Below are 112,836 nucleotides of genomic sequence, written 5' to 3'. Positions count from 1 at the left end.
AAATTCCTGCTGCCCAGTGATGTGGTAGCTGATGCTGATGTTGTAGCTGTGCTGTTAAGGGGGATGCGCTTCCGTCTCTTGCAAATTTTGTTTGTCTCACTGCCTTTTTTTTTTAAAGATTTAGTTATGCATACAAGAACCAGGGTACAGGCCACATGTGCAGGAGGGCAAGAGAATTCACCACACAGCGGGAACAGAACAGGCAGACTGACTAAAATACACTGCAAAGGGGAGCAGCGGGGAGACAGGAGAGGTCTGCCGTGCCATGTGGGTAGCTCCGCGGCCAGCCGAGATCAAACCTGTGCTGCAGGGGGTGCAGACAGCTTCACAGTGCTGCGCTCAACTGCCTGCGCCACCAGGGAGGCCCTCATTACTTTTTTTTTTTTTTTTAATTTATTTATGCCCACAAGAACTGGGGTACAGGCCAGCCGTGCAGGGAGTTGAGCGTGTTCACCAGAGACAGAGTGGGGAACAAAACAGGTGGATCATCTGAAATCCACTGCTGAGAGAAGCAGCAGAGAGTCAGGAGAGGTGTGCTGCGCCCTGTGGGTCAGCTCACTGGCTGGGAGTCAAACTCGTGCTGCAGTGACTGCAAATACTTCAAACTGCTGACGCTTAACCCCTTGCACCGCTAGGGAGGCCCTCCATGTCACTTAGTTCTTGAAGATCATTTAATTATGTTAGAATGGGATGTGCCTTACTGGTGACCAACAACCACCACTGATTTCCCACTTCTGTACTACTCAGTCACTTCTAATTTCACTTCCAGGTCCGTGGGACCTGTCACTGGACAGAGCAGCAGTGAATTTTGGACGCTAGTGGCCGTGACAAACAAAACCTAAAACCAAGGCCTCCCTGGGGGCACAGGGTTGGTCTCAGCACTCTGAAGCTATCTGCAGCCACTGCAGCACGAGTTCGATCCCCAGCCAGTTCTTGTGTGCATAAATAAATAAATCTTCAATGAAAATTAGATCAAGCACAAAGGACAGCGAGACTACCACGAGACACGGCACGCACGCGTCGGAAGAGGCTACTGCTGGCATCAAATGCTCCGACCACACTCTATGATGTTCATCCACTCACGGAATCACCAAACAGGACACAGTCCCCACCGCGGGGCAGTGCTTTACTGTACTCACAGGGGTTCTCTCCAGTGTGAATCATTCTCTGCAGAACAAGACAGCAATGGCAGCTTCCAGCTTTGGTCACTCACAATGGCGCAACTGGCTGCTGCAACAGAGTTAAGGCTGAGGCAGCTTTTCCGCTCTAACACTACACTTCCTCCATGGGGCTTGTGTGAAAGGTTTAAGTTTTCATGTAGTTGCTGCATTTGAACAACTGGTACCTGTTCTAAATTTTTTGGTGCTACTCGAAGCCGAGTCCAGAAGGGGGCGCCACAGCCCAGCTCTTCTCTGTGAATGCCTGCGCGTTAGGGGCAGAGCAAACTCTCCCTCAAGTCTGGGCCACACTCCCAGCCCTTGTAAGGGTTTTTTTCTGGTGCTCAAAGGGATTAGCCCTCTGACTGCAGCATGGGCTGCTGCTTTCTCAGAATGGGGACAAAGGTGAAGACCCACCTGTGTACCCAATGTACTTGGGATTTTTTTCCCCTTCTGAATGCCTTTTTTTTTTAAAGATTTATTTATTTGTTTGTTTGTTGTACAGTCAGAAGCGCGGGAGGGTGAGGGAATTCACCAGAGCTGGAGCGGAGAGCAGCGCAGACTGACGAAGTCCACTGCTGAGGGGAGCAGCGGGCGGCAGGAGAGGTCTGCGCCATGTGGGACCCTCAGCCAGCGGCCGGGGATCGATCCTGCGCTGCAGAGGCTGCGGGCAGCTTCGCAACCCAGCACTCAACTGCTAAGCCACCGGGGAAGCCCCTGAATTCTTTTTTTAAGATTTTTTTAAAACACTTTTCTTTTTTTAAAGATTTTTTTTTTTCATGCATACAAGAGCTGGGGTACGGGCCAGAGATGCAGGGGGTGAGAGGAGTCACCAGAGACAGAGCGAGGAACAGAACAGGCAGACCAACCGAAGCACACTGTTGAGAGGAACAGCGGGCGAAACAGGAGAGGTCTGCTGCGCCACGTGGGTTGCTCCCTGGCCGGCCGGGGGTCGAACTCGTGCTGCAGAGACTGCGGACCACACCATAGTGCGGTGCTCAACTCCCTGCAACACCAGGGAGGCCCTTAAGATTTATTTTTATTTATTTATGAATATAAGAGCTGGGCTGTAGCCCAGACATGTGGGGGTGGTGAGAGGACCCCCCAAATACGGAGTGGGGAGCAGAACAGGCAGATCCACTGCTGGAGCAGTGAGGAGACAGGAGAGCTCTGCTGTGCTGTGTGGGTCAGCACCCTGGCCGGGGACAAGCTCAGGCCACGGTGGCTGACAATAGCTTGACAGTGCTGAGACTTAACCCCTGCGCCACCAGGGTGGCCCCCATTCTGAAATTTCTTGGTAGCAGAAAAGTGTTTCTGCTCAAAACACTTCTCCAAACGCTGCGCATGTACTTTATCGGGCGTCTCTTTGTTAAGCTCTCTGTGGATGCTACAAATGTGGACGGGGCAGAGTCTCTGCTTCTGGGGGCAGGCAGGTGCTGCGCAGTGAGAGGGCGAACCATGCCTGAGTCGGCCCCTCTGCAAAGGAAAAGGCCAGTCTCATGGAGGAACAGGTTCTCAGGAATCTCTAAGGACGAGGACAACAGCTCAGGCCACACTAGTGGAGGACCTGGCCACGAGGGCATGAGAAAGACGGAAAGGCAGAGGACAGATGCACTGGCCCCAGACCACCCTCCTCCTTTTCTGCACCCCCCACCTCCACTGGCCTCTGCTCCTCAGCCTGGATTCCCCAAACTCATCTCAGGCTCTCCTTCCACAGACCCATTCTCCAGCCCTTCCCCGGTGCGCACCGCAGTCTGGACATCTGGAAGCCACACCAGAACCCCCTGCACTTTCATGGGTGCGAGTGTCATCTTCGGCCAGAGCCGACCAGATACCCCCAACTCCATAAATACAAAACTCAGCTCTTCATCTTCCCTAAAACAGTCTCCTCCAGTTAACCTGCGAGGGCCATAGGCAGCACCCCCTTCTTGCCGACACTGAGGATGGTCCTCCGTCCCCACTTCCTCTCACTGCCTCCCTTCCTCCGCGTGTGCAACAGCAAATCCTATGGGCTCCATCTTCAAAACCTCTAAAAAGCGATCCACTTCTCCCACCTCTCCTGCTTCAATCCTACACGAGCACCATGAAGGCCCCTAAAAATTGTGCAGTGGGGCCTCCCCGGTGGCGCAGCGGTTGAGCGCTGGGTTGCGAGGCTGCCCGCAGCCTCTACAGCGCCGGTTCGATCCCCGGCTGCTCCCCGGCCACAGGAGGAGGGTCCCACATGGCGCGCAGACCTCTCCTGCCGCCCGCTGCTCCCCTCAGCAGTGTCCTTCGGTCCTTCTGCCTGCTCTGCTCCCCGCTCTGGCTCTGGTGAATCCTCTCACCCTCCCGCGCTTCTGACTGTACCCAGTGCTTGTATAAATAAACAAATAAATCTTTTTAAAAAAAAAAGAATAGGTCAGGGGCTACCAGCAAACATTTCCATTTTAAGGCCATTTCCGTGACTCCTACAGGGCTGCCGCCAAATAAGGCCAAAGGTGGCATTTACTCTGTGAAGCTAAGTCACTTCATGCATGTTTGCTTGGGGCATTATTTCATTTCCCTGGATGTTCCCACAAGATTCAGAATAGAGAATATTATTCATTGTACGCAAAAATAGAATGGGTCTTTCTAATGTAGTAAAATAAAAATGATATGTTAGGGTATCATCACTGTGAATGTTACATGTATCTCACATTCTAAAATTCATTTACCTTATTCACAGAAATTCCTGCATTCTACATGGATATAGGATACTGAATTGAATTTTTCCCCTGTTTAGGGAGATAAGCTCTATAGATTGGCCTCATTTTAGTGGATTTATTTCATACTACTGTTCCCAATATGAGTTACTTTGTATTTGGGGGCTTTATATGTACCTAGTTGGCCAGAAAACTGAGCAGGCAAAATATAAGCAGACCAAAAATACCACAAAAACAGCAACAAATACCCCCTCTTATGTTCCGAACAACTGAAGAGCAACATTTCTCTATATCAAAGACAACAAGCTACCTATAAATTGTTTTTCAACTCTATAATATAATGACAGCCTGAAATTAATGAGGCAAAAGTAGCTTTCCCAGTTCCTGCGCAGTTCTGAGTGATCGTGTGACTCGTTCTTCCCAACAGAAAGTAAACAGATGTGACAGGGCCTCCCCTGGTGGCGCAGCGGTTGAGCGCTGGGTTGCGAGGCTGCCCGCAGCCTCTACAGCGCCGGTTCGATCCCCGGCTGCTCCCCGGCCACAGGAGGAGGGTCCCACATGGCGCGCAGACCTCTCCTGCCGCCCGCGGCTCCCCTCAGCAGTGTCCTTCGGTCCTTCTGCCTGCTCTGCTCCCCGCTCTGGCTCTGGGGACTCCTGTCACCTTCCCGCGCTTCTGACTGTACCCAGTGCTTGTGTGTATAGATAGATAGATAGATAGATAGATAGATAGATAGATAGATAGATAGATAGATAGATAGATAGATAGATAGATAGATAGATAGATAGATAGATAGATAGATCTTTAAAAAAAAAATTGTGCAGTGGCCTCTTCCCGGCCTGCTTCCGCCCCAACACAAGCCCTGTGCCCGGCGAGCTCCGGGGCCCACGGGGATACTTTCAAAGCCCTCACTCACTCCTGGCCTCCCTCTCCCGGCGCCTCCCAGGGCGGGACTCCCGGCCTCACAGCCAGGACTGGAGGGTCCCGAGACGGGACGCGACGGGTATCGAGGCCCTCCGGAGCCGCCCCGTGATCGCCAGCTTGCGGCGCCCCCGACAGCAACGACCGCGGACGCCGGCCCGCGTCGCCCGGCACAGCCTCGCCCGTCCCGGCAGAGGCAGGACCCCGGGTCCCGCCGACGCCTGAGGGTGAGCGGGGACCGCGCCGCCCGCGGGGCTGGCCCGGGACGTCCGGGAACGCTCCGCGTCTTACCGCGCCCGCCGGGGCCCGCGCCGCGCGCCGCAGCCCAGGCCAGGGCGGCCCACACGGCGGCCGCCGCGCCGCCCGGCCCGGGCCCTTCGCCGACGCCCGGAACCACCGCCGGGCCGCGTCAGCCGCCGCGCCCGGAAGCGCGAGCGCCGGAAGTCCCGGCCCTCCTGGATTCTCATTGGCCAGCAGCGAGGGTCGCCGGGTAACAAGGCAGCGTCGCGGGAGCCGGGCTGGGGCCGCGCCGCTCCCGATCACCTAGGCGACGCCACGCCGCACCGCGACGGCCTCTGGAAAATTGCGTCACAGGAGAGGCCCTGGGCCAATGAGACGAGGACGGCAGGGCCCGGGGCGGGACTTCCGTCGGACGCCGCTTCCGGGTTCGGGGTGGGCGATCGGGGGCGCATCCTCGCCGTCCTCGCCGTCCTCGGATTGGGTGGGGTGCGCCGAGGCGCCGAGCACCGGATGAACCCGCTCGGCCGGTGCCCGTCGCGGCTGGCAGGGGCGCCGATGGGCCCGGAGCAGGTGAGCGGAGGCGCCCGGCCCTCGCGCGCAGGGCCCCGGGCCGGGGTGGGGCTTGGGGGCCTGGACCCCCTGGAGCTCGGCGCCCTAAGCCGCGCCTCGACCCCGCGAGGCCGGGCCGGCGTTCTGTGCGGAGCCGCTGCTGGCCCCGGGGGGTGGACAGGGGGGTGGGGTGCGGGAGCCGCCCGGCCGCGGGTTTGAGGCGGAGGCGTTGGGGGTGCAGCCTCCCTTTCTTCTGGTGAAAATAGAGCTGGGGCCTTGGTAGGTCTGAGGGGCTGGGCTGGGCCGGACCCCTCTCCGGCCGCGTGGAGTCACGAGCGTTTCGGGTACAAGAGGGTCGGATCCAAGTCTGCCCAAGGTTCCTGGGGGTGCCAGGCCGAAAGGGCGGGACGGGGTGGGGTGCCATGGCGCCGGGAGGCCATGAGTGCTGTGCCTGGGGGTGCTCGTGGCTGGAGCGCAGGAGTAAGAAATATGGTTGGTCCCTGGACCTGCCTTTTAGAGTGGGCCGGATTCCTTGATGAGGGGCAGAGGTGTCAGTGCAGATTTTTCGCGTGGTCATTGCTGTGAACGGAAAGTAGGTTTCAGAGGGAAGGTAAATGAAAGGGCCGGCGCGGTAAAGAAAAGGAGAGCCAGGCTAAACGTTCTCAAAGGAAGGGAAAATTTATTGCGCCCCGGGCGGAATTCACGGACCCAAGGTGGGGGTCGGGGAAGTCGGGCACGTTGCCACGGGGAGGCAGGTTTTTATAGGGTGAGGAGAGGTCAGGTGGGAGACTGGGTTTGCACGGCGGGAAAAGATTCTAGGGCGGGGAGGGGTTCATTGTCTGAATTTTCTAGGCAGGCTTGCGCATTCCTGTCCCCAGGTGGGCTTCCTGGTGGGCTTTTTGCCTTCTGGCCTCCTGCATCGACCTTTCAGTAACTTATTGAGTTTAGCCACATCGTAGTGGAGATGTCTCCAGAAGTGCTGTACCAGGAGCGCCCCGAAGTGTATGGGCTGAGGCCAGGGCCATGCTGGAGGCATGCAAGGAGTGGAAGCTTCTGTGTGGACGCTGAGTGCAACTCTGGCACCGGTCCAGGATGGTGACCAAGCTTCTAAGCAGAGAGTAAATGGAGGATAAAAAAGTGAAGCAGAAAGGTGGGCAGGGTGAGGGTACTGGGGCCTGAGGTCAGTCTGGTTTGCCTGTCTACAGTGCACCAGGTTTTTGTGGTGATGCTGAAGTCTGGGGGGTCTTACCAGGTTAGATGAGCCACAGGCATGAAAAGGGTCAGCCCACGTTGAGTCCACAAGCCAAGGGCGGTCAGTAGTTCTGGGATTGGCACATTAGGATGAGCAAGGACAGCTGACTGGTAGGCAGACAGCATGTGTGAGGGCAGAAGTGAAGAGCTGAAGTTTCTAAGATCTGCTCTTGGTCTGGGCAGCACCCGGGTATCTACTAGAGGGGGAATGGCTGCCTCTGGCAGTGGGTTTTTTGGAGATCTGGGGTAAACCACAGCAAGTATTGGGTTCTCACCTTTGTTGGCTGTGGGCTGTGGGGAACGCTAGGAAGAACCCATGGTGTGGACAGGGAGAGGAGTGGTGGTGGTTGTGGGGCTGGAGATAGAAGAATATTGTGCAAAGACTGATGTGTCCAGCGTCTGCTACCGAGATGGATGGGCCTTGGCCCTGGTACTAGAGGCTTATGGGAGGACAGCCCAAATTCTCTTATCACTGGGAGGTATGACCCTTGAGGACCTGGGGGGAACTAGCCAGGGGGCTGGGGTGCATACCAGCCTACAGCTCATCAGCTGCCCAGATGACCACCTGCCTCTGGGTTGGACTGACCTGGATACAGTGACCAGTGGGACAAGAGGAGAAAGGGACGCCGGTAGCGCCAGGGTCTGGTTAGTCCTCTAAGGAGGGTGAACCATGGGAGGTGAACGCAGTGGCTGTGCCTGTCACGAGGAGAGGCCAGTAGAGCCGACTCTAAGTCACAGGTCAAGGACCTGGGCATGTTCATTTAACTGCGTGCTTTGCAGCCACCGACTGGCCCGCTGGCCTAACTGTCCTGTCGTTGCAGAGCCCAGTGACTTTCAAGGACGTGGCTGTGTACTTCTCCGAGGAGGAGTGGGGGCTCCTTGACGCCACCCAGAGGTGCCTGTACCACAGTGTTATGCTGGAGAACTTGGAGCTCACGACCTCCCTTGGTAAGGCCCTATCTGACACAGTGACCGGTTTCTGCCCTGTGCCTTCGCCCCGCAGAAAGATCAGTTGGGCCCAAGGCCAGACCATGGGTACTGCCGCCTCATAGCAGTACCCACAGTTCTCCCACAGTTTAGGAACTGTGGGTGCTGGCATTGGGCTGTGGATACCCCTTCCTCTCCCTGAGCAACCCTAATAGCTGTTGCCAGGGGCTCCATGGAGGCACATCAGTAATCTTCCATCTGCCTAATGGATCCCATTGAACTTAACTAATCCCTGGCTGGATCATCCTGAGTGGCACCATGCCCAGGACTGTCCCTTTGTGAAATGGGGGCAATGTGAAATGTAGCAGACCACGCAAGGCCTAAGCCTTGAGCTACCTCAGGACAACAAGTTAGGGCTGTGGGAAAATTTCAGGCCAAAACAGTAGAGGTCGGGATCCCGTCAAAAATAAGATGTATGGGGCCTCCCCGGTGGCGCAGCGGTTGAGCGCTGGGTTGCGAAGCTGCCCGCGGCCTCTGGGGCGCCAGTTTGATCCCCGGCCGCTCCCCGGCCACAGGAGGAGGGTCCCACATGGCGCGCAGACCTCTCCTGCCGCCCGCTGCTCCCCTCAGCAGTGTCCTTCGGTCCTTCTGCCTGCTCTGCTCCCCGCTCTGGCTCTGGTGAATTCTCTCACCCTCCCGCGCTGCTGACTGTGCCCAGTGCATGTATAAACAAAAAAACAAACAAACAAACAAATAAATAAATAAAACATGCCTCTAGAAAAATTAAAAAAATTAAAAAAAAAAAATAAGATGTATGGGGCCTCCCCGGTGGCGCAGCGGTTGAGCGCTGGGTTGCGAAGCTGCCCGCAGCCTCTGCGGCGCCAGTTCTATCCCCGGCTGCTCCCCGGCCCCCGGAGGAGGGTCCCGCATGGCGCGCAGACCTCTCCTGCCGCCCGCTGCTCCCCTCAGCAGTGTCCTTCGGTCCTTCTGCCTGCTCTGCTCCCCGCTCTGGCTCTGGTGAATCCTCTCACCCTCCCGCGCTTCTGACTGTACCCAGTGCTTGTATAAATAATAAATAAATAAATCTTTAAAAAAATAAATAAAATAAGATGTATGGACCCTTTGCACCTGAAACATGGGATGTGGTGAAACACTCTGGTGCTTGTAACAGCAGTTTGCTGTGGCAACTACAAACTCCCAGGTGCGGTTTTTGGCTTTAAAAACCCTTATCAAAAAAAAAAAAAAAAAAAAACCCTTATCACCCCCTGCTCGGGGCTGCTCTCTACTAGAGGGACAGTCGCCAGCCAGATAATAAAGGCTTTTTTCAAATCTGCTTCAGACTCGGGTCTGTGTCCAGAGGGAGACTCTACAACGCTTTCTCCATGAGACATTTTTTTTTTTTTTTTTAAATAGAGGCATGCTTTATTTGTTTGCTGGTTTGTTTCTTTGTTTGTTTTGTTTATACAAGCACTGGGCACAGTCAGAAGCGCGGGAGGGTGAGAGAATTCACCAGAGCCAGAGCGGGGAGCAGAGCAGGCAGAAGGACCGAAGGACACTGCTGAGGGGAGCAGCGGGCGGCAGGAGAGGTCTGCGCGCCATGCGGGACCCTCCTCCGGTGGCCGGGGAGCAGCCGGGGATCCAACCGGCGCCGCAGAGGCCGCGGGCAGCCTCGCAACCCAGCGCTCAACCGCTGTGCCTCCGGGGAGGCCCTCCATGAGACATTTTTAAAACACAGCTTTACCGAGACATATTATAAAGTTCACCATCTTACATTATACAATTTAGCGTACTGATGCAAAACATATTCTAATTTAGGACATTGTCATTAGCTCTAAATTAGCAGTCACTCCTCATCTTTCATCCCTCATCACCAATCCGAGGCAACCACCTATCTACTTTCTGACAATAGAGACTGTTCTAGATATTTCATGTAGGCAGATGCACATGTTTCCTGGTGAGTGGCTTATCACTTAGCATAATGTTCTCAAGTTTGGTGCATGCTGGAGCCCGTATCAGTACTCCATGGCTTCTTACAGTCAACTAATACTCCACTGTATGGATGCTGCAGTTTCTTTATCCCTTCATTAGCTGATGGAAATCTGACCTGTTTCCACTTTTTGGCTGTTATGAGAAATGGTTCTGTGGACACTCTTGTACGAGTTTCTGTGCACGTGTTTTCGTCTCTCTTGGGTACAGACGGGAACGGATTGCCAACTTTTCCAAATGGATAGCACCATTTACATTCCCATTTACCCTATTTGCAGTTTATCTATTTCCTCAATGCTTGTTATTGGCCTTTTCCTTACAGCTATCTGAGAGTGTGATGTGCTAGCTCATTGTGGGTTTCGGTTACATTTTCCTAGTGACTAATGGTGTTGAACAACTTTCATGTGCTTATTGACCACTGGGGTGTGTGTGTGTGTGTGTGTGTGTGTGTGTGTGTGTGTGTGTAGCTTTTTGGCAGGAATGTCTATCCCAGTCCTTTATCCCCGTCGTGTATCCTTGCCTTGTTCTGTGACTCGGCTGAGCCCTGTCCTGGATAGTGAGCCTTCCGGTTTTATCCTGGGCCCCCTGGCCTGTCATTTCTAATGTCACCCTTTTCCCCGCGGCAGAACACTCCACTAACTGGCCGTTTGCCTGCTTCCAGGTTGTCGGCATGGAGGAGAAGATAATGACAACTGTTCCAGACAGACCGATTCTGAGGAAAGGGTGTCACAGGTCAAGATTTCCACCCAGGAGGCTGATCACTGTGACACGTGTGGCCCACTCTCGAACGATGTGTTTTACCTGGGTGAGTATCAAGGAGCACATTCTGAGGAGAAATCGCACACATGTGAAACATGTGGGAGAGAATTTTGGTTTGGTGCAAACTTTCACCAGCACCGCGAGGAGCCTAACGGAGAGAAACCCTTCACAGGGGATGAGAATAGGAACTCACTTGTGAAGAGCCCCAGAGTCCTGTCAGAGAAACCCCTCACTGATGGACAAGATAGGGCTGCCTCAGGTAGCCATGTCCTCCTCCAGCACCTGGCCGTTGACGGCAGCGTGAGTCCACACGGGAGCACTGAGTGCAGGGATGCCTTCCCAAACAGTTCTGATCTCACGGAGCTCCAAGAAGTTCTTAATACACAGAATCTCCTCAAGTTCAGTGACTGTGGAAACCCTTTCCAGGAGGACTCTGCACTCCTTAGCCACCTGAGAACTCATTCTGAAGAAATACTATTTGGATGTCCAACAGCTGGAAGTACCTTAGAGGATGAATCAACCCGTGTTCATCACACATTTCATGCTGAAGAAGTGTCCCTGGTGTGTGGGAATGCTTTTAGTGACCCCTCTAAACTGAGAAAACACCAGAAGTTCCACATTGGATTAAAGTATTATGAGTGCAGTGAATGTGGGAAAACCTTCAATAACAGGTCACACCTTGCTCGGCATGAGAAAGTTCACACAGGAGAACGGCCATTTGAGTGCAACAAATGTGGAAAGGCCTTCAGCCAGCGCTCTAATTTCCTTCGGCATCAGAAAGTTCACAGCCAGGTAAGGCCTTATGAGTGCAGCGAGTGTGGTAAAGCCTTCAGCCGCAGCTCTGCCCTCATTCAGCACTGGAGAGTTCACACTGGAGAACGGCCTTATGAGTGCAGCGAGTGTGGAAGAGCTTTTAACAATAACTACAACCTTGCTCAGCACCAGAAAGTTCACACTGGAGAACGGTCCTTTGAGTGCAGCGAGTGCGGAAGAGATTTTAGCCAAAGCTCCCACCTCCTCCGACATCAGAAAGTTCACACAGGAGAAAGGCCTTTTGGATGCAGTGAATGTGGTAAAGCCTTCAGCAATAGCTCCACCCTTATTAAGCACCAGAAAGTGCATACCGGACATAGGCCTTTTGAGTGCAGTGAATGCAGAAAAGCCTTCAGCCGCAGCTCCAGCCTGATCGAGCACTGGCGAATTCATACCGGAGAGAGGCCCTATGAGTGCAACGCCTGTGGGAAAGCCTTTGCTCACAGCTCCAGTCTGATCCAGCACTGGCGAATTCATACCGGAGAGAGGCCCTATGAGTGCAACGTCTGTGGGAAAGCCTTTGCTCACAGCTCCAGTCTGACTGAGCACTGCAGAGTCCACACAACACAAAGGCCTTATGAGTGCACTGAGTGTGGGAAATTCTTTAGCCAAAGCTCCATTCTCATTAAACATCAGAAAGTTCACACCGGAGAAAGACCTTACGAGTGCAGTGAGTGTGGGAAATTCTTTAGCAGAAAGTCCAGCCTCATCTATCACTGGAGAGTTCACACTGGAGAAAAGCCTTATGAGTGCAGTGAATGTGGGAGAGCCTTCAGCAGCAATTCCCACCTAGTTCGCCACCAGAGAGTTCACACACAGGAAAGGCCCTATGGGTGCAGCGAATGTGGAAAAGCCTTTAGTGAAAGGTCCACACTCATCCGACACCAGACAGTTCACAGCAAAGAAAGGACTTACGAGTGCAGACACTGTGGGAAAAATTTCAGCCGCCTTTGCAACCTTGCTCAGCATACAAAGATTCATACTTGAGTGAAGCCTCATGGAAATAGTCTTTGGCCGCACACAACACCCACAGCGATATTCCCTACACGCATCGCCGATGTAGAGAAACCTTCAGAAACTCTTCTGCCCTTTCGGGGCAACCGCGACCTTGAGCACAAACCTCTTTCCAGAGCATCTAGATCCAAGCATCTGCAGCCGGCCTCCCCACAGGCAAGGAAAAGACAAGGCCCAAGGCCTCCCCTCCCCTTTCCTGTAGGAAACCAGCATTGCCCAGACCCTTGCTCGCTGCCTCGGGGGATGAACTCACCCCATGCTGGTCGAGGGGCCTTGGGGTTCTCTGGTTTGGACTTTGGGGAGATGGATGTTCATCGTGGAAGTGGTTGATTCTGCATATAACCTCAGATGTGTGGCCAGTGGGCCCAGAAGCCACTCCCTCCTGGCACCACTACCTGGTTCTGTACTGTATAATAAAGACCTGACTTGTCAAGTCACCTTCAAGCTTGGGGGTGGGGGTGTGACAGGTTACAGGAAATGGGTGGGCTGGGGAGTGACTGGGAGGGATCCCGCAGGTCTGCCTCAGTGTAGTAGGAACGCCTGTTGGTTTGTGCTTACCTGGCACTAGTATCTGAAGGGCTCGATTCAGTGATGTGAGCAGCTTGACTTTCAAGTCCTTGAGTGCCCAGAGCGCCCCTGAGGAAGGAAGAAATTCATCTGCAACACTACTGCTGAGCCGGGGGCAAGTTCCTAATCTCAGGCAGAAGTCTGGGTTTCTAGATCTACGTTAGGAGAAGCTGCCTTCTTGTGCCTAATGAGGAGACTGCACACTCGCAGGTCACAGGGGCCCGTGGGCACTGTATGTGGATAAACGCTAGAGGGGATGTAATAGGGGGCGGGGAGACAGGCCATCCCACATAGGTGCAGCCCCTGTTCTGCATCACTGTGTCCGGTAAGAGTATCCAGAGCCCCTCAAGAGCTGAGGCCACAATCAAAGCAAATTCACCTCCCCTCCAGCTGTATCTGGCACCCATCACCCTTGGCAGGAACTCGGGCTGAGACATAACCTGTCATCCAAGGAAGGGGCTTCTGTAACCTGATGAGGATTTCTGGTCAATCAACAGATGTCTCTGGCTTCACAGTCTTGCTGCCCAGCACACAAATGGACACAGGGTGCCGGTTTCAATACACAGTCGCCAGGTCTGGGACTTCAGAAGGTTAAGGTTCAGAATCTTGTGTAATGTGTTTATCGCCTATTTAAAAAAAACTCAATGACTATGTTAGGTCAGCACAATCTACATGAGTGCATTATGTAGCAGATATGTTTGCTCTGTATTTCTGAAACCCCAAATTTGTTAAAATTGTATGAATGGTGTGTTCACAAACAGAAATCGGCTAAGAAGTACTGAAACTCCATTCGCTTCACTTTCTCTTGGTCTTGTAAAAAGCAAGTTACTTTGGTTGAAGAAGATCATGAAGACAAATAGGTGACTGTCCTGATAATTACAGGGAAAGGCAGATACGTATATGGGATGATGGAAGAGATCTGCATTTCTTTTAAGGACATTAGAATTCACAGAGATGGTGAATTTAATACATTATTTCATGTTTTTACAGATTATGCTTACAAGAACTGGAGTGCAGGACAGATGTGGAGGGGGGAGGGTTCACCAGAGACAGAGTGGGGAGCGGAACCGGTGGATCCACGGAAATGCACTGCTGAGGGGAGCAGCGGGGAGATGGAAGTGTGTTGCGCCCGGTGGGTCAGCTCCTTGGATGGGGATGAGACTTAGGCCTCAGCAGTGATAGTGCTGACAATTAACCCCTAGGTCACCAGGGAGGCCCTGTAACTATTTATCTTTAGGTATTTATTACTTACCTCATGTCCCCTCTATTGACTGAACTTTATTTTGCCGTTCTTAAATTTGGGCCTGGAACTCAAATAGTGAAATCGTTCAGCTCCCTTTTAGTCTCTTCTGACTTTGGGTTTTGGCTAAATGGCTATTAATCAATAAAGGATTTCTTATTTTTTACGCAAAAGCTAACATAATTTTCTCATTTTCTATCACTGACATAAATTTTAATTTTTTCCAGTGCAACCAAAATTCTCCCAGTATCCTCCAAAATTTGAACTTCCATTTCTGAATGAAAAATACTTTCTGGGGGCCTCCCCTGGTGGCGCAGCGGTTGAGCACTGGGTTGAGCACTGGTCTGCAAAGTGGCCCGCAGCCTCTGCAGCTCCAGTTCGATCCCCGGGCTGCCGGCGAGGGTCCCATACGGCGGGACAGACCTCTCCTGTTGCGCCCACTGCTCCCCTCAGCAGTGTATTTCGTCACTTTGCCTGTTCTGCTCCCCGCTCTGGCTCTGGTGAATTCTCTCACCCTCCCGCACTTCTGACTGTACCCAGTGCTTGTATAAACAAATAAATAAATCTTTAAGGGAAAAAAAAAAAAAACTTTCTGGGCCTCCCTGGTGGCACAAGAGTCTCAGCACTATGACACTATCTGCAGCCACTGCAGCATGAGTTCAATCCCCAGCCAGGGAGCTACCTAGAGGGCACAGCAGACCTCTTCACAGCCAGAGGTGTTGGGGGTGGGGGTTGCGAGAGGTCCAGAGACAGAGCGGGGAGCAGAACAGGCGCATCTACTGAAACCCACTGCTGAGGGGAGCAGCGGGGAGACAGGAGAGGTCTGCCGCACCATGTGGGTCAGCTGCCTGGAGGGGATCAAACTCAGGCCACTGCCAGTAGCTTTCAGAGTGCTGAGACTTAACCCATTGCACCACCAGGGAGACCCCCCAGTTTACCCTTTTTTAGTTCAGACTTTGCCAAAGCGAAATACTCCCAACACCAGTATTTGCTCTCTAACCTTCATCGGTGGCACCAGCTCCTACATCACAAAGTATTCTGCAGCTAAGCCAGTACATGCAGCTTCTCTTCCATAATACCAGAAGTAAGAGCTGTCTGAAGATTGGTCTTCACAAAGGCTCTCTCGTAGATGGAGACCCACAGGTAATGTGCCAGTCACAGCCTGCTGCCTGCACGGACCCCTTAGGACAGTAGTTTGCTTTCAGAGGTGGATAAAGCAGAACTGCACATGCCCGCTTGCCGGCTGAGGTACCAAGCTCACAGCAGGCATGGCAGAGGGAACGAGGCGGCAGCATGAACACAAGCCAGGGCCTGCTGGGTAGACTCCTGAGAACAGTCAGGGCAGAAAGACAGGCTGCAACGAGTTGCCGGCGTTGGCTTCCGCGGTGGGGTTCGGGCTGAGAGTGAAGGAGAGTGATCTCCAGCCACACTACTGTTCTGCGCAGGTCAAGGCTCACAAGGGCCAGGGGTTTGGTGAGGATGTCCCACCATCACCGGGAGACCTTAGCCTCCGCCTCCACTCCAGCAGGTTTGCTGCTGTACACAAGGACCCGGTGGGAGACCAGAAGGTCGTTCAGGCCAAGTCAGAGGACCCTTTCGCCATGTGCCTTGGGCCATTTTGTGAGCTGTGACCCTGCAAGGGCACAAAGGAGTCAGCTCTGATGACCAACATCTGCCCTGCCCCAGCTGCTTGGAGACCTGAGCCTTACCTGGCTCAACTGAACCGAGCTCAGACCCTCCCTGAGGCAGACAGTGATTACACCAAGGGAGGAGGTGCTGAGCCAGCCTGTGTGGGCCTGTACCTTACGGTGTTGGGGAGAAAGTGAGCAGACGGGGTGCAGTGCAAACTCCCTACCTGCTGGGGATTTCCCATCTGTGGTCATCCCCCCTCCCACCGACGGGGGCAGAGGCATGAGCAATCACCCCAGTTAGAAGAGGCAGCAGTGTTTGCCAACCTCAGCACAAGATACTGGCTCAAGACTCGCCCGAAGCCCCCCAAACTGCGGGTCGCTACCGCCCTCCCAAACATGCCTCCCAGCAAACAATTCCTTGACAGGAAGCCCAATTTTTGGATGTTACATCCAACACAGTTTTATTTGCCATTCAGGAAAATGTTTTCCATTTTCAAAGGTGCAACAAACCAGATTGGTTCCACCACATCTCCCCTTTGCACCCTCTGACAGGGCAGCAAAAGCCACAGTCCAAAACTGAGGCACACAGGCTGGGTCACAAAAGCCACATCCAAAAACCACGAAAACAAACCAAACACCCCAGGACCTGGCTGGCTCTTTCCCCAGGTCCTGCGGTGATGGCCACAAGGTAAACATGCCCAGGAAGGCTACGAGAACCCAGCAGACCTGCAGACCTCGGCCACAGGCAACAGGGCCGCCACTCCAGACTCGCTGAAACGTGTAGATGCTTCTGCAGGACCAGCTCAGGCCCTCTGGTTTACCAGGCTCCAGGCCCCGTTGCTTAACTCAGTATTTCTGTGCCCACTTGCTTTACAGGCCTTTCTTAAGCCCACGCGCTGTGTCCCCTGAGGGCCTACGGTCAATCTAGAAATGACTCCACTTTCTAGATTTCAGAAACCTCAGCCCCTGAGCTGATTTTTGGAAACAGCTGCTTCTTAGCAATGCTCGAGATTGTGCACCGTCCCCCAGGGACCCAGCTCATGTCCCCAGATACATGATGGAATCACACACCGAGTGCCCCGTTATACAAGGTGAGCTCTGGACCCGCAAATAAACCTGGCACCCGGGTTGTAAGATTCACCCAGAGATCTCAAGCACCAGTGCAAACTAGGCCTTGACCGAAACTGTAAGAGTCAGGGACTCCCACAGAGGTCATGTTCTATATTCACCAGCCCAGTTCTGTTCTCGGTTCCTCCACATAGAGGGATCAGAATCCCCAACACTGACGGTGGCTAACACGACGAGATCTTTAGCATATTTCCAGCAAGGTGAGTCAGTTCGAGGGCTAGATAAATCCATGACACCACACGCAGTGTCAACACTGCTTTCTAAAAAGGTTAAGCCCCCAGCAGGCGCTGCACATAGTCTTGGCCAGACTAGCTTAGGTCCACACCCAACGTTCTCGGGGGAGAGAACGAGGCTCATTATGAGCTCCACTTCTCATGATTGTCTCCCACACAGAGGCGACACTACGGCAGTCCACCATGCCTGAGCACACGGGGCGACGGATCCCCATCACAGGACCCCGCCAGGAGGCAAAGATGGGATAACTCTGGCCACGGACTCGGGCGTGACTGAACGCCACCACCCGACAGCGGGCAGGTCAGAGCGCAGTGCGGCTCCCGAAAGCTTCCCCCATACCTGGCGGCACCACCCGAGGGTGGGTGTTGGGGTGGATCAAGTTTAGCTTCTGTCAAACGGCTACCCTCCTCACCTCCTTCTGGAGTGAGGCCCTGCCTGTTCAATGAGGCGTCAGCCATAGCTAAAAGCCTCCCCACACCCCGTCTTCCTAAGGCTTTTCGCCAGCGTGGACTTTCTTGTGCTGAAGGAGGGTGGAACTGTGCTTGAAGGCTTTCCCGCATTCGCTACATGCAAAGGACCTGTCTTCAGCGTGGAACTGCTGGTGCCGGTTGCGGTAGGACCTGGTGGTGAAGGTCTTCCCGCACAAGCTGCACTCATAGGGCCGTTCTCCAGTGTGGACTTTCCAGTGCTGGTACAGGCCCGAGCGGGTCACGTACGTCTTCGCGCACTGCTTGCACTCATAAGGCCGCACTCCGGCGTGAACTCTCTGGTGAAGAATGAAACTCTGGTGATATTTAAAGAGCTTCCCACATTCCCTGCACTCGTAAGGTCTTTCTCCAATGTGAACTTTCCGGTGCCGAATGAGAGTAGACAGGACGCTGAAGGCTTTGCCACACTCGCCGCACTCATAAGGCCTTTCCCCAGTGTGAACTCTCTGGTGAAGAACAAGAGCGTCTTTGCGGTTGAAGGTTTTCCCACACTCCCCACACTTGAAAGGCTTTACACCCGTGTGAACCTTCTGGTGCTTCCTCAGTTTAGACGGGTAACTGAAGGTCTTTCCGCACTGCAAACACGCATGAGCTGCTTCTCCAGTGTGCGTTGTTCGGGGAGGAACATGGGTTGGGTTCTCCCTTGGGGTGTTGCTACCTTTCAGGCCTCTGGAGGGTCTCTCCTTGAAGCGCGTGACGAGGTGGTCAAGGAGGGAGAAGGCCTTCAGGAAGGCTTTCCCACAGCCGCTGCACTTGAAGGTCCGCTGCGGGGTGTGGCCCTCCTGCCGCTGCGGGCAGCGGGCGCGGGGCGGGGCGGCCTCCCGGTGCCTGGGGTTCCCGGCTGGCTCCCCCTCCCTGCGGGCGGCCTGGCGTTGGAGGCGGCCTACGGTAGCTGGAACGTTCTCCCCGGCCCCTCCACACATAAACGGCTTCTCTGACAGGTGGCGTCTGTGGCTCGTCACCGGCTTAGGAGGGGCCTCCGCGTCCCCCAGGCCACCTAGACAACCTGAGACAAAAGCTGGGTTAGAGGGGAGAAGCCTCATCGCCAATGTCCTCTGGCATGTGGGGAAAGGAGCCCACAGAACGCCGGGAGGTTGCTGGGGAAGACCGGGTAAGGAAGGACCCATGCCAGCAGCATGGGCAGAAGACCACAACGCAGGGCAGACTCAGCGAGAACATACACACGAAGATGGGGAGCAGCACAGGAGGAGACCACAAAAAAGGCAGAACTCGGGCCTCCCTGGGGGCGCAGGGGTGAAAGACAGTGCTAGCAAGCTAAGCTACCCCCAGCCTCTGCTGCATGAGTTCCATCCCCAGCTAGGCAGCTGACCCACAGGGCGCAGCAGACCTCTCCTCTCTCCCCACTGCTCCCCTCAGCAGTGGATTTCACCTGATCTGCCTGTTCTGCTCCCCGCTCTGTCTCTAGTGAGTCCATCTCACCCCCACACACACACCTCTGGACTGTCCCCCAGTTCTTATAAGCATAAATAATTTAAAAAAAAAAGTCAGAACCCAACAAAAATGAAGACACAAAGACAGGGGGTGTGAAGAAGAGCTGAGGCCCAGTCCTTCCCTTGCAGCAGGTTTTGGGTGCGCACGAGCACCTGCTACAGCAAGCATGAGAAGAGGACGTGTCTACTCTGGCGAAAAGATGATTCTAACAGAGCAGCTGTTACTGCTCTCCTGTGCGCACCTCAAGTCACTTGCAAAGCAGATCACTGGGGAGAGCTCCGCGCTGGCCCAGAGAAGGACCGGGGAGGCGGTCACCCAGGGTCTGAGAGTCCTGCAGTAACAGCAAGACCAGACACCATCCAGAGAGGACAGGCAGGGATCAGGTGTGATAACTGGCTTGATGGCAAAAATGCCAAAGCACACAGAGACCCAGAATGCCACAAGCCCATCCCTGAAACACAGGCATTCACCGGCCCCACTCACCCAGACCAGGGCCCCTCCTGGCCTCTGTTCTGCTAACCAGAGTCACGCCCACATTGCTGGGGAGCCAGGGCTCTTCTTCATCCTCCCATTGGGCAACCACATGGGACGTAGCAGGTGCAAATCCTAGGAGGGGAAAGGCAAAAGTGACCCACCAAATCAAGGTGACCTGCCCTCCCACCAACACAGGAATCTCATGTCATCATGGCAACCCGGAAAGAAACTGAAGACACTTCTATGAAATAAGATTTATACAACTGAAGTAAGAAATAGGTAATAACAGTTGGAGACTTCAATTTCCAGGACCGAATAACACATACAACCACTAGGCGGAAAAAGAAGGATATAGCAGACGAAAAACACTAAAAATTTGTGTGTGTGTGTAGAACTGGGGAACAGGCCGGACCTCCCTGGTGGCGCAGCGGTTGAGCGCTGGGCTGCAAAGCTGCCCGCAGCCTCTGTAGCACCGGTTCGATCCCCGGCCGCCGGCGAGGGTCCCACATGGCGTGCAGACCTCCCCTGCGGTGTCCTCTGCTCCCCTCAGCAGTGTATACTTTGTCAGCCTGCCTGTTCTGCTCCCCGCTCTGGCTCTGATGAATTCTCTCACTGTCCCGCGCTTCTGACTGTACCCAGTGCTTGTATAAATAAATAAACCTTTAAAAAAGAAAAAAAGAACTGGGGAACAGGCCAGTGGTGTAGGGTGAGAGGACTCACCAGAAACAGTGGGGAGTAGAACAGGCAGACTGACCGAAATCCACTGCTGAGGGGAGCAGCGGGGAGACAGGAGGGGTCTGCTGCGCCATGTGGGTCAGCTCCCTGGCCAGGATTGAACTCAGGCCTTCGCGGTGATAGCGCTGAGACTTAACCCCTAGAACACCCGGGAGGCCCTGAAAAACACTAAAAATTAGTGAGATCTGACAGACATCTAAAAAGGAACCTAAAAACAGCAGAGTACATCGTCTTCTCACATTTTCAAATGAACACTGAACATTCTCCAGAACCGACCGATTGCTAGGACATGAGACAATCTTCAGTAGGTTTCAGAGGACTGAAATCATACAAAGCATGTTCTCTGACCACAAACAAATAAGAGTAGAAATCAACAACAGAAAGGAGTTTGGAAAACTCCTGTATTCATAGAATTAAAAAACACTCTTAAATACGCACAAGGAAAATTGCAAAGTACTTCGGAGACAGCCTAGGTAAAAGAAGTCGGGAGCTGGCAGGATAAAGCTACTTCAAGTCCTGACTGAGCAGATGTACTAAATCAGGCACAGGTGAGCCCTGTCCCAAAGTCCTGTCCAAGCAATTTGGCCACCACACCAACCACAAGGCACGGTGCTGGACAACAAGGGCTAGATCCTGCCTAATGATTATCTCCTAATTTCTGAAGGGAGAAGGCTGAGAGCCCGCATGTGCGGCTGGGATGGGACCCGGCTGCGCATTCCTTAGCCCAACCAAGAACAAACTGCAACACTGCCCTCCTGAACCCGGCCTCATGGACCCACCCTTTAAACATCTCTTCCAGGGCCTCCCCTGGTGGCGCAGTGGTTGAGCGCTGGGCTGCCAAGCTGCCTGCAGCCTCTGCAGCACCGGTTCGATCCCCGGCCACCGGTGAGGGTCCCACATGGCACGCAGACCTCTCCTGCCGCCCGCTGCTCCCCTCAGCAGTGTATTTCGTCAGTCTGCCTGTTCTGTTCCCTACTCTGACTCTGGTGAAGCCTCTGACCCTCCCACGCTTCTGACTGTACCCAGTGCTTGCATAAATAAATAAATAAATCTTTAAAAAAAAAAAAAAATCTCTTCCAAACCGCCTTTAAGGAGCCAGGCTAAGTTCTCCTTTCTGTACTGGCTCCCTTTACACGAGTCCTCTCTGGTTCAATCACACCCAGCATTCTGGTGACGTCTTTCCCCAGAGGGCAAAGGAAGCACCTGTAAGACTTTGACAAGTATGAAAATGAGAACCCAGCCATGCCCCAACCCCCTGGTAGCCTAAGGGTTAAGTCTCAGCACTGTCACCACTGCGGCCTGGGTTCGAGCCCAGCCAGGGAGGTGACCCACAGGGCACAGCAGACCCCTCCTGTCTCCCCGCTGCTCCCCTCAGCAGTGGATTTCAGTGAATCCGCCTGTTCTGCTCCCCACTCTGTCTCTGGGGAGTCCTCTCACCCCCCCCCCCACATCTCTGGCCTACACCCCAGTTCTTCTATGCAGAAATAAGTAAATCTTTAAAAAAGAAAACAAGAACTCAGTATACCAAAAGTTGAAGGGAACTTGTGTGGCAGCTTTAGAATGGCTAGAATTTCCCATAAAAGGAAGAGGTCAGTTTGCTGAGGGAGAGGGCAAAAGTGAGACTTACCCAGTGAGCCAATGAGTGCGAAGTTCTCCAGCATCACATCCCGGTACAGGCTCCTCTGGGTCAAGTTAAGGAGACCCCACTCCTCCCGGGAGAAATACACGGCCACATCCTCAAAGTTCACCAGCCCCTGAAATGATGCACTCCGATGTGCAGTGGGAGCAATAGCTGGCAAAGGGCCTCCCTGGTGGCGCAAGGGGTTAAGTCTCAGGGCAACCAAGCTATCCCCAGCCATTGTGGTCTGAGTTCCATCCCCAGCCGGGGAGCTGACCCACAGGGCACAGCAGACCTCTCCTGTCTCCCGGCTTCTCCCCTCAGCATGGATCTCAGTGGATTTGCCTGTTCCTGCCGCCCACCCTGTCTCTCTTGAGTCCTCTCATCTCCCCGCACCTCTGGCCTGTACGCCAGCTCTTGCATGCATGCATAAATAAAAATTAATCTTTACATAATCTTTTTTAATTTATGTATACAAGAGCGGGGATGCAAGCCAGAGATACGGGGGGTGAGAGGATTCACCGGAGACAGAGCAGGAACAGAACAGGCAGACTGACCGAAATCCACTGCTGAGGGGAGCAGCGGGCGAGACAGGAGAGGTCTGCTGTGCCATGTGGGTTGCTCCGTGGACGGCCGGGGATCGAACTTGTGCTGCAGAGGCTGCAAACTGCTTCACAGTGCTGTGCTTAACCCCTTGGGCCACCAGAGAGACCCTGGGGTACAGGCCTTTAAAAAAATAAACAAATCTTTTTTAAAAACAGCGGGAAAACGCTAAATAAAATACGGACAATGGGACAAGGTCCTTGACCTGTGTCTCGGGTCCTGTCACTTCTGTCGCTGATGTCTTTCCCTCTGAATACCAACCCCCCCACCCAACTCCACAGCTCCTCACGCACCCCCAAAGGCCCCTTACCTCGGAGGACTCCAGGGGTCTCAGGGCGGCTGGCGCCTCTCCCCTCACAGGGCTGCTGGACTCGCAGGGCGCCCGCGCAGGCTGGTCACCGAGCGCGCCTCCTCCGCGCCCCTAGGACAAGGGCCCCACCTGTCAGCTGACTACGCGGCCCGAGCGCACCTGACTGAGGAGGCAAAGCGCGGCTGCCCCCTCGGGCCGAGAAGACGGTCGCGGGGCGTCCGGCGCGTCCTCCCGCCTGGCGGGCACCGAGCCGTCCCGCGCGCGCTCCAACAGCGCCCCGCGGCCGCCCCGACGGCCCCGCGAGCCCCCCCACCCCGCCCCGGGCCCAGACGCCGGCGACGGCGCCCCACGCGCGCCCGGGCCTGCCCCGCCCCAGCCCCCCCGCGGGACGGCGTCCGCTCACCTCCGCGGCCATCGCGACCGGGCGCAGCGCGGCCGGACGGGCTCCGCGGGGGCACGCGGCCGAGGCGAGGCGCAGCTGGCCCGAGCCCGCCGCCGGGGGCTGCGACGGGAGAGCGGAGCCGAGAGGAGGGCCCTTGCCGCCCCCCGACGGCCCCCCGACGGCTCGCGCCGCGCCGCCCGCCGCGCCCCCCGGAAGGCGCGCCGGCACCCTCGGCGGCCGGGGGCGTGGCCGCGCTGCCCCGGAAGTCCCGCCTCTGGCCTCCGCCGCTCCAATCGGCACCGCACCCCGCCATGCCCTCGTCACCCCGCCTCCGCGCGCCGGCGCCGCCTCGTTGCCAAGGCGACCGGGGAGCGCGCCGCCGTAGGCGCGCGGACTGCATTTCCCATAAGTCACCTCGCGGAGCCGACCGGACGCAGTCGGCGACGGCGCGGAGGGGCGGGACTTCCGGCCGGGCCGCCGCCCGTCCGCTGGCTCGGGCTCCCGCCGGCGCCGGGTCTGGGGGGGCGTCCGGGAGGCCCCTTGGCCCGCGGTCGGGCGGCCTGGAGGCCCCCGAGGCCGGGGTGCTGTGACCGCGCGCAAGCCACGTAGAGAGGCGGTCGGGGGCAGGAGATGGCGTCTCAGGGGCGCGTCCCCGGCCTGTTCGCTGAGCAGCCAGGGCGGGAAGCGGGAGGGGGGCGGGGCGCGGGTGAGAAAGTGGGGGCGGGGGGAGGACACCGGGGGCGGGGGGAGGTCGGCCCGGGGGGCGGGGGGCGGATGGACACGAGTCGGGGGGAGGACGACATGGGGGCGGGGGGAGGACGACACGGGGGCGGCGGGGGAGCACGACGCGGGGGGCGGGGGGCGGGGGACGACACCAGGGCGGATGGCCGGGGCGAGTGTCCTTGCAGACGGGGAAGGTCCAGCAGTGGCCCCCTGCCCTGGCCACGCGGCCCGCTGGGCTGAGCCTGCCGCGGCCTCCCTGTGGGGATAAGGGCCCAGACCCAGCCCGGCTCGACCTCCTGAGCGCTCACCCTCCGCCTCTTGCGCTGGGCACCTGGAAGGACTAGAAGGTTCCTTTTCAATCAAGTGGGAAGAGGTTCCTTTGGAAGGACGAGGCGCACAGTTACTACCCACCACACTCTCTACCCCGAATGAAACAGCAGACCCTTCTCTCCACGCAGCCGGGAGGAATAATTGTGTCTCCAGATGTAAACTGAGGCGTGGAAGAACGTGCCCTGGGCAGACGCTTCCCGGGATGACCCCACATGCCCCTTGTCAAAGTGCAAACTTCCCCTATTAATCCACCTGCTAGGCTGAAGGGGTCAGACACTCGGGATGGACCTTTCAGAGGTGCCACGACTTGTCCCCACCTCGACCCCCACTCGCGAAACCCAGCAGCGTCTGAGGATCTTGTGGGAGGAATGGTCCCAGTCGTAACCCTCGGGTAGCCAGGGGTAACTGTGTCTGGCCCTCTTGTCCACTGGGTGGTACACAAGTGCTCGTTTACCTCACACTGGCCAGTCTGATAAGGGTGTACAGCTTTCATCGCACCTTTTGCATTTCTCCATTTAATTGGGCATTTATAGTAAAACAAAAAATTTTCTTTTAATGAAGCTTCAAAACACTACAGACGGTTCCTATGTACCCCATTCCAGGTTCCGTCAGTGATAACTGTACATAACCATAGTACTTTGAGGGGGCCTCCCTGATGGCACAGGGATTAGTCTCCGTCGATGAAGCTATCAGCAGCCACTGCCTCCTGAGTTCAATCCCTGGCCAGGGAGCTGACACACGTGGCACAGCAGACCTCTCCTGACTTGCCCCCTGCTCCCCTCAGCAGTGTATTTCAGTCGGTCTGCCTGTTCTGCTCCCCACTGTCTCTGGTGAATGCTCCCACTCCCCACATTTCTGGCCTGGACCCCAGTTCTTTCACACACACAAAGTCATGAAATATCATCTCTGAATTTGGAACCTCAGCATATTGCCCTTGAGATCCATGTGAGTTGTGTGTGTCAATAGCTTTTCATTTTCATCTTTGAATGGAATCCATTACATGGATGTGCCACCATCTGTCTGGTCACCTACTGAAGGACATTTGGGTTGTTTACATCTGGGGGGGCGATGTTGGAAATAAAGTTTACTATGTCCTTTGTATTCTGTGTGTTCTATACATGTTTGCTTTTGTGTGGACATAAATTTTCATTTGGGGGAAAAAAATTTTCATTTTGGCCGGATGTGCCGCTGCAGACTTGTGTAGCAAGTGTATGTTTAACATGTCAAGGAAACTAATTCCTTACCAGAGCAGCTGTGCCATTTTATGTTGCCCCCAGAGATAGCTGTTGAACATCTTGTATTTGCTATCCTTATCTCCTTGTTAGTGAATTGTTTGCCTTTTTGCCCATTTTCTTTTTTTTTTTTTAATTTATTTATTTATGCACACAAGAACTGGGGTACAGGCCAGAGGTGCTGGGGGTGAGAGGACTCACCAGAGACAGAGCGGGGAACAGAACAGGCAGACTGACCGAAGTACACTGCTGAGGGGAGCAGCAGCGAGACAGGAGAGGTCTGTCCCGCCACGTGGGTTTCTCCCTGACCAGCAGGGAATCAAATTTGTGCTGCAGAGGCTGTGAATTGCTTCATAGGTTGAGCCTTAATCCCTGCGCCACCAGGGAGGCCCTTCTAACTGGAATTTTCAAAAGCATCTTACTTAAGGTAAAACAACACTTCACTCATTTCAACTGCAAAGTTTGATGAGGTCCAACAAATAAATACACCCACATATTGGATTGGAGTTACTCTCTGAGTCATTTCCTTAGCTCATTTGTTTTGTTCCACCCACCTACTTTGTGCTGTTATTGGCAACTATGTGTCTGTTTTTCATAGGCCAGACAGTACAGTTACATAGGTGGTTTTCAATAGGTGATTTTAAAATAAGGACTATGCCTTTGTATTTACATAATTACCGGAGCTCTTTGGTGTCCTATGTGGTTGCAGATCAATGTCTGGAGTTTTACTCTGAGCCCAACACGAAGTTGCTTCAGGCACGTTTGTGGACATTAGACCAGTAGACAACCCAAGCCCCAGCTCAACAGGCTGCTCAAAAGAGAGAAGTAGGGGACAGAGCAGAGGCCTCCAAGCACCAACAGGAAACCTGAGTTGGGACTTTTCACTATTGAACAAGCATAGAATAGCTTCTACTTCTCCAAGGGTGTTTTTTGGGGGGTGTATTTGCTCATTATAATAAGAACAATCCATGTTCAATGCCAACATTTTTATTTTTAAGGTTTATTTACTTATGCATACAAGAGCTGGGGTGTAAGCCACAGGTGCGGGGGGTGGGGGCTTGTGAGAAGATTCACCAGAGACAGAGTGGGAAGCAGAAAGGGGGATCCACTGAAATATACTGCTGAGGGGAGCAGCGGGAAGACAGGAGAGGTCTGCTGCACCAATTGGGTTGCTCCCTGGCTGGCCAGGATTAGGGCTAGGGGTTAGGCAGTGGCTGGGGATAGCTTGATGGCACTGTTTGTGTCCCCTGCGCCACCAGGGATGCCCCACGATGCCAACATTTTTGAATTGACATACCGTACTAGGGTACTTTCCCTCCAAAACAGTACAGTTCTTAGGTTCATTGTGGGGGCACCCTTGGGCATGTGATGGAAGAACTGTGTCTTACATTTGGACGCACACTGCCACACAGCAGCCAACTATACTAATCTCTCGAGTGTAGTTTGGATTCACAAGATTCTTCCAGGGAATGTTCCTAGTCTGGCTCATTTTAAAATTTTTGATGGTGATTTGCCAATAATACTCTAGTTTCTATTAATAGACACTATTTTTAGTGCAGTTTGAGATTTACAGAAAAATGGGGCAGACAGTGTAGATTTCCCATGGATCCCTGCTCTGCCTGTACACTTTCCCCTACTTTTAACATCTTTAGTGTGATAGGTTTGTTACCATTGAGTCAGTAGTAATACATCATGAAGCAAACCCATAGTTAGAATTCACACTTTCATGGTTTTTGACAAATGCATAATGTGTTTCAACTGTTACGGGATCATACCAAATAGATTTGCTGCACAAATAAATCTCTTCATATCTCTCCTAAGGCCTTGGCAACTACAATTTAACTGTACAGATTTTTTTTTTTAAAGATTCATTGATTTATATATCTAAGAGTTGGGGTGCATGCCAGAGGTGCAGGGGGTTAGTGGACTCACCAGAGACAGAGTTGGGAGCAGAACAGGCAGATCTTCTGGAATACACTGCCGAGGGGAGCAGCAGGGAGACAGAAGAGGTCTGTTGTGCCAGGAGAGGTCTGTTGTGGGTCAGCTCCCTAGCTGGGGATCCAACTGGTGCTACAAGAGGCTGCAGATGGCTTCATAGTGCTGAGATTTAACCCCTTGAGCCACCAGGGAGGCCTACCTTTACTGTATAGATTTTTGCCTTTCCCAATATGCCTAAAATTGGAATCATGTATCATGTAACCTTTTCAGACTATTTCACTTAGAGATACGCATTTAAGTTTTTTCCATGCCTTTTTGTGACTTTGGAGCTCAGTTCCTTTTATTGCTGAATAATATTCCATTGCATGATTGTACTGCAACTTATTTTACTACTTTATCTACTGAACGATATTTGAGTAGATTACAGTTCTGAACAATTATGAATGGAGCGGCTATAAATATTTCAGGTTACAGATGGCAACAGGAAGGACTAGAAGGTTCTTTCTTTATTTATTTATTTATTTATTTATTTTTATTTGTTTATTTATTTATTTAAACAAGCACTGGATACAGTCAGAAGCCCAGGAGGGTGAGAGAATTCACCAGAGCCAGAGCGGGGAGCAGAGCAGGCAGAAGGACAGAAGACACTGCTGAGGGGAGCAGCGGGCAGCAGGAGAGGTCTGCGCACCATGTGGGACCCTCCTCCAGTGGCCGGAGAGCAGCCGGGGATCGAACCGGCGCCGCAGAGGCTGCGGGCAGCTTCGCAACCCAGCGCTCAACCGCTGCGCCACCAGGGAAGCCCTAGAAGGTTCTTTTTCATACAAGTTGGAAGCTCAGGTTTTTGTGTGAACAACGGTATTCAACACTTTTGATTAAATACTCAGGAGGGCCTCCCTGGTGGCGCAGGGGTTAAGTCTCAACACTATGAAGCTACCACCAGCCATTTGCAACATGAATTCCATCCCCAGCCAGGGAGCTGACCCACAGGGCTCAGCAGACCTCTCTTGTCTCCCCCCTGCTCCCTTCAGCAGTGTGTTTCAGGGGCTCTCCCTGTTCTGCTCCCCACTCTGTCTCTGGTGAATCCTCTCACCCTGGCACCTCTGGCCTGCACCCCAGTTCTTGTATGCATAAAGAAAAAAAAATAAACCTTAAAAAATCTACCATCGAATTGTGATGCTGGCTCATACTCCTCAGTTGAGAGGAGTATCACCTTGTAGGAAACTACCAAAATATTTTCCAAAATGGCTATTCCATTTTGCAGTGTCACCAGCAGTGAGTTCCTGCTTTTCCTGCAGTTTGCATGTTGGATGTTAGCCACCCGAATAGGCGTGTGGTGATCATCTATGTTTTTACTGACAAGTCCCTAGCGGGGCATATTTTCATAAATTTTGTCACCTGGGAATCTGCTCTCTTTTTAAAAAATGAGCTGATTTCTTTTTGAGTTTAAAAAAAAAAAATGTTGCAGCGGCTCTCTTGCCAGCCTGGGACTGTGCAGGCTGCACCTCTCCCTGCCGTGTAACAATTCTTTCTCTTTCCTAATGTTCCTGTCCTTTTAAAATGGAAGAAAAGAATAATGTGGGTACATGTCTTTCATGAGATTTGTGTTTTGCAGATATTTTTTCCCATTCCGTGGCTTCTTTCACAGAGCAAAACTTGTAATTTTAGTCAAATCGTACTTCACGATTTTTCTCCCTCGTGGACTGTGCTTTCTGTGTTGTGTCCAAAAGTCATACCGCTGCCTAACTCTAAGTCACCCTGTTTGTCTCCCTCGTCAGCCCCTGCAAGTTGCGTTGTTTGGCGTTTTTAGTTGAGCTCTGTGATGCATTTTTACGTCGTTTTGGTGAAATGTGTCAAGTGTGGGTCTTGATTCCTTTCTACTTTTTTCCTTCACGCAGATGTCCTGTTGCAGCCCCATTTGTTGACAAGATTATCCTTTTCCCATTGAATTATCTCTGCCCCTTCGTCATGGCGGCGAGGGCCTCTCTGGGGACTGCCCCCCCCCCCGCTGCCGTTTCCGGCCCTCGGACCACGACCTCTGGCCCCGTCGCTTTGGCCGCCCCCCCACCCCGTGACAGGCCCGGCTGGCGGGGCGCCGGTGCCCGGGGGGTGTCAGGGCTGCTAACGTCTCACCTGTGTCACCGTCTGCGGCGCGGGCCGGCGGGGTCGGCCGAGGACACCGCGGAAGCGCGTCAATGCGATAACACACGAGCCCCGTTTCTTGCGTCAGGGGGGCCGCAGGCTCCGTTTCTTGCGTTCGCCGTTCCCTTCCGGGAATGGCCGTCGCTGCCTGCGGGACGCGCTCGCTAGCGTCAGCGGTCGTCATAGCGACGTGGCCTCAGGCGCCTGATTGGCCCCCCGCGCGGGCGCCTCCCACCCCCCCTGCGGTGCGCACGCAGCGCGGCTCTGCGGTGCGGAAGGGCGAGCGTCACCATAGCAACGCCGGCCTCTGGCCTCTGATTGGCCCCCGCTCAGGGGGCCTCGCACCCGGCCGGGGTGCGCACGTAGCTGTACCCTGCGGCGCGGAGAAGGCTGGCGACGTCGCCATAGCAACGGCACCGTAGTAACGCCGCCATAGCAACGCGGGGCTCGGGCTCCCATTGGCCCGCCCGCCGGGGGCCGCAGCGCGCGCGCAGGACGGCCGCGCGGGGGCGGATGCGGGCGCCGTCGCCATGGCAACGCGGGGCCGCCCCGGCCGGCAGGCGGGCCCCATTGGCCGGCGTCTCCGCGCAGACTGAGGCGACGGGCAGAACCACGGCTGCGGGGGGACCGGGCCGGGGGCGGGGGCGCTGCGGGGGCGCGGGGGGCGCGCTCCGCGGAAGGCCGGGCGCGCGCCGCGCCCCGCCCGCGCTCCTGCCTCGGTTTCCCCGTCGGCGCGTCCCGCCCTGACCCCCTCCCCCGCCGGACCCGGAGCGCGCCCGCCGTGCGGGCTGGGATTTCGGGGCGCACTGCGCCAGCTCGGGGTGCCCGCCCGGACGCCGCCCGCGCGCCCCGCTCCCTCCCGGGCCCCGCGCGCCCCGCGCCGCGCTCGGAGGCGGGAGTCCCGCGCACTTAGGTTTATTGTCACGCTTTTTACAGAAGAGAAGCGAAGCACAGTCCCGCGGGCTCTGGCGCCAGCGGCGCCGGGCAGGGGAGGGGGGTCCAGCGAGGAAGGGCGGGCGGGGCGGCTGAGGGCGCAGGTCCGGCGGCCGAGGGGGCTGGGGGCGCAGGCGGCCCCGTCCGCGCAGGCCTCCGGGCGTGATCAGCTCAGGACGATGCTCGGCACCCCGGGCTCTGTCTGTCACCCGCCGTCTTGCAAGACCCAGGCGGGCCTCGGCCGGGCTGCGGGGTAGAAGCCGGCCTCCCCCAACGGCGGCGGGGAGCTGGCGGTCCGCGCCCTAGGGGGGCCCTGTCCCTGCCCTCACTGCTTGCTCGCGGCCCCCAGGTCCCCTGCAAGCTGTTTCTCCCCAGCGTCCTGGATGACACGGCCTTGGTCCCTTTCTCCAGGCAGCCTTCCTTGAACTCCCTCGGGCAGAGCATCCCCACTCCCGAGCCGTCAGCCAAGGGCCCCTGGCAAGCTCCTGTCCAGGGCCCACCTGTGCCCGGTGCAGTCCTGCCCTACCCGTAGCCCGGGGTGGAGGAAGGGGCGGCTACGTGGGGTCGTATAGTCAGGTGGAGCGTGGCCCCCCACGAGATCCAGATCCTAATCCCAGGAATGTTACCTTAGGAGGCAAAGAGACTTTGTGGGTGTCATTACATCATGGTTGTGGGACTGGGGGCTTGATGCGGGATAATCCGGGGGGGCCCAAAGGAGTCACAGGGTCTTGTGAGTGGGAGAGGGAGGTGGGCGGGCCAGACAGATCTGAAGATACTATGCTGCTGCCTTTGAGGTTAGAGAAGGAGCCGCACACGCAGCTTGGGAGCTGCAAACACTATAGAATGACCGCTCCGGGCTCCAGGCTGGCCTTGCGGCCGCTCACCCCGCTCCAGGAAACTCAGGCAGGACTTCTGGCCGGCAGAAGCCCGCGCTAGCTCGTGTGTGTGTGTGAAGCAGCCGCCTGTGACTGTGCCAGTGGCGGGCGGGAGCCTGTCTCTGGCCCGCTCCTGCCTGCCTGGCGCCCGCCCCGTGACCCAGCACCCTGGCCCCGGCCCCTGTGGGTGACATCGGCACCAGATGTGGGCCAAGAACTGGTCTGGGAGGACACTCCCGTGCACACCTGACGTCCCTCCTCTGCTTCCTGCCTGGGCTAGGCGGCTCGCCGGGAACGGGAGGGCCCGAGGGGACCCCGCGGCCACGGGCCTTCCAGGGCTGCCTCTGCATCTCCTGCAGCGCTGTCCCTTCCTGCACATCGAGTTGGCACCCACTGTGTGCGGCCACACATGTAAACAACTCACAGGACCTGCACCCCGCAGATGTCAGCCTCCTCTCTGGAGCGCCCTGGGCGCGGGGAGGTGGGGTGGGGGCTAGGCGCATGCTGGCCGTGGGGGGAGGGTCTGCGCTGCCTGCTCTTCATTCTGTGCCCCTGGGGACCGCGCTCGGGGGCACCAGCTTCACCTGCGGGCTCGGCAGGGACACCAGTGGGGTGGATGGGGCCCCAGAGGAGTGTGGAAATGGCCCTGAGAGATGAAGGCGTGTGGAGGAGATGGGGCCCTCCTGGCAGGGAGAGCGTTGGGGACCCCTGCAAAGGCACCACAGTCTGAACCCTCGGGGGGACGTGGCTTGGGGCAGGGGTCCCCACAGCCGCGGGGACTATCTGTGGAATGATGGGGCGCCGGCCGGGAGGTCGGGCAGGCTGGGCCAGCACCCAGGTGCGCCAGTCTTGGAGCCTCGGGGCCCCCGTCCCTCACCACCCAGGGAGGCCACCGCTGTCCAGGCCACCCCAGTCCCTCTGGTCCGGGTGTCCAGCAGGCGCGGCGGCGACCGGGACGCTGGATCCTCCGCTGGGGCGCAGTCTGCTCGGGCGGCGTCCTGGGGCGCGGGGAGGGGTCTGCGATGGTTCCGGACGCTTCCAGGTGCTTCCAGGCGGGCGGACGCGCTGACCCCGCGTGGGCCGGGAGCAGCAGCAGCCGCGGTGCCCCCGGGGAGGGGGGGTCCGTCACAGGCGATGGGGGGCTGGGCCCCTGAGGCGAGGGGGACCCCCAGGCGCTGGCGATGGCTGGGGCCCGGGGGTCACGTGGAGATGAGGACTGGGGGGCCCCTCATCGCTCGGGGAGCTGGTCAGCACGGCCCTTCCGGGGGTCGGGGTCCGGCCTCAGCCGGGGGCGGGGGGGGGGGCGGGGGGCGCCGGAGGGCCGGGAGGGGGGGGCGGCGGGGGGTGCCCCGGCGGGGGGGCGCGCCGCGGGCATGCTCAGGCTCCCCCGGGGGCGGGGGGCGCCTGCCGCGGGCCGCGCCGGGGTGTCCGCCGGGCGCGCGCAGTGCGGGGGGGCCCCGGGGCGCGGGCGCAGTTAGCGCGACCCCAGCCTCCGCCCGCCCAGGGCCCGCGGGACCCGGCCGGGGCCCGCCTCCGCGCCCCACCTGCGGTCCGCGAGCGGGTCGAGCGTGCCGCCGGCCTCCGCCGGGTCTTCGGGCTCCCGCGAGGGCTCCCCGGCGGGCCGGGCGGTGGGCTGCGCGCCGGCCGGGCCCGCGGGCTCCCGGGGCGGCGCGGCGCGGCCGGGCGGGCTGCGGGGCTCGGCGGGGGGCGCGGGGCTGGGCGGCTCCGCGGGCGGGGGCGCCGCCTGGCGCGCGGGCTCCGGGGGCTTCCGCGGCGCGTCCTTGGCGGCCGCGGGCCGGGGCGCGTCGGGCGCGGGGCGCGGGGGGGGCCGCGGGGTCCAGAAGGGGGTCCAGGGCGTGGGCCGCGGCGGGAACCAGGAGAAGCCGGGCGCGGGCGCGAGCGCCACCAGCTGCGGCCGCGGGGGCCCGCTGGCGTGCGGGATGAGGAAGAAGATGTAGACGCCGGACACCACCAGCCCCGCGGCCACCAGCACGGCCAGCGCCACGGCCGCGTTGAAGGCCCAGGCGGAGCTGGACAGCGACAGGCGGCGCGACAGCGGGCGGCCGAGGCGCAGCGGCGGCGGCGGGGGCGGGCGCGGGCCGCGGGCCTTGCGCGGCCCGGGCGAGGGCGACGGCGGCCGCAGGTAGAGCAGGCCGCGCCGCCGGTCGAAGCGCACCGAGCCCTGGCGCGGCAGCGGCAGGCGCGCCTCGCGGGGCAGCAGGCCGGGCTGCGTGGGCAGCGCGGGCAGCCCGCGGCGCGGGGCCAGGCGCGTGGGCGCGCGGCACACCGGACAGGCCACCGCGTCGCCGCCGCCCGCCGTGGCCAGCGACAGGCGCGCCAGGCACTCGAGGCAGAAGACGTGGCCGCAGTCCAGGCTCTTGGGCAGCTTGAAGACGCCGTCGAAGGGGGACACGCAGATGAGGCACTCCACGGGCGACAGGATGGGGCTGGAGCCCGCGCTGCCCTCCTCCTCCTCGTCGTCCTCGTCGCGCGCCGGCCCCGGGGACAGCGAGCCCGGGGAGCCGGGGCCCGAGCCCGGCGGGTCCCGCGGGCGGCGCAGCCAGGGCAGCCGAGGGCAGGGCATCGCGCCGGACCTGCGGGAGAGGCGGTCAGCGCGGCGGGAGCGAGCAGGTTCGGGGCCGGACGCCGGCGCGGTCACCCCGACGCGGGCAGGGTCACCCGGAGGAGGAGCCGCGGGCAGGGGCTGGCGGGGCGGCGCGGCCGGGGGGGCCGCGGCGGGCGGCGCGGGGCTGGCGGGGCGGCGCGGGCGCCGCCGGACAGGGGCCCGGGCGGCGCGGCGCGGCGCGGGGGCGCGGGTACCTCTGGCGGGCCGGGGGCGCGGGCGCCGGACGACCCCGCTGGACCGAGCTCCCGCCTGGAGAGCGCGGGCACTCCCGGGAGAGCTGGCAGGCGGTGGGCAGGGGCAGCGGGAAGACTCCAGGGAGGGGGAGACAGGCCAGGAAGACACCAAGTCCCAGGAAGAGGGGCCCGGAAGCAGCATTGAGCAGGGAGGGGGGAGCCCGGGGAGGGGTAGGGACCCCAACAGGCAATGGGCTCTTCCTACCTGTTGGCAACTCCTCCCTCCGCTGGCGAGTCCTTGCCTGTTCTGACCCCAGTCCACAGCCTGCAGAGGCTGGCACTGGCGCCCCTCCCTGTAGGAGGGCACGGGCGGTGGACGGCCACCCCTCCAGCTCCCAGGCACCCGCCAGACGAGTCCGACCGCCAGCCCCGCCCCCAAGGCGGGTGTCACCAAGGTGAACACCAGGCTGACCGGCCGGATGGCGGGGGTGGGGGGCGGAAGGCACAGGTTGACAGGGCCGTGGCACCGCGGGCCCTTGGGTGGGCCACCTCCGCCTCCCTTGGGGACCCCCCCAGGACCCCACTTGTGAGCTCCCGGTGGGGGGGACCCTGGGTGGCCCGGCCTGCAGGGGTGCCCAGGACCCGGCTGCACACACAGGAGGGCAGGGGAGGTAAGCTGCAGTCCTGGGGGAGGGGGGGGAGAGGGCAGACCCCCAAGAACTCAACAAGGAGGCCCCTACCAGCCGGTGGGCAAGAGTCTGGGGATGCCCAGGGCCCATGCGCAGGGCTGGGCTCCCTCTCCCTGCAGATGCTCCCAGCCAACACCCTCAGGGGGGTGGACACCCGCCGAGCCCCTCCTGGACCAGTGACCTCTGGGCTGCCCACACCCCGCCCTCTCATTCCAAGGTGGCTGGAACCCTCCAGGCCCGCACCCCAGTGCCGGGTTGAGTCAGGAGTGCTTCCCAGCACCCGCAGTTCCTGAAGAATCCAAGTCCCCGGAGAAGCACCCTGGCCCCCACCCTGAGTATCCCCCCAGAAGTAGACACAGTAGCACACTGGGTGCAGCTGCCTCAAGGGCAGACAGGCAGGTTTATTGGGGCTGCAGTCTGGTGATCAACGGTTGGATTTGGCCACACGCTCTAGCTCGTCCTTCTTCTTGATAGCGTAGGAGTTGGAAGAGCCCTGCAGGGAGGCAGAGGTTAGCTGTGAATGGGGCGGGGCCCCCCACGACACACTGGTCCCCATGGGGCCTCACCCACCTTGGCAGCATTGATGAGCTCGTCAGCAAGGCACTCAGCAATGGTCTTGATGTTCCGGAAGGCGGCCTCCCGGGCCCCTGTGCACAGCAGCCAGATGGCCTGAGGAGCACAGGCCAACTGAGCTTGGGGCTCAGGGGGGGCCCCCAGAGTAGGCAGGTGCAGTCCTCCAGCCCCCTAAGTCCCCACACATACCCTCCACCATGTTGCTACCCACTGGCCCACTGGCCCAGGTCCCGGCGGGAGCCCACAGCACCGCCCGATGCGGTGTGATAATCCAGACCCCCACAGGCACGTGCTCTTAGCTGGAACCGGACTGCAGGGCCAAGTGCAAAGGCCCCACTGGGGAGAGCTACGTAAACTGGAGCAGCGACAGGACACTGGACAAGGGAGCCTGTCAAATTCCTCATGAGGGAAGATGGGGCACAATGTCCCTGTTCTAGGGCTACCCAGGGAAGTGTTAAGGGAGAATAGGCAAGAATGGCTCATGTGGTCCAAGAAAACACACATCCAAGCCCAACTACAAATCAGCCGAACACTGCCCAGGAGAAGGCCCAGAGCTTGGATGTGCCCTGTGTGATGTAGGAATCCAGGAAGGCTTCCTGGAGGAAATGACACTCCAAGTAAAACACGTTGACAGGGATGAGCCCTCGACACAGCCTCTCTCTCTGGCCCCAGGCAGGACTCCACCAGCGCCTAGTGGCTGTTCCTGCCCAGGCATGTGTGCCAAAGCCCCGGGCCCACCTGATTCACACGGCGCAGCGGGGACACATCCACGGCCTGCCGCCTCACAGTCCCGGCTCGCCCAATGCGGGTTGAGTCTTCCCGGGGGCCGCTGTTGATGATGGCATTCACCAGGACCTGCAGGGGGTTCTAGGAGGGGGGGAGGAGGGGGCCGGTGAGCCCGGAATCCGGCCCCCTCGCCCAATCTCGTCCCTCAAGCCACGAGGAGCCCAGCATGGACAGCTGGGGCGGGTGTCTTTGGGGCAACGCTGCCCCGCCTGGCTTCACTGCCCTACCTCGCCTGTGAGCAGGTGGATGATCTCGAAGGCATGCTTGACGATGCGGACGGTCATGAGCTTCTTTCCATTGTTGCGGCCGTGCATCATCATGGAGTTGGTGAGGCGCTCCACGATGGGGCACTGAGCCTTGCGGAAGCGCTTGGCGGCATAGCGGCCTGCGCTGTGGGGCAAGTACTTGGCATACTTCTCCTTCACGGCAATGTAGTCCTGCGGTAGCAGGGAGAGGGCGTGGGGGGGCCGCGGTCAGAAGCAGGATGGGCCCTGGCCAGGGACCAGAAGACCTGAGCACCCAAGGAGGGCTGCACCCCACACGGGCGCTTGGTTGTGAGAAAAAACCAAAACCCAAGTAACTTCTAATGTGAGACGGTGTGGAGAATGAACGTTAAAGTCCATGACCCCCATTTTGCAGCGTATGCCAACAGCACCGTCGGTTTTGACACCTAAAAATTCACCTAAATGTTGCCTGGTGGCCGCTGTTGGGGGAAATCAACCCCAGAGAAACACTGTCCCGAAAGCATCCCTGAGCAGGAATTCTTACACACACGTTTCCCAACAAAACATGTGAACAGCACCACGGGTTGAAATCAGAGCAACTGTATGTGAAGAATGAAAACTAGAGCTCTGGTCAACACCACGTAGAATACACAGCTGCTACTTTGTAACACTGCACAACTAAAACTCAACGTTACATTTTTTTAAAGATTGATTTTTATTTATTCATGCACACAAGAACTGCGGTACAGGCCAGAGGTGCGGGGGTGACAGGACTCACCAGAGGGTGCAGCACACCAGGCAGATTTACTGAAACATACTGCTGAGGGGAGCAGTGGGGAGACAGGAGAGGTCTGCTGCATCCTATGGGTCAGCTCCCTGGCCAGGGAGGGAACTCAGGCCGCAGTGGCTGGCGACAGCTTCACAGTGCTGGGACTAAAGCCCCTGCGCCACCAGGGAGGCCCAGTAAGTCCAGGTTATTTTGATAAAAATTTATTTTAGAAAATATACCCAAGGGGCCTCCCTGGTGGCACAAGGGTTTAAGTCTCAGCACTCTGAAGCTATCGGCAGCCACTGCAGCACGATTTTGATCCCTAGCCAGGGAGCTGATCCACATGGCAGACTTGTCTGGGCCACTGCTTCCCTCAGCAGTGTACTCCAGGCATTCTGCCTATTCTGCTCCACATTCTTTGCCTCTGGTGAAACTTCTCAGCCTCCCCCAGCACCTCTGGCCTACAGCTCATCTTTTATATGCATACAAAAATAAATAAATAAATAAATAAATAAATAAATAAATAAATAAATAAATGGGGGGTTTTTTTGCCCTGGTGGCACAAAGGGTTAAGATGCAACCTATGAGGGCCACCCCGGTGGCGCAGCGGTGGAGCGCTGGGTTGCGAAGCTACCCACGGCCTCTGCGGCGCTGGTTCAATCCCCGGCTGCTCCCCGGCCACCGGAGGAGGGTCCCACATGGCGCGCAGACCTCTCCTGCCGCCCGCTGCTCCCCTCAGCAGTGTCCTTCGGTCCTTCTGCCTGCTCTGCTCCCCGCTCTGGCTCTGGTGAATTCTCTCACCCTCCCGCGCTTCTGACTGTACCCAGTGCTTGTACAAACAAAACAAACAAATAAATAAATAAATAAAACATGCCTCTATTAAAAAAAAAAAGATGCAACCTATGAAACTAACCAGAGCCATCGCAGCATGAGTTCAATCCGTGGCCAGGGAGAAACCAACAGGGCGACCTCTCCTGTCTCCCCGCTGCTCCCCTCAGCAGTGGATTTTGTCAGCCTGCCTGTTCTGCTCCCTGCTCTGTCTCTGGTGAGTCCTCACTGCCCCCCACCCCACACTTCTGCCCTGTATCCCAGCTTTTGTATGCATAAAAATTCTAATAAAAATAAAAAACAAAAAAAAAATATATATATACCCAAGGTAACACCAATATATAAAAACATGTGTTTCTACAAATACAAGGATCAAGATATGTCTAGTGGCCTAGAGGACATCTCAGGGTTATCACCACTATTGCCTGCACTTGATCCCCAACAGGAAGCTGACCTACATAAGGCGCAGCAGATCTCTCCTGTCTCACCGTTGCTACCCTTGGCAGAGTATTTCAGGACATCTGCCTGTCCTGCTCCCCACTGTCTCTGGTGAATCCCCTCTCACACCCCCCCTCTGGCCTATAAAAGTTCTTCTACATGTAAATCGATCTTTAAAAAACAAAACAGGGCCTCCCTTGTGGCACAAGGGGTTAAGCACCACACTATGAAGCTGTCCGCAGCCTCTGCAGTACAAGTGCAATCCCCGGCCAGCCAGAGAACTACCCACATGGCGCAGCAGACCTCTCCTGTCTCCCTGCTGCTCCCCTCAGTGGTGTATTTCAGTCGATCTGGCTGTTCTGTTCCCCGTTCTGCCTCTGGTGAAGCCTCTCACCCCCCTGCACCTCTGGCCTGAACCGAGTTCTTGTATGCATCAATAAATAAATTTTTAAAAAAATAAAAACAAAAACAAATTAAACAAGCAACATAGATTACAATACTAGCAGGACAGCCTAGTATCTAAGATGGACAAATACAGAAATAAATGGGTGTTCATGGAGGGCTTCGGTGTACAGGAAAAAATTAAAACACCAATCTCCTAGCAAGGCTCTGGTTAAATCACTTGGACTCATGGTGGATTGTAGCAGAACTTTCAACCAGGGAGACCCTCAGTGCCTCACTGCGTTGTGCTTCTGCAAACCCTAAGACAGCACCAGGGGAAGGTGAAAAGTCTTATGTTTTAAGAATTGTGACCACTCCCAGCCCCCACCAAAAAAATAAATAAATAAAAGAAAGGAAGGAAGGAAGGAAGGAAGGAAGCAAACACAGGAGGGCAGAGACCACGTGTGGTCTGCAAAGTCTAACTTTTATTATCTGGCCCTGTTATGTTTCCAGACCACACCCCCAATGTAGCCTCGAAGGACAACAATCTTCCAGACATTAAGAGTCAATAACAAGCTGAATTCTCCATTAGGAACAGTGCAGACGTCCCAGGTTTGACAAAGAAATTTCTTTCAAAGTCAGAAAATATATAATCCAAACTGAATTTTGTCGTTGTATGAATGCAATCAAGTACTAATTTTTTTTTTTAAATTTTCTGAAGGGCCCACAAAAACTCCTAATGAGGCAAAGAGTAAAATAGCACGGTGTAGACAGTGGACTCACATTTCCTGATTAAAGCTACAGTCAAGGCAGCGTAGTACTGGCATAGGACAGACACATAAAGCCATGGGAAAAGCCCTGAGTGGGGAAATGCACCCAGGTATTCAGTCACAAGCCGATCCCGGCCATCTGTGAGGGAAACACTCAACCAATGGTTCCGGGGTAGCGGCACAGTGCACAGTAAAGACTGAAGTACAAGCACCTGATGGTCTGAATTTGTCATATGTAAAGCACCCGGTATTCCCCAAGGCCCCAAAACACGTGCTGCTGGAGCTGGATTCCACAGTTGCAAGAACGTCTGGCACGTGGACCTGAAAACGCCAACTCAGTGACCTGCTAGTGCACCTGTCTGCGAAAGCAGCGCGTGGACCGTGCAGCTACCTCAGAGGAAGCCCGTCCTGTCTCGCACTCTAGCACCCTCTCCACAAGGCTCAAGGAGATTCGGAGCGAGCTGTGCGGCTGGCCAGGGAGGCCCTTTACCTGCAGACCTTCCAGTCTCCACCCCCGACGGGGCGCACAAACCCTCACCTGCAGGGAAATGTCATTGATCTGCACGTCATCAGTGCTCCACTTCCCGAAGAGCTTGATGTCGGGGGTCTCCGCCACCGCGGGCGCGGCCGTCTCCCACTCGGTCATCCTGGGGACAGACACCGTCAGGGGGGCCGCCCGCCGCGCCCTGAGGGCGCGAACAGCCGACGTGCGCCCGGACGTCGGCTCGTCACCCCGAGCCCCGGGGAACCACGCGAGCTGTCGGGCCCTCCCGCCCCGAACCCCAGGGCCGCTGGGCGCGGCGCGGGCCGCGGCTGGACAGGGGCGCCCACAGCTCGACGGCCGCCCGCGGGGGTCAAGCCCGGGACGCGCCGGGCACCGGGGCGGGGCAGCTGCTCTGGACGCAGCCCCTCTCCGCGGCCCGGCGGGCGCCCGCCCTCGCGTTTCCGCGTGCCGCCACGGAGCGGGGCTTCCGGGCGAGGGGGCCGCGGGGGACGCCCGCGCTGCCCCTCAGGACGCCGGGGCCCCCGGGGAGCCGGGGGGGGGGCGCGCCGGGCCGGGCGGCCGCGGCCGGAGAACTTTCCGGCGCCTGCGCGGCGCCTCAGCACTCGCGCTCGGGGCCGCGCGGGCCCACAGGGGCCCACGGGCGCCCCCGGAGGACCCCGGAGCCGCCCCTCCGGCCCCCGGCCCCGCGGGAGCCTCACCTGAGGGTGCAGCCGGGGCGTCTGGATCGCTCGGCGCCGACCACGCGCTGCCTAGCACAGACAGGAAGAGGCCGCGGCCCGCGGGCCGGGCCTTTTAACGGAGAGGAAAACTTCCGGGTCAACGGAGGTGACGCGTGCGCACAAACGCTCGAGGAGTCACGGACTGGGCCCGAGCGAGGAGGCAACGGCGCCCTCCGCGCCTCTCGCCGCACGTAACCGCCCTGCGCATGCGCCGTCGCCGACGCGGCCCGACTCGCGGGCCGGGCGGAAGTCCGCTTTCCGGTACCGGCCCTGCGGCCCGCGCCGCCATCTCTAGTGAGGGCACCGGCCGGCGGCGCCCCTGTTGCACCGCGCACTGGCCCGAAGCCGCGCCCGCCGCCCTCCCGGTCCTGCACGCGCGGGGGTGCGCCTCAGAGTCCGCCGCGATCCGGGCGGCGCGCACGCGCCCTGGCGGGCTTCCCGGAGGCGGCGGCCACGTGGCGCCGTGGCGCCTTGCGGAGCTGGTTTCCGGGCCTGGCCACGCGCGTCTCCCACGTCCTCCTGCCCACCTCGGCCTCCAAGAGGGCGTGCACCCCTCACCCCCCACACCCTGGGGACGCTCCTCCCACAGCTCCAGGGCTGCCCCAGGACCGCCCTGCCCCATGCCCCTGGCTCAGCGCTGCCCCCTCCAGTGTACACAGCAGGTGCTCAGCCCTGCCCCCACCACCAGTGTACACAGCAGGTGCTCAGCCCTGCCCCCACCACCAGTGTACACAGCAGGTGCTCAGCCCTGCCCCCACCACCAGTGTACACAGCAGGTGCTCAACGCTGCCCCCTCCAGTGTATACAGCTGCCGCTCTTTTGTTCACTGACTGAACAGCGGTGGGCCTGTCCCTGCTGGTTCCAGAGCCCTGGAGAGAGGCCGGCACAGTAGCATCTCAGGCTTCCCTTCTCAGGACGGCGCCCGCTCCTGCGCAGGGAGGTGGACTCAAGTGTCCGCACAGGAGCAGTGCCCAGGCCCTGGCAGAGCAGCGGCCTCAGGCTCTGTGGGGCTATGGGCCCAGGAGGAGGTGGCTGGAGCAACAGGGATTCTCAGCCCACCTTGGCCATGGAGGCCCTGGGGTGGGGCTGCAGGAGGCTGGGGCAGGAAGAGGCCTGCGTCACCCTCACTCAGCAGACCCAGAGGATCCCCCAACCCTGTCATCCCCCAAAACTGACAGAGCCCCCCCCAGCCTGCTCCCACTTCAACATGGAAATGGGAGCAGAGGCTGCTGCACAGGTGGCGGCCATGGGCACCCGCAGGCCTCCAGGTGGCGCAGGGAAGGGGTCACTGCTGCCCCTGACTGGGAAGCCAGCAGGGCAGGGCACTCTTCTCCCAGTGAGGCCGATTTGCCCAGCAGGCCCGGCTGGCCCAACCCCCAGGCTCCCAGGAAATGGATTCAGAGTGGAGCCCAAGGCCCAGGGCGGTGGGAAAGGCTGGGGCTGCGGAGAGGAGAGTAGAGGGGCCACCTCTGCCGGCTGCTCCTGCAGGGGCTGACTGGGCCCCAGCTGACCCCAGCTGGCCACCAGAGCAGGCCTGCAAGCCACTGCCCAGTGCAAAGGGGCCTCCGAGGCTGCGAGTCACCCACACAGAAAGAATCCAAGATGGTCTTGGGGACACGCAGAGAGCGCTGGGCCTCCCCACCTCCAGCTCCCGGGGGAGGGGCGCCGGCCCTGCCAGCACGTGCAGGGTGCCCAGACCCCCCCTAAGCAGAGGCGATGGCCCTCACCTGCAACGTGCTCCTGGTCCCGTTCCGTGTGGCTGCGAACCAGCCCTCCCTGTCATTTCTGTGTGTGGGTGAAAGCGAACAGGGATTGCGGTTCTCTTGTTTTGTGACTGACTGTCCGCAGTTCAGGCTTATTCCTGCGCGGGCTCTGGCAGCGACATTCCCTAGTCCTTCTGTGCCAGCTGTTACTTCTCTCTGCATCCTTTCCCCTCATCTCTTCAATTGGTTTTTATTTTGTGAAAGATCTATTTACTGATGCATACAAGAGCTGGGGCGCAGGCCAGAGGTGTGGGGGGTGAGAGGACTCCCCAGAGACAGAGCCGGGAGCAGAACAGGCAGATCTACTGAGATCCACTGCTGAGGGGAGCAGTGGGGAGTCAGGAGAGGTCTGCTGCGCCCTGTGGGTAGCTCCCTGGCCGGGGATGGAACTCGTGCTGCAGAGGCTGCGGACAGCTTCATAGGATACGCCTTAACCCCTGTGCCCCAGAAAGGCCCCTCAACTGGTTTTCGTCTTGTTTGTTCTTAACTTTTATGTTGACCTCAATTTCATCTCATCACGGAGTTTCTCCTTCCCCGAGGGGGCGGTCTCCTGCCGTTTCCGTCTGTGCTGTCATTTTAAGTCTTTATCACGTGGCTTGGCCTTGGCGAGGCTGTCCGGGGTCAGGGTCAGCTGTCCGAGGTCGATGCTGCCCCAGGCACGAGGCTCGCCCTTTGCCCGGAGGGGGGTGGGGGCGCCCTGCCTTCTGGGAAGGGCTGAGGCAGGGTCAGTGCCCGTGGCCCCGCTGGCAGGCCGCACAGACGGCGGCGGCGACCGGAGAAGCAGGATGTGGGCACTGGCCTTGCTGACACTGGCGGGTGAGCACCGGGCCGGGCCCCCGACGGGAGCGCCCGACCGGGCCTGACAGGTGTGGTCTCCGCAGGTCTCGCCCTGGGCCCAGTGACCGAGGCGGCCGTGAGTGAGTGCCCAGCGGGTGGGGGGGGCACGGCCCCCCTTCCCTGCTCCCGCCAGGACCCGGGCGCGGGCAGGGGAGCCTGGGGGGCTGCAGGCGTGGGGGGTTGGGGGCGTGGGGCGGGGCGGCGCCTGTCCGCGCCCGCGCTCACGCTGACGCCTGCCCGCAGTGGTGGAGACGACCCCGGTGCTGTGGGCAGAGCCCGCGTCGCCGCGGGAGCCCTGGGCCGGCCTGACGCTGCTGTGCCGGGCGCGCCTGGCCACCGCGCAGTTCGAGCTGTTGAAGGACGGGGCGGCGTGGCAGCGGGTGGACCTGGGGTTCCCGGCCCTGGAGCACCGCTTCCCCGTCGGGGCCGTGGCCCAGGGCCCCGTCCGCTTCCGCTGCCGCTCCGGCCTGGGCCAAGGCTGGACCTCCATGAGCGACGGCCTGGAGGTGGCCGGCCCAGGTGCGTGACCCCCGCGCGGGGCGGGGCGTCCATCCCGGGCCTCCCCCGCTGCCACCCGCGCTGACCCGTGACCCTGGGCTCGCGCCCCGTCGGCTCCTGTGCGGCCTCAGGTGCTGGGGTCTCCGCGGGGCTCCAGGTCTAGATGGGGGGGGGCTTCCCCGCCTCTCTCTGCCTGCAACGCGCCCGGGTGCGCCCTGCGTCCTTCGGGCGCCAGGTCCGGGCGGGCTGGGCCTCAGGGTCCCCCCCCCCCCCCGTCTGGCAGAACCCCGCGCCCAGCGCCCCTGCCGCCTCCTGCAGGGTCCCTGGCGCCCCCCTCGCTGCGCGCGCGCGGGGTGTCCTGGGTCACGCCGGAGCGCAACACCGACCTGCTCTGCCGCGCGGGGCTGCGGGGGGTGACCTTCCTGCTGAGGCGGGAGGGCGATGACGCGTTTCTGGAGACAGCGGAGGCCCCCGACGCCCTGGAGGCCGCCTTCCCCGTGCACCAGGCCGGCAACTACAGCTGCAGCTACCGGACCCACGCAGAGGGCGCGCCCTCGCCGCCCAGCGCCGCCGTGACCGTGGAGAAGCTGGGTGAGCGCGGCGGCCGGAGGGCTTCCTGGAGGAGGACGGCGGCTCCGCCCTGGAGCCGCCCCAGGCCTGGATGGCCCTACCGGAGCGCGGGGTGGGGGGTGCGGGCGGCTGGGCCGAGGAAGGTCGGGGGAAACGCCCCGGCTGGGGTGTCGCCCCGCTCCTCAACGCCCCCCCCCTTTGCAGCCGCGCCGCCGCCACCGACCCTGCAGGTGGACAGACACCCGGCGGCACTGGCGGGCCCCGCGGACCAGCCGACCCTGCAGTGCGTGGCGCCCCTGCCCAGGGTGCACTTCCAGCTGCGGCGCGGGGAGGAGGCGCTGCGGGTGCGCCTGAGCAGCGCGTACCTGGACCGCGTCCACTTCCACCTGCCGGAGGACGGCGCGGCGGCGCTGTCGGGCGGGCGCTACACCTGCCGCTACCGGCTGGACGCGGAGAGCGGGGCCTGGTCCGAGGACAGCGCGCCGGTGGAGCTGCTCGTGAGCGACGGTGAGCCCGGGCGCGGCGGCCCAGCTCCCGGCCTCGGTGTCCCCGACTGGCGGACGGAGCAAGCCCACGGCCGCCTCGAGGCCCCGCCACGGCGCGCCCCGCGCGCGGGTGACCCCGGGGCTCCCCAGGGGCCCGGCGAGCGCGCCCCGGCCCCGAGGCTGCTGCGCGGACCCACGAAGCGGCCGGGACCCGCGGAGCGTGTCCGCGCGAGGCCCGGGCAGGCGGGCGGTGGGCTCGGCGGGGCGTCGGGTCGACCCGCAGGCCCCGCTCAGCCGCCGCCTCCCCTCAGGGTCGCTGCCGGCGCCCCAGTTCTCCGCGGAGCCCGCGACCCGGAGCCCCGCGCGCGGCTCCCTCGTGCGGCTGCGGTGCGAGGCGCCCCGCGCGGGGCTGCGCTTCGTGCTGCAGCGCGAGGACCGGGCGGGCCGCCAGGTGCAGGCCGTGCTGAGCCCCGAGGGCGCCCGCGCCGACTTCCAGCTGCCCTCGGTGTCGGCGGCGGACGCGGCCAACTACAGCTGCAGCTACGTGGACCCCGCGACGCCCCGCGCGGGCTCGGCGCCCAGCGCGAGCCTGGAGCTGCGCCTGGACGGTGAGCGGGGCCGGGGGGCGCCCCCCCGCCGGTCGCCCCCGCGCGGCCCGCGTCTGCGGAGGCCGCTGCCCGCACCCGCCTGCCCGTCCCCCGGCCGGTGTGTGCCTGATTCCGCCATCGGTCTCCGCCGCGCGCCCCGGTCCTGGCTGCGCCCCCTCCTGGCTGCACCCCGAGGGCCCCCCCCCGTCCTCGCCCCCCCCCACAGGCGGGCCCCGCGGCGTGGAGGGGGAGGGCCCAGACCGGCTTGGCCAGGCGCGACCCGGGGGCGGCAGGGGAGCGCGGCGCGGGCGCGGGGTGCGGGGCGCTGCGGGGTGCCCGCCCTCACGGCCTCCCCGCAGGGCTGGCGCCGGCGCCCACGCTGCAGGCGCTGTGGAGCGGGGCGGTGGCCGCGGGCGCCGACGCCGTCCTGCGCTGCCGGAGCCCGCTGCCCGGGGTGTTCTTCGAGCTGCTGCGGGACGGCGAGGTGCAGGCGCACGCGCACCGGGACGCGGACGGGGCGGCCGACCTGGTGCTGCCCTTCGTGGGCCCCCAGCACGCGGGCGCCTACACCTGCCGCTACGGCTCCTGGGACCGCGGCCCCTTCCGGTCGGAGCCCAGCGCGCCGGTGCAGCTGCAGGTGGCAGGTGAGGCCCGGCCCCGCCCCCGCCCGCCCCCACCCCGCCCCGCCCCCCACCCCGCCAGACAGGGGAGGGGGGTGTCCGAAGTCGGGGGCTGGAGGGCCGGCGCGTGTGGGCGCCCCCAAGCCGCTCCTTTCCCGCCCGCGGCCCCATTTCGTGCGCCAGCCGCGGGTCAGGCCTCCCCTCCTCTGCCCTGCCCGTCCAGGCTGATGGCCGCGGCCTCGCTGGCGCCCCGGGAAGGACCATCCCAGCGACCGCTTCGCTGCTGTGGAGGCCGCTGGGGGGGGCGGGGGGGCTCCCCTGTTCCTGCGGGAACCAATAAAGGCGCAGATCCCGAGTGGTCCCTGGTCAGCGGCAGCCCGGCGTGCGGGGTGGGGCGCGGGCTGGACCCCGCGGCCAGGGCAGGGCTGCGGCCCTCACCTCCCGCGATGACCTTGTCCTGCTCCGGGCGGAGGAGGGGCAGCCTGGGCTGCGGACACCCCAGCCCTCCGCACCCGAGCTGGGGGGCGCGTCTGGCGGTCCCGGGGTGCTGGACGCAGCAGCTGCGGGGCCGGGACCCCGGGAGGGTGGCGGCTCCGTGTTCCTCCCTGGGGTGCGCGGGCTCCGTCTCCTCTCCATGATGCGAGCCCCTCCTGGGCCCTTCCTGGGCCCCTCCTTGCCCAGAGGCTGGCGGGGGGCTGCGGCAACCCCTTATCGCTCTCAATCCCGCGGGCTGTGCCCCTTGGGGCGACTCCCGGTCTGCGCGTCTGGGTGGGTGGCTGTTCCCGCCGTCCGCTTCCCATGTATTCCTCCTTTTTCGGGCGCTTAGAGTAGACGTTTAGATGGATTTTTTTGGGGTAAACATTAAGGACAGCTCAATATTAAGATTAAAAATAGGTTTGAAATAATAGGAAATTACTTTTCTGTGGATTAAAAACATTCAAATAGTGGCAGCTTCATCACCTTGAACTATCTGAAGGTTTAAACTTTTTTATTACACAAAGAAGTAATTTCCTGACTTAAACGGATTTAAACCTAATCTTTGAAAATCAATTTCCTTAGCATTTAATTTGCATGTAATGAAATACACGGGTGTCGATGGAGTTTGATTTCTTTTCAAAAAATTTATTTCTGCATAGAAGAGCTGGGGTGCAGGCCAGAGGTGCGGGGGTGAGAGGAGAGACAGAGTGGGGAGCAGAACCTGTGGATCCACTGAAAATCTACTGCTGCGGGGAGCAGCGGGGACACAGGAGAGGTCGCTGCGCCCTGGGGGTCAGCTCCCTGGCCAGGGATCGAACTCGTGCTGGGGTGGCTGTGGACAGCTTGATAGCACTGAGACCTTAATCCCTGTGCCCCCAGGGAGGCCCCGCCTCTCCCACTCTTAACTGAGCCCCAGGGAGCCCCAGTGGGTGCAGAGCTGGGTGTGAATGCAGCCCCGATGTCCTGTGGCGACTGCTCCACATGGGACCTCCTCGATGACCTTTGAAAACTCTATGGTATGTGGGCCGAGCTTTTCAACAGCTGTACCCTCTGCCTGACAATCAGCTCTTCTCCGAATTCAGCCTGTTTGCTGATGAAGAGGTATGGACACTGGAGAGGGAACAACACTTCCTTTGAGGCCTGAGCCTGATCCTGGACAACTTTAGCCCCCTGACCCCACAATCTCCCCACCTCAGGGTACCATACACACCCACACATCCCAGAGGGTGCCTGAGGTGGGGGCAAAACTTCCAGGTCTGATCCACCTGGCCAGGAGAAATCTGCAAAGTAGACAGGGATGAATAACAGTAAATAAATTAAATTAGCAAGTACATTAAATTATATCAATAGTACTTGAATCTTCTGCATTAGTTAAAAAGAAGCTTATTGAAAATGAAAAAAAAAGGAACTTCAGGAGTTTTTAATGACATGACAAAATGCTTATGCTATGATAGTAAGTGACAGTTAGTTAGGAAACTAGAGACTTCAGGGCCTCCCTGGTGGCACAAGGGGTTGGGACACAACCTGTGAAGCTGTCCACAGCCACTGCAGCACGAGTTCCATCCCCGGCCAGGGAGCTACCCACATGGCGCAGCAGACCTCTCCTGTCTCCCCGCTGCTCCCCTCAGCAGGGTGTTTCGGTCAATCTGCCTGTTCTGTTCCCCACTCTGGCTCTGGTGAATCCTCTCACCCTCTTGTACATCTGGCCTGTACCCCCGTTCTTGTATGCATAAATAAATACATATTTAAAAAGAAAAGAAAAGAAAAGAAAAGAAAAGAAAGGAAGAAGCTACCAGGCTGTTTCCCAAAGTCATTGCACTGTTTTACGTTCCCACTGGCAGTAGATGAGGCTCCAATTTTCCCACATCCTCGCTAAGGCCTGTTACACTCTTACTTTTCTCTACAGTCTCCACATAGTACTTTGTTCTTTCATAGCCCAGAGCGGCCAAAAAAATGTAACCTCTCCTAGCAGACCCCAAAGCATCCCCCTTACTCAAGGGCTGTCCCGCCCAAGCCCACAAACCTAACGGGTGTTCAGTCCTATAGCTCTTCTCGTGCTCTCCCCTCCCGTGTCGGTGCTGCCACCCGGTCAGCGCAGTGCCCACTAAGACAAGAGCCCTGGGCAGAGGCACAAAGTTCTGAAAGGAGCCACGGCCTTCGACAGGGTGAGAGGCAAACAGTAGCAAAGCGAGACCCACTCCTGATGCTTCTAGGGGCAGCTGTGATGGTCGTATGGCCTCTTGTCACCTGTTCTTGTTGACACCCCTGTTCCTCCCAGCCTTTTTTTTTTTTTAAGATTTTGATTTATTTATTTATTTATATTTTATTAAACATTTGTGCTTTATTTATTTATTTATTTATTTTAATTTATACAAGCACTGGGTACAGTCAGAAGCGCGGGAGGGAGAGAGAATTCACCAGAGCCAGAGCGGGGAGCAGAGCAGGCAGAAGGACCGAAGGACACTGCTGAGGGGAGCAGCGGGCGGCAGGAGAGGTCTGCGCGCCACGTGGGACCCTCCTCAGGTGGCCGGGGAGCAGCCGGGGATCGAACCGGCGCTGCAGAGGCTGCGGGCAGCTTTGCAACCCAGCGCTCAACCGCTGCGCCACCAGGAGGCCCAGATTTTGATTTATTGATGCTACAAGGGCTGGGGTGCAGGGCAGAAGTAGGGGGTGAGAGGACTCACCAGAGACAGAGTGGGAAGCAGAACAGGCAGATCCACTGAAACACACTGCTGAGGGGAGCAGCAGGCAAGACAGGAGAGGTCTGCTGCGCCATGTGGGTAGCTCCCTGGCCAGGGATCGCACTCAGGCCGCAGTAGCTGGCGATAGCTTCATAGTGCTAACACTAACCCTTGCGCCCCTAGGGAGGCCCCTCTTCTCAGCCTTGTCCCTGTTACTCTCCTGTCCTTAGGTCCCTCTCTGACCTGACTAATTTCTTCTGGCTCCCCAGGGCCCAACTTAGCTGCCATTTTCTTCAGAAGCCACCTGCCCCCCTCTGAGGTTTAGCTCCCCTCTGGGAACTCTGGGTCTCCCCGCTCAGCCTTGGGCCACATCCACCCCCCCCCCACTGGACTGGGCCTGCTGGGGCCCCAGGTTCCCAGGACCCCATCTACAGCAGATGCAAAGTCCCCAGGTCCTCAGGCCCCAGAAAGGCCGAGCCTGGAAATCCACAAAGGGTGGGAGTAGGAGCAGCCAGGGTGACAGTTTCCAAGCTTCCCCCTGCCCTTGGGTGCTCCTGCCCTGAGGCATCCCCAAGAATCATCTCTGAGATGCTCTGGGCCTAACCTCGGCCTCCCCACGCTGACCGCCTGACTTTCAGCCTCCTGTCTGGATGCTGCGGGTGGCGCCGTCCACTTGTGCAGGGCTGCCCCTCGGCCCGTGGGTGGCCTGCCCTGGCCTGTCCCCACCCTGGACACTGGCTGTCAGCGCAGCCACAGACAGTCCCTGTGTCCAGGCCTGCCAAGGGGGACACTCCTCCAGGGTGTCCTGGGTCACTCAGCCCCACCCTGGGTGGAGGGGACTGAGAGGAGAGGAGGGGCCAGGAAAGGCCCCAGGACTGAGGAGGGGGCCTGCTGCGGCCACGGGCATTTCTGGGAACTCACGTGGGAGGCGTGTGCTGGGAAGGCCAGTGTCCAGGCCCCGCCTGGTCCTCCACGTGCCCCTGGGGGCAGGAGCAAGGAGGGAGGCCCAGACACACCAGCCCCGAGTCCCCTCATCCAAAGGCCCCTCGTGCTCCGGGGCCCTGGGGCCCTGCCCTGCCCAGCGGGCCCGGCCCGACAGCTGCTGCCTGGGTCCGCTCCTCCAGGCCCGGCCGGGCACGGCTCAGCCCCGCCAGGTGCTCAGGCCGCCCCGGAGCCAGACCCGGCCGCCCCGCCGGCGGGAGGACATGGAGGTGCCGGGGCTCCCCGCAGGAAGCGGCTCCTCCTCACCAGGCGACTCTGGGCCGAGGCGCCCGCCTGGGCCGGCGCAGCCCCCGCGGGGCAGGAGCCGGGCTGCTCGGGGCAGGGCTGGGCCTTCGGGCCGCCGACTGGCCAAGGCGAGCCCTGACCGCGGGCCGCGCGATAAGGAGCTCGGTCGGGGAGCGGCGGCAGCGCCCGGGCCGGCCGCGGCTCAGCACCAGGGACAGCGCCGGGCGGGGCGGGGGCGGGGCGGGGCGGGGCCGGCCGGCGGGCCCGGGGGGCGGCCCTGGGGGCGGCGCGGCGCTGGGCCGCCCGCAGGGAGGAGGCCGGGCGCGCGGGCAGCGGCGGGGCGGCTGCCGGCGCGAGGGACCGGCCGGCCGGGGCGCGCCGTCCCGCTCGGCCCAGCCCCGGGCGCCCGGATTCGGGACGAGTCTATTAGTGGGGTTCGGGCGGCGCCGACTCAGGGGCGCCCCTCGCCGAGCAAGGGCCGCCGTCCACGCAGGCTGCCCCGCCCCCCCCGTCCGCAGGGCAGGGCGGCGCGTCGGCCGCGGGGACTCCATCTCCCAGGGGGCACCGCGCGCCGCCCGCCTGGGAGCGGCCGGGCTCAAGGCGAACGGCCTCCTGGGAAATGGAGTTGGGCGGCCCGGCCCCGCCGCGGCCCGGCCCGACGGGCGGGCGTCACGCGCGTTTCCACGTGCGCCGGGAGGGGCGCGGGCGCGGCAATGGCGGGCGGCGCGGGGGCTAATGCCTGCGCCGCCAGGGGGCCCGCGGTACTTTGTTTTTACGTTTCAAAATTCCAGGAATTCTGAGTGAAAAGTACCGCTCGCCAGCTCCGCATCCCTCCGGCCCGGGCCCCCCGCGGGCCCGGCTCCCGGCGCCTGTGCTCGGCGTCTCCTCCTCAGAGTGGAAACACGCCGCACGCCCGTCCACACCTCTCCTGCGCCCTGTGGGCCTCCTGCCCGCGGGAGAATACGGGCAGCCCCCGTTTTTAAGGCTTCTCACATGCACCATCCACCGGCGGGATTCACACCCCGGTGGCACAAGGGGCTCAGGTCTCCAAGCTGTGGCGCTATCAGCGCCCACTCTGGCAGGAGTTCGATCCTCGGCCAGGGAGTGACCCACAGGGCGCGGCGGACCTCTCCTGTCTCCCCGCCGCCCCCGCAGCAGTGTGTTCGTCAGTCCGCCTGCTCCCCGCTCTGTCCCGGGGGAATCCTCTCACATCCGCCCCCCCCACCTCTGGCCTGCACCGCAATTCTTGTATGCATAAATAAATAAAATCTTTTTTTAAGATTTATTAATTTATTTATGCAAGCACCGGGTACAGTCAGAAGCGCGGGAGGGTGAGAGAATTCACCAGAGCCAGAGCGGGGAGCAGAGCAGGCAGAAGGACCGAAGGACACTGCTGAGGGGAGCAGCGGGCGGCAGGAGAGGTCTGCGCGCCATGCGGGACCCTCCTCCGGTGGCCGGGGAGCAGCCGGGGATCGAACCGGCGCCGCAGAGGCCGCGGGCAGGTTCCAACCCAGCGCTCAACCGCTGCGCCACCGGGGAGGCCCAATAAAATCTTTTTTTTTTTTTTTTTTGCTTTTTTAGGCTTTTATTGAGCTTTTGCATTGTAAGGTCAAGGCCGGGGCAGAGATTGCGGGATGGGGACTTCAAATTGCTGCCATCTGCATCCCGGGAGACGGTTATGCCCAGCTTGCATGGGCCCTGATAAGTGGCGTTGAAAGAACAGCCAGTTCTAAGAGAAAAAACTGTGAGAAACTTAGCCTGCTTTTCTTTTCCGCACCGATCCTTTCATACATGTAATGCAGCAACCAAGTATAGGCCAGAATTGAGGGAGGGTGAGAGGATTCACCAGAGCCAGAGCAGGGAACAGAACAGGCAGACTGATGAAACACACTGCTGAGGGGAGCAGCGGGCGAGACAGGAGGGGTCTGCCATGCCCGGCCAGCCAGGATGGAACCAGTGCTGCAGAGGCTGCGGACAGCTTCGCAGTGCAGCGCTCAACCACCTGCGCCACCAGGGGGAAGCCCAATAAATAAAATCTTAAAAAAAATTTTTGATACAAGCGGGCAATGTGGAATCATTGAGAGACGCTTCCTACAGCCAGCTGAAGGGTTAAGGTAATACGTGTTTGCATCACCGACACTGACTTTTCCGTTCACCCTGAAGTAGGTGTCAGAGGACATGGCCATGGGGCGGTGGTGGCCAGCAGGACATCCTTTGGGCAGAACGGCCCAAAGGAGAGTCAAAAACGTCACCTCTCTGAGGAGTAAGGTTGCACAGAAGCAGCAACAGGATCAGGGTGGAGTTTCCCAAGATGGACATGGCAATGGCCCCTGCAGGCACCACTGCCTATAATTCTGGCTGAACTTGGCACCAGTGGCTGAAAGGCTGTCTCCCAAAGGCCCTCCAGCAACTTCCCATGCTGTGCTGGAGGTGGGGAAGGGGAGCTTTGGGGACAGTGGGGTCACACTTCATGAGGCCCCTCAGCCCAGCTCAGTGGTCTGACGCAAAGTCAGAAGTCGCCCCACCAGGCCGGGGGGGTGCCTGGCAGGCAGGCTCAGGAGGGGACAAGGTTTGGGTTGTCCTGTTGTCTTTCCCTCCCAAAGAATAAAAGACATAAAGAGGGATAGGGTCGTCCTGGTGGCGAAGCACTGTGAGGCTGTCTGCGGCCTCTGCAGTGTAGGTTTGATCCCGGCCGGCTGGCGAGATACCCACATGGCGCGGCAGACCTCTCCTGTCTCCCCACTGCTTCCCTCAGCAGTGGATTTCGGTCGGTCTGCCTGTTCTGTCCCGCTCTGTCTCTGGTGAGTCCTCTCACCCTCCCGCACATCTGGCCTGTACCCCAGCTCTTGTATAAGTAAATCTCTAAACAAAAAGAAAAAGAAAAAAAAAAAAAAAGAAAAAAGAGAAAGAAAGGAGACCATGGATACAACAAAGTGAAGAGAAAACCAAGCCGGACCTGAGGCAACCAGAACATGTCAGCACTAGGTATTCCGCTGAGGTAACAGTCACAGCATAGCTTTAACTTTTTTTTTTTAAAAAGATTTATTTATGAATGCATACAACAGCTGGGATAAACGCCAGAGATGAGGGGGTGAGAGGATTCCCCAGACAGAGCGGGCAACAGAACAGGCAGACTGACCAAAACACACTGCTGAGGGGAGCAGCGGGGAGACAAGAGAGGTCTGCTGCGCCATGTGGGTTGCTCCCTGGTGGCTGGGGATCGAACTCGTGCTGCAGAGGCTGCGGACAGCTTCATGGTGCGACGCTTAATCCCTTGCATCCCCAGGGAGGCCCAGCTTTGATGTTCTAATAAAATAATTTTGCTGCGTCATCACAAAAAGCCAAGTAAAAGGAGCATTTCAAACAAGGGAGAAGGGGAGGGGTCTCTGCCCCACACTCAGGCATCGCAGTTGGTTCGCTGCTGCTTTTGCACCCTCAGCAAGAATACCAACTCAGGGCACCAGTCCACAGCTCAAGATTACACGGCGTTGCGGCTTGTCCCCAGGGACAAGTTGCTGACACATGAAATGTACTCATCTAAGTCTTTTCCTCTTGGAGATACACTCAGAAAAATGCAAGACTTCTGGGGTTGACGTGGCGATAACCCTGTGGTGGGAGGGCAGGGGATGCAGGGAGAGGCACCCGTGGAAACATCCATGCCTGTAATGCCCACACTGAAATGCCCAAATTCAGATTGTTCAGAAAACTGGATTCTCCTCCATTCTTCACACCCGTTAAGAATGCTGGAGGAGGGCCTCCTCTGGTGGCAAAGCGGTTGAGCCCGCAGCCTCTGCAGCACCGGTTCAATCCCTGCCCATCGGCGAGGGTCCCACATGGCACAGACCTCTACTGCTGCGCTTGCTGCTCCCCTCAGCAGTGGACGTCGGTCCTTCTGCCTGCTCTGCTCCCCGCTCTGGCTCTGGTGAATTCTCTCACCCTCCTGCGCTTCTGACTGTACCCGGTGCTTGTAGAAATAAATAAATGGATCTTTAAAAAAATAAGAAACAAAAAAAAACTAGCAACAACAACAACAAAGAATGCTGGAGGAGGGCCTCCCTGGTAGCGCAAGCAGTTAAGACACAACCTATGAAGCTGTCCACAGCCACTGTAGCAGGAGTTCCATCCCCAGCCAGAGAGCTACCCACAGGGCGCAGCAGACCTCTGCTGTCTCCCCGCTGCTCCCCTCAGCAGGGGATTTCACTCAATCTGCCTGTTCTGCTCCCCGCTCTGTGTCTGGAATCCTCTCACCCTCCAACTTTCGGCTTATACCCAAGTTCTTGTATGCACAAATAAATCTCTTTAAAAAAAAAAAAAAAAAAAAAAAGATGCTGAGGCGTCTCCCTAGTGCCACAAGGGGATAAACGTCAGCACTATGAAGCTGTCTGCAGCCACGATAGTATGAGTTCATTCCCCAGCCAGGGAGCTACCCACATGGCGCAGCAGACCTCTCCTGTCTCCCAACTGCTCCCCTCAGCAGTGTATTTAAGTGGATCCACCTGTTGTGCTCCTCAGTCTGCCTCTGGGGAGTCCTCTCACCCCCCCCCATCTCTGGCATGCATGAATAAACAAATCGTTAAAAAAGAAGGCTGCTGGAAGGGAGTAGGAAGATTAGTAAAGAGCAGGGCATGCAAGAACCAGCTGATGACAGCAACTTGCTAAAATCGAGCAGAGCTGCTGGCACAGCCTTATCAGCTGATGTGACTGGGAAGTGAGGTATGGCACTGGGCCCGGCAATGCTGTGAGTTGGCACCAGTACACCCCGCACCTCTTGGTCTCCACCCACTGGATGTCATCACCCTGTCGCCATCACCAAAGCCTGGGGAGAGTCACCCCGGGAGAATGGTCTAGGGACATGCTGGCCGCAGCCACCGCGGGCAGGTGCTGACACCTACTGGGCCGCTGTGGAAGTGCACCGGGCGGCTGGGCTGCTGCGGGCCGCGTAAGCGCATGTGACTCGGCCACTCTGTGGCGGTGAAGCGAGACCCTGAGTCCACCCCACGCCTAACCACGCACTGGATCCCGCTAAGAACATGGCAGGGGGCTGCGGGAACGTGGCGGCGGCTTGCGCTGTTTGAGACTTTTGCAGGCCGTCACCTCGCTGGAAACCGGCTCCCGCAGGACCCCGCAGCATCTGGCGGCCAGGCGGACCTGGAGGAGCATGGAGCAGCGGGCGGCGTCCCCACCGCCAGGCCCGGGAGCCAGTGAGATGCCGACGGCAGGACACGCGCACAAGAGACTCTCGCTTTAATCGTCCTTCACAGAGCACCACGCTGAGGTCCTCACTGACGGGCGGGGGCCGGCCCTGGCGGCTGTCTCCCGGGGGTGGGGGGCGCGTGACAACACGGTGGGGTCGAGGGGCAGGAAGCGGCCAGGTGAGCACAGCCCGGTCCGGGGAGCACCGTTTCCTCAGGACGCCGGCCCAGCCCCCCGCCGTGGACTTACCATGACCCTGGACTCTGGCTGAAAAGGCCCCCTGAGGGCCTCTCCCCTACGAGGGCTCTCTCATGTCAAACAGCACCGAGGCGGCCCCGGGGGGCTCCTCCACCCCAATGACGTGCACCGGGTTTTTCTCCTGCATGATCTCGCGGATGTCGAACAAGGCGAGGGCCCTGCCCGGCGGCTGGCCTGCCTTCGCGACGCCCGCTGGGCTCTCGCCGGGGCGCGCTCGCCGGCCCGTGTGCGGGCCGCGGCTGAAGGCGGACTCCTGCCGCCGGCCCCGAGCGGGGGCCTCCTCCCGCGTGTGCGTGATCTGGTGCCGGATGAGGTGGGAGCTCTGCAGGAAGCACTTGCCGCACTGGCCGCAGCGGAAGGGCCGCTCGCTCCGGCGCGCCCGTTCCTCGGGGCTCAGGGGCGGGTCGCGGCCCAGGGCCTCGGCCCACTCGCGCGCGGCCAGGGCCTCGGCCTGCTCGCAGACCAGCCGCTGCCGGCACTCGTAGGGCTTCTCCCCGGCATGCTTGCGCTGGTGCTGCGCCAGCGAGGAGCTGTGGCGGAAGCCCTTCCCGCAGTGGCTGCACTCGTAGGGCCGCTCCTCCGTGTGCGTGCGCAGGTGCAGGAAGAGGCAGGTGGTGCGGGAGAAGGCCTTGCCGCACACGCTGCAGGCGTACGGCTTCTCGCCCGTGTGCGTGCGCCGGTGGCGGCCCAGCGAGGAGTTCTGGTTGAAGGCGCGGCCGCAGTCGCCGCAGGCGTAGGGCTTCTCGCCCGTGTGGATGCGCCGGTGCACGGTCAGGTGCGTGCTGTGGCAGAAGGACTTGCCGCACTCGGCGCACTTGTAGGGCTTGTGGCCGGTGTGGATGCGCTCGTGCTGCACCAGCGAAGAGTTCTGGCTGAAGGCCTTGCCGCACTCCTTGCACACGTAGGGCCGCTCGCCCGTGTGGATGCGCCGGTGCACGGTCAGGTGCGCGTTGTGGTTGAAGGACTTGCCGCACTCGGCGCACTTGTAGGGCTTGTCGGGGGCCTGGCTCGGGGCGGGCTCTGGGACGGGAAGGGCCGCACCCAGGGCCCCGGCCCCGTCGCCACCGCCCGAAGGGACCGTCTGCTGACTGACTGGCCGGGAGCCGCGCTCCGGGGCTGCGGCCTGCGAGTGGCCGGCACAGAGGTCCTGGCCCCGGGGGAGCTCCGGACACGGGCTCGGGGCGGAGCCCAGGACACAGTCTCCCTCGAGTCTGAGGCTGCCACAGCCGCGATCCTGAACAGGCACTTCAGCCAAGTCCAGTGCCACCTGCCCCGAAGCGTCCGGGTCCTCCTTGGGGACACGTTCCTGGCTCTCACCGCCCCAGTCGTCCCGCATGGCGGTGGCAGGGGGCGCCTCCCCGGGGCAGCCTTCCCTGGCCAAAAAACGGGCTGGCGGCCCCTCCGGAAGGCCCCGCTGTGTGGGTGACACTCGGCTTCCAGGTCCCCAGCCTGAAAGAAAACGAAGCCCTGAGGGACTGGCGAGAAAACTCACGACAGCGACGCCCAGCGCCCCGCAGGCAGGCAGGCCCCGTCTGCTCAGCTCAGTGCCGAGCACCCGCCCAGCAGCACAGATGCACTAGTGCACACGGGGTGGGGGGTGGCAGGGTGGGGAGTGGGGGTGGCAGACGCTGGCTGGGGTGGGGCCCGCGAGCTGCAGCTTTTATGCTTTGGAAGTGGGCAGAGAAAAACCCGCCGGAGGCCAGCAGGGGGCTAGCGCTGTCCCTGGCTATTCAGTCGTCATCTGGGGAGAGCTGTGAAGGGACTTCGCGGGTGACATGAAGGTCACTCAGCAGCTGACCCCAACTCCTGGAATAGGGAGATGGTTCTGACCCATCTGGGTGGCCCCAAAGTTGTCCCCTGAGCTCCAGGAGCAGCAGGAGGAGGGTGAGGCTGGCTGTGCAGGGGGTGCTGGAGCTGGAGACGGCCCCGCCCCCTGTGCAAGTGCCCTTCTGAGGACACCTCCACTTTGGGTCTGAGACCCAGAGAGGACAAACGAGTCAGGCCCGACACACTGTGAGAGGAAGGACGTGCTGCCTGAGGCCTGTGGCAATCAGAAACTGAAGAACCAGGGCCTCCCTGGTGGCGCAGGCGGTTGAGCGCGGCACCGTGAAGCTGTCCGCAGCCTCTGCGTGGGTCTGAACCCGGCCGGCCAGGGAGATTCCCACATGGTGCGGCAGACCTCTCCTGTCTCGCCCGCTGCTCCCCTGGGCAGTGTATTTCGTCAGTCTGCCTGCTCTGCTCCCCACTGTCTCTGCTGAATCCTCTCACCCTCCTGCGCTTCTGGCCTGTACCCTGGTTCGTGTATAAATAAATAAATCTTAAAAAAAAAGAAAAGGAAGAAACTGAAGAACCAGAATGCAGAGTGGGGACGTGAGCGGCCCACGAGGTCCAAGGCACGTATTGCTGGCCAGAGACCAGACCCCAGGAAGGCTGCCCCAGGCCTGGGGCCTGCGGGGTGAGGGTCCTGCCTCGGTCAGCACAGGCCCTGCGCCCCCAGAGGCAGTCCCGTGGCTCAGGGTGCTGCTGTGACAACTTGCCACAAACCCAGCACCCCTGCACTTACACTCCGGGGTCCGGAAACCCGACAGTCAGGGTGTTTGTGGCTGAGCAGTCTGGGGAGACCTACCCTCCCCAGAGCCTGCAGAAGCAGCTCGGTCAAGCGGAGTCTGGAGCTCGGGCTCTGGGGTCAGGGCGTGGACAGCTTGGGGCCGGGATTCCCTGCTGGTTAGGGGCTCCCACTGCCGGTGCTCTGTCAGCCACACGCTCTCATGGCCTCAGGGCCCGTCTCCCCGAGCCAGGGCCAGGGCTGACAGGAGGCAGGGAACGAACGAACACACGAACACACACACACACACACCCCCCTGCGAGATGAACAAGAGCTCAGCCACAACGCCTAAGGCAGAGCTGGGCTGGGGGGGAGGGGGTCCCTGCTCCCCCTCGCCTCTGGCCCCCAAGCCTCACTCCTCACGGCACCCACAGGGTGTACAAAAGACAAGTCACTCCCTACGGAGCCCACACACAGAGCACGATCCAGCTCTTCACATGCAGACGCAACCCAAATGTCGCCAACAGATCAACAGGGACGTAAGTGTGGCCTGTGCACGCGGCGGAGGCTCCCCCTGCAGTCACAGAGAGAAGCGAAGCCCCGAGGCGCGACGACCCCGCTGAATCGCGGAAACACGCTGAGGAGAAGCCGCCGCACGGGAAAGCCACGCGGTCCCGCTTCCCTTAACACGGGCTCCCAGGACAGGCCCGCTGGAAGGAGACGGATCAGAAGCGACCAGGGCGGGGGCCGGGGGGCAAAGCCTGCGGCATCGCCGTGTCACCAGAAACACCCCGGCCCTGGCCCGCGGTTGCCAGCCAGCCGCGGCGGTGGGGGGCGGGAGGGGGGCGCGGGGCGCACCTCTTTACAGTAAACGCCTTCCGACCACGGGAGGTCGGGTTCAAGAGCTTAAGCTACCGGGGCCCCTCCCGAGCAACCCCGGGGTCAGGGCTGCGGGGGCCGGAGGACCGGAAGGCGCCAGGGCAGCGAGCACCCGGGAGACGAGGGGCCGCCCGCTGACACGGCTGACGGAGCACACCTGCCTTCCGCTGGGGCCTGCGCTCTTGTCTGTGCCCGGGGGGTGCCCTTGGGGCCGCCCCAGGGGCCCCGGCGCGGCGTCCCTAACATCTCCCGCGTGGTTGCGCGAGTCTGCAGGGGACGAGCTCCCCGAGAGACAGGCCTCCCCCTTTCGCAAACTTCGCTGGGTACCTTCTGGGGGTGCAGTCACTCCCAGGGCTGCGCCCACTGGCGGTGTCCCCTGGGACTCACCTGAACAGGGGTCCTGGGCGAGCTCTCGCTCCACCACCCAGAGCTCAGCCCCTTGCTCCAGCTGGGAGATGACTTCGGGCTTGGTCAGCTCAGGCCCTGGGAACAGGGACAGACAGAGGACGTGTCTCTGGGGAGGAGGAACAGGCCGAGGCTCCAGCCCAGACTTGTGGCCCGTGTGGAGGCCGCCAGGACAAGGGCCGCCTCACAGGGGAAGGTCTCGCACTGACAGGAAAGGGCAGGCACCCCCAGCTCAGCAGTCCCGGCCGGAGGCCAGGTCCTCAGCGGGGCCCTCTGAGGGGCACTGTGACCTGCAGGCCGCGAGGACGGTCGCCACAGGGACGCGCGGGTGCAGGCCTCACCCACGGAGAGCAGGTGCCCGAAGGTCTCCAGCATCACGTCCCGGTACAGCGTCCTCTGGGCCGGCGCCAGCTGCCCCCACTCCTCCTGGGTGAAGTCCACAGCCACGTCCCGGAAGGTCACCGGCTCCTGAAACACACGCCCTTGTCAGCGGACCACCCCGCCGGCTGTCTTGGGTGCAGGGAGCGGGAAGGGGCAGGCAGCAGAGTCCCGGAGTCCCGGGCGGGCAGGTTCCAAGCGCGGATCAGTCTCTGCGGACCTCGGGGGCTGCCGCAGGAGGGTGGGGTCGGCCTGGCAGGGCAAGTCAGAGCCTCCAGGCGAGGCCTCCAAAGCCGCCCAGCTGGCTGGCTGCTGACCCGCGAGACCTGCCCGCACCACTGGGCTGCAGATTTGCGACTAAAGACATGGCCCCGGGCCTCCCCGGTGGCGCAGCGGTTGAGTGCTGGGTTGCGAAGCTGCCCGCAGCGTCTGCGGCGCCGGTTCGATCCCCCGGCTGCTCCCCGGCCACCGGAGGAGGGTCCCACATGGCGCGCAGACCTCTCCTGCCGCCCGCTGCTCCCCTCAGCAGTGTACTTCGGTCCTTCTGCCTGCTCTGCTCCCCGCTCTGGCTCTGGTGAATTCTCTCACCCTCCCGTGCTTCTGACTGTACCCAGTGCATGTATAAACAAAAACAAAACAAAACAAAACAAATAAATAAATAAATAAGCATGCCTCTATAAAAAAAAAAAAAATTAAAAAAAAAAAAAAAAAAAAAGACATGGCCCCGGTCTTAAGTCTGTCACCGCTGGCTCAGGGACCGGCTCACACTCACAGCGCTGGTTCCCGCTCTGCGCAAGGGGGATGAACAGCTGGAGCCGGAACTCGCCGGCCTTCAGGGGCTGGGCAGCGAGTGAGGGGGCCCGGGGAAGGGAGGTGACAGGGAATGTGGGTCCTGTGGGAAGGGCAGGTGGGGCTCAACCAACAGACTGGGGAAACACTGACCCCACGTGGTCAGAACCGCCAAGCTCCGAGAGAAGCTGAAAACGAGCTAACACGCTGAAGTGAAAACTTCTATTAATTTTTACAAGTTGACGCAAAGTGGTCACTTTCCCCGCGAGCCACCTCTCTGCTCCCTTGCAAACCAGGAATAACTCCTGGGGTGGTGAAGGGATCCCGTGGCTGTAAAAACTCTCCCGGCAGAGGCCTCCCTCGGGGCGCAAGGGGCTAGTCTCAGCACTAGGAAGCTGTCCACAGCCACTGCAGCAGGAGTTCGCTCCCCGGCCAAGGAGGTGACCCACAGGGCGCAGCAGACCCCTCCTGTCTCCCTGCTGCTCCCCTCAGCAGTGCATTGCAGTAGATCCGCCTGTTCTGTTCCCCGCTTTGTTTCTGGGGGATCCTCTCACCCCTTGCACCTCTGGCCTGCACCCAACTCTTGCATGCATAAAATCTAAAAAAAAAAAAACCCAAAAAAACCTCTTCCTGCAGAACAACCGGACCGTCACATGCAGGCCCCTTCCTCACGTCCCAGGTAAGAGTTACCTTAGAACAGATCAAAGACGAAGTAACAATGAAACCTATTTAACCGTTAGAAACTAAAGGACTGAATCGCCATGACCCTGCATCTGGCAAACGACCCAGAGATATGACACCGAAAGCCCCAGCAGCCAAAGAAAAAATTGAATTTCATCAAAATATTTTGCTCCAGGGCCTCCCTGGTGGCGCAAGGGGTTAAGCACCGCACTGTGAAGCTGTCCGCAACCAGCCAGGGAGCCACCCACAGGGCGCAGCAGACCTCGCCTGACTCTCTGCTGCTCCCCTCAGCAGTGGATTTCAGTGAATCCGCCTGTTCTGCTCCCCGTTCTGTCTCTGGTGAATCCTCTCACCCCCCGCATCTCTGGCCTGAACCCCAGCTCTTGTGTGCATAAATAAATAAAAATCTTAAAAAAAAAAAACAGAAAACAAAATCTTTTGCTCGAAAAGACACTATCAAGAGAGAGAGCAGGAAAGTGACACATATGGGAGACAACGCTGCAGGTTACATATCTAATGAGAGGCTCGTACCCAGAAGATACAAAATCTCTTACAGTTTAATCATAAAGACAAGGCAGTGAAAACGAGCAGAGGATCTAGCAAAAAAGACATAAAGGAACATGTGAACATGGCAAAAAAGCACATGGGAACAAGCGCCACGCCGCTGGCCAGCAGGGCAGTGCGAATCAAAGCCAATGCCAAGTGCCTCGGCTTTAAAGAACATGTTCTTCTGAGATGAAACAAGCGGCTTTGAAAATGTCAAGGCAACTCTCGGGCCAGCGGCGCGCGGCTCTGACAACCAGTGAGCAGAGACAGGCAGAGCCTGCTGAGCTCCTGGCCCGGGTCCCTCCAGCACCAGGGAGGCCAGCACCTGGCCTGTCCGGGGCACGAGACCACTCAGTAGCACCACAGGAGCCCCGCGCGTCCTGGGAACTGCAGCAGGAGTCCCCGCCTGTGGCTCCACCTCAGCTCTCTGCACTGGCTGTGCCCGACCCGGCTCTGCACACGGTCTCCGGGGCCGCCCCCCCAGCTGGCTCTCAGCGTCTCTCTCATGCCCACTGCCCAGATGCCTGAACGTTGTCTCTCAGAACCATGCCTGCGCGGCTTCGTCTCACCTTTGACGACAGCATGCGCCTTGCAGCCTGGCTTGGGCTGGCTGGATACCAACGACACGCAGGTTCTGACTCCTGGAAACCATGACTGTTGCCACAAACCCAAGAGGGACTCTGGGGATGCGACTAAGGACTTGAAAACGGGGAATCACCCCGGATGAGCCAGTGGGCCCTACGTGCCATCACAAGTGTCCTTCTCAGGGGAAGGCGTGGGGGGACCTCAGCACAAAGGCAGTGCGGCCGCTGCCACAAGACGCTGTGCGGCCGGCTTTGGCGTCAGGCGAAGCACATGAGGCAGGGAGAGGAAGGGCACGACTCTAGGACCGGGAAGAACCAGGAACAGTCTCCCCCAGCCTCAGCAGAAGGCTGGCTCGGCTCACCCCTTGCTTTTAGCCTAGCAAAACCCACTTCAGACTTCCGTCCCTGAGAACCGTGAGGGTAAACGAGTGTTTTGTGGCAGACTGCGATGGCAACCTCCACAGCCAACCCGTGACCCTCGGCCCACGCAGCGCCCTCCTGTACCGGCAGGGTGGGCCGTGCCGCTGAGGATACCGCGGCAAAGCCAGGCCGTGGACCGTGAGCCCAGGCGACTGACGGCACCGCGGCTTCCGCCTGGCACCGCGGGAGGACAAGAGCCCCGGGAGGACAAGCCGGGCAGCCGCACAGGAAGGTCCGCGTGGGAAGGGAGGGGGGTCTCCCGGCCTGGGTGGCGACCGTGCGGCGCTGGCGGTGGGTGCTCCAGCCCCGTCAAGCCTCAGGTGAGCTTCAGTCCAGGCGAGCAGGGAAGGAGCCCCGCAGGATGGAGGCGCGCAGGGCTCAGGCTCTGCGGGGTCCCGACCTCCAGCAATTGGGAAGTAGCGGTTGTCACGGGCGGGAAGGCGCTGGCACCGGGCCCACGGCAACAGGCCGCGGAGCTGCCTCCTGGCCCTCCCCTGCGGAGCCGCCCGGCTGCTCCGACCCTCTCCTCCTCTCGGCCTTCCCCCTGGGGCTTGTGCAACCATTTCTGCATCCCCCAGTTTTGCAGGCGCCATATCTGGTCCCATACCTGGCCATCCTCACCTCTCCACACTCCTTCCCACAGTCCTCAAGGCGGTCTCCGCGCCTGCACGGGCAAGAGGCGCGGCCATCAGCTCGGCGGTCACCCGCGCCGCCCCGCCCGCGCCACCGCCAGGAGGGCCGAGCCCGACGCCGCTCGCTCCCGGCCGGAATCCGACTTCGCGGCTTTCCCGGCCGCCCATCTCCGGGGTCCCCCGACGCGGCGCGGCCCACCCCGCCCCGCCCCCAGCCCGGCGGCCTCGCGCGTGGCCGCGCGCCCCGCCCGCCCGCAGCGCCCCCGCCGGGCGCCCCCCGCCGGGCGCCGCGCACCGACGGGCCCGCTCCCAGGGGCGGGCCGCGGCGGCCCGACGCTCCCCGGACGGCCCGGCAGGCGCTGCCCCCGCCCGGCTGAGGCGGCGGCCGCTGCTCTCCTCGGGGCGCGCGGGCGGGGGCGCGGGGGGGCCGCGGGGCCGCGCCGCCACGTCGCCGTCATTGTTGTGACGCCGGTTACCTGAGGCCGCTCCGCCGGCTGCCGCGGGGCCGTGGCCGGCGCGGCCGCCCCCTGCGCGGGCTCCATCCTGGGCCGACGGGCCGCGGCCTAGCGCTCGCCCCGGCCCCCGCCCCCGTCGCCCGCCGCCCGCCGCCCGCCGCGGGGACCGCCCGACTCGCCGCCCGCCGAACAATGGCGGCCGCGCCGGCGCCGCCGCGACTACAGCTCCCAGAGGGCCGCGCGGCGCCAGGCCAATGGGAACCTTCGCTCGCGAGCTCTCGCCCAATGGCAGCCTCCTGGCTTCGGGCCAGTGGGAGGCTCCGCGCTGGCCGCTGGCCAATAGGAGCGCTGGAGCGACTGCCTGGGCGGGGCCTCCGACCCGGAAGGGCGCGCGGGCGGCGCGTCGGCGCCCCCACCCGCTGGGGACGGGTCGCGTCCGCGCCCCCCGGCCCTGGGCCCGGCCGGCGGCCCTCCGGGCGGCGCGCGGCGGACGTGACAGGGTGGGGCCGCCCGGGCCGGCGCTCAGGGAGCTGCAGGTTCTGCCGGGGCGCCCGGCTGAGGACCCGGCTCCTGACGGGGTCCCGCGCCCCCGCGCCCTGCTCCCCGGGCTTCGGGACCAGGCGGTTGGCAGGAGACCAAGGGCGTCTCCCGCGGGCCTCGGCTCTGACGCGCGGAGGAGGGTGGACGGCGCCGGCCGCGCCCGCCTCGGAGCCCGCGCCCGCCGGACAGCGGCGCCCGCTGCGGCGCGACACCCCCGAGAAGGCCGCTGGGGCAGCCCGCGGAGCGGCCGGTGTGCGGCGCCGGCCGCTGCGGCCCACGCCTGTCCCGCGGGCCCCAACAATCACGGCGGCCGTGACTTCTCAGAAGAGGAGCGCGCCGCGGGCTGGCAAGGCCAGGGGGCGCCTCCCGCCACACCCCCCTCGTCCACTGCCTCGGCTCGCGTCCCCTTCTGCGGTCACCCCCGGGACGCCGCTCTTGGGTCGCCTTTCCACGTTGCTGAAATCCTGTTCTGATGAAGATTAGGATTTGCCTCCCGTCAGCCCTCCTCTTCGTTTCTGATTTTGGTCTTGTAAGCTCCTGCTGTGATGAAACGCCACCTCCTCGCAGTGGCCTGAGCGCCATCCCGGTCAGGGAGCTGCCCACAGGGCGCCGCAGACCTCTCCCGACTCCCGGCTGCTCCCCTCAGCTGTGGGTTTCGTTGTCTGCCTGTTCTGCTCCACGCTCTGTCTCTGGTGAATCCTCTCATCCTCCCGTGCCTCTGGCCTGTACCCCCGCTCTGTTATAAAACTAAATAAATCTTAAAAAAAAAAGTAAGAATAAACCATTTCAAACATTTGATTCCCCTCTTAGGACTGGCTTTTCTTTTTTAACGATTTATTTTTATTTATGCATACAAGAACTGGGGTGCAGGCCAGAGGTATGCGGGTGGGGGTGAGAGGACTCACCAGACAGAGTAGGGAGCAGAACAGGGGGATCTAGTGAAATCCAATGCCGAGGGGAGCAGCAGGGAGGCAGGAGAGGTCTGCTGTGCCATGTGGGTCACCTCTCTGGCAGGGATCGAACTCAGACCGCAGTGGCTGGTGACAGCTTGGTATCACCGACTTTGAGCCCTGTGCCACCAGGGAGGTCCTGGTTTTTCTGTTTTCCTTTAGATTTTTTTTTTTTAAAGAGGCATGTTTTATTTATTTGTTTATACATGAACTGGGTACAGTCAGAAGCGCGGGAGGGTGAGAGAATTCACCAGAGCCAGAGCGGGGAGCAGAGCAGGCAGAAAGACCGAAGCACACTGCTGAGGGGAGCAGCGGGCGGCAGGAGAGGTCTGCGCACCATGTGGGACCCTCCTCAGGTGGCCGGGGAGCAGCTGGGGATCGAACCGGCGCCGCAGAGGTCGCTGGCAGCTTCGCAACCCAGCGCTCAACCACTGCGCCACCGGGGAGGCCCTCCTTTAGATTTTTTCTTTCACACTAGAGGCTTTTACGTCTTCAGCTCATTGGCTCCCATCCATATGGAGAAGGCCATCGGAATGCGGGTGGAAGTCTCATGGTGGGAGGGTGGAACTGTTTTAATTGCATGGTTCACTTCAGGGTGAAAAGGGTAAGAACCAACTGTGAGGATGAAGGCTGAAACACCAAAAGAAGGCAGCCCTTTTTTGGAGCATAATACACAGTTTCCTTAGTTGCCCCCACTATTCTGTTCAAGCACGAACTCCTTTGCTTTTTCACGTACCCATAGGCAGACACTTCTTAATGTAAGACAAGAAAAGAAGGGGCAGGGGTGAATTTCAGTCACAGCCCTTCAATTTGTCTGGCCTCTCTGTCAGTCTACAGCTGGGCTAGCACCTGCTCTGTGCAGTCCTCTAGTTCCATGTCCCGGGCACCCTGTGCTCAGCCTAACTGAGTAACAAAGTTAGAGGAAAACACAATTCCTGAAATATTTATAGTCAGTCTTTAATTCCAACAGTAAAGCCATTTCAGAAGACTCCCAGGCCATCCATCATTCTCCTTCAATTACTCTTCCAAAGTGCTCTTCATAGTAAACAAGGTTGGCTTCCTATGTTGTTCCTCCACACCAACTTTCTCAAGCGACAGATCCTTCTTTAGGGCTCTAATATAAGGCGATCTGTCAATCTCCCATCATTCTCACAAATGTGTTATAAGGGCAACATCTGATGACGTCTGGATGGGTTTTGGGTGAAAGTGATTATTTGGTGGGGATGGCTCCATTCTGAGTTTCCCAAGTCCTGCTAAAGGCCCTGAGTGGGGAACAGAACAGGCAGACTGACCAAAGTATACCGCTGAGGGGAGCAGCGGGCATCAGGAGATGTCTGCTTCGCCATGTGGGTTGCTCCCTGGCTGGCTGGGGATTGAACACGTGCTGCCGAGGCTGCGGTTAGCTTCATGGGATGCATCTCAACCCCTTGCGACACAAGGGAGGCCCTAAAAAAAGATTTTATTGATGTTTGTGTAGAAGAGCTGGGGTACAGGCCAGAGGTGTGGGAGGTGAGAGGACTCCGGCAAGCTCCGGCTGAAGGCTTTCCCACCATGATGGCACTCATAAGGCTTCTCTCCAGGATGTGTTTGCTCATGCACGGCTGCCTGCATTGCTGCAGGAAAGCCTTCCCACAGTCACGACATTCATATGGTTTCTCGCCAGAATGAATTCTCTGGTGTGAAAGGAGGTGGGAGCTCCCAGGGAAAGCTTTCCAACATTGATCCCGCTCGGAAGGCTTCTCTCCAGTATGAGTTCTCTGATGTCCCATGAGGCAGGTGCTCCCAGAAAAGGCCCTATCGCACTGGTTGCATTTATATGGCTTCCCTGCGGTGTGAATTCGAAGGTGCCTGGTAAGCTGAGTGCTTCAGGTGAAGGACTTCCCACCCTGGTTGCGGTCATAGGGTTTCTCTCCAGTGTGAGTTCTTTTATGCGCAACAAAGCCAGAGCTCTGACTCAAGGACTTTCCACACAGAGCACACTCGTAAGTCTTTTTTCCAGTTTGAATTCTTTGATGCGTAGTAAGGTTAGAGCTCCACCTGGAAGATTTCTCACATTCATGACACTCACAGGGTTTTTCTCCAGTTCCATGTTCGCTGATGCCGTTAAGTTTGGAAGTCTGGGTGAACGACTTCCCACACTGGGGATGTTCACAGGGCTTCTCCCAGTGTGAGTCCCCTGGTGCACAACAAGATCAGAGCTCTGGCTGAAAGACGTCCTACGTCGAGTACATTCACAGGGCTTCTCCCAGCGTGTGTTCTCTGGTGCATGACAAGCTTGGAGCAGCAGCTGGAAGATTTCCCACACTTAGGACAAGCAGAGGGCTTCTTTCCAGCCTGGGGGGTATCATAGTCGTCAGAGGTGCGGCCCCATGGAAGGCCTCACGGTCCTGCTCACATCCGAACGACGCTCTCCAGGAGCAGTGATTTCGGTCTGGAGAAAGTACCTGTCACACCCACGTTGACGCACCCTGACATGCACTGGTTCGTGTTCCCTCAGAGACATGCAATGATTAGCAGTGCTTCCCTAGTCCTTACAGCCATTGCTGTTCTCTGCTGAAAAAAATCCATTATGAAAATGAAGGGAAGCAACATAGTTGAAAGAGTTACTACCGACATAATAGGCACAAGGTTTTTCATTTCCCATTTCGTTATCAGCACGTTGCTTTGAGGAAATGCTCTGACACAAGGTTCTAGTGCTTTGATAATTTTCACAGGGCTCCAGATGGGCCCAGCTTTTGTGTTGATTAATTAAAACCGAATTCTGTTTCAGCGCCTAAGCCTGTGAGTCAAACTTATGGAAACGTGTTCTTGTAGGTAATGTCGGAGGTAGGAGACTTACATTCTGGTAACTTCTAAGGTCAGGCTCACAGTGGCGCTCCTGAGCGAGCAGTGTCTCCGAGGTACGTTCCATTTGACTCCAAGAGTCCTCCGGGTGATCCCCTCACTCACCTCTGCCATCTTGTCCTTCTCCTAGTGACACTGGCCAGGGGACCAGCTCTTGTCTGCAGCATTTCATTTGCAGGAGGTACGATGGCTCTTCCCTAGCAATATCTCTGTCACAAGCTGACCCTTCCTTTTTAAGTACAGCCTCCCATTCTGAAAGAAACCCAAAACCCATGACTGGAGGAGCATTAGAAAGGGAGGTTGCCGCAAAAGACACACAGAGAAGGAGAGGTGTCTTAGATTTCTTTCTTTCTTTTTTTCCCTAAAGATTTATTTATGCATAGAAGAACTGGGGCACAGGCCAGAGGCACGGGGGTGAGAGGATTCACCAGAGACAGAGTGGGGAGCAGAACAGGCAGACAGACCGAAATACACTGCCGAGGGGAGCAGCGGGCGAGACAGGAGAGGTCTGCTGCACCCTGTGGCTCAGCTCCCTGGCTGGGGTTCGAACTCATGCTGCAGAGGCTGTGGACAGCTTCACAGTGCTGCGTCTTAACCCTTGCGCCACCAGGGAGGCCCCTCAGATTTGTTTCTAATCCTGTAATGCATTCAGGGTGTGCAGGGGTGGCTTGGATGCAGGATAGGAGCCAGTGGTAATGTTCAAAAAACAATCAAAGATAATGAAGAGATAACCCAGGATTGCTGCTCACATGAGGGGTGTCCTCTTTGCCCACTGAAAGGAATGGAGTGCTGATGTCTGCGCAAGATGGATGAGCCCTGAGGACAGACACAGGCGGCCCTCACCCAGGTGATTCCATGCAGCGAAATGTCAACTAGGCAACCTATTGCCAGGAGACAGGGGAAGCCTCAGTGTGATCGGCCACAGGGCTCCTTGGGGCAATGATTAGCATGTTCTTAAATCCGGGGGCCTCCCTGGGACGGTAGGGTTTAGCCTCACATTATGAAGCAAGCCACAGCCTCTGCAGCACGAGTTCAATCCCCGGCCTGCCAGGGAGCTGCCCACTTGGCGCAGCAGACCTCTCCTGTCTCCCCGCTGCTCCCCTCAGCAGTGCATTTCAGTCAGTCTGCCTGATCGGCTCCCCACTCTGTCTCTGGTGAATCCTTTCACCCTCCTGCGCCTCTGGCCTGTACCCCAGTTCTTGCATAAATAAATTTTGAAAAGATTTATTTTAGGGCTCAAGGGGTTCAGTCTCAGCACTAACAAGCTATCGCCAGCCACCATGACCTGAGTTCCATCCCCAGCCAGGGAGCTGACACACAGGGCGCAGCAGACCTCGCCTGTCTCTCGGCTGTGACCCTCACCAGTGGATTTCAGTCCATCTGCCTGTTCTGCTCCCCACTCTGTCTCTGGAGACTCCTCTCACCCCTACACCTCTGGCCTGTACCCCAATTCTTTTACATTAAAAAGAAAATGTTCTGAAGCCCAGGGGGGTTGCACCACCTTGTGGGTCTATTTAAAACCACCAAACTTAAAAGGATGATTCAGCCCAGATGCCTGCTTCCCCGCACAGAGGCGTCTGCACGGACTTTGCAAGACACAACTAGGACAACGGACTTGCGCTGAGCAAGGACCTCAGCACCAGGTGCCCGGGACCTGGTGGGCAGCAGCCCCTCCTCGCCACCCCTGTGCTGCCCACCTGCGCCTATCCCTGCAGTGAGCCCTCCAGGCTTCTCCACACCGGCCTCTCCAGGAATGGCCAGCTTATCAGGACCCTGGGCGGGACCCACGGGTCTGGCCCCGCAGGGGTGTAGTGGGGATCTCCCCAATTCGCCACCAAAGCCAGGGCGGGGGTTCCTGCAGCAGGAACTTCTCATCCCGCACTTGCTTTTCCATGCAAGGGCGAAAAAGGAAAATCATGCAGTGCGAGGGGCCGTGGTGCACGACGGCTTGTGCGCGGCGGTCGGGGCCGGGAGGAGGGGCTCGGTTGTGGGCCGGAGATTGGGCGCCCCGGAGTCTCGCCAGCCCACGCGGGCGCCCTTTCGTGTCCGGACGGGCTGAGGACGCGCCTCCTCAGCCGGGCCGGGGCCTCCTGCCGCGATGCGGGCGGGCGCAGACTCCGCCTCCTTGCTTTCGACGGTTTCTTTTAAGAATAAATCACGAGTGCAAAGGAATTTAAAAGAAGAGGTGCGGAAGAGACACACGGCCCTACAACAGAAATATATAATTTATTGACCGCGGCGCTGCCTCCCGTCCGTGGACGTGCACCGCTGCGGTGTCCTCGCCGGGCCGCCCCGTCGGGGCCTGCGGACCAGAAGCACGTCCAGGCCCCGGTGGCCTCACCCTTCAAGCCCGCAGGGGCTCCCCACGGCGGAAACACGTGGCCAACGTGGCCTCCGCACCCTCGCAGGCACCGGGCACGCTCGCACGACCTCCCGGTCGCCAAGGGGCCCCGACGGGGCGCGCAGTCCCCCGGGCTACGAGGCCGGCCGCTTGCGCCGGAGGCCCGCGCCGCCGTGCGTCTTCTGGTGCCCGATGAGGTGCGAGCTCTGCGTGAAGGCCTTGCCGCACTGGCCGCAGGCGTAGGGCCGCTCGCCCGTGTGCGTGCGCCGGTGGCGCGTGAGGTGCGAGCTCTGGCGGAAGGCCTTGCCGCAGGCCGGGCAGCGGTAGGGCTTGGCGCCCGTGTGCGTGCGCAGGTGCTGCGAGATGGCCGAGCGGTCGTTGAAGGTGCGGCCGCACTGCGCGCACTCGAAGGGGCGCTCGCCCGTGTGCACGCGCTCGTGCTGCGTGAGCGACGAGCTCTGCACGAAGGCCTTGCCGCAGGCGCCGCACACGTAGGGCTTCTCGCCCGTGTGGATCTTCTTGTGCACCGAGAAGTAGCGCGGGTTGCGGAACACCTTCCCGCAGGCGCTGCAGCGGCACACCTGGCTGCCCTTGTGCACGCGCACGAAGGTGATCTGCTGCGGCCGGAGCGGGGCGCGGCCGCCCCCGCCGGGCTCCTGGGGCCGCCCGGCCCGGTGCCCCCCGCCGCCGCCCCCCAACCCCGCTCCGCGGGGCTCCTTGGCCCGCCTGGCCCGGTCCCCGCCGCCCGTCGGCGTCTGCGGGGCCCCCGCGCGCTGGCCCCGCGCCCCGCCCCGCAGCTGGGGGTCCCGCCGGCGCAGCCCCTTGCGGGGGACGCTCTTGTGCAGCGGGGCGCGGCGGCGGCGGGTGGCCGGGGGGACCACACTGTCCGCACCCGGCGGCGTCCCGGGAGCGGCGCCCTCTTGGGCGGGCTTGGCGGGCTTCAGGGCCGGGGCGGGGGCTCCGGGGGCCGCTGCCTGCAGGGTGTCTCCGGGGGCCTCGTCGCTGGGCGCTTCTTCCACTTTGGGGTCCAGGATCGATGCTTCCTCGGGAACACCCGACGTCTCCACTGGCGCTTTGCCTTCCAGCGTGGCCTCCCACCCTGTAAGAAAACCGAGGGTGTGGACGCCTGGAGAGCGGGTGCGTCCCGGGCTCCCTGCTGGTGGGGCCAGTCTCAGGGGCACTGCTGCGGCCTGAATTCCCCCAACCCCCCCAGGGGTAGCTGACCCACAGGGCACAGCAGACCCCTCCTGTCTCCCCGCTGTTCCCCTCAGCAGTGGGTTTCAGTGGATCTGCCTGTTCTGCTCCCCACTCTGTCTCTGGGGAGTCCTCTCACACACCCCTGCCCCCACCTCTGGCCTGCACCCCAGCTCCTGGATGCATAAATAAATAAATCTTTAAAAAAAGCAAGTGCTTTGCGGGTTAAGAACTTGATACCGTGAAGAACCCAGAGGTCACTGTTCCCCCAGCACATCCGGCGACGGGCTGTGGAGAGGTTGGGGGGCACCCGTTCCCACCTGGGGGTGGACGGCCAGTGGGGCCTTTCAACGCCTGCCCTGCAGGCTCAGGGGGGTTCCAGGGGCCGTGGGGTATGAGGGGAGCAGGGGGTGGGGAGGGGGCCTCACCCACAGAGACCAGGTGCCCGAGGGTCTCCAGCATCACGTCGTGGTACTGGGTCCGCTGCGTCAGGTCCAGCAGGCCCCACTCGTCCCTGCTAAAGTCTACGGCCACGTCCAGGAAGGTCACAGGCTCCTGCAATGTCAGGATCAAGGGTCACTGCCAGGTGGGGAAACTGGAGGACACCTGCTTTGGGGTTCACTTGGCCACGCTGACATGTGACCCTGCCCGGCCGGAGTGTCTCCTGGAGGGGAGCCTGGGCTGGGGCGGGACCTCACTCCCCCGACGGGCCACCACCGCCCGGTCCCTCCCATTTCTCCAGGATGGGCCTTCTGAGGAGCTGATCGGGGCTCTGGGTGGCCTCATGCCCATGAGGGGCCGAGTCTGCTGGGGTAGGAGTGGGAGGAAGCGGAGCCCAAGGCTGAGTCCAGAGAACCTGACCCCGGGAGCCCCCAGACACAGCCCTGCAGGACCGGCCCCAAAGAATGGACCCCACGAGAGCCGAGTCAGTGCACCCCGCGCCAGCGGCCAGGGGCTTCCGCTCTGGGTCAGGCTGACAGCCCGGGGGTGCCCCGGGGACGGGGCCATTCCTCCCAGTGACCAGACAGCCTCAGCCCCCAAGGCTGACCCTGGTGCGTCCTGCCCCACGCTCTCCTGACAGGCGTGGCGGCCCCTCCACCGGCACTGACCGCAGAGGGGGGGACCCACTCACCTCAAGTACCTCCTTCACAGGCCTGGCCGCCTTGTGCTCTCGGGTCTCCTCCTCCTCCTCCTCCTGTGGGGTGGGGTCCTCGGGAGCGCAGGCAGGGTCCTGGGTGGGCGGCGCTGGGCGGGACGGCAGCTGGGGTCAGTGAGTGGCTACTCCAGCCCAGTCCTCCCCAGGCTGCCACCTGGACCCCGGCTCCCTGGGCTGCGGGCCCCACCCCTGCGCAGAGGCCCAGACGCCTTTCCTACCTCCCTCCTTCTGCCAGCCCCAGGGGTGGGTGGTCCTTGGACGGGGGCCAATCTTGGGCACACGCCCACCCTGATGCCAGTCACATGGGTCTCCCCACCTGAGGGGACAACAGCCTCCGAGTCCCCACCTGTGCCCTGGCTTCTGTCGCTGGACCCCACCCCACAATCGAGAAGGACAAGGATCCAGCCGGACCCAGCACATTGTGCCCTCCGGGGCACTGGCTGTTTAGAGGTTCCCTCAGGGTTCGGAGGCGGAGCCCAGGAGGCTGGGGAGGGGCCTGAGGCGAGAAGGCGCTGGACCCAGCCCAGCCTGAAGCTGGGGCCTCCTGTGGTCACCTTCACGCCTCAGACTCTCACTGCCCACATGGGGGCACCACGGGGCTCCGTCCTCCGGACACTAACCAGGGTATCTGCTCCCAGGACGAGCTCACAGCCTCCTGCCAGCGCGAGCGGCACCGGACACCCTGGCCCTGGCAGCAGTGGAGCCCAAGCACCGCACCCCTTGGCCTCTGCCGGGAGCGGAGGGGGCCGCCCCAGGAAGCCAGGGCTCCCTGCGGCCCCACCCAACGAGGCCCCCGCACTCACCGTCCTCCTGGGCGATCCAGGCCATGTCCTCCACCAGGGCCACCGCACTCTGGCAGTCCTCGGGGTGCTGCGACTGCACCCACAGGCGCAGCTTGGCGGGCAGCGCGCCCAGGAACTGCTCCAGCACCAGCAGCTCCAGCATCTGCTCCTTGGAGCGCGCCTCGGGCCGCAGCCACCGGCGGCAGAGCTCGCGGAGCCGGGCCAGGGCCTCGCGGGGCCCCGCCGCGTCCCGGTAGCGGAAGCCCCGGAACAGCTGGCGCGCGGCCTCGGGGTCCGGGGCCCCCGGGGCGGGCTCGCGGGGCGCGTCGGGGCTCAGGCCCGCGCCGTCGGCGTAGAGCGCGCGGATCTGGGCATTGCGGGTGCGCGCGACCTCGCGGTTGAGCGTCAGGACCTCGACCAGCTCGATCCTCGCCAGGGGGCTCTCGGCGGCGGCCGGCGGCGGGCGGGGGGCGCCCGGCGGCTGCGGACACGCTGTGGGCGGCGAGACAGGCGCTCAGGGGCCGGCTCGGAGCCCGGCCCGAGACGCATCGCGGGGCCGGCAGGGCGGGGGCTCCCGGGGCGCGTCGGAGGCTCGACGTGAGGGGAGCCCCCCACACCCCGAACCCCGCTCCGCGCCGCCTACTGGAAACAGCGCCCGCGATGAAAGCCCCGTCGGTCCGCGCCCTGGGCACCTAGACGGGCCTCCGCGGCCGCCATCTCGCCTCCCGGAGGTGCCCCCGCCGCGCCCGCCTGTGGACCGTCCCCACCCCTCGGCTCGGCGCCCCGCTCCGGGTCATCTCCTTGGAGCCGCGTCCCTTCTCTCCACGGCAGCGGCTGCGGCTCCGGCTCGGGGCAGCCCGTCGGGGAGGCCGCGTCCACACGGGCCGAGCGGCAGGGCCGAGGCTCCGGGGCGATGGCCGGCGGGCGGTGGGCGGCTCCTCCACGTGCCCAGGAAGCACCGGCCAAGGACGAGCGCAGGCCCCGAGGCCCCCCGAGGCCCCCCGAGGCTGCAGGCCTCACCCCCCCAGCGTCGTCCTGGGGCTCGGACCACAGAAGCTGAAGCAACAGCGGCGGCCGCGGCGAGCGTCCGGGCGACTCCCCACGAGCCGTGGGGCTTCTGTCCGGATGTCCCCGTTTTCGTCAAGCTCCGGGAACCCTCACCGGCCTCGCGTCCCGCCCGACGGCGGCTGCCGCTGGGATCCCGGGCAGGGGCCGGGCCCAGGCCCCCGGCTCTGCGAACACCCCGCCTGCTGCTTCCCCAGCCGACTGCGCGGGCCGCTCCGGAGCCTCGGCGGGCACCGCTCCGGGCCTGCTGCTCGGGCCGCCAGGCGCTGGCCACCGCCGGCCCTCGGGGCTGCGACCGCGTCAAACGTTCTGTGTTCCACGACCCTCCTTGCCGCAGGGCCTGCTACCCCTCGCCTCGAAGGAGGAAATGCGCCCTCCCTTGTTGTAAATTGGTTGTCGGAGGGTAGAAAGTCCAAAGCTTCCCCTGTGTCTTGTAATCCCGCACCCTGCTGAGCTCTTACACCTGTAACCCTTTCAGAGAGTGATTTTCTATGAGCTGCCAGTACTCCCCCCGCCTCACTATTTCTCACATCGGGCGCCGTGGTGGAAACACACGTTGCAGAGTGTCCCTTAACACTGAAGCCTGTGTTCAAGCAAACTCATGTTCCAGTTCCGTGGAAATGATCTTTCCAAGTCAGTGCTGACATGCAACTGCCCACTTTGTCAGAAAGACATTTCTGGACCACAACGTCCATGGTTATGGGCAGCAACTAGATAGTTTAAGAAACATGGGCCTGCCTGGTGGCACAGCACTATCAAGCTATTGCCAGCCACTGCAGCACGAGTTCGATGCCCGACCAGGGAGCTACCCACACGGTGCAGCAGACCTTTCCTGACTCCGTGCTGCTCCCCTCAGCAGTGTTTTTCAATCAGTCCACCTGTTCTCCACCCCACTCTCTGTGAAGCCTCTCACCCCCAGCACACCTGGCTTACACCCCAGTTCTTGTATTCATAAATATTTTGGAAAAGAAACCACATTTCTTGGAAATTATTTCATATTAGCACATACAGGCTGGCACATTCTTTGGAATAGATGTGCAAAATATTGAATGGAAAAGTACACGTGACTGTACAGATTCTGCCCTTCCCTAGTATAGGTTTTGCTTGCTTTTAATTTTTTTTTCCCCCACACTTGAAAGAGCAGGTGTATTAGGAAAGGGACAGAAGAGTAAAGGACACTTGCACAGAGGCCAGTGGGCAGGAGAAGGGCTGCCCCGAGAGGGAGAGGTTTGCTGAGAGGCCTGCACGGCTGCAGGCAGGGGCCCTGATGGGAGCAACCCCCCAGAGGAGATCAGTGAGGAGCAGGAGGCCGCTGCCCTGCGGGGGAGAGAGGTGGTGACAGGAAGCCCCTGCACAGTCACAAGTGGGCAGCAAGACTGCTCTTCATTCTTTATTCAATCAAAGTGGGTCTTACATTTGATCTACCCAAAAAATGAGCTCTTGCATTCCTTTTCTCCTCCATTTCTGATTCATTTATTCCTGCCTTTATCATTTTTAATCTTTCTCTTGGACTTCTGGAGTTTTCCTCTAAAAGTTGATTGAGTCAAATGCTTAGGTCATTTGTTTTCCTTCTCACTTAGTTAATAGTCAAGGATCTCAGGCCTTGAACTTACCCCAGGCGCTACATCTGGACACCATGCAGTGTGGTCCCCAGTGAGAGGCAAGGGCACAAGGCCCTTTGCAAATTTGGGTGACAGAGAACGGAAAGTGGTGTTGTATTAAGATTGCACAGTATGGGGCCTCCCCGGTGGCGAAGGCGGTTGAGCACAGCGCTGTGAAGCTGTCCACAGTCTCTGCAGGGCAGGTTCAATCCCAGCCAGCCAGGGAGCTACCCACACGGTGCAGACCTCTCCTGTCTCCCCCGCTGCTCCCCTCAGGAGTGTATTTTCTGTCTGTCTGCCTGTTCTGTTCCCCACTCTGTCTCTGGTGAATCCTCTCCCCCCACACATTTGACCTGCACCCCAGTTCTTGTATGCATGAATAAATCAATCTTAAAAAAAGATAGCACAGTATGTAAGTATACTTCCCAAGACTGAATTCTTGCCAAAACATGATTCAGCATTTTAGACTCTTGAGTCAGAACCTCAAAGTTCTTTTTTTTTTCCTTTTAAAGATTTATTTATTTATTTATTTATACAAGCACTGGGTACAGTCAGAAGCGCGGGAGGGTGAGAGAATTCACCAGAGCCAGAGCGGGGAGCAGAGCAGGCAGAAGGACCGAGGTACACTGCTGAGGGAGCAGCGGGCGGCAGGAGAGGTCTGCGTGCCATTTGGGACCCTCCTCCGGTGGTCGGGGAGCAGCCGGGGATCAAACAGGCACTGCAGAGGCTGCGGGCAGCTTCGCAACCCAGCGCTCAACCGCTGCGCCACCGGGGAGGCCCGAAGAACCTCAAAGTTCTTTTTTTTTTTTTTTTAAAGATTTATTTATTTATTTATACAAGCACTGGGCACAGTCAGAAGCGCAGGAGGGTGAGAGAATTCACCAGAGCGGGGAGCAGAGCAGGCAGAAGGACCGAAGCACACTGCTGAGGGGAGCAGCGGGCGGCAGGAGAGGTCTGGGCGGCAGGAGAGGTCTGCGCGCCATGTGGGACCCTCCTTCGGTGGCCGGGGAGCAGCCGGGGATTGAACCAGCGCTGCAGAGGCTGCGGGCACCTTCGCAACCCAGCGCTCAACCCCTGCACCACCAGGGAGGTCCGAACCTCAAAGTTCTTATAGCATTATCTGTTACCTCATTATTTCGAACCTTACCACTCCTCCACTTCTAATGCAAAGCCTGACTGTCGTCCATGTCTCTTCTTGGAAGATGCCTTCTTGCTACTTACAATTTCTTCATTTATTCACTCAATGTTTCCTGAGCTAGGGAGTCACTGTGTTAGCAACTGGGGACATACATGGGAAACAGAGGAGGCCTGCCTGCACTCACGATATTTCACATCTGCTCTAGATGTTCCAGCCCGAGAATAAGCTCTACAGGAAAGACAGGACCTGCTTTATCTGCACGCTGCATGTGATCAAATGTGCTTTCTTTATGACTCATCTGTTCTAAAAATAGGAGTATTTTTATATTCAAAAAATGAAATATTTCATTTTTATTATTCAATATGGTCCTCTACAGCGTACCTTTTTTTTTTTTTTTTTTGGTGTTGTTTCATTTTTGTTCCGTCAAGTAAGAAGAGAACCAAGGCCGCCGATCTGCTTGTACAGATCACATGCAGGGTCTGTTCTCATATGAGTCCTCTGATGCTGACCACAATGAGGACTCCTACTGCAGGGCTGCTTGCCAGCCGGCGCTGTGAATCCTGAAGCCTGCACCAGCTCTGAGGGCGCGCTCCAGCGGTTTCCCGTCTGTCGTGGTGACGCTGCGTGAAGCCAGCTGTGCGCCAGACCGTTGCCACCATAATGACACCCCCATGCTTTCAGGACTCTCAGATGGAATGATATTTTGCTCTGAGAACTTTTCCAAATTTAACACCCCTGTCCTTTTTGGGCGCGGTCTGAACATTCTTGCGTCAGACTGAATCGTGCCCAAACCTTTCCTGCTATGACCCGCTGGGATTTCCTCCCTGTTGAGTTCTCATGTCAGAAAACTCAGGGAGAGAACTTTCTCTGGTTAGATCTTTGCATGTCTGTCTCACACGGAGCCCTTCTCTCAGCTGAACGCTGCCCAGCTGATGGGAAAGAGGGCTTTCTCACACTACACACGTTTTTTCAGGCTTTCTTGTTGTTTTTTTTTTTTAATAAAACAACTGATTTCTTACAAAAAAACTTTTGCTGACAGTCCAGCAGGCTCCACGAAGAGGAAATCTAGAGCAGGGTCTCCTTTTTGCTCATGTTACATTTTCTACCAATGCTTGCACTCAATCTGAACTGGCACTTCCCGTTTGTAGGGCTCGTCTCCTCCTTGATCTCTGGAAAAAGGTTACACGGCCTGCAGGCTTTCCAAGAGCCGTGGCCTCTGAAGTGTCTTCCATCTGTTGCTTTTCTAACGAGTAAATCTAGATTATATCTCGTTTCTACCTGAACCCCCATTATGGCAATGCTTTCTTGAAATCAGAGGAACGGCGGGAGATCTGGGCGCCAGCAAATACTCCCGCCCCTTCCGTCCTGACGCTGCCACCCGACCGACATGTTTACCCGCTTTCCCTTCTACTTCAACCACGGTTTTCACTGTCACTTTTGCTTTCATGGAGAGGCATGCCAAGTGAGTGGAGGCAGCAAGGCCTGACTTTTGAGTCAATCGCAGGTGTTTCTGCATTAAAGAGAAGCACATTCATGCACGGGTTGGGAATGAGACCAGAGCCAGAGATGCCGGCCTCGGCAAACATGAAGGAAACACGTTCCCAGTGCCGGATCCAGGCAGGTGCATTCAGGCTAAGCCTGCAAACCTCGCCTCTAACCCCCTCCCACTCGTGTTCATTTACATAGGGAGGAAAAAATGGGACAGGCCGTGGAACTTCAACCTTTGTAGAAGCGACCGGGATGCGGTTTGTACTATCACGTAACTTCTGTTCACACCCTCTTCTCAAAACTCGCCTTACGCCACTTCACTTTTACAAAAGACCTGATTAGCACCTGTTTTTGGTGACCAAAAGAATCCCAAAGAGGACGTTCATTTCTACAGCAAAAGGCGAAAGCAAAACTACTGCTCGGCGTCTCCTGATGGGCTGTGCAGGAGGCAGCTGGGCGTGGCTGGCACTGCCACGGCTCCTGGGGACGACTTCCCACAAGTGCATGGCTTGCGTTGTTGCTGCTTTTCCTATGTCAGTGCTATTTTAGGTTTTAGGTGCTATTTGGTATAGTCTTGTCGGCTTATCTCTTGGGTCAGGGATTACGGAACTGCTGTTTCTTTTGCCACCACTCTAATGAGAGGTTTCCAGGGACCACGCTGCGTCCAGACAGTGCGGGGCCTGCACTGGACAGCACAGTAACAGGAAACCCTCTGAGAGCTTCCTGTCATCCGCGGGGAATTCCTGGCAGTTTCCTTTTCTTTGCAGCCTTAGTCAGTTAACCCCACTCGGCGAGCCCCTCTGAATGACCTACTTGTGGGGAAAGCTGTGCTGGAGTCTCCCCAACCGCTGCTACTCTCTCAGGCTAGGTTCCATCACCTCTCCCCTACCACAGGCCCCTCTACTGCCCCCACCACCCTGTGCCCTCCGTAGCTCCTCCCTCACAGCAAGGCGGGAGGTTTGCCCATGCAGGAGATTGAATGCAACCCAGGGAGGATGAGACACCAGGACAGGAGGGCATCAGGAGGCCGCACCGAGGGGTACCAGCAGGGGGACTGTGAGCGCTGGGCAGGCACAATGCGTGTGCTGCGGAGGCCGCCCCAAAGAGGACAAGTTCAGTGGGCTGCGCGGGTGCTTAGGAGAGAGGTTTCAGCACAGGGAGGGGAAGGAAGGGACTGAAAACAAAAGAGAAAGCAGAGAGCTTGGTGCTGCCCCACAAGCCGGCACGTGGAGAGACCCGCAACAAGATGAGAAAGTGGGGCAGAGCCAAGGAACGAGACTCCAGCCTCTCTCCTGTGAAGAAGCCCAGACAAGGGGCAGGGTGCAGTCCCAGCCACGTCCTGCCAGCAGGTCTGCCTGACGTCACTGGCATGAAGGCACAGAGGACACAGGAAAGGAAGAGCAGCCGACGCTTCCTACAGAGATTCCGAACACTCACAGAGACACTGACGGGAGCAGCAGAGAAAACCAGCTCCCCCGACCGTATTCAGGAACACTGAGGCAAAAATCCACAATAATCAAATTAATGGACATCAGGACCACGTCACAACCAAGGTGCTTCTGTCTGTTACGTCGCTGTTAACTACTAGGAGGAGAAAATCCCCGTGATCACCTTGTTCTGAAGGTTCTGAAGGGGAGACACTGGGGCCGCTTTTGGCTTGTCATCTATTAGCTGGGGGACCCAAGGACTTTTTTTGCCAGATAAAAACTGACTTGAATGAAATCAAAATCCCATGTCATCCAGTGCCAGAGATCAGACACACCTGACATTCTCAGCTTCCGTGTTTTGCAAGGACCGGCTCACTGAGCACATACGACTGGACAAAAAAGATGTTAATAAGGAATGTCTCCTTCAGACTTGCTGGTACAGGAACTCTGTGCTGAGAGAACTGAAAACTGTTACAACAGTAAGAGGAGTTTAGCGGGTTCGACTGGTTCAGCCTGAACCACCACCTAAGACTGCAAGGACAATTAACCAGGCCAGATAAAGGCAAATACAAGGAACTCCTAACAGCCCTCTTGTGCCAAAACTTGACTACAAAGACCAAATCTGCATCAGGGAATTTCTAAACCCAACGAAACGAAACGTAGCAGACGTTTCAGCAGGATTTTCTCAATGAACCTAGACACAATGATGCCGGGCGGCTGCCTGAGACATCTTCAATAGCTGCCACGATCCCAGCTTGCTAAAGCCACAGAACGACTTATAAAGGTACAATAAATGTGGTAACAGTGTTTGCTCAGGGACACAGAGATCAAAGGGGAAGAGGGTCTGCGCGTGACAATGACACGGGAACTGAGTCACTGATATAACCGTGTCTCCAGGGAGCCTGAGAGCCTTGTCAAAAAATGGTGCTGAAGAAGGAGGCCCACGGCCCGTACAGAGTCACTGGACAGCGTCCTCCCGGGAAGCGGGCAGCTCAACAAAACCCAAAGGGCATACGAGAGCGTGTTTCTGGGAAGGTGTGCTAGCAAACCGAGAGCAGCAGTGAGCAGAGATCTGAGAGGGAAAATGTCGGAACTCATAGAACTTTTCCACGGAAACTGAAAGTGGAAGAGAGAAGCTGGCCAGGGACAGTGGCCACATCAACGCCTGAGCTCACACAAGCAAATACAAACAGAAACGGAGAGCGCACGCGACTGCGTGAGGCAAACAGGAGCCAAACCGCAGACACCCCTCCTCCCGGCCCATCTGCGGACAAGACCGGCAGGGGCTGCAGGAAGGGGACGGGGCCTCGCACACGTGAGCAGCCAAGGACCTGAGTGACTTCAGACGACAACCTGTCGCCAGCGGATCTTCAGCCGTCTTGGCTGAGCCGCAGACTCACTTCCCAGAGCCGCACCCGCCTACAGAGAACGGCAGCGCTCAAGGAAACATACGGCAGGTGTGTTCTGCGATGCCCTCGGCACAGACAGGCCCGGGAAAACGAGGCTACCTGCAGAGGCCGGCCAGCAGCCACCGGCGCTGACACAGCAGCTGCAGGAGGGCGCCCCCGCTGCCCAGCCGGACACCAGCGCCGGTCCTGTTCCGCCCGCCGTCCACCCGGAGCCTGGCCCCGCAGGCTACTCCTCCTGTGCCCCGGCCGAGCGACCTCGAGACACCTGGCCCGATCCCTGACGGGGCTCCCGTGTGTCTGCTTCTCACCTGCAAAGGTGTCCTGCACGCCTCTCTCCATGGACCAGAGCGCCTCCGCCTCCTCTAACTGAGACACCACATCTGGCTTGGAAAGCTGATGCTCTGCCCAAGGGAAAAGAGACAGAGCTTGGGGCCCGTGCTCGGGAGCAGACTCGCTCTGCTGTGGTGCTCACGGGCCCCGCCTTCTCCCCCGCTAGGGCGGGGATGGTGACCCCATGTACCCCACCAGCTCCCGCTTTTGTAGACCCCTTTGCCAGCGAGGTGGGCAGAGGAACTCGGATCTGGCCAAGGAGACACAGAGGGAACTCTGTCGGCTCAGGGCTGTTAGCGTTTTAAAATGTGTGACAGTTGGGAGAAAGCCAGCCCGGGCTCACACGTCCCCTCCTGTCCCTTTCACACAGACGTGACTCCTGGAGCCATAGCCCTGCTGCTGCTGGCCACGTGGCGCAGGGCGGGAAAGGTCACACGAACCACAAGGATGCAAGGATTTGGGGCCCTGGAGACACTCCTGAGCTGCTGGACACTGACAACATGTCCCCTGGGGTCCTCCTTTCCAGGACAAGCGTCTGCTGTGCAGCTGGAAGCATCCCTTATGAAACCACCCCCGGGGCTCAGGGCTCTGTGGAACAGTAAGAGGAAGCTCCAGAGTCCCACATGACGTTGCCCTTTTCTGACCGGGACAGAGCAGAGCCCTGCCCTCAGGCCCCAAGGCAGTGCCACGTCCATTCCGACCCACGCCTGAGCCCAAGCAGACACACACCAGAGGCACCATGTTCCCGCTGCGAAGCACAGATCTTTATTGACCAGAGATGGCCTTACCCACGGAGACCCAGTTCCGGTAGTTCTCCAGCATCACCTCCCTGTACATGGACTTCTTCTCCGAGTCCAGCAGGCCCCACTCCTCCGGTGAAAAGCGCAAGGTCACGTCATCAAAGATCACCGGTTCCTAAAACCCACAGGCTCCTGTTCAGCCGGGCCTGCTCTCCCCGGTGACAGGAGGGGAGGCTGCCTGGGTGCAGAAGGGGGGCCGCTCCTCCTATCAGAAATCCCTGTCTTCACCTGACACGGAAAGCCCCAGCTTGACCAGAGCAGGGCACAGCCGTGAGCTGGGAGGACCATCCTCATTTTTTTTTTTTAATAAGCTTTTTTTTTTTTATAGAGGCATGTTTTATTTATTTATTTGTTTGTTTGTTTATACCAGCACTGGGTACAGTCAGAAGCACGGGAGGGTGAGAGAATTCACCAGAGCCAGAGCGGGGAGCAGAGCAGGCAGAAGGACCGAAGGACACTGCTGAGGGGAGCAGCGGGCGGCAGGAGAGGTCTGCGCGCCATGGGGGACCCTCCTCAGGTGGCCGGGGAGCAGCCGGGGATTGAACCGGCGCTGCAGAGGCTGCGGGCAGCTTCACAACCCAGCGCTCAACCGCTGCGCCACCGGGGAGGCCCTAGGACCATCCTCATTCTATGTTGTTTTTTAAAAAAATTTATCTGTGCTACAAGAGCTGGGGTGCAGGCCAGAGGTGCGAGAGTGAGAGGATTCCCCAGAGACAGAGTGGGGAGCAGAACAGGCGGATCCACTGGAATCCACTGCTGAGGGGAGCCGCGGGGAGACGGGAGAGTCTGCTGCGCCCTGTGGGCAGCTCCCTGGCCGGGGTGAACTCGTGCGGCGGTGGCCGCGGCCAGCTTCACAGCTCTGAGACGAGCCCGCGCCCCCGGAGCCCCATCTTCATTCTCTGAAGGCCCCTGCGGGCGGCGAGGCCGGGGCCCCACGCTGCAGACACTCTCGGTGGCGCCTCCAGGGGGGTTTCCGGCGCTGAAACCACAGCCTCCACCCACGGCCCGGCTCCACTTCCCCCGCCGGGGCCCCCCCGCGCTCCCGTCAGCTCCGGGTCGGTTTCTCAGCATCCGCCGAGACCAGCAGGCGGCCGGGTCCTGCGAAACCCGCTGCCCCCGCCGGGCGGCGCGGCGCCCTGACTGCCCCGGGCCCGCCGGGCACCGGCCCCCGCGGAGCGCCCGCCCGCCCGCCCGCCCGCCGCGCGCGCCCCGGCACCCCGGGAGAACGGCCGCCCCGCCGTCGCCGCCCGCGGCCGGGGCAGGGCCGGGCTGGGGTCCCGGCCCGCACTCACCCGGAGCCAGGCCGTCGGAAGTCCGGAAGCCATGCCGCGCTCTTCCTGCCGGCGCCGCGCGGGCTGCAGCGTCCTGGGACGGCCGAGGGGGCGCTGAGGGGGCGCGGGCGCCCCGACTCCGAGGACACCTGCCGCCCGAGGCCGCGACGCGCCGCCCCGCCCCGCCCCGGCCCCGCCCGCTCACCGGGCCGGCCCCGCCCGCCCGCCGGGCCGGCCCCGCCCCGGACCCACCCGCCCGCGGCGTCCGGAGCCCCTCTCCGCCCGGGGGCGGCCGGCGGCGAGTGGGCCCCGCCCCCGGGGCGCGGGGGGCGGCCTGGGGCTGCGCGCGCCCCCGAGGGCCTCCCCGCCGCCCCGACGGGCGCACGTCTCGGCCGCACTCACCCGCGCGCGCCGTACAATGGCGACCGTCGGCCCGGGTGAAGTGCGTCAACGCGGGCCCTGGACTACAACTCCCAGACACCCCTGCGGCGCGGCGGCCGGTCCCGCGCGCGGCCATCTTGGCGGCCATCGCGGCCGGCGGGCGAAGAGCGGCCGGGCCCTTCGGCGCGTTGGCCCGAGTCCCGTGCCGAGGCCCTAAGGCTGGCGCTGACGGCGACGCAGGTCGGGGGGCATGGGCGTCCCGCCGCGAGGCCACCGGGCACGGACGGAGCGGCGTGGGGAGGGCGGGGCCGGGCGGGGCGGGGCCTACCTCGCCCACCGAGCAGGCGGGAGGCGCGCAGGGGGCGGGGCCAACGCCCGCCGCGGCCCGGGCGGGAAACGCACAAAGGGCGGCGCGCACGCCCTTGGCTGGAAACCCCCGAGGGGGCGGGGCGAGCCCCCGCGCGCGTCCCGGCAGGGCTGGGCGCATGCGCGTGGCGGGGGTAGGGTTGGGCCAGGCGGGAGGCTGTCGAGGGAGGCTGGAGCTGCGCGCGTTGAAGCCGCGGAGACCGAGGCCGCTCGGGAAGGAGCCGGCCAGGGCAGAGCCGGGCTTCGCTCTGAGCACAGCCCCCTGGCAGTGACGGCCGAGGGCGCAGGCCGGAGCTTGGGGAAAGGACCTGCGTCGGGCCATCTGAACCCCGACGGCTCCTGGGCAGGCAGGCAGTTAGGGGGGCTGGGCAGCACCCTCTTCTGCGAGCCGAGGGGCCACCTGGGGCAGGGAGCGGCCTGGCCTGGGGCCGGCTGCCCTCGGAGGGCCCGGCCGCCCTCGCCTCCCTTGGGCGCCCGGGAGTCTCTTCCGCAGCGACGGCGCCACGTTGGCTCCTGTGTTCCTCAGGGCTCGGCCGCCGGCTTCTCCCCCGTACGCCTGAGGCCCGGGGCCTGCTGTGTTCTCCTTGAGACGGCCCCGCAACCGCGGCCTCCCTTGAGGCCAGCCCGTCCAGCGCCGGCTAAGCTTGCTGCGGGAACTAATTTCTACAGCCACTGTGGAGAGCAGCCGGCCGCAGGCTGCCCACTGTCCGTAGAAATTGCTGGAAGTAGGAAATCCTGGGTTTTTTTGCGTATTACTGTTTAGACCAATGAGATGCCTTTCAGTCTTCTTAAATACAGATGTATTTCGGGCCTCCCTGGTGGCGCAGGCAGTTGAGCGCCACACCATGAAGCTGTCCACAGCCTCTGCAGCACTGGTTCGATCCTGGCCGGCCTGCGGGTCCCACATGGCGCAGCAGACCTCTCCTGTCTCGCCTGCTACTGTCCCTCAGCAGTGTATTTCAGTCAGTCTGTCTGTTCTGGTCTTCGCTCTGGCTCTGGTGACTCTTCCCTCTCCCGCGCAACTGGCCTGTACCCCGGTTCTTGTATAAATAAATAAATCTTAAAAAAAAGAATACCAATGTATTTCCTTGGATATTTCTTGGCTTTTGTAGATAAAATATCCCCAGTTCATAATCAATTTGGTCTTTTTTTGTTTCATTTTTTGCTTCATTTTTGCTTTCATAAAGTGATATTATACAGCCCCAGGCAGTGAGAGGAAACCACCTTTCTCCTGTTTAGTTACAGTTTTCTTTGGTTCTAGTGATTCACTGTCAAGCTTGAGGGAGGCCTCACCATCTTTAGGAAGCGAGCACCCGTGAAAATTTGTTAAATTATTTTCCCCTGATTATAGGACATTTGAGAAAAATAGGATTTTAGATTAAAAGCGATTTTACATTAAGTTTGTTGTTGAAGATTGAGTCATGAAAGCCACCTAACTATCTCTCTTCACAAGCTGTTCTTCCTGTTTAGCAAATTAAACATGCTGTATAATTTACTATATTTATTTAAAAAGAAAACAAAACCCGTAATTTCTGGACAAATGTCAAAATGTTATACAACCTGTTTGCAGGAGGGCCCCGATACCTTCTTCAAACCCTTCAGGGCTAGGAATGCTTTGCAGTTCACAACCAGTTGGAGTTGAGCAGGACAGGCAGGTGCATACACCAGTGTGTGACATCTGGCGGTCTTGACCTTCACACTTGAGTTTATCTGCACCAAAATACATGCAGGATCCCTGTATTTTGAGCAAATGAGTGGCAGGTGGGAGAAAGACAAATACTCTTGCTCACGGACAGTCTGTGGACATGTGACAGAGGAAACTTCACTCGAAAAAGATTTGGAATTTGGGCCTCCCCGGTGGTACAGCGGTTGAGCGCTGGGTTGCGAAGCTGCCCACAGCCTCTGCAGCGCCGGTTCGATCCCCGGCTGCTCCCCGGCCACCGGAGGAGGGTCCCCCATGGCGCGCGGACCTCTCCTGCCGCCCGCTGCTCCCCTCAGCAGTGTACTTCGGTCCTTCTGCCTGCTCTGCTCCCCGCTCTAGCTCTGGTGAATTCTCTCACCCTTCCGTGCATCTGACTGTACCCAGTGCATGTATAAACAAAAAACAAACAAACAAACAAAATAAATAAATAAATAAATAAAAAACATGCCTCTATAAAAAAAAAAGATTTGGAATTTAGAACTGCAAGAAAAGTATTGTGGCTCATAAACAACAAAGGCTGAACAGCAACAGTAGGTTCATTCAGTTGTAAAGTTTAATTTGTACTTTCTCTTGGTATACTCCACAGACACATGCTTCTAGAGATACTAAATTGCTGAAATAAACATTTTTTTCTCTGCTTCCAATAATCGACAGAGCGCTGTTGGCTTAATTTAGACAATATATGACTAAAAATAAGATATAAAATTATATATTGATCAAATCACCATGGCTACTGGTGACAAGAGCAATGGAATCATGGCCCTATGATGTTATTTTCATTCACCATTCACCATCCTCTATCACAGTGCATCTCAAATTGTTCCATGTGAAGGGAAACACATTTTTAAAAAGTCATTCAAAATAGATGGGGCCTCCCTGGTGGCGCAAGGGATTGAGACGCAGCCTATGAAGCTGTCCGCAGCCACTGCAGCACAAGTTAAATCCCCAGCCAGGGAGCTACCCACATGGCGCGGCAGACCTCTCCTGTCTCCCCTGCTGCTCCCCTCAGCAGTGGATTTCAGTGGATCCACCTGTTCTCCCCACTCTGTTTCTGGGGAGTCCTCTCACCCCTGCCCTCTGGCCTGTATCCCAGTTCTTGTATGTATAAATCAATCAAAAAGGAAAAACACATCTTTGTGTTTAAAATGTGAGCCGCTAGAACAGTTCATGAACACCTCAGAACCGGGAACTGCAGGTTGGAGCAGCACGATTAATTTGATCAGCATTTTCCCTATGAATTAATACTCATCCCCTTCCCAGAAACCTAGTTTCTGGGTCTACCCATTGCTGCTACATATCATTCTTTGCTTGCATTCCCTGGTATCAACTATGAGATCAGCATCCAGAACACCCAGGCTCATAGGGTCACGTGAGGGAAGGCGAAGAATCTGTCCTGAGCCTCAGCTGATCACCCCAACTTCCAGAAAATCAGTGAGGGAAACAGGAAAGTCACAGAATGCTGGACAAACCAGTAAGTTAGGCTGGGAATAATGCAGTTAATTCCTTTGTATCCTATGTCCCAAAAGTGCGTGTGGTTGTAAATAACCAGAAATTTAACTACCATAAATAACACCAGTTTCCACAAAAAGTCCCTGAGGTGACACCAAGTGTGGGACATGCGGCCCAAGAAGGTCACCCACAAATAGCTGCTGCTCTGCTGCTTGCTGTCCTCATCGCGGCAGGGTCTCATCCTTGCAGCACTGGGGCACAGGGAAGGCACAGCCAGCCACAGGTTGCTGCGGTTCTGAATGCAACCCATTCCAACATCCCTCAGCCATAGGAAACTGAACTTGTCCTATGAGGGGAATCACCCCCCATCTTCTTGAGCCTTGTTTATTTACCTTCTAGTCAAAACCATAGATGGATATACACATTCAGAATAAAAGAAGGTTATCTGCTCTCAGCAATCTTAATTTTGAAACTTTAGATGTTCTTGTTACCACAAATAAAATATGAAAGTTACAGCGCCTAAGTGCTATAACTACTGTAAAAGAAAATACAGAAATAGGCAACTAAAAAAAGTCCCAGTTGTAAATTTAAAAAATTAATGAGATTGCGGTAAACCAGATAGAATTAAAAAAGACATATCACTGCGCACATGTACACAAAATTTCTATAATCTTTAGTATGTCAAAAAGGAATTAACAGGGCCTCTGTGGTGGCAGAGTGGGTTGAGCGCAGCACTGTGAAGCTGTCTGCAGCCTCTGCGATGCGAGTTCAATTTCTGGCCTGCCAGGGAGATTTCCACAGGGCACAGCAGATCTCTCCTGTCTCCCCGTTGCTCCCCTCAGCAGTGTGTTTCAGTCAGTCTGCCTGTTCTGTTCCCCGCTCTGTCTCTGATGAGTCCTCTCACCTCCCCGCCCCCGCACATCTGGACTGCACCCTATTTCTTCTACACATAAACATATTTTTAAAAAGAAATACTGATAGTATTTCTCCATATTAATTATGTTCAATAAAATCTGACACTGGTTTCAGATAAGGTGAAAGCCACAGTTAAAAACCTGCTCACACTGACCCCACTCATGTCATCTTCCAGCAGGAGTCTTCTTGTAGTGAAAAGTGAGGACACCTCCTCAAGGAACTTCGACAATAATTACATCTATAGGTTGTTTCCAGTATGAGTTCTCTCATGCAGCCTCATAAGCACTGAACTGTGCTGAAAGTCTTTCCCATGGTGTCAGTGTCCGCAGGTTTCTTTCCAGTGTGTGTTCTGGGCTATGGAGAAAGAAAAAGCATGAATCCTTCTCCTTTATGGGTTCTTACATGTAGAGTTAAACAGCCACTCCTTGAAAATAATTTCCTGAGTTCACAGCAAATACAAAGTTTCTCATGAGCAGAGGTGGGTCTTCTTTGTGCATGCGCATTTCCATCTGCCGCCCGCCCCCACCCTGAGGTCTGAAGTGTATGGAGGCAATCTTCCTCAGTAAATGCTCTCGCACATTCAACAGAATTGTAAGATTTGTGTCCTGAATGAAAATGCTCATCATTAATAGGGACTGAGGTCTGTTCAAGGACTTCACTATACTAATTATATGATTTCTCTCTAGTATGACTTCTCTGATTATTGTTATACTGTGGGAAAAGGCTTGAGTTCTATTTTCCCCAAAATTTATTCTTGTGGCCTGTCCTCAATCAGTGTTTTCTCAAAAACGAGATGCTCCATTTATCTCTCCTGATGTTCCTGTTGCTCCTCTAAGTGGGCCTCACAGTCATGATCATTGCCAAAATGTGGAGGAGTTTTTCCCTTTTGTTTCTATTTCCAGGACAGCATATGGTTCTAAGAGAAATGGCTTGTGGGTTTCAGCAGTCGCAGCAGAGGCTGTATGGCCCACCAGACAAAATACTTAATATCTGGCTCTTTACACAAAGAGTCTGCTACCCTTGTTTTCAGCCATGACGTTTTAGAGTAATTTGTTACACAGCAGAGGATAGCTAATACTCCCAGACTTTAGACTTAACATGTGAGACTTGTTTTGGTAAAAGAATGTCAGCAGTTGTGAAGTGAATAGAGGTTTAGAATGTGCCAGTGTGGCTGGACATATGCGTTTGTGTGTTTACCACTGACATAGCAAGAGCATGACCTGGCTTACAACTGATCTAAGGAGAACAGCAGGCAAGAGGAGCAGATCTACTCTTCACCTGGAGCCCAAAGCCAGCTCATGGCAGTCAGCCTCCATCAGCCAATGTCCGTTTAGCCTGTAGATTATGAGCGGAATAATGACTTGTTGTAAGCCACTGAGTTCTGGGGGCAGTATGTTGCACAATCCTATTCTGGTAATTACTGACTTACTTGTGTGCCCAGTAGCAATGGAACAAGTGCTTTTTCCTTTGTCTAATGGTCCAAACAGGATTGTTGTTTTTAATCTTGACATAATATTGTAACAGGAAAGATTCTATGTGGTATGATCATAAATAGGAAAAAAAACTTCACAAGAAGACAATTGGTAACAAAAAAATTGAAAATGTTCAGAGAGATCATGTTCCAGGTAACACTTGTGCAGTAATCAATGGTAGTAAGTGTAAGTAGCTGAGGATGGAAAAGGATCTTGGATTTGTTCCCGAAGCCAAGAAAGCTGTGACGACCTTTACTACAACAGTTCCTGGCCTTCGGCTGCCAAAGCTTAAGAGTCTGCGTGAGAACAGCACATCATTAGTGAGTACCACCTCATCTGCCAGTTTCCATGTTTCCAGCCAGAGACCCAGGACAAGGCCGGAGTGACCTGCCTATGGCCAGGCACCACATTTGCACCAATGAGCCAGTTCCAGACGCAGGTGATGCCTCCTGCCACATGCTACACGTAACCTACCAGAAGTGTCATGGCCACTTTCCATGTGATATGCTTGGGTACAGGTACTGATACAAGAGGAAAATAATAATCCTTGGGTAATTTCCTCCTTACTTTGCAGTTTCTCCTAAACATTTAAAAATAAATGTTAATGAAGAAGCACAATTTAAGAAAATTGAGCTTTTTCTCATCAGTACGTTTGAAAGATTTAAATTCTATATGTCAGAGATGTCAGTCAGGACCATATAGACTATACTCAGAGTGCACCTTCTATCCTGGTTCCTCTACTGCTTGTGGATGGCTCTTTGTATCAAGTTGTGGCTTATTCCACTGTTCTTTTAAATATATATTTCTGGGGCCTCCCTGGTGGCACAAGGGGTTAAGACACAACCTATAAAGCTATCTGCAGCCAATGCAGCACGAGTTCAATCCCCGGCCAGGAAGCTACCCACATAGCCTGGAAGACCTCTACCGACTTGCCCGCTGCTCCCCTCAGCAGTGGATTTCAGTCAGTCTGCCTGTTCTGTTCCCCACTCTGTCTCTGGTGAATCCTCTCACCGCTCCCCCACACTTCCGGCCTGTACCCCAGCTCCAGTATGCATAAATACATCCAAAAATCTATGTAGAAGTATATTCATGACCAGTACATATATGCAAATAAAGCTATATATGTATTTTACACACACACACTTTTACAAGGAAACATGTGCCTCCTGTCCATTCCCCTGGGGTGACCATGTGCCAGAAACGTGGGAACAAGCAATCTTCTCCCGGGAGAACACTGAGCAATCAGGTCCCAGAGGGCACAGGGGCGGGGTGGAAGTCGCACCTGGGTTAGACCCTACAACCCCCTAAAGGGCTCCAACCCCCAGGGCAGGGCGTGCACCGCCGGAGAGGCCTGCACACCGGGCATGGCTGCCGCCCTGCTTCCCTCCAAGGAGGCGCCTGCAGTGAGCTGGGGGTCTCCCCCTGGGGGCAGAGACCACGCTGTTCTCCCTGCAACCCCCGCCTCGCCAGAAGGGCTCGGATGTGTGTCCAGCAAAACGCTTTTCCTTTCTGTACCCGCGTCTAACCCTCTCGTCACGCCGGGCCGTGGACTGTGACCAGGGGAGGGAGGCCGGGAGCTGCTCCGTGACCTCGCCATTGTGAGGCGCAGTCCCCGACATGGAGCATGTCGGGTGAAAGCATGAGGTGGCGGGGTCCCGGAAATCACCCGGCACGGGGGTGGGGGTGGGGGTGGGGGTGGGGTGGGGGGGCGCAGACCCGCGGGCTGTCGAGTACTGGAGTGAAATCCGCGACGGAAGTCTCCGTCTGGCGCCCGGCCACGAGATCCCGAGGGCTCCAGAGGGCGAGTGCCCTCCCGGGCGCCCCCAGCCTATGGGAGAGAACCCGCCAGGCGCCCTCTCACTCATCCGGGAAAACGGCGCCGCGGGGCGAGGGGGAGGCGCAGGACCCCGACGTCCCCGCCCCAGACGGAGGCTCGGGAAAGCCGAGGAGGCCCGTCCCAGGGTCTGCGGGGACTCCGACTACTAAACACGAGCCCGGAGAGCAGCGCCGTCCGCCAGGGAACGAGCAGGGCGGGACTCAGTGGCGGCCGGCGGCCGGAGGCTGGGGCGGGCAGGGCGCGACGACGCAGACCCCTCGAGCCACAGGGGCGCGCCGGACGCGGGCACCAGGACGTCCGCCAACGGCCACTTCCAGGGCCCGAGCGCCCGCGTCCTGAGGTCTCGCAGGAACGCGCGGCCCCGTGTCCGCAGACACCGGAGGTCGAGGCCTCCCAGAGCGCCCGGCCTTCCGCGAGGGGCCCCGGGGTCCCGCTGGGGTCCGGTCGCCCACAGCGCGCGCCCCGCCTGAGGGGCAGCCCCGCGGGCCTTCTGAGAGCTGCCAGCAGCGGGCGAGCGTCTGCGGCGGCGCGGGGAGGAACGCGAGCGCAGTGGCGGCCGCGCGCGGAGGCCCGGGTGGCCCGCCGGGCAGCGGCGGCGTCGTCGGAGGCCGGGGCCGGCCTGCGGTGGAGAGGAGCAGGCGGACGGGACGGGAGGCCGGCGAAGGACGGGGCGCGGCTGGATGCGAGGCGCCAGGAGGCCCCGGGAGAACAACACCCGGGAGGCAGCAGGACCGCAGCAGGCGCCGGGCCGGGAGCGCAGCAGAGGACGGGCCCGCAGGCCGGGCCAGGCTGGGGCCTTCCCCGCGCGGCTGCGGGCGGCCCCGGGCTCAGGCGCGACCGCGCTGGACTTGGCCCTACGGGCACGAAGAGGCGAGGCCCGCATGGCCGCAGGGGAGGCCGCCGCGCCCGGACAGCACCAGGGAGGGTCCTCGCCGGCCACCAGGGCTCCGGGCGGCTCCGGGCGGCTCCCACTGGTCCCCCAGACGCGGGTCGCAGACTCCCAGGGTCACAGCTCCCCGCGAGGCGCTGGGCGACGCCCACGAGCAGCTCTTCATGATGCCAGGCCCGGGCGCCGGCGCCGCTCAGGCCGCGGGAAGAGCTGCCCGGGCGACGTCCTCAGCTGCTCCCCGCGCCGATCCGCTCCGCCGCTGGCGCCCCTGTCTTCAAGGCCGGCCCTGCCTCCCGCGGCCCCGGCCCCGGCCCCGGCTTATATCCTCTCAGGGAGTCCCGCCCCCAGTGTGATTGGGCCGTTTTCCAATCCTGTAGCCGATCGGGCTGTTTAGCACCAATGAGCTCCCGGCTCCCACACGGTTGGCCCAGCCCCTGACCCAGGACGTACCCGGCGGCATAAAAGGGCTCTGAGGCGCCCCCGCCAGACCCCCGTGCGGTGGAGCCCGGACGGGCCCGGTGGGGCCCCTGGCGGCAGCGCTGGAGGCGCCGTCAGCGTTACTCTGTGTGGGCGCGCAGGGGGCACTCGCAGACCCCACCGCGACCCCACAGCCGCCGTGCGAGTCCGTGCGTGGGGCCTGCAGGGCACGCGGGGCCGCCGTCCCGTCGCGCACGCACCGCCGCGGCCCGCGCGTCCCCACAGACGAGCCGCGAGCGGCCTTGACTGCAGCCCCGAGCCGCGGTCCGCGGCGTCCACGGCCGCGGGAGGCTCCTGCTCCGCGAGGGGCCGCGGCCGCTCGGGCCTGCGCGCTTGGGCTCGTGACTGGGGAAACTCCTTTGGCACCTAATTGGCGTTTGGGGTTTATTGACTCTGCGCACAGGAGCTGGGAGCAGGCCCGAGATGGGGCTGTGGGAGAGGCCGCCCCAGAGACAGTGGGGAGCGGAACAGGGGGTCCGCTGCTGAGGGGGCCGCGGGGAGACAGGAGCGTCTGCGGGGCCCTGGGGGCCGCTCCCTGGCCGGACCGACCTGGCTGCTCAGCGGCTGCGGCGGCTGCACAGACGGGACTTCCCGGGCAGTGAGCACAGCTGCGGGCGCTGCCTCCGCGCGCGGCGGCTCTGGCCAGGCTGCGCGGCCCGGGGGAGGCCCCTTCAGTTTGGCCCGGGGGTCCCCTTGGGGTCTGCCCGGGGTCCCCTGGGGGTCGGGGCCGCGCCTCCCTCCCCGCGGCTGGGGCTGCAGCGTCAGCTCCGGCTTCCTCGGCTGCGCGGTGCCCGGGGGTGCAGGAGGGCTCTGACCCCCGAATCCCCCCCACCCCTCCCAGGGGCGCCCTGACTCCCCAGGCGGGGTCCCCCGTCCCGCGGGGTCCTCACAAGCGCCCCCAGCCCCCCGCAACGCGCGGTCCCCACGCGCCCCCCCGCCGGGCCGGCCGCTCTTCTCCTCCCGTGCACGGCGCCCCCCGCCCAGCTCCCGGCCGGCTCAGAACCCCGGCTCAGCCTCCGCGGGCCGGCGCGGCGCATGCGCGGGCGCCCCGGCGCGCACATCCGGGTCTCCCGCGCACGCGCACGCGCAGCCGCCCCAACATGGCCGCCGCCGCCGCGCGGGTGAGTCCGCGTCCCGGTACCGCGCAGCGCTGGGGGGCGGGTCCCGGCTCGGGCTGGGCAGCGGGCGGCGAGGACGCCCCGCGGGTGTCGCCCCGTCCCGGCCACCCCGCCGCGGTGAGGCCGATCGCCCGTTTCTGCGGGTGTGGACACCTCCGCCTCCCCGCCCCGCTGTGTAGACACGTCCCCGTCACCCCGGCGGTGACCACGATCGCCCCTCCCCGCGGGTGTAGACACCCCCCCTCCCCCGCGGGTGTAGACACCCACCCCTGCGGGGGAGGACGCCCACCGGGCCTGCGGGCGCCTCCGCCCGCCCGCCGTCCCCGCCCCCCCTGCAGCCGGCGTCCCGCCTCGGGGGCCGGCGGGGCAGCGGCGCCTCACCCGGGACAGCCCGCGGCGGCCGCGGTTGTGGAAACGCGGGGTCAGCGGACCCAGGACACCCGCGAAGCCGCAGGTCCTCGTCTCGCGGCCCCCCGGCGCGGGCGCACCCCGGGAAGCCAGAGGCTCCTTGCTCAGCGGGGCGCCGCGGGGGAGCTGCTGGCCGGCGGGCGGGGGGGGGGGCGCAGCACGGAGCCTCCGGTGTGGCCAGGAGGAGGGACGCGGGCAGCCCCGCTTGGCTGGGCTCGAACCAGCTCCCTGGCGAGGAGGAACCCCAGACTCTTCCCAACCTGTCACCTGCGCCTCCGGGAGGGGGCGGGGGCAGCGGAGCCTGGCCTCGGTGGTCACACAGCCGAGAGGGAATCTCGCAGTCCTCGGTCGGGTGGCCACTGAGGCCAGGACCAGAGCGGGTGGGGATTTGCTCTTGCGGGGGATGCAGAGTCGGAGGCGCTGCTGCGGGCGCTCCAGAGGCTGAGGTCCGGCGGGGCAGGCCTAGGCGGAGTCCTCCGCAGGGACCCCCCTCGGAGAGGCGAGTGCCCCGAATGGGATCCTGCCCGCCCGGCGCACGCCGATTCTCATGACCGTGGCGGGTGCGTCTGCCCCAGTGGTTCTGACCCTGACGGACTCAACACCTGCGTGTTTTCTTTTAAACAGCCTTATGGAGTTGTGATTCGCATCCACAGCCCACTCACAAGGCCGCCCCCGTGACCAGGCACCTCCATCTTCCCCGTCCCTCCCGCAGGACCGGATGTCAAGGGGGAGCGGAATCCACGGCGGCCCCTGGTGGGTGTGGAGTGGGGCGAGGGTGAGGGCGCGTCCCCGGCGCTGCTGACCGGCTGTGTCTGTGTGGACCGCGGTGTGTCTGCCGCTGACTGAACGGGCTGTCGAGCTTACTGAGGCGTGAGAGTTACTCTGGATCCCACTGCCTTCCCAGGTATGTGATTTTGCAAATAGTTCATCCTGTTCAGCGCGTTGTCTTTTCACAGTCAGTGAAACATAAGAGTCATGAATAGGCACAGAGAATTGCTGCGTTATTTGGTTTGGTTAATCCAGTCTGGTTTCTGATCACATGTGCTTTTCGCGTATCCATGTTTCTGAAGATTTGCACCTCTTTTCTTTTGGATTTTTCTAGCATTAACTCTTGTGTTAATACTGGGTTGTTAGGTATATTTATGTTTTCCGGGAGCTGACAGACTGCTGGAATAGCTGCAGCATTTCACATGTCCATCCTCAGCTAGGGGCCCAGCTTCTCTGCACGCTACTTGTCAAACTTTAGAAAAGTGTCTGGCCAGATAAGTTCCATCCTCGCGGGTGAGTTAGCCCTTCTCAGACTGATGTGCAAACACCTCCCCCGATGTAGTAGCTCTCCGTTTAGTCCCCTGACAACTTCCTATGCTGTTGCTTTTTTTTTTTTTTTTAAAGATTTATTCATTTACACAAGAACCTGGGTACAGGCCAGATGTGCGGGAGGGTGAGAGGATTCACCAGAGACAGAGCGGGGAACAGAACGGGCAGACTGACCGAAATACACTGCTGAGGGGAGCAGTGGGCGAGAAAGGAGAGGTCTCCCTTGCCTTATGGGACCCTCGCTGGCAGGGATAGAACCAGTGCTGCAGAGGCTGTGGACAGCTTCATAGCACAGCGCTCATCCCCTGAGCCACCAGGGGAGGCCCCTGCGCTATTGCTTTTAACTTGATGTGGCGCCAGTGATCTACTTTGCTTTCATTTCCCTCCTACCAAAGAGCCCTCTATCATTGACTCCACAGAACTTTTATCACCAGTGTTTTTTTTCTCCTTTGTGTTTTGTGGTTTCCAGTCTTATGTCCACACCTTAATCCACGTGAGCTTATTGTTGTGTGTGGAGTTTGGGAGAGACCACTTTGATTCTCTCACATGAAATTGGCCAGTTTCCTCAGCACCGTTTGTTGAAGAGGTGTTTCTCTGAGCTAAGGCCGTGGCGTCTTTGTCATCAACTAGGTGTTGATGTATATGTGCTTTTATTTCTGGGATCTTGATTCTGTTCCATTCACAAATGTGTCTATTCCAGTACCACACACTTGCTTTATAATATAGTTTACAATTGAGCAACACGACAACTGCATTTTTCCTTTTTGTCAGTATTGCTTTAGCTGTTTGGGATCTTTTGCATTTCCATATAAATCTTAGTGTATTTATTCTATTTCCTTAAAAAAAATTTTTTTGAAGATTTATTTATGCATACAAGAGCTGGGGTACAGGCCAAAGATACAGGGGTAAGAGGATTCACCGGAGACAGAGTGGGGAACAGAACAGGCAGACTGACTGAAATCCACTGCTGAGGGGAGCAGCGAGGAGTCAGGAGAGGTCTGCTGCGCCATATGGGTAGTTCCCTGGCTGGCTGGGGATCAAACTCTGCTGCAGCAGAGGCTGCGGACTGTCTCATGGTGTGGTGCCTGACCCCTTGTGCCACCAGGGAGGCCCTATTTCCTTAAAAAATTTGATAGGGGGCCTCCCCAGTGGCACAGCAGTTGAGTGCTGGGTTGCGAAGCTGCCCGCGGCCTCTGTGGTGCGGGTTCGATCCCCGCTGCTCCCCGGCCACCTGAGGAGGGTTCCACATGACGTGCAGACCTCGCCTGCCGCCCTCAGCAGTGTACTTTGGTCCTTCTGCCTGCTCTGCTCCCCGCTCTGGCTCTGGTGAATTCTCTCACCCTCCGGCGCTTCTGACTGTACCCAGTGCATGTATAAACAAAAACAAAACAAACAAATATATAAATAAATAAATGAAACATGCCTCTATTAAAAAAAAATTTGATAGGAATTTTGATAGGGATTGGATTGAATCTGTATATTGCTTTTGGTGCAGTGGACATTTTTGACTATGTTCTTCCCATTCATGATACAGGCTATTTTTCCACCTCTGTGTGTGTTGTTACATGTCTTTTCACGGTGTCTTATAGTTTTCCTTGTATACGATTTGTTAAATTTGTTTGGGGGGGGGATTATTCCTAGGTTTTTAATTCTTTTTTTGAAAGATTGATTTATTTATACAAGAACTTGGGTACAGGCCAGAGGTGTGGGGGGTGAGAGGATTCACCAGAGACAGAGTGGGAAACAGAACAGGTGGATCCACTGAAATCCACTGTTGAGGGGAGCAGCGGGGAGATAGGAGAGGTCTGCTGCGCCATGTGGGTAGCTCCCTGGCCAGGGATCGAACTCGTACTGCAGAGGCTGCGGACAGCTTCATAGGTAGCATCCTAACCCTTTGTGCCACCAGGGAGGCCGGTTTTTAATTCTTTTTAATGCGATGTAAGGAGGATTGTTTTCTTAATTTCTTTCTCTTTTTACTTGTTATTTGCAAATAGGAACGCAGCAGATTTTTCTGTGTTTTCTGCTATGCTCATTTATTGTTTCTGACAGCTTTTTTTTTTTTAAAGATTTATTTATTTTTTAATTTATTTATACAAGCACTGGGTACAGTCAGAAGCACGGGAGGGTGAGAGAATTCACCAGAGCCAGAGCGGGGAGCAGAGCAGGCAGAAGGACCGAAGTACACTGCTGAGGGGAGCAGCGGGCGGCAGGAGAGGTCTGCGCACCATGTGGGACCCTCCTCAGGTGGCCGGGGAGCAGCCGGGGATCGAACCAGCGCTGCAGAGGCTGCGGGCAGCTTCACAACCCAGCGCTCAACCGCTGCGCCACCGGGGAGGCCCTCTGACAGCTTTTTGATATCTCAAAGGTCTGGTTGGTTAACTTACCACTTTATCGAAGTATCACTGCATCTTAACATACATTTCATAACATACTTGCACTTCATTATAAGTCAATATCTGTGTGTAGACAAATGACTCCATTAGGATTTACTATGTAATTATATATATCCTCTGCAAATAAATTTCTTGTTGTCTGATTGCTCTGGCTAAGATTCTCTTTCATCTGTGAATTACTGAGAAATAGATTTTCCTCTTTTCAAAGAAATAGTGGTTTGCTTAACTCATAGATTTTATTTGGCTTTCTTGCTGTCCCTGATTCTTAAATTGGCTGCATTACCATCGAGACCGTGGTCTAGCCTTCCTTTTGTCTTTTCTTCGGCCTGGTCACAGAGCAGTGTTAGCAAATGGTCCCCTTTTTGTGATGGGTTTGGCGCCAACATACATGATTCCTTATCAGCTGTGTGATTAGGCTAATTGCGTCCTCTCCTGCTTATCTCTATGCAATTTTTCTCAATTTCTGCTTTTTTTTTTTTCAAAGATTTATTTATTTTTATACAAGTCTGGGGTACAGGCCAGAGGCACGGGAGGGTGAGAGGATTATAATTTGCTGTTAATGTGGAAATCTGGGGCCTCTCTACTGGCGCAGGGGTTGAGTCTCAGCGCTATCAGGCTATGGCCTGAGTTCAATCCTTGGCCAGGGAGCTGACCCACATGGCGTGGCAGTCCTCTCCTGTCTCACCCGCTGCTCCCCTCAACAGTGTATCTGCCTGTTCTGCTCCCCACTGTGTCTCTGGTGAATCCTCTCACCACTCAAATCTCTGGCCTATACCCCAGCTCTTGTATACATAAATAATAATATACATAAATAAATAAATTTTTTTTAAAAAAAGAAAGTTGAAGCATTTAAAATAAATATATGTATAATCATATTAAAGACAGGCTGTTGGATCTCCCTGGTTGCCTAGGGGGGTAAGTAAGCCTCAGCACTGTCACAGCAATGGCCTGAGTTCGATCCCTCACCAGGGAGCTGGCTCACAGGATGCAGCAGACCCCTCCTGTCTCCCTGCTGCTCCTCTCAGCAGTGTATTTCAGTGGATCCACCTGTTCTGCCCCCTACTCTTTCTCTGGTGAGTCCTCTTACCCCCCGCACCTCTGGCCTGTACCCCAGTTCTTCTACCCAAAAATAAATAAAATCTTTAAAAAATGTAGAAATTTGTGCCAGTATTTTATTGCTATTATCATACCTGAAGTTTATCATTGGTTATCGAAGAGCCATCAAGTCTCTGTTTTGTTAGCTTTTGTTCCCTCCTCTTTGCTTTTATCTCCTATATCCTTTTACTTTAGGTCTGTTACAAGCACATTTTAAAACCGCCTGTGACACAGTGTCTTTATGACACCGTGGGCCTTGATGACACCGTGGGCCTTGATGACACCATTTGACCTGATTTTCTGTATTTTGCCTCTTACATCTGGATTTTTCCACTTCCACACAATGACATCTAAGGCTCGATCATTCTGTGTTGACCCAGCTGCTTAAACACCCTTAAATACACTCAGCATTTCTTCTCAGAACCTTCCATTGCTTTTCATTCTCTTATCTGTGCTCTCCTTGCTGGCCTTGAAGACAGTCTCCTTAGGCGTGGGTGGATGTTCGTGTGTGCTTGGGCCGCACGCCCTCTGAACTGTGAGGCTGCAGAGGAATTGTTGAGGCCTGGGATGTGTCTCCTGTATGTTGTGACGGCGCCTACCACAGGGCCCTGCTGAGCTGACCGGTCGCTGCTGCACGCCATCCACTATCTTCCTGCACAGCCTGCCCAGGCTTTCTGTTTTCACACCCAGTTTTATTTTGTGATGCCTGAATGGTGGTGAGAATGGCAGGTGCTCATGTTTTCAGGACATTTCTGCTGTCTCGTATGGAGAAGTTCTTTGTATCCTTTCCCCGCCTTTTTATTTTTTGTGCTGTCCTGTAAAAATACTTTGTAGAGCCTTTGTCTGTCTTATGTTTTATTATTGTCTGTCTTCTATTTTATCTTTCCATCTGCCACTTATTTGCATCTTACTGTATCTTGTGTGGAAATTTTATTTTTGACGTCAAATGCAGTAATCCTTGCCCGTGTGGTTTTTGCTGGTTCAGCCTGTTGATGAAAACTATGTAGTTTAAACTTTGCTTTGTATACTGAGGTCTTTTTCCACCTGGAATTTAGAAAGTATATATTCTGATATGAGTCTCATTTCACCTAAATCAAATAGGGAGAGTCAGTTATTGTGCCATCATGAAACCAAGGGGGTCAGAGGGTGGTTGAAAGCAGCTCTGCAAAGGTAAATATACCAGCTTCAGTGGCCCTAGCTCAGAGCTAAACTCAGATAACTTTAATTCTCCCAATGGCCCTGCACAGTGGTCACTGACAGTTCCAGGACTCCCAGAACTGCCCACTCGCCAAGACTGTATAGCATCCCACCCAAGAAGACAGAACTCTGACCACAAAGCTGAGGCGAGACCTGCTCAGTCACCGCCACTGTAAGCAGTGTGGAGCCAGGATTTGAACCTTGTGCTGACTGTTGGTGTGGCCAGTGGGTGTTGGGGTGGCTCACGCTGGAATAGCAGTGGCCAACAAGCTGTTCCAGTGTGAGCCCTAACACCTGGCCTCTGGTCTCCCCCGTCTCAGACTAATCCTTTTGGTGAAATTTACCCAATTCTGTGCCTCCTGCCTCCACTAGAAGGATGACAGTGGTATGTGGACTCTCTTTGAATTTGTTCTTGGCTCCATCCTGACTCAATTTACCTCCTCTTGTGGATGTGAATTTGAAAGAGAAAATAACGCACCCACATGCCTTGCCTCATTATTTTTCATTCCTCTTACAGATATAACTTGTACTTCAGTCTGTATTTGTTTTCTTCTTTTAGCCTGGGACTCCAGGTTGAAAATGACAGCTCAGAATATCCCTGAGGAAGAGAGATCCTGTGACAAGGACATGGAAGAATTGATGAAGGAAGGTCCCCACTTTTCCACTCCAGGTGACAGCTGGGACTGCAAGGACCAGGAGGGACGTTTGAGGAAATCAGTTTTAACTCAGGAGAAGCCAGAAACTCGGGAAGCCATTTGTGACTATCCTGGATTGGGGGAACCTTTCAGTGCAAGCTCAGGCCTTGTACCAGCTCGGAGAATTCCTACAACAAATGGTTTCCATATGTATGACTCAGACGTCACAGGCCTGGATAGTGCCCCAACTATGCAGAAAACTTGTGCAGCTAAAAAAAGCAGTGACGGTGACTTCAACCATTCCTTGGAAGTTATCCAACTTGGGAGAAATCAAACGAGCGAGAAATCCTATAAATACGCTGAAAATGTTAACTCTTTCAACCATTTTACTCCTCTTGGTGAACAAAAAGTAATGAAGAGAGGGAAGAAACTGTATGAAGGTAAGGACTTTAGGAACTTCTTTCCCCTTAGTTCATCTCTTAATGAAAACAGAAGGAATCACCCTGGAGAGAAACTGTACAAATGTACTGAATGTGACAAGTGCTTCAAACGGAACGCTTCTCTAGTGCTGCATCACCGAACTCACACCGGAGAGAAACCTTATACTTGTAACGAGTGTGGAAAATCCTTCTCCAAGAACTACAACCTGATAGTGCATCAAAGAATTCATACAGGGGAGAAGCCCTATAAATGCAGTAAATGTGGGAAAGCCTTCAGTGATGGTTCTGCTCTGACACAGCACCAGAGAATTCACACCGGGGAGAAACCTTACGAATGTCTTGAATGTGGAAAAACTTTCAACCGAAATTCATCCTTGATCTTGCATCAAAGAACTCACACAGGGGAAAAACCATATAGGTGTAATGAGTGTGGGAAGCCTTTCACGGATATCTCCCATCTCACTGTGCACATCAGAATCCATACTGGAGAGAAACCCTACGAATGTAGCAAATGTGGGAAGGCCTTCCGAGATGGCTCCTACCTCACCCAGCACGAGAGGACTCACACTGGAGAAAAGCCCTTTGAATGTGTGGAGTGTGGTAAGTCCTTCAACCGTAATTCTCACCTTATCGTGCATCAGAAAATCCATTCTGGAGAGAAGCCCTACGAATGTAAAGAGTGTGGGAAGACCTTCATTGAGAGTGCTTACCTCATCAGGCACCAGAGAATTCATACTGGCGAGAAACCCTATGGCTGTAACCAGTGTCAGAAGCTTTTCCGGAACATTGCTGGCCTCATCCGACACCAGAGAACTCATACTGGTGAGAAGCCCTATGAGTGTAATCAGTGCGGCAAAGCTTTCAGGGACAGCTCCTGTCTGAGCAAGCACCAGCGGATTCACACTAAAGAGACCCCGTACCAGTGTCCAGAGTGCGGGAAGTCCTTCAAGCAGAACTCTCACCTTGCGGTACATCAGAGACTTCACAGCAGGGAGGGCCCCAGCCGATGTCCTCAGTGCGGGAAGACATTCCGAAGGAGCTCGTCCCTCATCCGACATCAGAGGACACACCCTGGAGAGCAACCCACGGAAACTTAATGAAACGGCCACACATTGCCTGCTTGTTGTCCAAGATCTATGTTAAGAAGGAATGTCCTCGGGGGAAGCTACCCTCTCGGTAGAACAGCATTCTCCAGACTATCCGGAAAACACTGAGTGTGAGACACCCCTTAACCATACTACTAAAACTCTGGATTTGGGGGCTCATGGAGAGAACATGGGGCGGTGATACGGAAAAGGCTTCAGCCCATGCCTCACATGGTAGCACATACACTGGATTAAAGCCTGTGAATGGCAGAAGAAACTTCTCTGGAGATCCCCACTCACTCCTTCATCAGTGTGTCCCTGCAAGAACCGTGAACACGTTCAGTAAGGAATCCTCGCGAGGAGCCCCTTGGTGGGGACTGTCGCCTTACTGGACAGAAGCAAACGCTGCCTAAGATCAGGCGTGGTCAGTGAGAGCAGCTCTTGGCTGGAGCTCTTTCCTGTCTTTTCTGTGTCAGCAGAGACAGCTGACGAGGCGCCACACAACATTCCACTTGACTCTTTGAATGTATTTCTGTGTTCAGGTCCCCTAGGTGCTGAGGACTCACTTCAGGAGGAGAGCGGGACAGGAAAATTGCTTGTGAGTGAAAATGACGTTCTCCCTCTTCAGAAAAGACTGAAGTGGATTCATACTAAGGTGGAAAGGGCTGCTGCCGAGGAACTCGATTTGTTGCTTTATTTGTATGAAAAATTAGAGTTATGTTTGTGTTAACACCTCCCTGCTGTGTGTTGAGGGCCCATCTAAGTTGTGCCATACAACCACGTTCAACCGCAATTACAAAGGGCTTGTTCTCCAGCTGAAAATGTTTCTCATGTGGCAGCAACCACCAGGTAGACAAAACCAGTTTTGCTGTTGTTACAGGCAGGTAAAGAAAGGCGCACATCTGGATGTAGACTGGAAGCTCATCATAGAAAAATAAATGGTTTTCTTAGCAGACTGGAACTGTGTATGATTTATTTCTTGATTATAAATCAGACGTTACTAATGTAATACCACGTCGTAATTTAACGTAAATCACTACAATAATTTGGTAAGGAATAATAAGGTGCTGCCCAAAGAGGTGGTTTTGGGGAAACCCGGTTTTATCATAAAGACTAGATCAGGTTCAGCCAGCGGCAGACAAAGTGTGAGGGGACTCGCGGCCAAAGTGTCTCTGGAGTCAGAGCAGCCCAGGCCCCATGGCATAAATTTCCTTGTGTTGGGTCTTTTTTTTTCATGCATTCATTTAGTTGACAAGTTTTTTTTTTTTTTTAAAGATTTATTTATTTATTTATACAAGCACTGGGTACAGTCAGAAGCGCGGGAGGGTGAGAGAATTCACCAGAGCCAGAGCAGGGAGCAGAGCAGGCAGAAGGACCGAAGGACACTGCTGAGGGGAGCAGCGGGTGGCAGGAGAGGTCTGCGCGCCATGGGGGACCCTCCTCCGGTGGCCGGGGAGCAGCGGGGGATCGAACCAGCGCTGCAGAGGCTGCAGGCACCTTCGCAACCCAGCGCTCAACCGCTGTGCCACTGGGGAGGCCCTTGTGTTGGGTCTTGGTGGGTCCCTTCTTAACTGCTTTAGGATTTAACCATTTGGGACTGAATGCGCGTCTAAACAGCGCCAAGGGTCTTTGCTGACAATGCTGGTTTGCTTTATAAGTCTCAGTAACACAACTGCTCCTGCGAGTCTCAAGCCAGAAGTAGGCAGGGAAAGGAGAGGGAAGGGGTGGAGGAAGTAACCTCAAAATGGGAATGAGAGGGCCTCCCTGGTGGCACAGCAGTTGGGCGCTGGGCTGCGAAGCTGCCCGCAGCCTCTGCAGCTCCGGTTCGATCCCCGGCCCCCAGCGAGGGTCCCACATGGTGCGCAGACCTCTCCTGCCGCCCGTTGCTCCCCTCAGCAGTGTACTTCGGTCCTGCTCTGCTCCCCGCTCTGGCTCTGGTGAATTCTCTCACCCTCCTGTGCTTCTGACTGTACCCAGTGCTTGCATAAATAAATAAATCTTTAAAAAAAAAGGGGGGGGGGAGATGAGGCAGGTGCTTCCACAAGTGTCCGGGCATTAGAACAACTGTCTCATTCCCCTACACAGCCAGTTCACACTCATCTTCAACCCTCCTGTCCCACGGTCTCTTCAAATACCTCTGCCTCTGGTCCAGAGCTTGGTTCTGCCCAGAACTTTGGGATGGATTTTAGTTGAAGTTCTAGGAATTCATAAGGTTACTGTTTGGGCCTCCCTGGTGGCGCAGCGGGTTGAGCGCAGTGCTGTGAAGCTGTCCACAGCCTCTGCAGCGCCGGTTCCATCCCAGCCAGCCAGATTCCCACATGGCGCTGCAGACCTCTCCTGTCTCCCCGCTGCTCCCTCAACAGTGTATTTCAGTCAGTCTGCCTGTTCTGTTCTCCACGTCTCTGGTGAATCCTCTCACCCCATGCATCTCTGGCCTGTACCCCAGTTCTTTTATGCATAAAATAAATCTTAAAAAAATAAAAGGTTACTATTTGTAATTTTGTGATTTATAGGAAATAGGTATTTGAGATGACCAAGATACAGTTCTTGTGTGTCTGGTCTTCATCCACAGCTGCCATCCCCAGAACTTGGAATATCCCCAGCAATGGGAGCACCTTCTGTCATAATACTGGGTCTTTCGTCCCTGGTTCTTAAGTAAAAGAAAAGTTATGGAAGTTTGAGGGGTGTCTTGTCATTCTTAATGGGTGTCTCTCAAAGGAAACTAATGGGAAGCACCCTGGGCTGGAGACTGCTATGACCCTAGAGGGGGAACTTCCAGTCGGGACCTGACTTCCTCGGGTGTGGCGCTCTACTGCCAGTGAATGTCAGGATCAGAGCCCTTGAGCTGTGCAGGAGAAACAGGGTGACGGTGAGCATGCCCCCCGCCACCCTAGCCTTCAGGTTGCTGAGCCTGGCAGGCCCACGCCAGGGAACAGACCAGTGACGGCTTTCAGCACGAACGCGTTTCTGGAGAGTTCTCCAAGAAAAGGCTGGAGTCAGTCCTGTCACCCGCCTCCTCCGCAAGATTTGGGCTCCTGTTGGGGAGCGGCACCCAGGGGGTTCTGATGATAAATAAACGTCTTGGTCTGTGGGAGACGCTAGTTCGGAAGGAGAAGGTCTGCGTGGCGGGGCCGACCGAGACTTGCAGGGTCTGGGCTGCCCTGGGTGTGCCTCAACATCCTCTCCAGTTACTGGAGCCAGGGAAGCCACTTACCAGCCCGCGGGGGTCTGGGCGCGAGGCCCTCGGACACTGTCTCCCAGTCCACATAAGATGGAAAGCGCCACCCTATCCCTCGGCTCCCCAGATCCTGTCCCCCCCCCCACCTTCAAGCAGGTCACTCTGGACACCTGAGCTGCGCTGTTGGGGTCTCTGCTAGGTCTCCCCATCCCAGGCGAGGCCCCGCTGCCTCTAGGCACAAATGGGCCGGGGCTCAGCATGGTCCCAGGGTCTCCCGACGGCCCCACGCCCCCTGCTGTCCCGCTCATACTGTCCCCCTACGGTTTCTTGGGGAAAGAAGACCCCCCCCACAAAGCAGGGCTGCTAGCCGGACCATTTGAAGCCAGCGGGAGCCAAGGCGCCACATCTGGCACATGCTGAGCCTGCACAGCTGCCTCCTTCTAAGGAGGTGGCCTGGAGTGTCCGGAAAAGGGACAACACCCCCAAAAGCCCCCTGCGCTGGCCGATTGAGCAGGAGGCCGACACACCCAACCAAAGATGTGGTCTCCCCGGCATCCGGGGGTGGCCCCACCCCTGCCCAGGACATGGCAGCGGGTTCTTAGGTGACGCTGAAACGGCAGAACTTGGGGTATGGGGGGGGAGCCAGGGGGAGGATATTACATTAGTTTCGTCTGCGCCTTCGGTTCAGCTGGGACTATTAAGGTGACAGTCAACAGCTAACGTCCCCCAGAGCACCTCGTTCTGCCACTTTCTTAGTGCTTTTAAGTAACCAAGTGAATCCCAGCAGGAGGCGCTTTCACCTACTGGGAACCCCTACCGTGATCAGGAGCTTCAACTCACCGACCCAGCCCAACTGGTGGCCGGTGACCAGAACCAGGTGACAACTTTCATGGGGGTCTAAGGGCGGGGCTCCTCACTGCCGGAGGGCCAGGGACACGGCGGGTTCAGGGATCGAGGAAATACCGGGAAACTCCTAGTTAAATTATATAGAAGCAAAAGTGCATTAACCCTCAGCGTGAAAAAGCTGTTCAAGAGTTAATGCCCTTGGGCCTCCCTGGTGGCGCAGCGGGTTGAGCGCAGCGCTGTGAGTCTGTCCACAGCCTCCGCAGCACGAGTTCCATCCCCGGCCAGGGAGCTACCCACACGGTACGGCAGACCTGTCCTGTCTCCCCGCTGCTCGCCTCAGCCGGGTGTTTCAGGTGGTCTGCCTGTTCTGCTCTCCAGTCTGTCTCTGGTGAATCCTCTCACCACTCAAACCTCTGGCCTGTACCCCAGCTCTTGTATGCATACATCAATCTTTAAAAAAAAAAAGTTAATGCCCTTTGCCCATTTCTCAATAGCTAGGCCTTGTGAAACAGGTCTAGCTTAACCCAAGGAAGGATCTTCCTCTTTCTGTGTCATGGCGACGCCCGTTTGTGACACCGCGTGTCCTGGGGGGAGCTGGCGGCAGCACAGAGCAGCGAGCGCCTACCAGAGCCTGCCAGGCTCCCCGGCAGTGGCTTCCGTTTCAAGCCTCCTACACAAATGGATCCACTCCAGTGCATATAAAGAATGATTTATTGCAAGATAGCGTGAGTTGCTCTAGGGATAGACGCTGATGCTTTGACGTGACCCTCACACCCGTGGGACCGTGGCCTGTGCCTCCACCAAACACTCCACCCTCGAATCAGGACAGTCCGCATGGAAACAACTCAGCGTGGGCGGTGACTCCCCCAGGACAGCGCTCGCAGCCCCACACCCGGCAGCTGTTTCTGCAAACATCAGAGTCAACTTGCGCCCTCAGAGGGACCGTCCCCAGAGCCCAACGTGCAGTGACGGTGGATTCAGACCACGCTTGGCTCTTTCACGCGGAAGGCGCTGCGGGTTCCTCTCCATCCTGCGTGCAGGGTGGCGTGGCCCTGGCCGCTCCCGGTGCTCAAACCTTGTGGCAGGGACTGAGGCAAGTCCCTGTATGGTCACCCCCAGGCCCAGGACGTGCCCCACCTCTCCTGTGTTCTCCGCTGTAATGTCAGCGGGCGCGTGTGGCTGAAGGGGTTCCACCCTCTCCCACCGCGCCCCACTGACCTGGCATCCAGGGAAGGCTGAAGAGCGTTCCATGTCTCTCGACCCATCCCTGTGAGCCCGCTGGGGGTGTCTGTGGCGTGTGCTGGGCCCGAGTCCATGCGCGCACAGGTCTGTCTGGACACGCGTGGGGCCGAGTCACAGCTACCAAGACGTGCACCCCGCGGGAGTTCTCTGGTGCGTGGCCAGCGAGGAGCTGGGCCGAAGGCGTGGGGCCGCTCCCCGTGCGCGCGCAGGTGCTGCGCCAGGTGCGCTCGGGCGGAAGGCCTGGCCGCAGGCCCCGCAGGTGGTGAACGGCCTCTTCCCGGTGTGCGCGCTCGCGCTGGCCCGAGGAGGACCTGACGCCGAGGCCTGGCCTCTCGCCAGGCCTCCCCAGTCCCCCGCGCGCGGGGCTTCCCTTCCGCGGGGCCTCCCGGGGAGCGCCAGCTGCCGGGGCCTGACGCCGCCTCCACCCCGGGGTCCTCCACAGGCGGGAGCCTGGCCGCTCCCGAGTCATGGGCAGCGGTGGCCGACGGGGGCGCAGCCTCAGGCCTTCCGGGAGCCCCCCACCCTGCGGCTGCACCCCGAAGGCCGGCTCGGGGGGTCAAGGCCGCCTGCCCCGCGCGGAGCCCTGGGGGCTCACAGGTCCGTTCCCAGGAGCCCTCGGGTCTCCCCTGCCGGGGCCCCGCCGGCCGCCCCACAGGAGCCTCCGCCGGGACCCCGCGGGCCGCTCCTCAGAGGTGTCCTGCCTCGGGGCTGTGCCTCGGGGCTCGGGTCCGCCGGCTGAGACACAGACATGGCCCCGCCCCACCCCGTCTGCGGCGGGCAGCGGCGCAGGGAGCCGGCGGGCTTGGAAACGGCCCAAGCTCAGGCTGCGGCCGCTGACGGACAAGGTCCCGCACAGCAGGGAAGGCGCGGGACGGGGAGGGGCGCACGGGCTGAGGCGCACCGGCGGGGCGAACGGGAGCCGCGGAGGACGGGACAAGGGGGGAGCGCAGCGGCCTGGGGAGCCGGGTCGGCTGCGGGCCTGGCGCCACCGAGCGGACCGGGCGGCCCCCACAGGTCAGGTCAGCCGCTCTCCGCGCAGCCCGAGCACCCCACGGAAGCAGCCTCGCTCCCCGAGCCCCAACCGCTGCATCACCCCCGGGGGTGGGGCTCTGGGGCCGCCCTGACCCACCGGCTGCCTGTCCCTCTTAAGCACCGGAGACACAGCACCGGCCCCCGCGCCCCCGCGCCCGGCAGAGGCCAGTGGCTGCGCTGAGTGGACGAGCAACGCCCCCCACCCCCGCCGGCAGCGCTGTCCCCCTCGAGCTGCAGCCCCAGACACTGCACCGGCCCAGGGCCGGGACGGCGGCCGTTTCCTCACGCTCCAGTGACCCGTTCAAGGAACGGAGGGTCCGTCCAGGCTTCGGCTCCGGAGATCCAGCCGTGGGCCGGGAGGGCTTGTGGGGCGCCGCTGCGGGGGCTCTCGGGCCTTTGTGCTGGGCCCAGGGCAGCTCGCGGCCCCCACCCCGGCTTCCAGCTCCTCCGCCTGGGGGCCTTCACCAGACCCCCCACCGTCCCCTGTCGTCCTGACTTGATTCACGTCCCGCCCGCCCAGCAAAACCTTGCGAGCGGTCACGGCAGCCACGCCGGCCACCGCCGGAAGAATCCAGAGCAGACGGGCGAGCCCCCAGGGGCCCGGGCGACCGCACCGGGACTCCCGGGTCCTGCGCGCGAGGCTCCACATCCCGCACCGGGGACACCCCCACGTGAGCAGGGTCCCCGGCCCGCCCAGCCCAGTCACCGCCCTCAGCCCGCGGCGCCAGGTCCTGGCCTCGCCCACGGAGACCAGCAGCCCCAAGGTCTCCAGCAGCACATCCCCGTGCAGGGCCCTCTGGGCCGGCGCCAGCCGCCCCCACTCCTCGGGGGGGAAGTCCACCACTACGTCTGCGAAGGTCACTTGCCCCTGAAACACACACAGCAGGAGGGGCTGGGGTGGGGGCACAGCCTGGAAGCCCCCCCAGGCCCGAGCGGGCGCATGCACTGGGGACCCCGGCCCCCCAGCTGCCAGGGAACAGAGATGGGGTCGGCGGAGACAGGCCGGGCCTGCACTACCTGATTCCGGACACTTGCCCACTGGGGCCAGTGCTGGGTTCTGGGTGGCTCTGGGCCCCCCGTCACCCCCACACTCACGCCCTGGTCCTCCACAGGCGGCTTGTTTGGATTCGGGACATTGTGACTTTCTTCACGGCCCAGGGGGTCAGGCACAGACCCGTCCCTGAGGACCGTCACCTCTCGAAAGCGCATGGCACAGTCACAGCTGATGGGGTCCCGGGCCCGGGAAGGGGGTCGGGGCACCAGACTCTGGGCCCTGGCCTAATGGGCAGCGCGTGGCCCTGCTGGAAAGCCTCCCCTCCTGGGGCCAGTGCAGCAGAGGCTGTGAAGTGAGCAGAGGAGGGACGCGCTGGCGCAGCAGGGGACCTGAGGGGTCCAGGAGGCAGCAGGCAATTGCAAGCCAGGACCCCTCGCCTCTGGGGACCCAGGTGAGGCGACTTGCCTCTGAGCGTGGCTTCCTCCTCTTTCCCATGCCACGGGCTGACGTGGGGGCTGAAGAAGGTGACATGGACCCAACACTGACCCTGCGGTGCCCGTCTGGTGGTTCTGTGCACGTGGCAGAAACGGCCGATCTGCGTCCCAAGGCCCAAGCCCCACGGAGCGGGCCTAGGAGGCTGCTGCTTCTGGCCGGCCCTCCCAAAACAGCCTAGCAAGTTCCCACTGCAGAGCTCCAGCACCCTCCGTCGTCCTCTGCCAGGCGCGTCCTTCCTGTGCACCTCAACCTCGCTCCCTCCCCTCCTGTGAGGCCAAGGAGACCTTGCTGGACGGGTCAGTGCCTGGTCCCCAAGTCCGTCCCCCTCTGTGCCTGGTTCCCCGCACACCACTCGGCTCGCTTAGATCCCTGGTGAGGACGCGGAGCTCCAAGAGTAGGGCGGCTCCTGCCCCTGTAACTCCTGGAAGCGCTGGGCCCCCAGCACATCCTCAGCACGGTGGCCAAGGGACCAGACGGACAGCGAAGTGGGCGAACGGGCCCAGAAACCTGTGCTGAGCCCGGCCCAGACATGTCAGTGGAGTGGACGGTTCGGGCCGCCCGAGCGCGGTGTCGGCAGGGAATCCGAGGTCTTTTCTGGGGACGGGATGACACATGGCGGGGAGGGCGTGGACTGAGCTGAAACGCGCGCCTGGCAGGGGCAGCGTGAGAACAGAGCTCCCAAGGCTGAAAGGAGCCTGGTGGAGACCCAGGTCAGGGATCAGCGGCCAGAGGGAGGCCGGTGGGGCATTCAACGCGGCCTCAGCGGCGAGGAGCCCAGCGGTCATCCCCTCCTCTGGCCTGTGGCAGGAAGAGCTGGCAGTTCTGGGGAAAAAAGGACGTGAGACTGGGCAGGTGCCTGTAGTGACCCTAAGCTTTGGGACCCTGTGAGCAGGTAGGAGAAGGCGCTTTGGCTGCCGGGGCCCGAGCCAGCACCCAAGGAAAACCCAAGAGCGCTGGAACCTCAGGTTGCATCCCAGCGCGTGTCTGCTCAGTGCTTTTAGTTTTTAACTTTTATTTATGTATGGGAGAGCTGGGGTACAGGATGGAGGCTGGGGTGTGCGTGAGAGGACTCCCCAGAGACAGAGCAGGGACTGAAATCCACGGCTGAGGGGAGCAGCGGGGAGACAGGAGAGGTCGGCCATGCCCTGTGGGTCACTCCCTGGCAGGGGATCGAACTCATGTGCAGTGACTGGTGACAGCTTCACAACGTGACACCAA

The 112,836-nt window shown here is 59.1% G+C and overlaps 5 protein-coding genes across 5 annotated transcripts; 1 reads left to right on the top strand and 4 right to left on the bottom strand.

The window, feature by feature from the left end:
* Window positions 1–29,849: 29,849 nt before the first annotated feature.
* Window positions 29,850–33,912, bottom strand: RNF225 (ring finger protein 225; the record flags this gene model as incomplete). The annotated part of the gene is made up of 4 exons (XM_084257073.1): window positions 29,850–30,136; window positions 32,206–32,513; window positions 32,813–32,961; window positions 33,004–33,912. 4 exons carry the CDS (start codon window positions 33,910–33,912, stop codon window positions 29,850–29,852), a joined length of 1,653 nt encoding a protein of 550 aa, XP_084113199.1.
* Window positions 33,913–35,187: 1,275 nt separating this feature from the next.
* Window positions 35,188–40,861, bottom strand: RPS5 (ribosomal protein S5). The gene is made up of 6 exons (XM_084256570.1): window positions 40,789–40,861; window positions 40,124–40,232; window positions 36,403–36,612; window positions 36,128–36,256; window positions 35,387–35,485; window positions 35,188–35,309 (listed from the first exon to the last, which is right to left on the bottom strand). Exons 2-6 carry the CDS (start codon window positions 40,229–40,231, stop codon window positions 35,241–35,243), a joined length of 615 nt encoding a protein of 204 aa, XP_084112696.1. The 5' UTR covers window position 40,232; window positions 40,789–40,861; the 3' UTR covers window positions 35,188–35,240.
* Window positions 40,862–42,525: 1,664 nt separating this feature from the next.
* A1BG (alpha-1-B glycoprotein) lies at window positions 42,526–55,802 on the top strand (the record flags this gene model as incomplete). The annotated part of the gene is made up of 9 exons (XM_084257071.1): window positions 42,526–42,604; window positions 43,323–43,388; window positions 43,454–43,489; window positions 43,653–43,928; window positions 44,226–44,498; window positions 44,682–44,984; window positions 45,274–45,570; window positions 45,843–46,193; window positions 55,582–55,802. The coding sequence occupies 9 exons, from the start codon at window positions 42,526–42,528 to the stop codon at window positions 55,800–55,802; spliced, it is 1,902 nt and encodes a 633-aa protein (XP_084113197.1).
* Window positions 55,803–56,042: 240 nt separating this feature from the next.
* On the bottom strand, window positions 56,043–57,341 carry ZNF8 (zinc finger protein 8; the record flags this gene model as incomplete). The annotated part of the gene is made up of 1 exon (XM_084257070.1): window positions 56,043–57,341. The coding sequence occupies one exon, from the start codon at window positions 57,339–57,341 to the stop codon at window positions 56,043–56,045; it is 1,299 nt and encodes a 432-aa protein (XP_084113196.1).
* Window positions 57,342–71,030: 13,689 nt separating this feature from the next.
* Window positions 71,031–85,155, bottom strand: ZNF274 (zinc finger protein 274). The gene is made up of 8 exons (XM_084257069.1): window positions 85,058–85,155; window positions 84,677–84,749; window positions 83,373–83,499; window positions 82,563–82,655; window positions 74,148–74,618; window positions 73,321–73,433; window positions 72,617–72,761; window positions 71,031–72,093 (listed from the first exon to the last, which is right to left on the bottom strand). The coding sequence occupies exons 2-8, from the start codon at window positions 84,707–84,709 to the stop codon at window positions 71,129–71,131; spliced, it is 1,947 nt and encodes a 648-aa protein (XP_084113195.1). The 5' UTR covers window positions 84,710–84,749; window positions 85,058–85,155; the 3' UTR covers window positions 71,031–71,128.
* Window positions 85,156–112,836: the final 27,681 nt, after the last annotated feature.

The sequence above is a fragment of the Talpa europaea genome (genome assembly GCF_964194135.1).
Source record: "Talpa europaea genome assembly, chromosome: 16".
In the NCBI taxonomy this organism is placed as follows: Eukaryota; Metazoa; Chordata; class Mammalia; order Eulipotyphla; family Talpidae; genus Talpa; species Talpa europaea.
Note: the sequence above shows the minus strand (reverse complement) of the source record. Positions and strands in the feature narration are given on the sequence as shown.

Bases quoted from the DNA above. Each gene is read 5' to 3' on its own strand.
- RPS5 (XM_084256570.1), bottom strand. From the start codon at position 40,231: ATGACCGAGTGGGAGACGGCCGCGCCCGCGGTGGCGGAGACCCCCGAC. The intron at 36,613-40,123 runs GTGAGGGTTTGT...CTGCTACCGCAG, and splicing joins TCAATGACATTTCCCTGCAG to GACTACATTGCCGTGAAGGA. The intron at 36,257-36,402 runs GTAGGGCAGTGA...CCCCCCTCCTAG, and splicing joins TCCACCTGCTCACAGGCGAG to AACCCCCTGCAGGTCCTGGT.
- ZNF274 (XM_084257069.1), bottom strand. From the start codon at position 84,709: ATGGCTTCCGGACTTCCGACGGCCTGGCTCCGG. The intron at 73,434-74,147 runs GTGAGTGCGGGG...CGTCCCGCCCAG, and splicing joins CTGGATCGCCCAGGAGGACG to CGCCGCCCACCCAGGACCCT. The intron at 72,762-73,320 runs GTGAGTGGGTCC...TGGCAGTGACCC, and splicing joins CTGTGAAGGAGGTACTTGAG to TTGATCCTGACATTGCAGGA.